General features: G+C 37.6%; 1 protein-coding gene across 1 annotated transcript; it reads left to right on the forward strand.

The window, feature by feature from the left end:
• The first annotated feature begins 17,188 nt into the window (after positions 1-17,188).
• On the forward strand, positions 17,189-103,070 carry LOC131042759 (uncharacterized protein At4g37920). The gene is made up of 6 exons (XM_057976077.2): positions 17,189-17,496; positions 64,846-65,234; positions 65,633-65,801; positions 66,010-66,254; positions 93,363-93,550; positions 102,592-103,070. The coding sequence occupies exons 1-6, from the start codon at positions 17,316-17,318 to the stop codon at positions 102,749-102,751; spliced, it is 1,332 nt and encodes a 443-aa protein (XP_057832060.1). The 5' UTR covers positions 17,189-17,315; the 3' UTR covers positions 102,752-103,070.
• Positions 103,071-144,179: the final 41,109 nt, after the last annotated feature.

A 144,179-nucleotide genomic window follows, 5' to 3' on the forward strand; every position in this document is an offset into this window, starting at 1 on the left:
CTATAGCCAAAAACAAAGATTCTTCATTCAAGTATCCCTAAATGAACGTGTCTCCATAGAACATAGGATCCTTTTTCCTTTATTTCTATCATCTATCCTTTTCTTTGAATCATATCTTTTGTATCTACTCTTTTTCTCATCATCATCAAATCTTTTGTAGTCTTCCTCGTACATGTATTTAGAAACATAATGACCAATTCTTCCACAATTAAAGCATTTTAGAGGTAACTTATTGTTGTATTTTCTAGTTCCTCTCTTTAGTCTTCTCACAAAGTTTTCTTTGATCTCATCCATATTTTCACTTGCTTCCAATTCATCTTTAGCTACCTTTGAAATATTGAATGCAACCTCTTTTATTTCCCTTTTGATATCTTCCATCTTTGATATTTCATAAGCAAATAATGATCCAAGAAGTTGATTAATTATATACTTATCTAAATCATGAGATTTTTCAATAATACACTTCTTAGGCTTGTAAGGTTTAGGTAGAGTAAGAAAGATCTTTCTCACAACATCACCTTCTTCTATCTTTCCACCAACACCTCTGATAGCATTCACAATATCATTTACCATGTGTATATAATTTTTATCACCTTCATCATCGGATATATTTAGACATTCATATTTATGTTTCAAATTCATTAGCTCTGCTTGCTTTGTCTTGGGATCTCCTTTATATGCTTGACTTAACTTGTTCTCGACTTCTTTTGCTTCTTTAAATCCACTAACTTTACCAAATATTGCATCACTCAAGAAACTAATAATTACCGTTCTAGCATTTGCATTATTCTCATAATTCTTAAGTTCCTTTAGAGTCTGAGAGGCATTCGGTGAAGGTGTATAACAAGTTTTGACAATTTCCTAGATTTCACTCATTAAAGTTTCCAAATAAGATTCCATACTCTCTTCTCAATAAGAAAAAAATATTTCATCAAACCTCAATGCTTTAAAATTAAGGTTTTGCACAATTCTAGATCTACCTCAAGTGGTTAAGCTCTTCTAAGAGGAAACTCTACTCTAATACCAATTATTGAACCCACGAAAGGATTGAGAGGGGAGGGGTGTGTTGGGACTCATTAAAATTGAGTCAAGTTTTGAGGCCCAATTCAAAATTTTGCTTTGCATTTCCAAAGGAGTCAGTTTGAATGGCCTAGTTAGAGAGAGGGCAAAATGGCGCCAGTTGATTTTCAAAGGGTAAGGCTTGGGAAACATGTCCTACACCTTTAATTTGGCCTATGTAGTGATGTGTAACTTTCAAAATTCAGTTTGGATAAGTTTACCAGGTACCCATTTCGAGGGGTGAGTTGAAAGTGCATTTTAGGCACAAATGCATATTTTACTAAGTAGCCTACTTTGGGTGTTTACATATTTTGCCCTATTGATCGTCATGAAGAATTTAAAAATGGATTGAATTATATGCATAAATATGAGTTATCTTGCAAAATGTAAAGTCCTTATGAATCCATTTGCTCAGTTTTCAAAGCTCGAACTGTTTGCAGTTTAAATGTTTTGACAAGTCCCTGTTTCAGGACCTAATCGGAGCCCTATTTCGCATAAGTGTAAAAGTTGCCTCAGTGAGTGTTATGCCAAAATGTTTGTCCCGGGCTATTGTTGGTATAAATGATGAGTCATGTTTCAAATTTCAAGCCTCTACCAATCCGTTTGATCGGTTTTCAAAAGGGTCTATTGAGCCATCTTTTTTAGTTATCCTTACTTTTGTTGTCGCATCAGTTAAAGTAGCCATTTTCATGAGCGCGACATTTCCACCCAGTCAGGCTTTTGGTCAAACTGAGAATTCTAAGTTTTAATATGCACTTCAAGGTACCTATGTTTCAAATTTGAGGGTCTACTAAGGTCGTTTGATATTTTTGAGAAAGGCATCATGTGTTGCCAGAACATTGACTTCATCAGGTCTGCAGTGTTGACAAAGCCAGTTGGTCATTTTCACCAATTAATATCTCTTCGCTCAAGACTCGTCTTGAGAAACCATTTGGTAGAATCCATTCTTGTATATCAGAGTACATGCCTGTCAGATGGTGAGATCTAGAAAGGTGTTTTGACCACTTTGAAAATTACGTCTTCGCAATTAAATGCGAAAATATGGCGTAAGTGTCTGAAAGTTGCAAAACTCAGTTTGGTGATCCGAAAATGGCGCCGATCGATTCCAGAGGTAATTTTAAGGTTCTTGAGGTATTTCAGAGGTTAGTTGCATGAAAACAAAAACAAATTAGTCGAACCCACTTTCGGGCCCGACCTGGCTCAATGCTTGTGCATTAATTTTATGGCGAAAATGTTGATAGTATATGTCTTCATGATGCATAAATATATGGAATTGTATCAAATCATTTGACTAACCTTGCAAACAAGTTATCCTCCTTGGTGACATGTGAAGATTCAAAGGGTCTAAAAGTTGAATTGAGGCTCATGATCCATTGTCAAGATGCCAGGCGTATCAATGCAAGCTGTGCTTTGAATGATCCCTTAATGGTGGTTCCAACTGCTGATGGAACATATCCAAAAAATTTCCATCCAGTTTGGCAGAGCTGTTTAAGTTGCCAAATGACCAAGTTGATTCTCTTCTAATGGCATGTGGTTTGCCAACACATGGGTGGTTTGATGCTAAAATACGAAGGTTGAAAGCCCACATAGGATTCCAATGAAATTTCTTGTGAGAACAATGGTTATTAACCATACTAAAGGCTGTCAGACATTGCTACAACAAATTTAAGTATTCCAATGGCAAATGTAAACATGGTACTCCTCCCTCACATGCCCCCCATCTCCCTTAATGCTCACATAGTTGAAGGGGCTGCAGTTCCAAATGTTTCACTTGGTGATGGAGTTTGGAGTGTAGCAGAACAGACCTCTAGGAAAAACGTGGTGTTTGCCTGAGACTGTAGAGGATTTTATGCGCTGCAAATTTGGCAGGTTTGAATGCCAATCTCATCCTTCCCACATTTTTCCTCATCCTTCCCTATTGCAACGTGGTGTTTGAAGGCCTACAGAAGCTAATGCTCACATGGTAAATGAAGATCTACAAAAACCACCAAGCAAATGCTATGGCACGTGATGACTAGTAGAAGGCGTAGAAGTTTTCAAACAAATGCAATGTGGCTGGTGCAAAACGTTTTTCCCCCTCCTACGTTGGACACAGCAGCAGCAATGAACTCCCAAGCAATGCATTTGGCAGATGTAAATGCCAGTCCAATCCCCTCACGTTTCTCCTTATCCTTCTTTGTTGGCGGTGGTGGTTGACCAAGGCATTGAAGCTTCAGCAGAATGCAAGAATCCTCACAGCAGCAGGCAACGTGGTGGTGATTGCCAGTTAAAAGTTTTTTTTTGAATGCATTGGCCTCCCTCCTCCCTATCGTATGTCTCTGACTTGTGGAGATGTGGAAGGCGTTATAAACTTCATGCAAATGCATTTAGCAAGCGAATTATGGTAGGCGCCATGAAAGGTCTCAGAAATTGCTTCAAAACTTGTAGTTTTAAGCAAAACGCATTATCCCACATTGGCTGGGGAGCAGAAATTTTTGATATTTATAAGCAAAGGCACACTCATTCATAGTGTCAAAGCCTTAAGGGCTTTTGACGCAAGGTGCTAAGGGCGCCCAAGGTGGACCCCACAGGCGTGGGAGCAGATCCCAAGGCGAACGAGGAGGGTGACTAAGCGACGACCAACTGGACCCACAGAGGCACAGATCCCGAGGCAAGTGAAATTTTGCAGACAAAGGGCGGCTTAAAGAGTGAGCAGGTTCCGAGCAGATCGACGGTCGGTGTGATTTCGCAAGCCGAAGATGCACACTGGTTAGCCATCGCGAAATGGCGAAAAGTAGAAGGCCGAAAATGAAGGTTAAAGACCTTGCATGTTCGAGATGATCTGACGGTTAGCGCGACTTCGCGAAGGAAAGATGCATGTCGAATAAGGTCTGTGAAATGGCGAAAGACAGATTGCAGTTTGGGTCCCGCTGAGGTGGCATACACGTGGCGGTCTAGCTCGCAGGTCCTGTCCAGTGGCGCTGACATGGTGCTGACATGGCAGACATGTGGCGATGAGCAAGCAACCCAGTGGCAATGATGAGGTGGACACATGGCGAAAGATGATTTGTCATCCTAGGTGGCGCCCAGCGGACCCCATCGACCAATTAGAGGTTGCCACACAGCAGGGCACCAGGGCATAATCAGGCCAAAAATCAAAGTTAAAATCAAGTTATATATATAGTTTCAACTATATTAAAAACTCAAAAATTTAAATGATTCGAGGCACATGAGTGATTAATTCGCTCAGAGGCTTATTTTTAACCAAAATACCAAGTATAGTATGTCGTCGGAAAGATCTCGAAATGAGGAATCCAGTGATGGAGTTAGTTTCAACAGATATGGGATATTTAGAGAGTAGTTTCCACGGGAATGAAGAAGATATTTTTGCAGTTAGGGACAAAGGAGACACTTGGCAGTTTCGGTTGCAAACCTAATCTTTTCCCTCTTCCTTCTTATTCCAATTTTGGTCTCATTGTAAGGGTTCCAGAATTCTATGAGGAAGGGCTCCAGTTTTCATGGCTTCCATTTCTGAACTTCTTGACCCAAGTTTGTAAAATTCTTTGGTTCGTTTCAGGGTACAAAGTTTATATTGCAGGATAGCATATGTTTTCTAGTTGCAGATCTTACTTGTGTCAGGCATGAGCAAATTTCCCACAGTATTGTCTCTGTGTATGTATTTCCATTATTATGAATTGAATCCTTAAGGAGGATGAAATTTGTCAATTTCAAGGAGATTGTGTGATTGTCTATAGGTATCCTTCAGTGAAGGTTTTAAACTCTGTAATCAGTCATGAATAATGGAATGTGTCCCAGATCTGATGATCTTGTGAATGGATTGAGTAATGCATTAGTATAAGGTATTAATGCATGAATATCATTTAAGGAGAACCAATTTTGTGACTAGGATGCACATTTACAGTTCTGTGTGTGACTCTGTTGCCCAATGAACAAGGCACTGGTCTTGCAGATTTGGGGATAGTTTCAGATTAATTCAAATTAAAGACAAATCTATTTCCCTTTATGTTTAGGGGTTTGTGTTCTTTTCATTCCAAGCTTTGTTTTCATTTATGGTTTATATAGATTTAGCCAATTTGTAGTGTGTTTCTAAATTGTTGAGCTTGTGGAATGGTTTATCTGCTTCATTGATGTTGTCATGGTGAGTAAATGAGTTAATTTCATGCATCAAAAGGGTGTCCCCCCTAGGTCTAGCAGAACCTGAAGTGCAGGAGGATCAATTAGGGTCCTATGTTATGTTTTCTAAGCGTTGATGTGTTTCATAGACTGAAATTGGCCATTTCATAGAAGGATTGCAGGTGTACTTGGGTTAATCACTTTTGGTGAACAACAGGGTGAATTAGTCCTAGTCGCTTAAAAAATGAACAATTTAATTATAAGCAATATTTAAACATTCTATGACTTCTTTTGCTTCTTTAAATCCACCAACTTTACCAAATATTGCATCACTCGAGAAACTAATAATTACCGTTCTAGCATTTGCATTATTCTCATAATTCTTAAGTTCCTTCAAAGTTTGAGAGGCATTTGGTGAAGGTGTATAACTAGTTTTGACAATTTCCCATACTCCACTCATTAAAGTTTCCAAATAAGATTCCATCCTCTCTTCTCAATAAGAAAAAAATATTTCATCAAACCTCGGTGCTTTAAAATTAAGGTTTTGCACAATTCTAGATCTACCTCAAGTGGTTAAGCTCTTCTAAGAGGGAACTCTACTCTAATACCAATTATTGAACCCATGACAGGACTGAGAGGGGAGGGGTGAATTAGTCCAGATCACTTTTAAAATGAACAATTTAATTATAAGCAATATTTAAACATTCTACAACCATACCAAAAGCATCAACCATCAACACATGAAAACTAGATTAACGTGGAAAACCCAATAGGGAAAGATCACAGTGAGAATTGTGCTCACAATATAAATAGAATTGATTAAAATATTTTAGGCTCACTTCCAAGGGCATCATGCGCTTGATGGACTTGCAAAACTAAGGTGCACTACCTCAGAGAAAGATACATGGACTTGCACAAGAAATGCACATTGCTTTAGGGAAAGATACAAAGGATTGCCAAGAGATCAACTGTCCTTTAGCAATAAAAAGAATACCATAATTGATATTAAATGAATCTCTTGATCATGAAATTATTCTTGAACCTTTGTGTCAAGCAACCAATATCATGGCAAACACATCTAACATCCACCATTGTCTCAAAAAAGTGTCACACTAAATATATCACCTTCAAAGCTCTTTACAAACTCACTTTTGCACATCTACAGTATCAAATATGCTCGCACATCATTAACTTTAACTTCACATCAATTCACATTCTATCACATGCACAACTCATACATCCACACTTCTTAAATGCAAATTAGATCATAAGAAAAAACTAGTTGAGGGTCAGCCACATACAAAATAAACAATATTGCACAAAATTAGCCACTCAAACCAAAATACCCAAAGTGGTCTACTCCAAGAGAAAGAGGGGCCTCAAATCCATCACAATACATCCTTCCAATTTGAATCCAATGAACCACACATGCTAACACATCCTTTGAATTTGGCACCAAATGTAACGTGTAGATAAGCAATAAAATTCAACAACCAGTCAACTAAGAAAAACATCTTTCAATGCAAATTACCTAAAGTGGATCTCCACGCACTACGATGAGACCCATAAAAATGTTTTGACTCAATCTCCAATGCATATCCTAACCAAAAAGTATGATCCAATCATTGTAATCCAATCGACACACTAAAAACATATCACAACTAAATATATTAAGCACAAACCAACATTACTCACTTGCGAAACAAAAACACTACCAGACAATTGAACTAAAATATTGCATGAACCGAATAAACATGTCCACCAAACTGTAACGCAAGATTCTAAAAATTTGGAGGCCGTCAAGCATTTTCTGGACTAGTCTAATAGACACCCTTATTGTCAAAAAATAACAACAATAAACTTCTACAATCTATGAAATAGAAAACTAGATGATACAACATTCTCAGAACACAACAATTTATATAAGATCATAAAACAAAATCTTCATCATCCAGAGGAATGCAAAAAATCTTCCACTAGGCATTAAGTACTCTTTCATGCATATTGAACTTGCCACAACTATAACAGTTTCCCATATAAACTCCACCAACACAAATTCAACAATAACACTAGATAGAGAAATGTGCATCAAACTCAACAACAACACCAAATAAAGAAACCTACAACATTACAATATCATATCCGAACTAGACTCCATCCGGACCACCAAGTTTGGTATCAATGACAACACAGCTCAAATATCCAACAGTTAACTTAGATTTCCAATAGCGACAAGGTGACTGTCAAACATGATTTTCAACTCTATTGTTTAAAGAAGATTTTCAATGGTAATCAGAAGATTTGGAGCAAATATGGCATTCCAAAGATAAATGTTTTTCTTAAGATCACTTGGAATGGGCGAGCCTTGACATGGGGATAGACTTTAATTGATGGGAAAGATTGGTCCTTTGCACTGTGTTAAATGTAAGAAATACGAAGAAAATAACAATCATTTGTTTTTGCAATGCAAGGTGGCTTGACAAATTTGGTGTAACTTTTGGGTGAAGTGGGGTCTTCAATGGGTCATTCCAAAGGATGTTATTTCATTTCTCAAGTCTTGGGGTACTAATATTATTAACCTTGCGATTCACCTAATTTGGAATATTGGGCCTACTATTATGTTTTGAACTCTTTGGCTCGAAAGAAATAGACAAGTGCTCAAAGAGGAGGAGTGGATAATGGATAGGATTTGAGATATAGTGGTAGTAATTATAGGTGAATAAGGGGAGGTTCACAAGAGGGACAATTGGCTACTTAGGAAGTATAAGAATGGCTGGGCCAACGCCTAGCCCAAATTTAGGTGGCTTGGTTCATCCCATGTCAAGGAATCCATAGAAAGTAAGGACCACATTTGGGGGAAGCCATATTTGGGGTGAGTCAAGTTCAATTTTGATGGGGATACCAAGGGGAACTTGGGTAAAGCAAGAGGAGTTGGAATATTTAGAGACTCCATGGAAAAGTCTCTTTTAATTTTTACTATGAACTTTGGGATTGAAACAAATAATTTGGTTGAAGCTAGATCCACGCTCTAGGGTTTGATGATTGTCAGGAAAAAAGGATGGAGAAGAATTTGGATAGATGGAAATTCCAAGCTTGTTATTGGTGCTCTCAAAGGTGGAAATATTCATAGTTGGAAGTTGGAGATGGTTTTTGATGTGGCTGGGTGTTTGATCAATGAGCTGGACGAGGTCAAGATCACTCGTATTGAGAGATCTAGCAATAAGGTTGTTGATTGTACAACAAACACAAGTACCTTTTTGGGTGCAAATTATAGAATGAGGTCTAAGTAATGAAGAATTGGTATCAAGTGATAGGTTAAATTATACAATTTGATGTTTGCACAATACTTCTAGATCCTCTCCTTTTTTGAGGGTCTTTAATTGCATATTTTGTATTTGTTTTATCTGGTTGCTCCAGGTGTTGGTCTAGGTTTACTTTATTTTGTATTTGTTTCTCACTTCTATGGAAGTCAAGGCACTTTTGTGCATTCTTCATTCTTTTGGGTTCCTGAGCCCTTAAAATTAGGTTTTCGTTATATATGCATATTTAAAAATTACAAGAAATATAAATTAAATGCATGCCATGAAATAAAAATTAGGATACATGCATACATCATTCAACAAGCATGTGCATTTCAAAATTTAAAATAACTACAATTTTAATACATACTAAAAAAAAAACTAAAGGTACACAAAAAGTATTTATAAGTAAAAGGGATTAGCTTGAGATTGGAATAATGTTTCAATTTTAACTAAAGTACTAATTTCTATGATATAATTGAATAAATTAAACACATTGTGCTATATTGAAATTAGAAGAAATTAGGGATTAGCTTGAGATTCCAAACTAATGTGTATTTTAACTAATGTTACATGATGCAACATAGACCTATAAACTAAGATGTTATATTGTATAACAAATAAATGAGATAAATGACATTTTAGAACCTCAAATCCTAGGATTCAATTATGTTGTCATGATTAATTCTAATCAATGAGGTTTCATCTTAATGGAATGATTTTGTCCTAAGTTGTAATATAGATTTTAAATAAGTTTGTAAAAACTTTGAGCATCTAAAATTGTATATCTAGCTTATAAGAAAAATCCAGTGAGGCTCTAACGTATTTTGCTAGGATTGAGGCTTAAACCTTAATTTGGCCCCTAGCAGATCAAGAATCGATAGTAATAATAGAAAGATAAAGTATGAGATTGAATGATGATGTGACTACTAAAAACGAATGTATTGAGCTAATTGAACTTAACTTGTTGCTAAAGAGTGATTTAATCAAATGAAAGACAATTTTTGAACACAAATTTATACTATAATTTGGCAATGAATGTTGATTTGTAGTCGTCGTTGATGTGTGACATAGAAATTGTAGATGGGGACTAAGGACTAATTCCTTTTACATTATTAGTGGCTCAAGGAGACTAATGATTAATCCCTTGTACCATTTGCATCCTCTTAGGACCCCTTAAGCTATTCTCTTAAATCCCCTTAAGCCATGATATTACTTAGGTCCTTAAACCATCCTTTGATCTCCTTAAGTTATTACCTTAAATCTCCTTAATCCATGATATAATTGAATAAATTTAACACATTGTGCGATATTGAAATTGGAAGAAATTAGAGATTAGCTTGAGATTCTAGGCTAATGTAAGTTGCAACATACACCTATAAACTAAGATGTTATATTCTAGAACAAAGACATGAGATAAATGATATTTTAGAACCTCAAATCCTATGATGCAATTATGTTACATCATGATTAATTATAATCAATGAGGTTTCATCCTAATAGAATGATATTTTCCTAAGTTGTAATATAGATCTTTAATAATTTTATAAAAACTCTGAGCATCTAACATTTTATATCTAACTTGTAAGAAAAATCTAGAGGCTCTAGCCTATTTTGCTAGGGTTGAGCTGTGCAAATTCCTTAACCCTTAGTTTTTCCAATTCCAATTCCAATTCCAATTCCAATTTCAATAACAATAGCAATAGCAATAGCAATAGCAATAGCAATAGCAATAGCAATAGTAATAGCAATAGCAATAGCAATAGCAATAACAATAACAATAACAATAACAAGATTGAATGGCAATATGACTACTATAAATGAATGTCATTAAGCTAATTGAACTAAATATGTTGTTAAAGATTAATTTGATTGGATGAAGAACTATATTTGAACACAACTTTGTACTATAATTTGGCGATGAATGTTGATTGGTAGTTGTTGTTGATGTGTGACTTGGAAACTATAGATGGGGAATAATGAATAATTCCTTTTATATTATTAGTGGCTTAAAGGGACTAATGAATAATTATTTATACAATCTACATCCTTTTAGTACCCCTTAAGCCATTCTCCTAAATCCCCTTAAACCATGATCTTACCTAGGTCCTTAAACCATCCTTTAATCCCCTTAAGAAATTCTCTTAAGTCCCCTTAATCCATGATATAATTGAATAAATCAAACACATTGTGCTATATTGAAATTGGAAGAAATTAGGGATTAGCTTGATATTCCAAAATAATGTTGATTTTAACTAATGTTACATGTTGCAACATAGACATATAAACTAAGATGTTATATTTTATAATAAATAAATGAGATAAATAACATTTTAGAACCTCAAATCCTAGAATGCAATCATGTTGTCATGATTAATTCTAATTGATGAGGCTCCATCCCAATGGAATTATTTTGTCCTAAGTTGTAATATAGATCTTTAATAAGTTTGTAAAAACTTTGAGCGTCTAACATTGCATATCTAACTTGCAAGAAAAATATTGTGCGACTCTAGCCTATTTTTCTAGGGTTGAGGTGTGCAAATTCATTAACCCTTAATTTGGACCCTAGGAGATCAAGAATCGATAATAATAATAATAATAATAAGATAAAGTACAAGATGAATGACAATGTGACTACTATAAATGAATGCCACTAAGATAAATGAACTTAATTTGTTTAACATAGATTTAATTGGATGAATGACTATATTTGAACAAAACTTTGTACTATAATTTGATAATGAGTGTTGATTGACAATTGTTGTTGATGTGTGACATGGAAGTAGACGGGGGCTAATGACTAGTTCCTTCAAGTTCAATTTTTTTAGTTTATAGTACTGTTTGTATCATATTTATATAATTGCTAAAGTTTCCTAAGATGATGTTTTTATTTATAGAATCCTAAATGCATAATTAAAATATTTTGGTGCTCATGCTAATGAGTTATAAATAGATAATCACCCTTTGAGCTTGTGGGAAGTTAAATTTTTGAAAAGGGGATGTTTGAAACTATACCTATAATCCAATATAAGGGACATAATTGTAGGCGTGCTAGTCCAAGATTAGAAACATGTGATAATTGATAAAGGAAGGTTCTAAGTTGTGGAATTTTGCATATCATAGGCACAAGTGCTAGTTTAGGCTTGGGCACAGTGAGCATACTAAAAGAGCTCTAAAATATTTTTTATAATTATGTACATTAAATACATCAACCCAAAGTTACATAAAATGAGTGGGAAATTTTTTTAAGGATGTTCATTTTTCTTCTTTCAAATTTCCATCCACTATGGTGTATGCTAATGAGATCTAAATGAATACATTCAAATCTAATTTCATACCTATTATGAGATGCAAATAATCTAAACATGAGCCAAGTTTGCTACATGAATGAATTCCTCTTAGTCTACCAAACATGTTTATAAATTTAGTATAGTTGATTCACCCTAAGTCTTAGTTTATAATTACTTCATGCACTATTCTAATGAAAATCTTCAGCCATGCACAATTTAATCTACTAGGATTTCATATCTTCCTTACATGATTTCTTAGAGACCTAATGGCATTAATTATAATATTTTATTGGTAGTTAAATTTAGAGGATATATAATCCCTAATTAAAAAATTTAAAACATTTAAATCTAATTTACTAGATTTAAACAATAATTTAGAAATTTAAAACAAAAACCTAATTTATATTGACATTAAAATATTTAAATCCTTAATTACAAGAATTAATAAAAACTTAATTAAATTTTATTTATTTTTCATTTTATACCAAAAAATGTAATAAGGAGAGGATCCTACTTAGAGGGAAGTAAATAATATGTTGGTCGAAATAGGGGGTTGGTGTGAAAAAGCGGGTTCACGTTTCTAGTTGTTGTTGGTGTTGGGTGAAAATGAAGGCATGGTTATTTAAAAGAAAATGTCTAGGATATAGGTTCCTGGTATTTAGGGAACAAGATCTCATTATCTACATAATGAAATCCCATTTTGTAAATAACAAGCTCCCATTACCTTTAGAAATGGGTGTCTATTTCCTATTAGAATTGAAGGGTAACATGACCCTGTTCCAAATTTAGGCTTGAGAACTTGATGCATAATAGGATCCCATTTTTGTTGGTATTTTTTAGCATTTTTTTCTACATCCAAAACTTCCACATGAAGTGGACTCAACTTTGTGCTTTTGCCCCTAAGAGGGTTTGATTATAAGTTGCAAGAGGTGAGAAGTAACCTAGAGACAATTAGCAAGAAAAAACAATTGAAAGTTGTTGGTAGCATGATAGGGAAAGAAAGCACTAGGAAGAGAAACGACATTCATATGCAAGATGGCCCTAACAAAAGGACTAGAGCATAGATGAAAAAACAAGGAAACAAAAATGAGGAGGTAGAGGAAGGTATGCATTAGACCTTAAAACTCAAGCTTTACAAGAGGAGTGTGAGGTGATTGAAAGCCTCAATGACCTTGTTTACTAAATTTAAAGTCTTAGATGTATATTCTTATTGTTGATTGTAGGTTGACCATTGATTGAGTTTTCATTGTCCACTTTTTTTGAGTTTGTGAGACCTAGTATAATGTATAGGGCTACTTTCTTATTATTTTTTGTATTGTATTTTTTTGTTCTATATTTTAGAATTTGTTTAAGGTTATAGGGTCCTCTTAAATAGCTTACTTATAACTTTATCAAAAATAACTCTTAAATAAAAATAAAAATTTATGTATTCATGTATTTAAATAAAATAAATTTTAAGAAAAATAAAACAACTCTTAAGTAATATAGTTTGTGGGGTTCTTTGGGCTGATCCAAAGGCATATTTGAGAATTGATGCAAGATGTATTTCTCCCACAAAAGAGTGATTCGAGATCAACTTTGATGGGGAGTCATGAGGAAATCTTGTTTGATTAGGTGTCATGTGCGTTATAAGAAATCATGATGGTGGGATTAGAATGTGGCTGCTTGGAATCTCTTAGACAAAACCAATAATGAAGTCAAGTTTCAAGTGGCTTTCTTTGGTATTAAATTGTGAAAAAATCAATCTCTCAAAAATACATTTGGAGGGAGATCCACTCATTTTAATTAATGTGATTTGATGCAAGGGCATAACCAATTGGAAATTAAATAAATCCATACCCCCAATGTTGGGGTCTTGATGCAATTAAAGACTTTAGTTTAACACATGTTTATATGGAAGGAAATGCACCCACAAACCAAATGGAAAATTGAGAAATATACATGAACTCCAATGTTTTCCTCTTATTTTAATTTGATCATTGGAGGAGGTTGAGTTAAGCAAAGTCGTGGAAAAAATTATGAGCCCATTAGATCGCATTTGGCACCATGGTACTCCACCTTTATCTAAAAACAAGGTTTTAGTAGATGCTTTCATGGGGAAGATTACAAACCAAAGTCTCTAGAGGGTTTTTAGAATGAGGGGATCCATTGTTATTCAAGCTATAAATATGGCATTGAATGAGTTGTATGTTAGGGTAAGAGCACCAGTAGTTGAGCATGTACCAATTGTTGTGAGGGTTGTTGATACCTTTTGTTCCAAAAATTGAACAAATAAAACCTATTGTTTGAAACATAAAATATCAATTTTTGTTAGGAAATGTACCAATAGTTGTTAGTAAATGTATCAACACTTGTTAGGAAATGTACTAATATTGTAAAAAGTAACCAATCAGGTGATGCCATATCAACTGCACAACTATTGGGGCCTCTTTTGCACGCCTATTGGTCTCACTTTTTTTTTGGGTTGTTTTGGACTCCTTGGCAAAAAGAATGCTGATGTGGCACCATACTTGATGATGTGGTGCTGAAAGCTTAGTTATAAGTAGGGGACTTGCCAAGTAAGCTACTGTAAAAAATTGGGAGTGATTTGAAATTTCCACGTAAGATTTTGAGAAGCGCGAAGTTAGGGCGCTCAACTCTTGATGCTCTTCCCCTAATTCCTCCTGCATGTATCATGTTAATGCAAATGTGGCCTCCATGTTTCTCATTGTCTTTCTCAACGTTGGGGAGTGCAAGATGGTAATGAAAATGATAATGTGGACACTGGTGTGATGTTATAAGTGCGGAGGCTTGAAATGATTTTTTGATGTGAGAATTATGGGGTTAGGATTTTGACCCTAGAGTGGAATATGGACCATCATCTATCCTGGCTACAATTATCCATAAAACCCCTTCATAGTGTAAGCAGTAGTAGATGTAGATGATAATGCCAAACTAGACACACTGCACATTAAGTATTTGAGTTTTTGAAAGTTTTTCCTAGTATCTTCATTGAATCGAGCGTGGATTGGTCTAAGAAGATATAGAGTCTAAGTAGATATTGTTTAAAGGTCTACAACTTTCAAATATTTGGACACTTTTATGAAATAGATTTGAGTACTAATGTAATGTATGAGGGGGATTTTATTTTAAGTCCCAAACACAATATTAGGTAGGTTTTTATTATTCATGTTGGCCTACAACAATGCCACGTTTTGCTATAAATTTCACTCTATGTGTTTGGGTGCGGTCCTTTAGACATATTTATTGATTAAAAAAAATTCTTAAGTAAATAAAATAGATATACTATACTAGTTATAGATACTAATACATGTAGAAGTATAAAATTAATTAAATTAATATTTAATTAATTTAGCCTTTTTATATAATTAATTATATTAATTATGTTAGTCCTCCTCTCAAAATATATTAAATTATATTTTAATTAATTTTGTCACCTTAGCCATATAATTAATTTATCCAAATTAATTATATCCAATTCTTCTAAAATTATTTCAATCCCAAACCTTAGCCAATATTTCCTTCCAATCCCGACTAGTTAATTAATTCCAATTAATTAACTAATGCCACGATTCCTTCAAATCACCCTCTTAATCCCCATCATTTAGCCTAATTAATCTTAGCCTAATCATGATCACCATTTTCTCCAATTTTAAATTTCTTCACTTATTCTCTCTCCTCATGTCCCATCCTCCTAACTTGCCCACTTGCATTCTAATCCTCCATTATCCCACCTAATCACTCTCCTTAATCATTTGCACATTCCTAACCACTATGATTAGGGATGAGTCAACTCTTTGCAAATGACTTTCCCATCTCACCTTCCAACCTTAAATGCCACCCACTTTTGTTTATTCAAGGAATTTTAAATTCTTTGAATCTCCCCATGCCCTCTCATCCCAAAGAATTTTTAATTCCTTTATTCTTTATTCTTCCAATGGCCCCTCTTTCTTGTGAATTTTTAATTCCCCTTGTCCTCTCCCAAGGAATTTTTATTCCTTTCTCCTCTTCCCTAGGTACTTGGGGATCTTCCCCATGTACTTGAGAAGTGTGGAGACAAGAAATGCCTTTATGACAAATTTCTTGGATCTCCCACTTGTGCTCTCAAATCCCTCTCACCTTCTTTTAATCCTAACCCTCCATCTCCCTTCAATCTCAACTGTCCATTTTGGGCCCCTCAAATCTATAAATTGGAGTCTCCTCCCTTCACAAATCATCCATCATTTTCATGTTGCCATGCTATTCATTTGAACCAAGAAATCATCTATTGCACCCTTATCATGCCCAAATCTTGCCACACCTAATCCATTTGTCCATCCTTTTAGTATCATCCTCTTGTTGTGTTTTGAAGAGCAATCCACATCCCTCACATCAATGAGCAAATCAAGTGGAGACAAAGGCACATTCCACTTCTAGCTCAATCAGAGGAGGTGAATAAAGAAGCTATAAAGAGGTCATTTTGCTTTGTTTTGAATGCTTTCACATGTTTATGATTTAGTTTATGCATCTAACCTTTTAACCATTTTCCTCATCCTCAATATCAATGATTATAAAAAAAATATAGTTCACTCATGAAATTAGAAAAATAGAATGCAAAAAAAATTATAAGAATAATTTGACAAACAAAAAATAACATATGTAATCACTAAAAAAATATGAAAATGTACTACCTTGGGGAAAGGACCCTTCCCATGTTCTAATAATTGTTCACCCCTCACACACCTAACCCTCCAATTACTATCTTTAAAAATAACCAATTCATGATAATTATAAGCCCACTAAAATATTCCATATGTATCAATAGACATCTAGTAGTTAAAATTTGAATATTTATTTAGAGGAGTTGTGCAACTTTTTAGATAACCATAATGCATGATTATCGAGGCATTTAAACATAGGTATTGGTCAAAATATTTTATTAGAGGAATATGTATAAGATCAATTATACAATTTTTTTTTGGTGGTCATAGTGTATGATTATTGGGGTGTCCAGGAATAGGAATTAGACGTCACTTCTAGATGACCACATTTTGTCCTTTTTTGCACATAATGAATCCTCTCGTGTTCATCGTAACTATCTAAAAGCTAAAAAAATAACTTTAAGCTCTTAAATCACATGTAAAGAAACCCACAAAATTTGTCAAAAATCCAAGATAATGCTTAGGAGTCTAAAGTGCTCAAAATTAGGATAAATAACTACTTGATCCTTTCCCTATACACTAAAAAATAGTGTATTGATCACAATTGATAAGGGTGACAATATACTTGATCGATGTATCCACTAAGAGTTTCACTAAGAATCGAATCCTCTTAATAAGACATAAAACTGAGACTGGATCCCTAATTTTGAGGGGTGTCGTGTGGTTTCCTAATAACTGTATTTAAAAAACAAAACAAAATCTTAAAACACCATATAAAAATACAAAATGTATAAGCTGAGTAGTGAGTACCAGCATTTGCTCGAAGTCATCGCTCTTCTAGCAAATTCCACTGCTCGAAGGGCTTATCGAAGGGTTTTATTTAGTTGGGGATACCAGGAACTAAACCTTCGCCCATGGCTTCTATGGCTCCAGCTTCTCTGTATCTTCAAAGCTCAGGCAATCGTCTACATTCGGCATCTTCCTCGTCTTTAACAAAACTCGCATACCCAAGACCAACAAATTTTGCGTTTCCAAATGGTAGGTCAAGAAGAGCGAATGCTTTCCGGGGCTTCCGTGTTGCTTTGCCGAGAACTGGTAAATCTCGTTCGCTGTATTTTTGTTTTTATATTATACAGTGAGTTGGATGTGGTCGTTTACTTAATGTTAAAATTTGATTTCTTTTATAGGAATTGAAAACACCCTATTCTTCAGCCTTCTCGGCACAGTTCATTTTCTAGAATAGCTTATTTTACAGTTTCGTGAACTGTTTTATTTTTATTCCTCGCAATAACTTATTTGATGGTTGGGGTAACTGCATCATTTCATTTATGGATACCTTAAATTATGTTTTTGTGATCTTATTCCATTCGATATTCATTTGATAATGTGACTCTGCTACGAGATCCCGGATGTTTTACTAGTGTAGTTTATCCCATTCGCCCTATTTCATTTGTTGGAATAGTTCATTTTATGGTTTTGCGAATCGCATCATATCCTTTTCTGGAATGGCTTATTTTATGTCTTTAACGTAGATTTCATTATTCATATCTTCCTCAATTTAATGCACCTGTATTTCTCGGTAATTTGAACTTCAGGTTAATATGGTTTGAGAATTGCATCATTTTCTTTTTGGGAATAGATTATTTTATGGCTTCAACTTAGATGTCATGACTCAAATCTTCCTCAATTTTAATGCCTTTTCATTTCTCAGTAGTTTGAACTTTAGGTAATTCCATTTTATATTCATTACATACATCGTTTGCTTTGTCAGAATAACTTACTATGATTTCTTTAACTTCATTATTTAATTTAGTTGAATAGCTTGTTTATGTTTCAATGTGGATATTATATTCACTCAATTTCAAGATCTAATCATCATTTCCTAGAGATTGAATTTAGGGCTCTGCAATGGCAGTCCCGATGCTTCACTATTTTAGCTCATCCTTTTCAGCCTATTTCATTTATTGGAATATCTTATCCTTTAATTTTGACGTGTACGGTCTGTTTTTCCCAATTTCAAGACACTTAATCATGTGCGCGGGTAATTCCAACAAAGGGCTTTCACATGAAAGCCCTTGTGCTTTGTTATGAAAGCCCTAGCGAGGCTTTAAAACTTAAACTTATTCCATTCAGTATTCATTTGAACCTGGGCCTCATAGAGAGTCGTAATGTTTTACTACTTTAGCCTCTTCCGGCTTGTGTATTTCAATTATTTGGATGGCTCATTTCATTTACAGGGCTTTATGCCATTGGATATTTGCTAACCTAACCATTTTAAATAACTTTATAAATTGTTTTTGATTAAGGAACAAACAGGTTTTGTAGGGACTCGAAACCTTTTTTACAGAATACTGCTTAAAGAGATAGACAAATTGGAGCAAGCAGCCATAAAACAGCAAGAAATCAACAGAAGGCCAAAAACCAGAAACAAGACAGCAAACAAAAGAGAACCTAATTCAAATTCTTGAGAGCCTCTGCGGCCTTTGCTTCCAATTGAATCATGTTGAGGGCGATCTTTTTCAAATCCTGAATGTCTTGGTTGGTAGCTTTCTTTTTTAGGTTGGCTCTAGTCCTTTTGGAAGGACCTGTGTTCTCATCCTGTATCTTCTCAAGCGACTCCGCATCAACCATCATCCCTTCTTGTTGAAGGCCTTCAAATTTCCCAACCATGGTATTGATGCTTTTCGCTGAGCTCTTAAACACTTTATGGCTGTAGGTCATCAGGGATGTGAGGTTGTCATTGATTTTTTGTAACTTATTCTCCAACTGTTTCAGTCTGCCATCATTATCCTTCTTAAGTTTCTCCTCCAAATTTATAATCCTGTTGTCACAATCTTTCTTGAGATCATTGATAGTGCTTACAGTGTTTTGCATTGACTCAACAATAGATTTCCTTTGTTAAACAACTCCACTATCTAGCACAATGGTTGTATTGTTTATTGTTAACCGCACAGAGCTTAACATTAATCTCTTTGATTTCATTTAATACCCATTTTTGCATTCTGAAATAATCAACTGCAGAATCATGGGCTATAGCAAGAACATCATCCGGGTTTTCTCTATCCAGATTGAGATAAGGGGAGTCCACATTGAGGTCCTTAGGAAAAGGAGATCTCTCAGTCCTATTAGTAACAAGCATCGACTTATCTGGCATGACATGGTAGGATAGCCTAGAATCAGAATTGGTAGCAGAAACAAGGGAATCTCTATTCCTCTTAGCTCTTTGGTCTAGATTCTTTTTTGCTTTCGGCTCAAAGTTGGATTCTTCCAAATCAGTGTTCCACTCCTCATCAGAAGAGTGACTCAGGCTCTTTCGCCTTAGTTTCATATGAAGAATCCGAGACTCTAGAAGAAGGAGAGGGTTGCGATTTTATATGCTCAAAGATTAATAACAACAATCCCCCATGAAGGATTGAGTTTTTCATGTTTTTCCTATGGTCTTTAATGCTAGCATTAATAGAGGCATGCAGAAAAAAACCGAAAGGAAATCTGCACCTTATGCCTAAAGTGGTTCAACAGAACAAAATGATGCTCAAAAGCTCTAGTGAACCTACCATCTAGGGTAATATATTTCATGATAACAATAAGCACAAAGTGCCAAATGGTTTTGATATTACCCATATCATAGCTGCTTTGGAAACTGTGGCCAATCTCCTCTTTTCTTTGTCATTGTTGGGGAATTTCTTGACCACTGCGTCAGACATCCTCCTATCGCTGTGAAACTTTGCCCCTTTCATAGACAAATTACTAATTAGTGACCTTCGCAACCAATTTTTTATCAAGTCCCTTCCAAACATCTAAATATGCCCCTCCTTCACTCCCTTGGCTAATTTCTTGGTGACATTGGCATCAAAGTTGTGAAGCTTTTCAATGAAAGGGATAAGGCCCCCTTGTTCCAGAATTCTCCAAATAGTGATATCTTTTCTAAATTCCTCACAATTTAGAGGTTCAGCCCTTCGCCTTTCACCACCCATGGTTGCAAGAATGGCGGAGAGACCAATGTGCAAAGAGAAAATACACCAAAAAATATTAGTGATCACCCAGAAAGCGTGCGGAGGTATGAGGCAATTCATTAAAGTACTCCACAAATTCATAGCTCTTCGCTTAATAATGGCAGAGATTGTCTTTTTAAGGTATGGCATCATTATTCACAAGGAGGGTTGGTTCTTCGTGCTTGAAATAAATCATATCTCAACAAGGCATTAACATCTGTAGGTACATGATCACCAAGGTGCCATATCATTTCATTATTAACCCGAACTCCCTCATTAGCAAAGTAATCCGCAAGCTCATTCGCTTCATGGTAGACATGGGTAATATAAACTTTTTGAAAGGTCCTTGGAATATCCAAGGATTTATTAATTTTTCAATGGTCCAAGAATCTTTTTGATGACCTCTTAAACATTGTATTATGCTACTAGAGTCACCTTCTAGCCAAACCAACTTGGCATTAACGATTTTAGCCATTTTCAAACCATGGAAGGCCGCAATAGCTTCAACTAGGTGGTTAGTATGACATCTCGAGGGGAGTGCCACTACCGAAATAAGCCTTCCATTATCATCTCTGAACACTCCCCCACACCCAGTCAGCCCAGGATTTCCCTTAGCCGCCCCGTATAACTTTATAAATTGTTTTGTTAACAACATCATTTTCATTTGTTGGAATAACCTATTAAATGTTTTTGACCTAGGTAGTGTTTTAGCCAATTTCAACACTTTTATCTTGTCTCCGATAGATTTGATTACGAGGTTTTGCTATATAAACCCTAATGCTATGCTCCATGAAATTTTTCCATTTAGTGTTTTCTACCCACATCATTTCATTTATTTGAATAGCTTATTTCAAAGTTTTGATCATATTTTGTAAAATCAGATTCAGCAAAACTTGGCAGCCTGAAAGTTTGACTTGTTTTAACTTGGACTCAGCAAAAAAATACTATATAATTACACAATATATATCTTATACATGAGACACAAATAATGATTTCAAAGAACACACAAGTCTATTTGATTATCAATTTGTCATGAGTCAAAGGTCATATGACCTACAAATCAAAGTTGCATGGACACGGATATGGATACAAATACGGATATGGTATTGGATACGGATAGGGCCATTTTATAAGATCCCTAAGATGGATACAGCTGGATACGACATTCATAAAAAACACATACACATATTTAACACAAATTCCTAAGTAAATTAGAGGAGATTTCATTACTTCAAAAGCAATATAGACACATAATTGCTACATAAATAGTTATAAGTTGATTTAGAAATTTACAATATGCAAAAATAGTAGAGTTGCATTGGAAGATAACCCAAAAAAATGGGTCAATGAAATAGAAAAAACATTTCATTTGTCTTTCTCATTTGGTGTAGGTTTTGTTTATACCATTTTTTTTTTTCAATTGCATGAATGGAGTTTTTTAAAATTAAACATAGAAAGAGTTATGTCAATTTAAAAAAAAATCTTATCACATAGTATTTGGCACGTTTGGAAAATCAAGGTTTTCTGGGTACATGTGGGTATAGTATTTGATGTGTATTTGGGCTGTATCGGATATGTATTCGTTTTAGATATGTGGATATGCACGCCTAGGGAGGGACAAAAGAGTTTTTGGCTACTCTGCTACAAACACTTCAAATTCAAAATTCCACACATAGTATAATTGTATAACTACCAACTGTAATCTACCATTTCTTCTTCCCATCCTAGTACCAGTACTAGCTAGCCTCATATTAAAAGGTAAATTTGAAGCATCATGAAGAGTGAATGATTTCCCAAACATGTCTTCCTTTAGTGCTTTTGTTGTTGCCGCTTCTCTCTCCAATTCAACAAGATTGTTGTTAGCGAACATTATATCACATCATTGATATAATACTTCTATCATTTTAGCTAATAAACTCATACAAATCAATTGCTTGTTTGTTGGAGTTTATACCTTTTTCACATTAAATGTTGTTTCAATTTCGTTTTACGTGATTGTGATAACCCATTCAATAAACAAATTGAAAAGACTAATCATGTATACATGGTATACAAAAAGCAATCGGACAAGTGTCAATCATTATTCTCAAAATAGTTGATATATTATTGGTTTGTTTTGGCCCAAGGCATTGTGATCCTGCTAGGCATGCATGTCCTGTTCAATTTGCACATGGATTGAAGTCATTCAAGGTGATTTAAAGTTTTCTGTCATAATTAAATGTTATGACAGCTGATCTATTTTGAGTTTGTCTTTGAATTCCTTGTATTTTTTAAATGTTATGGGATGGCACGACCCGTGACACTCGGAAAGTAAGGAAAGACTAAACATGCCACATAATTAGAATGGATTAGGCTAGGACAGATATGAAAAGGCGGATGAATCTTGAAAGCAGAATAAGACAGAAAAGTACGCATGTAGATCAATAAAGAATGATAGCTGATATGGAGATTTGGAGAAAGATCGAAGGAAACATAATTGAATTAGGAAAAATGTGGGTAGAAAATAGAATATATAATTGGTCATAGATTCGAGGATAGAAAGGCCATACAGCCCGTGACACTTAGAAAGTAAGGAAAGACTAAACATGCCACAAAATCAAAATGGATAAGGTGATAAATATGAAAAGATGGATGAATCTTGAAAGCAGAATAAGACACAAAAAAGTATGCATCCAGATCAATAAAGAATGACAACTGATATGGAAATTTGGAGAAAGATCGAAGGAAACATAATTGAATTAGGAAAAATGTGGATATAAAATAGAATTGAATCTGACAAGCTCCTTCCTTTTAGAGAGTTCCCATCATCAAGTTTTGACATTGCGATTTGTTTTTTTTATTTTGATCTTGCGAACACTCGTATGCACTCCTCTTGCATTTCCACGTGATTTTGAGAATTAGAAAGGGTTTACATAGACCTTTACATTGTATGTTGCATGTTGTTTTTTGGTGAGATTTGGTGATTGTAGCACTTTTGGCTATAATGGGTATATTTTTGGTCATCCCATTGCATCTAGGAGGCTCAAGAAAGTCAGTTTTGGCTTTTGCTTCACTTGATTTGGCCACCATTTGCAACTTTGACAAACAAGGGTTTGAAGCACAAATCTAGTGAACAACTTTTTTCGGGGTGTTTTCGGCTCAAATTGACCTCACTCGTGTGTTCAGGAGGCTTGGAAGATGAATATGACTATAAATTTGGCCATATTTAATAAAGTTGTTTTGAGGCAATTTTTTTTTTGCTTGGGTAGGTTGGACAACCCTCTCAATTCAGGTCATACAGATATTTATTTTGCAAAAAAAAATCTTTTTATATTTTTATTATTTTGCGTTTTATTTTTTTGGGCTAAATATTTTTTTTGGCTGGCTAAAAAACTTTGAATTAGTCAATAAGTATTGTGTGGTCGACATTTGTTAATTTGAGTCTTTGCATTTGTGTGTATTTGGACGATAGGTTTTTGTGGATAGTATCTCCTTAGTCAGGCGAGTTGACCCTTTTTTGCAGGCACCTTAACAACTTAGTTCATAGGTTTGACATTTTTGATACGCTTGTGCCATTTGTGGTTGACGGCTTACGTATTGTTTGCAAGTGTGTGTACCTTCTATCAGACTTGCGAAGGCTTTTAGAGGATCGGGTTTAAGTGTTGATCACCACTCTTTTTGCTAGTGCATTTCATATGGCCGGGATATTGTTGTTGGCATGTGTTAGTTTTTGAAGGGTTGCATTTCCTTTGGAGGTTGGCAACATTTAATTGGTTCATTTCATTTGGCACTTAGCGTGCAAACCAACCAAACCCACCATGGTTTCAACTACGACTCTTGATCATGACTTTTAAATTGTTAATTGCAACTCACCATCCACTTTAATTGTTGACCCTTTTTTGTAGGCACCTTAACAACTTAGTTCACAGGTTTGACATTTTTGGTAGGCTCGTGCCATTTGTGGTCGACAACTTACGTATTGTTTGCAAGTGTGTGTACCTTCTATCAGACTTGCGAAGGCTTTTAGAGGATCGGGTTTAAGTGTTGATCACCACTCTTTTTGCTAGTGCATTTCATATGGCTGAGATATTGTTGTTGGCATGTGTTAGTTTTTGAAGGGTTGTGTTTCTTTTGGAGGTTGGCAACATTTAATTGTGCCATTTCATTTGGCACTTAGCGTGCAAACCAACCAAACCCACCATGGTTTCAACTACGACTCTTGACCATGACTTTCAAACTATTAATTGCAACTCACTGTCCACTCCAAACCGCTAGCGCTTAGCTCGACGATGGCCCCTTACCTATCAACTTTTTACTTGTGGCTCTAGCGGTTCAAGCCTAGGCTCAATTGTTGCATGGGCAATCAACTCCCAACCCCAAGAGCTAATTTTTTTTCAAATTTTTGCAACAGGTGTCCATTTTTGGCAAACAAGATATCGTCAAAAAGTTGGTTTGATGAACTTTGCTGTGGTGCAGGTGTCTTATGTAGAAACTGCTGTTTTTTGCTAGATTTACTAGTCCAAAGTCACACTTTGTTTTCATTTCTTGTAACTAGCATAGCTTTTACCCATAAAATTGAAATCTGGCAAACTTCTTTTTTTGATATTGCTCAAAATTTCACAAGGAATCTGATTGTAACCCCCGTTTTCTAACTTGGCAAGCCATCTTTTTGAATGTTGTAAAAATGAACATGTTATAAACAGTTGATTTGAGCTTGTCACTTGTACAAATTGCAAAAGTTGATCATTGTACTTTGCTAGGGAGGTTGCAAATTAGTTTTAATACTTTTTTGGGGGGGGTGTAAAGCATAATTTAAGTGCCTACTTGTCTTTGTTTCCTTGGCGTTCACTTGCTAATCATGGCAGAACTAAGGGCAATTGAATTACTCACTCCACACAACTATCATACATGGAAGCTAAAAATGGCTTTAGCTACTACAATCTAAGGGTCTTTGGCAATGCTAGACGAAGAACAACTTGAATTCACTAGAGCATTTAAAAACTTACTCATAAAAACAAAATGGATGAGGCCAAAAGGGCTCATAGTCTTACATGTATCTAATAGCTTGTTTCATATTGTAGAGTGTGATACACCTAAAGAAGTTTGCGACAAACTTGCCGAGTTGTATGGTAAAGTAAATCAATTTAGAATCTTGCAACTTGAAGCCAATCTCACTTCTCTCTCCAAATGCTTTTCCTACTATTTAGGATTCCCTTGCACAATTTAAAATGATCATGTCACAACTGAAAGGATGTGATCATTCTTAATCTAATGATGAATGCATCTTCTTGATTCTGTCTAAGCCAAGAGGTACTTACCACCAAGTGTATGCCCCCACTTTTTATTTTACTATGGATGCCATAGGAGAAGTTCATAAGATGCTCTCTTTTGAGTTGTTTGTGAGCATCTTACTAGGGAGCAGGTCAAGCTAATTTAGGTGGATGCTTTTCCTAAGAGTCATGCTTTGATGATTCAATCTTCCAAAGGTAACAATACGAATAAGAAGAAACCCAAGATAGGATCTCCTTCAGGTGGTGAGAATCCCTCCAAACTGAAGGCACAAAATAATCTAAAGTTCACTCCTACTTCTAACTTGGGAGAATATTTATCCAAGTCCACATTGCAGTGTTTAAGTCTTCTTGCATAAGCTAAAGTTAAGCTCTTTTTGCATGAGCTTCGTCCTCATCTAGCGATAGTTGGATTCTTGATTCAAGTGCTTCACATCACATGACCAATTTACGAGATTTGCTTGATTCTATTTCGGTCATTAATACTTCTCAAATTGTAGTTGGGAACTCTTCATAGATTCCAATTTTGGGGAAAGGCTCTGTTCAGATGCAGGAAGGTTTCATTTAAGATGCTCTTCATGTTCTTGGTATTTCACATAATCTTCTTTCCATTTATTAGATTTTTCATATGGGTGATTGGAAGATGGTTGTCTTTTCTCCCCATGATGTTACTATTTGATAGTTACAGGATCCTGAGAAGGTTGTTGCTACAAAGACAATTGATCATGTGGTTTGTTTGTATAGGTTTGATGGATTTGAGTCTTCATCATTAGCAACCTTTATTGCACATGTTGATTCAATAAGCAAGCGTTGGTATGAATGATTTGGACACTTGAATTACAGATATCTTCAACAACTGAGCACACAAAACTTGGTGATAGGTCTTCTTAGGATTTTTGCATAGAGGGAGTTTGTCAAGGTTGTGTACTTGGCAAACATCATTCGGATCCCTTTCCTAAGGGTATGACTACTTGTGCTATAGCACCCCTTGAATTGGTTCATAGTGACCTCATATTCTTTCTGATTCCATCTTCAAGGGCCAAGTATGTGCTTAGTTTCATTGATGACTTCTCACGACACACATGGATGTACTTTTTGAAGTACAAAAGTGAGTTTTTCGACCTTCAAAACATTTGTGAAGTAGTTAGATGATTTAGAGTACTCAATGAGCTTTGATGAACCATTTTGATATGACAGACCTTTGTCCTTTGCATTACTTCCTTAGTCTCCAAGTTCATCAGTCGTCTGAGGGGATTTCTATCTTCTAGTAGAAGTGTGCTCTTGATTTGCTTCAAAGATTCAACATGGCTGATTGCAAGCTCGCTCCTACTCCTTTTTAGTCAGGTGGTGTGTTGTTTTCTAGTTGCTCCATTCCTTTATTTGATGCTACTTTGTATCAGTAGTTGGTTGGTAGCCTTTTGTACTTGACACATAGTCATCCTAATATTTCCTGTGTGGTTGGCCTTGTCGCTCGTTTCTCTTAGGATCCTCATAAGAGTCCTTGGAAGGCAGCCAAAACGTATCTTGAGGTACATATAGGGCACTACACATGAGTAGCTTCTCAAATAGTGGGCTTCATTGACTCAAATTGGGTTGTTGATGTCAATGATTGGAAGTCTATTTTTGGCTGTCTTTTGCCTTGGTTTTCGTATTGCATGGTCTTGCAAGAAGCAAACTAATACTGCATTATCATCAACTGAGGTGTAGTCTTGGCTAGTCTGGAGGTTATTTGGCTTTGATAGTTGATGTCTGAGTTTGGCTGTCCTTTTGATCATCCTCCTACTATTTGTTGTGACAATTAGAGTGCTATTCACCAATTTTGCAACCCAGTGGAGCATCAATGCACCAAGCATATTGAGATCCACACGCACTTCATGAGGTAGCTCATCCAGGATGATGTGCTTAGTTTGGAGTACTTGCCTACAAGGCAACAGGTCGGGGACATTTTTGCTAAACCTTTGGCAGTGCCTTGTTATCTTTAGTTGGGATCGATGCTTAGGGTGAAGGAAGTTGTACTTGGGGGCTCTTCATAAGTCTTCCTTCACTTTTCTATTTTTCTCTCTTAAAAGGTTGCATACATTTTCGCTAAACCTTTGGCTTTTTCTCATTATCTTTAGTTGCAATCGATGCTTGGGGTGAAGGAAGTTGTACTCGGGGGGTCTTCATAAGTCTTCCTTCACTTTTCTATTTTTCTCTCTTTTGGAGACGTGTTTTCTCCCACAACTTTTTTCTCTATTTGTGAGAGATTGCATTGCATTTGTACATGGGTGTAGTTGGCTAAGTGTACTGAGTTTGTTTATAAATAAATATTACTTAGCCGAAAGTATAAAATGTGTTTGAAGTTGGTCAGTTATTTGGTAAGTAAAACTATGCTATATAATTGTGTTTATTTGTCCCTACAAGTGGTTTGTTACTTGATAGTTCTTGATGGTTAGTAGTCTTAACCAATTGAGGGCTACTATTTATCTACTCATTTTGTATGTGTCGGGGACCTGTTATAATTGTCATGTACACATTGCATATCAAGAATGGAATAAATGCTTTATCTTTTTGGAATTTGTATCTATAATTTATTTACTATGTTCTATGTCCTGTAAGTTACATTCTTGTTTACTTTGTATGTTAAGTAACATCACCTTCCCCGAGTAAACATTTGGTGCTGTTGATATGAATTTGAAAAATAATTCACAAGCAGACAATATGGCAATGTAATGGGCCGATTAGTAGAAGAACCAAAAGTAATTGAAATTGAAGAAGAGTACACAATAGAAGATGAATTGATGCCAGACTTGGTGTACTTGTGGAAAGTATCTGTCAACTCATAAGTTTGAAGGGAGGCTCTTCAGCAAGAGGTCAATGAGAGTGCCTTTCGAGATAACCTAATAGTGAATGATGAAGTTGATCATCTTCTTTGGAGACTATCGAGGTTGTTGGCATGTAACTTTATTGCCCTTTGAGACCTCACGGAAGAAAGGGTTTGAGAAAACCATAGGCAACATATATTACAATGATACAAGGAAAGGAACCAAAGGGAGGAAGAAGAATGTGACACAAGTAGACATCATACCTCTAGCAATTAATGCCCTAGTAGCCATTCAAAGATTGAACACGTATTGCAAGTAATTGAGAAGAAGGAGAGGGATCAATGAGAAGATCTCTTTGGTTGATAGAGCAAAGTGAACGACGATGATGGTTGTAGAGAATCGTCGAGGAATCGAAAAGTCCACTGAGAAGTAAAAGTATAAGTGTTAGCATGAGTCGTAGTGAGGAGAGACAAACCATTCGGCGAGGCACACATCGTACGAGGAGTGAGTAGGAGGAGATTGCCAAACAACTGCCACTCTTGAACGAGGCAAACAAAGATCTTGTTGACCAAACAGTTAAATCGTCCGTACAGTTTGTATTGGACAAAGAATAAAACTCAAACTGAGTTTGTGGAAAATAACCAGTTTGTATAGTCTATATAGGATGAAGAGGTCAAAGGAGTAAACCTTGAGATCGCGGTTGCTGAGATACTTGAGAATGATATACACCACATAGAGCAGTTACCCATATCAAAAGAACTAAGAATAGGGGGAATTGAGCTAAAGACACTTGGGAGGAGAGGGTGTAGGAATGACAATGAAGGTAACCAGGGTGCAAGGGATGTTGAGGGTGGGCATGTAGAGGACTCGTACATGGCCGTGAGTGCAAGTGAAGCACCAAAATGTCAAGAGCAAAATAGTCCAACCAGGTCTTGGGCAAAGGGTACATATCGAGTGGGAAGGATGGTGACTCCCTTGGCAAGTCTAAGTGTCGACAATCAAAAACTCCCTAAGCTTACAAGAAATGGATCAAAGGATCCAGTAATGCATTGTAATATGTGTGAGACTATTTGGATTGTAGGCGGTCAATTGGACAAAGATTATTGGCTGAGAGCATTCCCCACGACACTATGGGAATAGCCATTGATTGGTCCTCAAAACTTGAGGATGAAGCCATAGTCTCTTGGGACATGTTGAAGAAGGCGCTCGAGGGCAAGTTTAAATTGCTATGGGATGACAATGAGATTTCTGCTGAAATTTACAAACACCAAACAAGGGAAGCATGAAAATGTACGAGCTTACAATTGTAGGCTCAAGGAATTGTTTGTAATATTGGAGAATCAATTGGCTGATGGATTGAAGAAGCGTTGGTTCATCAAGGGATTGATCCCTTCATTGAGAAAGAAAATGAAAGTAGTACCTCCGTTCTCGTAGGTCAATGCTTACAATCAAGCAATGGACATTGATAGTGGGAATTAAACATCCTCACGAGAAAGAAAAAGGCAAGTGACGACGAGAGCATGGAGGACAAAAACTATGGCGACGAGTCAAAGATAATGTAAGCCTTGAGGTAGGATATGTTGCGCATGTTGAAGGAACTCAAGGCGGAGAAGGAGAACAAAAAGGAAACAAAAGATTTGTGGTGCATTGATTTTATGGCAAAAGGTCACACAAATGTAAAGTGTTTAAAGAAGTTGTTCAGTGTCAAGTAATGGGACATTTCATTAGGGAATGCCCATACAATCTAAAAACAAAGAGCACAAAAGTGCTTTTCGCCCAAGGGCAACAGTCAACCCCTCCTACCACATTGCTAAAACCACAAAACACCAATAGTAGTGCATCTCATGGTAGGTATTGAAACCAAAGAGTGAACAATAACCGGTAAATTAACAATAATAGTGGGCCAAGAAGCCATATCCAATATGATTCCAAGGGGAGACCCATGATCAAGTGTTGAAAGTGCAAGGATTGGGGTCACTTAGCTAGGGAGTGCCAAAGCTCAGAACAAGGGAGGTATGTTGTGAAAGTGGTATGGGTTGGGTGACCTTGAGGACACCAACTGCCCGAAACAAAAGGGTATTAATGTGCTAGAAGTAGAAGACGAGGAGATTCTAGCAATTACCAAAGCACAAATAAGAAAGTAGTGTACCCAAACCCTCATACGGAGGATAAACTCTGAGAGGCAAAGGTAGAAATTGAGGAAGCAATGGCCAAGGAGAGAACATCCAATGAAATGACCAACACCTTCGTATAATTGGAGTGAAAAATCTTGATGCAATAGATGTTGTAGACGACAATTCCCATCAAGGTGACAAATCTTTGATAGTCAATGCCACAAATGAGAGTGACAATTATCAATATAGTTGGTGACAACTAGTAGCAGTAGGAAAGTCCAAGAAAGAGTATGGTGGTACCGTGTGAGCAAGTCGCCGATGCTGTGCTGTTGACGATGAACATTGGGAAGCAACCAACCATTGTATAGATGGAGATCATGGGAAGGAAACTTACGAACAAAATTGTGGTCGGAGGATTAGGGGAGAACATACTACTAGAGGAGATGAAGTGTCTTGGGATGCGTACATTGTGGCCAGTGAGATTCCATCTGGTAGGCACCGATCAACACGGTATCAAGGCACTAGGTATGTTGATGGTGCAAAAGGTGACGATTGGCACACAACAATTTCTACTGAACTTTGTTGTCATTCCATTACAAAAAAAGGTGTAAGACGTGTTGTTCAAGAGAGGATAACTAGTGGTAGCGAAAGCATATCATAAATGGAAGAGGAACACATTGCCCATTGGAAGTAATGGGAGGAAGTTTGTAATTGATCTCCAGAACTAGGCAGTCAGTGAAGAGTTGGCATCCTTTGATTTAAAATCAAAAGGGCGAGAACTAGAGACAAAGGAAGCAATAATAGGACGGAACAATGGAGTACTCGATCTTGGGATCTGTTCTGAGGACAAGATGAGTTCTCCCAACGACCTATTCCACTGGCAGATGGAGGACCATGAAGTATTCCACCTTGAGTGCAACATGCTGCAGATCAAATCAACACGTGAGACATTCTCGCCCAATTATGGGGAATATAAAGGAGTGGCAAAAGTTGATGACATATCGACTCACAATTTTGAATGAGGCAAGGAGATAAAATACGAAGAGTCGAAGATGAAGAGGGTAAACTTGGGTGGCAAAGACAATCCAAAGACAATTCTTGTCGATGATGACGGGAACCCAAACTTGAGGGCAACAACATTTAATATCTACGTGGAGTACAAGGATACCTATGCTTGGATGTGCATGGACTTGAAGGGCATATTGCCAGAATTGTGCATACACAGAATTCCCCTTGTTCCTAGAGCACAACTAGTAAGGAAGAGGCCATTCAGGATGAACAAAAATCATGTTGCCAAGGTGTAAGAAGAGAGAAAATGTTGGAGGTAGGCATAATCTTTGAGGTGGAGAGAAGTGAATGGGTCTCATCAATTGTGATTTCCCTAAAGGAGGCAAATCAAATAAAAATATGTGGATTTCAGGTGCTTGAATGCAGTAACTATCAAGGACCCATTCCTGATTCTATTCACCGATACCATTCTGGAAGAGGTTGTTGGTCATGAGATGTACTCCTTTATGGTCAATTTTTTTGGGTACAATTGGATTGTTGAAGAGGACAAGAAAAAGAGGTCGTTGTGGGCACTTGTGAAAATGATTGCTATAAGAGGTCGTTGTTCACCTGTTGGTGGCAATGTGCCTCAGAAGTAAAAGTTAAGTTATTAGATGAGGGAAGGGAAGAAAAGAGAAAAACGAAATATGAAAGGATTGGTAAAAGTAAAAAAGCAAAAAATAAAGGAGATCGGATAAAGAAAAATGGTGTAAAACTCAAAAGTGAAAAAATTCAAGTGTGGAGAGAAAATAAAAAATTGAGCAACTGAGGGGTAAGAATTTTTAAAATGCCAAGGGTGAGAAAATTGAAATCGAAGAGGATAGATGTTGGCAGAAGAGATTTTTTATATAAATATTGCAGTTGAGAATTATTAAAAACTAGAGGGCAATACATTAATGTACTTGGAAAAGATATTATTAAAGTGTCGAAAATACAAATCAATGTGGGGGCTATTGTGATGTTTTCACACATCGCCCCATTGCAAATGGGGACCCCCTCTTTCGTTGAATAAACCAAGTCTTTTGTGGTCAATGTCGTCACTTGACCCTAAGAATTGAGCCGTTAGTCTAGATTTAGACCTTTGGAGGTAATGAAATGCCTAAGTATGGAATGGATTTTAAAGAGTACAGAGTCTTGACGGTCTCAATATTGTCATCAAGTCAAGAATTAGGGTTTTGATGTATCGAGGAATGCATTATGCTTATTGCTTTATCCTTCAAACTTTGAATTTTGCTTACTATGAACTTGATTAATACTTGTACTTCACAACGTTTCCTTGTCTTTTTTAGGTACATTATGGGGAGCAAGACTTTGGATACTGAGAAGAGGACATTGTTGAGTGGATGATATCATCGTCCAAGGAAGAGATTGCAATGATAGAACAAAGAATGCACAGGTAGAGGAATGGAATGATGGATATTTGGCTAAGTGTCAAGATAACCTTGAGAACTGGTATGAAGAAATGAAAGAGAAACAACCAAAATTTGGCTAAGTTTGGAGAAATTCCTCCCTAGGGGTGAAAATGCGCTCCAGATCAAGGAATTCAATTTTTCATGATATAGCAGTGTTCCACGGGGACGCATCCCCCCCCTTTTTGGCCACGTCTCCCTAAGGATGACGTCTCCGGGATGGGGGGACAGGGACGCGATGTCCCCCGCCATCCAGCCACCGCCACCCAATCGTTGCTGGAGACGTGGAGACGTCTCTCGTCGCTCCCATGTATATGCAATGTTTAAAATTAAAATTTAAAAAAAAGTGACTTTTTTGGGGGTTAAGGGGTAACCCTAATTGGACGTGGGCCAATAGAAAAATAACACTCGACGCCTTTAGAAAATAATAAAAGTATTTTTGGCCTCGCGGGGCGTTGCCCCTCGACCCTGCCCTGTATCGGCGCAAGGGGCTTTGCCCCTTGACCCTGCAAGGGGCGATGCCCCTTAACCCCAACTTGGGGGCATTGCCCCCAAACCCCCGTTGAAAAATATAGCAGGAAACCGCGCCGATAGAAGTAGGGAAAATTTAACCTCCGAGTCTGATTAGGCTCCATATAACAACACAATTAGCATTGAAGAAATCTTGGTATTTAGATTTAGTATTTCAAATTTCCTATAGTCTCCTTTGAAATGTAATTCATATACTGTAATAGTGTCATACATATTTTCAAAACTAGTTTTTCAAGTGCTATATGTATATGTATAACTATATTAGCACCACCACCCTGCCACCCCCCTGCTGCCGTCCCCCCGCCGTCCCCAAACTTAGGCCCTTGGTCCCCCCGTACCCGAAACGCGTCCCCGTGCCCCCCTGTCCCCAACGCTCGTGGAACACTGTGATATAGTGACCTAGAATGATGAAAATTGATAAAAGAGGAGCTTGGACAAGGTCTATCCAAAGGGAATCAGCATGGAAGAATTTAGTGTTGCAACGAGAAATATTTCCAAGAGAGAAATCGTTGGTGGTAGAGGATAAATCAAAACGAATAGACAAATTTTGGCTAAGGCAAGAAAAATTCCTCCTTACCCATGAATTTGCGCCAAGGAAAGCCAACGTTTGGCTAAGTATAGAAAAAATCCTTCACAGAGGTGGATATGAAGGAATGAAATTGGTAAGCCAAAATTTGTCCAAGTATAGGAAAAATCCTTATTAAAGATGGATATGAAGGAAGGAAATTGAATAGCGAAAATTTGCCTATGGGAAAAATCCTTTACAGAGGTGGATTTGCACTCATGATAGAAATTCCCCCTCCACCTTGTTGTGACGTATTCACACATCGCCCCATTGCAAATGGGGACCCCTGCTTTTTGCTTTCTAGGGTTTGTTTTCTGGGTCTTTTAGGGTTTTGTCTGTTAGCCTTTGCACGATGAGTGCTGTCAGGGGGATCACTGGATAGTAGGCTCTGCTTGAGCTAGGTTGAGTCAGTAGATGCTCCAAGTTAGGGTTACTTTGAAAGTCTTCCTTAGGGCCTGGTTTTGCTCTTGTTGCTAATTATGTCTTGCTTGGTGAGTGAGTATCATCCTTGAAGGTCCGAGCTAGGTCAAGTTAGTGAGTGATGAAGTCTGGAATGTCATCGTGATCTTCAAATGCCTTGAAATTTGGCTAAGTCTGGAATGTCTTGATCCTGAAATTTGTCTAAGTCTGGAAAACTGAAGAATCCTCCAAAAACTAGATTTTGCAATATAACTCCTGGAGGTCCGAAACCACTCTCAAACATCTTGACAGTATATATGGAATATAACTTAAAGTATAAGAAAGAAGAAAGATATAAGGAGTCCTTATATCTTTCTTCTTTCTTATACTTAAATGTTATATTCCATAAAATGATCCTGATGGAGAGACCAAAATGTCAAATTTCGCTCCTGACCCTTCCAAAGGGTCCAGAGCGAAATTCTCCATAAGACTTTCTACTTTGACCAAAACCTAGAACTAACGCATTCCCAGGCTTGAATGAAGGTAAAAACGCTTGTTTGAATGAGGAAATGTGAAAATGAAGTCAGGATTTGAGCCCAAGGATGATTTTCGCTCCTAACCCTTCCAAAGGGTCCAGAGCGAAATTCATTTTTCTCCACTTTGCTCTTTGATATGACCAAGTTTGTTGACTTCTGGGGCGTGAGGGGAAGGTTTTGATGCACATTAGTCTTTGAGAGGAGATTTGAGGTGACAAAATGATGGAAATTAGCCTAAAGTAGGAATTTCGCTCCTAACCCTTCCAAAGGGTCCAGAGTGAAATTCTTGAAAACCTCATTTTTTCCCTTGTTTAGACCAACGTTCTAGTTTTGAGGTGATGGGATGTGAAAATGTGAAGGATTTTGGCCAAGATTGGGAATTTCGCTCCTGACCCTTCCAAAGGGTCCAAAGCGAAAATCCTTATACACCTAAATTTCTCACTTGTCAAGACCAATTTCCTAGTTTCTAAGGCATGTTTGGGGGTGTCTTGACATGTTCTAACCTTAGGAGGTGAGTAAAGGTGGATGAGGTGAAGATTTTAGCCAAGAATGTGAATTTCGCTCTTGACCCTTATAAAGGGTCTAGAGCGAAATTCTTGAAAACACTCATTTTTCCTTTAGCCAAAATCAGGACCAAGGTGGGGATGAAAGGAGAGTAGTCTATGTTTGCCTCCCAAGGAAGATTAGAGTTTGAAAAATCAAGAATCAAGGTCAAAACATGATTTTCACTCTTGATCCTTCCAAAGGGTCCAGAGCGAAAATCCTTATATCTCTTGTTTTCTTCCTTGTTTTGGCTAGGCATTGGCATGATGAAGGAGGAATTAGTATGTTCTTGTCCTGAGAGGGAGTGGGATGCTTTAGAAGATCAAGTTTTTGCCTAGGAGATGAATTTCGCTCCTGACCCTTCCAAAGGGTCTAGAGCGAAATTCACTATAAACCTCATTTGCTACCTTGTTTGAGCTTGAAACCATAGTTGAAAAACTCGGACTCGCCACGGACTCGGCAAACCAAAAATTTGGACTCGGACTCGGACTCGTGAAAGACTCGTGAAAGACTCGGCAAGGACTCGGCAAAAAAAAAAACCGTAGTTTTACAAAAAAACATAAAGAAATTAATAATGCATTTAGAGAACATAAGAGCCATAATTGAAACGTTACACATGTCACATACTCATAGTTTCAAACTTTCAACTCTAAAATGTATAATACCAAGATTTCTTCAATGCTAATTATGCTTTTATATGGAGCCTAATTAGACTCAGAGGTTAAGTTTTCCCTACTTCCATCGGCGCAATTTCCCCCTATATTTTTCGACAGGGGTTAGGGGGCAGCGCCCCCAAGTTGGGGTCAAGGGGCATCTCCGAAGGATCCTGAAATTTGACTAAGTCTGGAAAATTGAAGAATCCTCCAAAAACTAGATTTTGCATTATAACTCTTGGAGGTCCGAAACCACTCTCAAACATCCTGACAGGATATATGGAATATAACTTAAAGTATAAGTTATACTTAAATGTTATATTCCATATATGAATCCTGATGGAGAGACCAAATTTTTTCACATGTTAAACTCAATTTTAAAGCTTGCATGACTTTTTTTTCTGGGTCGCGCGAGTCCATTTGAAAGATTCGCAAGTCCTTGCAAAAGACTCGCGAGTCTTTCAGATGGACTCGCCAAGACTCGCCTTGCGAGTCCTTGGCGAGTCGACTCGTGGCTCCCATGGACTCGCGAGTTCGTGGCGAGTCCACGAGTTTTAAAACTATGCTTGAAACCTTGTTCCTTAGGTGGAAAATGATCTATGTTTGCCTCCAAAGAAGATTGAAGTTTGAAAAATGAGCAATCAAAGGCTAAATCAAAATTTTCGCTCCTGACCCTTCCAAAGGGTCCAGAGCGAAAATCTTCTTAAGACCTCATTCCCTTCCTTGTTTGACCAAATTTTGATTTGCAAGGTATCTTGAAAGGAAGAATGGACATGTTTGGCCTTTGGAAATGTTTGAAAGCATTGAAAACTATAGGATTTTAGCCAAGAAGGTGAATTTCGCTCCTGACCCTTCCAAAGGGTCCAGAGCGAAATTCCTTACACACCTATTTTTTTGACCTTGCTTAGACCACAAACCTTGTCCCTTGGGTGAAGAATGATTTTTAGTTACCTTCTAGAGAGGATTGGAGTTGAAAAGATGAAGGATCAAGTCATGAATGAGAAATTCGCTCGACTCTTCAAAGGGTCCAAAGCGAATTTTCTCAAAACCACCTTTTTTTCCAATATTGTGCCAATGCAATTGCAGACTAAAGTGAATTGATGTGAAAGAGATCCTTAGGAATGACTTCAAGTGCTAGGAAATCATTGAAAGTGAAGGAATTGAGCCAAATAGTGAATTTCGCTCTTGACCCTTCCAAAGGGTCCAGAGCGAAATTCCTAAGATCCCTTATTTTCCTAGCAAAATCAAGTCAAACTTGGGTTTCTATAACTTGATTGTGGAGAGGAGAGTTGAGCTAGATCAATTTTGAAGATGGATTGGATGAAGGAGGTGAGAAATCAATCAAGAATAAGAATTTCGCTCCTGACCCTTCCAAAGGGTCCAGAGCGAAATTCTTGGAAACTCATATTTTCTTCTTGGAGATGGTCAAATTCTTGAGTTTTATGGCATGGTTAGAAGGACTTTGATGTGTTCTTGCCTTTGAATATTGGATTGAGGTAATGGAGTAGCCAAAACAAGCTCAAAATAGGAAATTCGCTCCTGACCCTTCCAAAGGGTCCAGAGCGAAATTCCTAAAAACCCTTATTTTCCTAGCAAAATCAAGTCAAACTTTGGGTTTTTGTAGCTTGCATGAGTGTGAGGATTGATGTTCTTGCCCTTTTGAAGTTGGTTGAGGTTGAAAGATGGAGGAATAAGCCTAAAACAAGAATTTTGCTCCTGACCCTTCCAAAGGGTCCAGAGCGAAATTCTAAAATCCATCTATTCCTTTCATATTTGTGCCAAGCCAGGCCTAGACAAAGATGGTAGAAGCCCTTGAGATTGCCCTTGAATGGATTGTTGTCTCCAATAATGATGATTTTGGGCTAGAGGAAGAAATTCGCTCCTGACCCTTCCAAAGGGTCCAAGGCGAAATTCATTATAGGTCCTGTCCCTGGCCATGATTCCTAGCGAAATTCTCTTTTCTAGTCATTTTGAGGTCAAACAAAATGTTGCAAGCATGGGAATGGGATCCAAGGATGAGATTCCAAGTATAGAAAGTGAAAGAAATGGAGTTGAGTGAGGGAAAACAAGCATAGAGAGAAATTCGCTCCTGACCCTTCCAAAGGGTCCAGAGCGAAAAACACTAAAACCACCCTTTTCTCCAAATTTTGATTGAAGTTAGGCCTAGACTAGGGTGAAGAACTTACTATTTTTAGAAGGTTTATCCTTGGCAACAGGTGAAGCTTAGACTGCAGAAAGATCCAGAGCATCCAGTTCCAAATCCGGAAAGTGAATGAAGCAAGTAAATGGTCGAATTTTGGCTAAGTCAGAGAATTCTCCTTCAAAATTAGAATCAACAAGAAACTATTCTTGGGGGCAGATTCCAAGAAGAGGAGGATTAGTCCTTTTATCCAAAACTCCTCACTCTCGATGCAGTTCATTCTCAGCAAGGAGGAGAATTGGAATTGGCTGATATCAACAAGTGGTAGTTATTTTAACTACCTTGGGAAGTATTATAAATCCAAAATCAAGTAGGCAAGGTCAAGTAGTAGCAAGGGGAGAAAACCTCACATTCCTTCGATAGTAGGAAAGGCAAAGGGTGCTGATGATACCGTTACAGCTGATTCCATCACTTGGGAAAATCTCACGTGGAGTGAGTTTTGGAGCTAGTGGCAGAATATAAACAATGGCCATGCATGGAAGGTTACACTCCGACATGCTCAGGTGGATAAAGTACTCCAACTCCCGTTCTTTAATTCAAGAAAGTTTGAGCCATACTTGCGAGCAATGGTGATGCAATATAACAAATCGATTCGCACATCACCATCGACTATTGAGGTTGTTAGGTTAGTATCTTCTACAAGCCCTTAGACTTCACAAGAGTATTTGGCATATCCTCTGTAGTGAGCTACACATAGAAACTTATAAAGTGTCATCACTTGCTAAGGCAGTTTCGGTTGTTGCACCCTTAGTTGTTGTTGCCGAAGTGGCACCGCTAGGTATTCAAGGGTGTGTTGAGGCAACAAGGGTTGACAGTTTGTTGAGTAGGTTTCAGAGTATCATTAGCTGCTCCACCGCCACTACCAGATCTTGTGGATGAGAACATGGAACCCTTGACACTTGTAGTAGGGGAAGTAGAGCGTTGCACAAGCAGAAGACATAGTCCCCACAATAGAGCCAACAACCAAGGTCATGGCTAGTCAGTTAGAGGAGCCTTGAAAAAGTCAACACTTCAAGGGGAGAGGATTCAAAAGGGTCATCTAGTGAGGATGAGACTCAGGGGATGCATATCAAGATCACTAGACTAGGCCCATATGACATCCTTTGTACTGTGCAACAATGCTTCGTGGAATTGTAAGACATAGCTTTGGTCACACATGAGGTTATAGAGTTGTTGTGCCAAATGGACATTGGTTTCACTCCCTTGGTGGTCATTGAGGTCGAGAAGATACTTGCATTCATGCAAGTGGAGTGCGAGGGAGAGTTTTTTCAATGTTTTACATCTCATGGTTGGCCAAATGTGGAGACACCTGCCATGATGGCAGCCTGGCATCCATCAAGACCCACTACAATTGGAAGGCATGGCCGAGTGCTCAATGCACTTCACGACATGGAGGCATGTTTTAGGGATGTCTTTTACAAACTAAGGTGGGTGACAACTTCTCTTTAGGAAGCTAGTGCAACTAGGGAGAATGCACTCCAACGGGTAGAGCATACTAGGGATGAGTTGTTGAACCACATCAACAAATATCAAGAACAACTTGCTTAGCAGACCTAGCTCACCACTATAGAACATTAATGTTGTGTAGTTGTGGAAGCCACCTTGGCCAAACGGGAGGCTCAATTGGCTGAGCGAGAGAGTAGACTGGAGAAGTTGAAGGCAGATTTGGCAGAAGAGATGAACGGTTGGCAGGGTAGAGTTGGCAATTGGCTCTGAAGGAGCAGGAGTTGGAGCAAACAATGGCTCACTTGATGGAGGCGGCCCTCATGGTCAAAGGGTCAAGGTAATGAGAGCTAGTGGTTGAGCGTGACTTGAGGATTTGTACAGAGTAGGTGCAATGCCTTCGTCATCGACTTTCTACTATAGCAACCACCTTTATTCCAATGTCCTCAACTTGTCTAAGGACGTCCTCTAACCCTCCTTAGTAGAGTTTTATTAAATGCAACACCCCACCAGTGAACCCCAGTAATAACAACTACTAACCCAAACACAAAGCAAATAACTTTTTTATTAAAGGAAACATAATATATCATTTATCTTTAACTCAATACAACACTAAGTAAATGCATTACATAACATAGATGATTATAACAACGTTAAGCGAAAAACTTTATCATATCTCATAACAAAAATTAAGGGCTCCCTAACGTCGCTACTAAGCAACACTAACTATTATTCATAAATCACATAACTCATCATACAAAGATCTATGCTAAGCTCATTTTAAAGCACCGAATGAAAGATTCCTATGATAACCTTCATCAAGAATACGATCATATATGTAATCCACATAAAAACATACACTCACAAGTTCATTATTACAAATTCATCTATTACAATAGTCCTATTACAATCCTTCCCACTTGGAAAATCCAATTACAAATACAAGTATACAATTATGCAATTGCATATTCTCTTACATTGCTTCTGCAAGATACATAACAATTACATTACAAAGGTGGAACAATCTGCATATGAATATAGAATCATGGAATACAAGGTAAGATCCATCCAATTGTGCACGAACAAGAACTTTGAAGACAAAACCCAATGGATGGTAAAACACTACCACTTGACCATGTGGAACTTGGAGGTCCACCCCTCGTGTTGGAGATAGACACAAGGCCCCAAACATCAAACAATAAGGCTAGGCATAAAAGATATGATCATGCTCACAACCAAGATATAGAAGATGCCAAACCGCAAGAAAGTAAAGATAACAACCAAGGACCACAAAACATTTAAAGACATTCTCAAGACTTACAAAGAAATGATAATAATCCAAAACCTTCAAAGAACTAACAAAAGACACCAAAGAAACTTCCAAAACAATCGAAATATTCCTAGAGGCTTCCACATAAAACGAACAACACAATAGGATGCTAGGGTACATAAGGAAAGAGTGTCATTGCATAGCCTCTCATGAGTTACCCTGGCAGTGTGACCCTCTCCTAACTCTAGACACCAACCCCAATGGAGAACTCATGCGGCACTGTACAATCCTTTCATGAAGACAAAGCATTGCACAACATGCCAACTCCAATGTCTCTTTAGACGGACAAGCCTTCCCAATCTCATCCTCTGTCTATACGAGCACATGAGGCCATGAGTGGGGCACAAAACATTATCTTATTAGTGTGTAAATGCAACCCAAAGTTTTATTATTAATGTTATCACTTGTTAATCTACTCTCTTATGGGCTACCTTGGTAGCCACTTAGGGCCCCGACCCCCATAGAGAGCCACTCCCCCTTAATGCAACTAGATAACCCATCTTCTATGGTTCAACATAAACATCATGAAACATATGATAATCAAATAGGAACATAAAGAATCCATATACTCGCATAGATAGCACAATCTGCAAATAGGACTTCCAACAAAGACCAATCGCAAGGTCAAGTCCTAAAACTGAATCATAACTTCCAAATCATTGTTCCTTTTCACGAGCCAAAACAAGAAAGGGCATATAAACACCAATTTAAGTCCAATCAGACACAAATGCAAAATTGATAGTTTACACAGTCACCTATGGCCTTTGGGACTAACCGGGAGTCAAAATTGCAAACTGACCAAACCCCAGAAAAGTTGCGCAGATGGTTGCTAAAGTTGCGCAGTTGATCTTCTGAGTGCATACAATTGGTGCGCAAAGTTGCGCAATTGGTCTAATTTGCTGCATAGTTGGAGCCCTGAGTGTGTACATTTGGGGCTCTGAATGCATACAATTGGGAAAAGGACTCCAAACTGATTTCCGACAAAAACCCATTTGAAAAGGGCTTGAAAACATCCCAAAATTACAGAAAAACCAAACACAAGAATTCATATAGGGATTTCAATCATGCACAAAGCAAAATTGATACACATAAACACTCAATCCCCATACCCGATTTGAGCAAAACACAAACTTTACAAATACGAATTAGGAAACTGATATCAAATAGTAGATACAAGCAATCAACGTTCCCCTTTCCCCCTATTAATCCATTGTAATCAAATTTGCAAAATTAACTGAAAACAAAAGTGGGAAAAAGGGAACCTACTTGGGAACTTGTGAAGAAAGATAGAGAAAGAAGAGAGAATTTGTAGACGAATTTTGAAACACGAATCCTCCTCAAATCAGCAATCAAGATTCCAATAAGTAAGCTTGAGAAATCCAAATAATGCCACAAGCAAACTCGAACAAAAATCTTCAATCAACATTGTAAAACTGCAAACCCTACTCCAATTCCACGACACAAAATCTCCTTCAAGAATTCTTCTCAAATTCCAGCAATAAAATTCTTCCCAAAAACTTCATAAAAGTCCTATCAAAATAACTCTTATCCAGAATCCGTAAAAGTCAATTATCAACTAAATAAAGCTCACATAAATCATGCACATAAAACCCTAATTTTAAAATTATAAAAATAGTATTAAATAAATAATATTAAATTAATTCCAAAATTAAAATCCCCACAAAACGAATTAAACAATAATAACTAAATATTAAATCACCAATTAAAATTCCCCTAAAAATAGTTAACTCCCACTTGACAACCAAGAAAAGAATATATAATTAATTTCCAACTAAAAATATAATTATCCATAGAAATAGGACAACTAGTTCCACCAAGAAAGAACAATTAGTTCCACAATAAATATAATTCTCACTCCAAGATAATTCAACAATAAAATATTAATTCCCACAATAAAAATAGTCACATGCACAATAATAAATCACTCAAGATAATTTCCAAAATAAATTAAATTAAAATATTAACCTGCACAATAATAAATAATATCCAATAATAGGAATATATTTATTATTTCAAAAATACAATCAAAACCACATTATCCAATAATTAATTATTAATTAATTTATAATACTCACTTTACAATTAATATCAACAATTAAAATAATATAAAATAATGCCAATATCGAAACAAGACTTATAACTAACAACATGGTGATTAGATATTGTCTAGATGATGCATCTGATGGGATAAAATAAAGACTAGATAATTGTCCCTAGGTTAGGACAATGGCTAGGGTTAGATACATTGTGGGCCTTGTGCTATCTCCTATACCACCATTGGGATTTAAAGACACGTTCAGACTTGTGGGATTAGGTGGAGTCGATGTTTGGTACCTGCAACCTGCACAAAATGTGTTGGACACACACACACACACATATATAATCCCATCTAGTGAAAGGAAATCGTGATGTCAATCATTACTTTCACCCTAAACCCAAGCAAGCAATACAATAAAGATCCATAAACATCAAAATCATAAAGTCCATATAATAACATCTGATCATAGATTAATATCTCATTAAGCATCATAATGAACCACCAAAATATAATCCAAGTCATAAGTATGCCATCACTAACATTACTATGTCCATATCAAATAAAACATAACAATAATCATGTCCTGAAACGCATAAGCATCATAAAATAGTTCAATAACTTGAGTGTATACACACACAAACCAGTGAAATGAACCACATATAATGAGTCAAACATAGTCTAACAAGTCAAAGTGACAAGTATTTGAAGCAAAGCATGGAGGGGTACTACATTATACATAGCTCCGTTTTTGCTTCAGTCATCTAGAAGACAACTTTCTTTTTGAGGGGCCTGACGTAGGCAGTCGAGTCTACCCAATTTGTTTATAAATACATATTAGTTAGCTGAAAGTATAAAATGTGTTTATTCAGCTATGTGGTAAGTAAAACTATGTAATGCAATTGTGTTTATTTGTCCCCGGCGAGTGGTTTGTTACTTGATAGTTCCTGATGGTTGGTAACCTTAACCAATCGAGGACTACTATACATGTACTCATTTTGTATGTGTTGGGGACCTGTTATCATTGTCATGTACACATTGCATATCAAGTTGAATGGAATAAATGCTTTGTCTTTTTGGAATTCGTATCCATAATTGATATTCTATTTTCTGTACTTGATGTTCTATGCTGTGTAAGTTACATTTCGTTTACTCTGTATGTAAAGTAACATCACCTTACTTGAGTAAACAATGGGTACTTCATCAAGCCTTGTTGTCGGGAGCCATCTTCTACATCTTTGCATTGTTTTTTGTTCCTCCCTAAGTTGCACTTAAGGGGGGATGTTGTTGTGAATAAGGTTTTGTACCTAGTAAAGGGTCTTGTACCTAGCTACTTCCTAATGGGGTACTTATTCACAACTTAAGTTCACTTAGGTCGTAGGTGTCATTCTAGAAGTATTAGTTGTCTAGAGAAGATCTTATCATATCTTATCTTTATTTAATGCTTGTTACCTAGGTCATTTAGTATTTGTTTAGTCAATTGTCTCATGTCATAAGATTAAGACACGTGTCATGTGCTTATTTAATCTTATGCCCTTTCCTTGGCTATATAAGCAAGGCCTCTCTTGCATCTTGTATCATATTGTATTCTTGATTTGGTGGAATATCATTTTCCATTGTTGCTTCTCTCTTGTCATGTGGAGGCTATTTGGTGCAGATTCAAGATCTTGGATGATTACTTCAACAGTATTTGCTTGTGTTCCCACCATAATAATGCAAAATGGCTGCCTAACCCTATCCATGGCCTCATATAGATAACCTATTGACATTTTATCCCCATTGACCAAACACAAAACCTTGACCAAAGGCTCTATCACTGAAAAAATTGAAAATCAATAGAAAATTTGAAATAATGATAAAAAATGATAAAAAACAAGAAACATGAAATTCCCTATAAAATTTAAGTTTATTACTTACCTTGAATATTTTCTTTGCATTCTTGGTCAACACCTTCTCAAAAGCTATTTTCATGGTCTTCTCCCCTTCCGACCTTGTGGAATATGGAGAGTGCAACATTGCATTGCTCACAAACATTTGCTTGAGAGAAGGTATTGTTGTCATTTTATGACACCCTTGGTCCATCATTGAGAACCGATCAGAGATATGATCCATGATGCGGCGCTGCCCTTGTTGATCAAGGAGAAAAGTAGTGGATTTATGAAGTGTGAAGTGTTGTCTTGTTTGGAGGAAGTTCCTTTCTTAGTCGCCTATCTCTTCTATTCCTCAGAACTCCGGAACCCCGAGGTTCTGAGGTTCCTTTCTTTCCTTGTCTCCTCTTTTGTTCCTTGGAACTCGGGAACCCCGAGGTTCCGAAGTTCCTTCCCTTTGCCTTCTCTTTTTCCCTTTCCTGGAATTCCTCCTTTTCCTACCTCCTTCTCTTTAGTTCCTCGGAACTCCGGAACCCCAAGGTTCCGAAGTTCCTTTCCCTTGCTTTCTTCGGAACTTCGGAACCCCGAGGTTCCGAAGTTCCTTTCCTTGGTCTCCTTTTCCAATTCCCCGGAACCTTGAGGTTCTGAGGTTCCTTCCTTTCCTTGTCTCCTCTTCTGTTCCCTAGAACTTCAGAACCCCGAGGTTTTGAAGTTCCTTCCCTTTGCCTTCTCTTCTTCCCTTTCCCAGACCTTTGGAACCCCGAGGTTCCGAAGTTCCTCTCCCTTGCCTTCTTCGGAAGTTCCTTCCTTGCTACCTTTTCCCTCTTCCTCGGAACTCCAGAAACCCGAGGTTCCAAAGTTCCTTCCTTGGCCTCTAATCAGTTCCTCGAAACTCTGGAACCTCGAGGTTCCGAAGTTCCTTTGCTAGGTCTCCCCTTTTCCTTTCCAAAGTTCTCCTTCCCCTTCCCCGCATTGTCTTCCCCACCTCGGGAACCCGAGTTTTCGAAGTCCTCGAACTTCTTTCCGGCTTGCAACACTTCTGGATGGCGTGATCAACGCTCAAAGCTTTAAATGCTCCGACGACTTTTGTGACTTGTGCACCTTCTTTTGTGGAGCTACCGGGGTGCATTTAATGATTTTGGTAGGATTTCCATCAAGAGAGGTACATGGCCATGCTTGTTGTGGTAACTTATGTCATGTCTGCATGCTCTGGCCTTGGAAGGTTAGTCAATCCATCCTTCTTAGGGTTGCATTTTCAGGGTATGGCTAGGTTGCTTGCATGAACAAATAGTCAGGTAAGACTCAGGTGCATGCACTTCCCTGCACTCCCAGACTGACATTTCCCTGCACACACAAGGGTCATGATCACTCTTGTAACCAATTTTCCATATAAAGGCTGTTAAGTCTCATTGTAAAGGTTTCTCTCCCTGTTGGCTTGAGCTATTCTATGCTCTTTCACTTCTCTTGTATTTATCTTGCATTTTTGCAACTATAAGTTTGGCCATTGGCCTTATAATGAATTGAAATCACCATTCTTGCCTTTCTTCAACTTATTTATGCTGTGTATGTTTCCTTACCTTCATCATAGGTGTATGTTTTGTGGCTCTTCTTTCATATATGCTGTGTTAATTTATTTTTGAGTATGACTTGTGGGAAACCTTCTCCCCTCTTGATATTCAGCAAATACTAACCTCCATACATGCATTGGGGTCACTCATACAATTGAAGTTTGTGCATCGCCTGAGTATTTCAGTTGATTCTTTGTGTCATTTCGGGTAGGGAGAGAAACAATCTCTTCTTGGTGCATCACCTCCTTTTATTTTAAGCATTTCCCTCTTCCCTTTTCTTCTGCAAGTGGTTAGGATAGGCTTAGGAGTAAGTTTTGAAGTGTTGAGTTGGTTCAACACTTGTGTAGTTGGCATAAAATGCATATGGTTACGTTTGATAATTTTGGTCACTCGACATTGTATTAATTAATTGTATTAAGTGGTTGTCACTCCTGGTAGTTATGTGTCGGTTGGTTGACGGTTGTGTACCTCTCGACAACCGTTGGGTTCTTTAAATATAGTGTACCGCCAAGGAAGGTAGGACAGTATTGTCGGATTTGTTGTAATCCTTGGCCGACCATCTCTGGGCTTCTTCTTTGTAATGATTGCATGTGCCAATAAAGATATATTTTACTGTCGTGTCTGGTATGCATTGTCATGTACATTGTTATTTTCTATATTTAATTTACCAGTGTAGTACGGTAAACATTTTGGTGCCGTTGCCTTAAAGAAATTGGGTCAGCCTTGAGTGATTCATGTTCGTAGATCCCATCAAAGGTGAGAAGAGGCCACAGGGTGGTCAAGACCAAGCAATTAGGTGATCCGCCGACCCTCGGCCGAAGGGAGCACAGAGACGAGTTGAAGCCTGGAAGTACTCGGAGTGTTGGGACGCTGGAGGTGGACGTGTAGAGGACGCGCGCGTCTGAGAGTGCAAGGAATGCACCGGAATGTAGCGGTCAAAACAGTTCCCTCAGGTCCAACACACCTGGAAGTACTCAAAGTGTTGGGGATGGTGAAGGTGGACGTGTAGAGGACGCCTGTGTGGCCGAGAGTGCAGGGAAAGCTCCAGTATGTAGCGGTCGAAACAGTTCACCTAGGTCCGACACACAAGGCGAATACACACATACCTTCCGAGTGAAAACAATGTTGAACTCCCAGGAGAAGCAAAAACTGCCGAAGTTCACGGGAGACAGGTCGGAGGACCCTATACGACATTGCAAAACATGCATAACCATTTGGGAGGCAAATGGACAAGATGACATGGACTACTGGCTGAAGGCATTTCCCGCCATCCTTCAGGGTATCGCCATTGACTGGTACACAAACCTCAATGCCCAGCACAAGATGAGATGGAGTGATCTGAAGAGGGCGTTCCAGGAAGAATTCAAACTCTTGAGGGATGGTAATGAGATCGTGGCCGAAATCTATAATACTAAGCAAGGAAAAAATGAGAGTGTATGCGCTTACAACCGTAGGCTCAAAGAACTGTTGAACAAGATGGAGAACCAACCAGTCGACGGGTTGAAGAAGAGGTGGTTCACAGAGGGATTGATACCCTCACTGCGCAAGAAGATGAAAGTAGTGCATTCGTCCTCGTACGCCGATGCTTACAATCGAGCAATGGACATTGAGAGTGAAAACAAAACCTCCTCTCGAGAGAAGAGGAAGACTGACGATGATGAGAGCATTGAAGGTAGTAGTGACGAAGGATCCAAAACCGTACGAGCCCTTTGACGGGATATGTTGAGAATGATGAAAGAATTGAAGGCCGAGAAAGGAATCAATAGAGAAGGTAATGAACTATGGTGTACTGAGTGCAAAAATGAGGGGCACAAAAAAGGTAATTGTCCTAGAAATATGTTTTGTGAGATTTGCCAAGTGCTGGGGCATTCAATCAAGGAGTGCTCGTACAATTTGAAAATGAGAAGTACACAAGTACTCTTCACACAGGGAGAGTCTAGCCCATTGAAATCACAAAATGTATAGCCAAGCGGTTATAAAAATCAACGAGGGCGAAACTAAATACAATATGACTCCAGAGGACGTCCTATCATACAGTGTCGACAATGTAGTGAATGGGGACACTTTGCAAGAGATTGCCATAACAAGAAAGACAACATACAATTATTGTGCAAATGGTGTGGACCAGGTGACCATGAAGACACCAACTACCCGAATCAGAAGGGTAATAATATGCTGGACATGGAGGAACAAGAGGATGCAGTTTTGGCAATCACAAGAACACAAACATAGAAGGTGATGTATTCAAACTCCGGTACGGAAAAGGAACAAGTCAAAGTAGAACAAGTGTTGGTGAAGGAATGAATAACTTCCAATGAAACTGCAAGTATGTCATTGCGGGAGTCAGAGAAGAACATAGTTCGACTGGTGCTACAAACAACCATACCCATCAAGGTGGTAGACCTTCTTCAAACTATGCCGCAACTGAGAATGGCAATTGCCAACACAGTCAGTGACGACACAGTCATCCAGAAACAATGTAAGCCACACGAGGAGGAACTGATGGGAAAACCATCACCCGAAGGGAATGAGTCCAGTGAGCCAATGTTGTTGACGGTGAGCATCGGGAGGAAGCCAACGCTCGTCAAGATGGAAATAATGGGGAAGAAGATGACAAACACCATTGTCGATGGAGGCTCGATAGTAAATGTACTGCCTGAAGACACATGGAAATGTCTGGGGAAGCGAAAGCTTTGGCCGCCAACCTTCCACTTGGTAGGTGCTGACCAACACGACATCCAGCTATTGGGAACATTGATGGCACAAAAAGTAATGATTGGGACACAACATTTTTTCTTGGACTTTGTAGTCATCCAGTTACAGAAGAAGGCATACGATGCACTCCTCGGGAGGGGATGGTTGATTACTGCCAAGGCGAATCATAACTGGAAGCAGAACACACTCTCAATCGAGAGTGATGGGAGGAAGCTCGTCATTGACTTGAGGAACCAAGCGGTGAGTAAAGAACTGGCATCATCCGACTCAGAGTCTGGAGGGTGGAGAGTTTGGTATGGACAAAGAGAGGAAAGGCATGGAACCCAACGATGAAGGGGTGCTTGAATTGGAAAATTGCTCTGAGGATGAGACAACTTCTCTGAATGGATTATTTCATTGGTAGAAGGAGGATTACGAAGTCTTCCACCCTGACTGTAACATGCTACAGATTGGCCAAATTGAGGAAGTGCAAAGTCTGTCGTATGATATTCATCTGTGCACATCCGGTGTTGGTGTGTTTGGGTTGTACGGACAGTTGCCAAGTGAGCCTGTACCGTATGAACAAAGGTCGCCGAGTGGGAATGGGGAAGTGTCTAAGGTGTACGAAGAAGATTCACAGGGTGAGGATCAGAAATTGGATGTCGTAGAGCCTTGTGGAGATGCCCCGAAGAAGTTAATACTATACGCTAAACAGTTCACATCAGCCGAAAGTAATTTCGTCGTATGGTTCACATCGGCCAAGAGTAATTGCACTGTATGGAAATCAGTCGAGAGTAAGTTGACCATACAACCCATAAGAGCTGAGAGTACATTGAGTGTACGGTCCACAGGAACCAAGAGTAAAGTTGCCGAAGGATTGTCACTGTATGCCATGAGTAAAGTTGTTGAAAGATTGTCATTGTACGCGGAGAGTAAAGTTGCCGAAGGATTGACTAAGTCCATACTATATGTCGTACGATTCAGAGCAAACAAGAGCAAGTTGGCTCTTGAGAGTCTAGGTTGCGTCGACGTGACGAGGTTACCACACGAAGCTAAGAGCCCCAGCTACACCGTACAAATTAGAGAAGCGAAGTGTTGGAGATCTGTACGGTCAAGGGAGCCAAATTGCAGAGCATTGATACCGTACCCCGTATGGTTGGTACACATAGGCCAATCCGTATGAGTGATGCGGTCAAAAAGTTGTGCGACCGTACGAGCAAGTGTGGAGGCGGCCATATAGAGAACCCATAAGTATACCGTACGTGAAGAAGAGAAGGCTGTATGTGAGTACATTGTACGGGCGAGTGTGGAGAAGGCCGTGCAGAAAAACCATAAACACGTCGTACGAAGGAAAATTTGAACCGTACGCAAGGATTGCTAGGCCTTGCAGAGGAAAAGTTGCACCGTGCGAGAGAAAAGTTGAACCGTACACAAGGATTGCTAGGCCGTAGGAAGGAAGAGTTGCATTGTACGAGATAATTCTTGAGCCGTACAACAGAAGTATTGTATCGTATGGTGGAAGTGTTGAGTTGGATGAAGGTAGTCTCAAGCCACACAACTATGCACTCTACAACCAAGAGAGAAGCACAAGCTTGTACGTAAGAACAAGTTTGTACGCAAGGAGGAGAAGCCCATATGGAAGGAGAACAAGTCAGAGAACACAATACCCGTACGGGAGAATACGCCTCGATCAGAATTTTGAATTCATTGGCCTTGTTCCGGACATCTTAAAAAAGCAAAAAATTGATGCACGTCGTGGAGTTCTGTGTGGTTTTGAAGGGAGTGCGCCTTGGGCGCTGCCGGGACCTCAAGAGGGCGCTGCCCCCCGACCCCGCAAGGGGCGTTGCCCCCAAACCCCCGTTTGATTTGGCAGGTACACTACTGTTGATGTGTATTTTGTACACGACCAAACACAGAATAAAATACCTAAAGGTACCTTATCCTCTCTTGAATAAAGCTCCCGAATGCTGAAGATATCGCAGAAGGATCAATCGGAGAAGCTTCAAGGTTCCTGTTATGTAGGATCTCTACTCGTGGATAAGCTCTTTGTGGTATGATGTGATTTTGCTGGAATCACAAGATTTCACTGGCCTAGATTTTGAAAAAAAAGGAAAAAGGATGAGGGCGAGGAAAGGATCTAATTCTGACACTAAGAATGTAGGAGCAATGAATAACCTTTGGTGAAATTCTAACTAAGTCTTGTTTTGACATCCCAGGACCTTCTCCACAAGGTTAGTGCAATCTTCGGAGGAAAGCTTTATGATGTTTAGATCATCGCTATAAGCATAGACACCATCGGGTTGATGCATATCAGTGAAGAAGCGACAATTGAAGTTAAGCTTAAGTTGAATGATTCCAGTTGACTACACAAGGCAAGTCTGCAATCAACAAACTGCTAGTAGTATGGATATACAAATTTCACCATCAATCAAACACATTTCTTCCACTCATCTAATACCATGAAATCAAATCTGAGAAGTATAAAGACCATGCAAATTGTTGAATCGACCCATAGATTTCACCATTTCTTCAATGAAGTTTTACAAGTCTTTTACAACAACATCTTGGCAACAATCTTTGCCTTCTCTTGCTATTCTACTCTAATTGCTATTCTATCAACTGACTATTCACTATTAGCTAACTATTCACCTACTATCAACTATTGACTAACTATTATCTATTCTTTGACTACTAACTTTTACAAATGAAGAGCCAAGGCTTTATATAGGGAGCTCTTTACATTTCAATGGCTCAGATTGATTTAGAATGAATGGCTAGGATTACAAGATGAAAACCCTAATTAGGGTTTGTTACAACAAAACCTTTTAGCCAATGAGAAAATTACATTCAATGCATGAGAACCAATAGGAAACGGGGGTAGGTGCCTCGAAGTTTATGTCATCACTGATAAGTCAGGTACATTGAATCTGGACACGTTGAGGTGGACCAATCCGATTGGAGGAGTGATGATTGGGATGCCACCTTGTCTGACACTTGCAACTTGGTAGATATTCAATTTGATGATGCTGAGAAGCTAACTTTAGTTAACTCTTCTGGAACTGTCTGCTTCTTCAATGAACCCTTGCTTTGACCTCCTTTGTCTTTGATGTGCAGGATGGATGGTGTACCTTTCCTTCAAATGCTGGACTGGAAGAGGTTGTCCCTGATGATGCTGGACCGGAGAAGGCCGTCCTTGTTGATGCTGGATCGAAGAAGGCCGTCCTTGTTGATGCTGGACTGGAGAAGGTCGTCCTTGTCTTGGCTTGATCTTCTTTCATTTGCAAAAACAAATCAAAAGATGATTAAGGACATAATAAATTCATTTCAACATAGTATTTCACACCTTAAATCATCAACAAAAGATATTGAAATGAAGTTAGTTCAAGACTCTTTCCAGGGACAAGCCCTATAAGAATTTCGCCTTGGACCCTCTGGAAGGGTCAGGAGCGAAATTAACATTCCTGGCCAACTTGGACCTCTTTTCAACGTTACCTCACAACCAGCTCCTCGCCTGGCCCAAACAAGGTGAAAAATAATAGTTTCAAAAGATTTCGCCTTGGACCCTCTGGAAGGGTCAGGAGCGAATTTTGCATTTTTGGACAAATTCCATCATGTCTCTACTCCAAAATGTCTTCCAAGGCAAGCATACGCTATCCTTCTCCTCACCAAAGGCTAGGAATCTACAACCTAACCTTCCTCATGGGCAAACTAGGTGATTTTGGGAATTTCGCTCTGGACCCTTTGGAAGGGTCAGGAGCGAAATTCAAGTTTTAAGCTTGATCCTTCATCTTCTTCACTCCAATCTATCTTGCAAGGCTAAATAACATCCTTCCATCCCAACTACGCCTTAGGACTCCAAGGTTTTAAGCTCAAGCAAGGTTAAAAATATATGCTTGTAAGGAATTTCGCTCTGGACCCTTTGGAAGGGTCAAGAGCGAAATTTCCTTCCTTGGCTAAAACACTCATTCCTCAACTCTTTCAAACATTCCCAAAGGCCACAACATGTTCATTCTCTCTTTCAACATGCCTTGGACATCAAAATTTGGCCAAATAAGGAAAGAAATGAGGTCTAGGAGGATTTTCGCTCTGGACCCTTTGGAAGGGTCAGGAGCGAAAATCTCATTCTTGGCTTGGTTCTCCATTTCTTCAACTCCAATCCACTCTAGAAGACAACTAGACATCATTCTTCACCCAAGGGATAAGGTCTTAAGCCAAAACAAGGTCAAAAGAATAGGCTTGCAAGGAATTTCGCTCTGGACCCTTTGGAAGGGTCAGGAGCGAAATTCACCTTCTTGGCTAGAATCCTTCATTTTTTCAAAGCTCTCATACATTTCCAAAGTCCAAACATGTCCATCCTTCCTTTCAAGATCCCCTGCAAATCAAAATTTGGTCAAACTAGGGAGGAAATGAGCTTGAGGAAGATTTTCACTTTGGACCCTTTGGAAGGGTCAGGAGCGAAAATCTCATTCTAGGCTAGATTACTCACTTTTCAAACTTCAAACCACTTCAAGAAGCAAACTTAGATCATTTTCCACCTGAGGAAGAAGGTTTCAAGGTCAAACAAGGTAGCAAATGAAGCTTATGATGAATTTCGCTCTAGACCCTTTGGAAGGGTCAGGAGCGAAATTCTCTTTTAGGCTAAAATCTTGCTCTTCAAAATCATCCAACTCCATCTCAAGGTAAGAACATACCAATTCATTCCCCAACATGCCCTAGAAACCAACACTTAGTCAAAATTTGAAAGGAAATGAGAGCTACAAAGATTTTCGCTCTGGACCCTTTGGAAGGGTCAGGAGCGAAAATCATGTTTTGGGTTGGATCCTTGACTTTTCCTATTTTCATCCTCTTTGGGAGGCAAACATAGATCCTTCCTCATGCATTTCCACCTTGTTCTTGACTCTTGCTAAAGGAAAAATGAGTGTTTTCAAGAATTTCGCTCTGGACCCTCTGGAAGGGTCAAGAGCGAAATTCATCTTCTTGACTAAAATCCTTCATCTTTCAATCTTGACAAGGCTAGAAAATTCAAAAATACCTTCAAACATGCCTTAGGAACTAGAAATTTGGCCTTGATAAGTGAGAATTTGAGGTCTTCAAGGATTTTCGCTTTGGACCCTTTGGAAGGGTCAGGAGCGAAATCCCTATTCTTGGCCAAGATCCTGACTTCATTTTCACATTTCTTCATTCAAACAAGCATTTTTACCTTCATTCAAGCCTGGGAATGCGTTAGTTCTAGGTTTTGGTCAAAGTAGAATGTCTTATGGACAATTTCGCTCTGGACCCTTTGGAAGGGTCAGGAGCGAAATTCGCCTTGGACCCTTTGGAAGGGTTAGGAGCAAAATTTGACATTTTGGTCTGTCCGTCAGGATCATTTTATGGAATATAACATTTAAGTATAAGATTCTTATACTTTAAGTTATATTCCATATATACTGTCAGGATGTTTGAGAGTGGTTTCAGACCTCGAGGAGTTATATTGCAAAATCTAGTTTTTGTAGGATTCTTCAGTTTTCCAGACTTAGTCAAATTTCAGGATCAGGACATTCCAGACTTAGCCAAATTTCAGGGTCAGGACATTCCAGACTTAGCCAAATTTCAGGGCATTTGAAGATCAAGATGACATTCCAAACTTCATCACTCACCAACTTGACCTAGCTTGGACCTTCAAGAATGATACTCACTCACCAAGCAAGACACAATTAGCAACAAGAGCAAAACCAGGCCCTAAGGAAGACTTTCAAAGAAACCCTAATTCTGGGGCCCCAAAGACTCACCTCGGCTCAAGCAGAGCTTGCCATCCTAGTGATCCCCCTGGCGACACTCGAAAAGCAAAGGCTAAAAGACAAAACCCTAAAAGACCTAGAAAACACACCCCAGAAGGCAAAAAGAAGGGGTCCCCATTTGCAATGGGGCGATGTGTGAATACGTCACAACAACTACAAGTTGGGGTTGTCCTATACAAGTCATTGCCTACACTCTTGTCATTAGTCTCACAAGTCTTTCCAGATATTACTTGATGTTAACTTGTCGTCTGGAAGACGACTTTTTCTTTTGGGGGGGATAATGTAGTTGGCGTAAAATGCATATGGTTTTGTTTGATAATTTTGGTCACCCGACATTGTATTAAGTGGTTGTCACTCCCGGTAGTTATGTGTTGGTTGGTTGACGATTGTGTACCTCTCGACAACCGTTGGGTTCTTTAAATATATTGTGTACCGCCAAGGAAGGTAGGACGGTATTGCCGGATGTGTTGTAATCCTTGGCTGACCATCTCTGGTCTTCTTCTCCGTAATGATTGCATGTGTGAATAAAGATAAATTTACTGCCATGTCTGGTATGCATTGTCATTTTCTATATTTAATCTACCAGTGGTAGTACGGTAAACAACCTACACCTGGATTGAGAAGGAAGCCGTCCTTCTCTAGAGATTCAACCCCCTCGTGCAAGGTACTACACTTCGGGATTGTTTCCATGTTTCACAAGGTTGCTGAGTTGATAGCTCAGCAAGGGTGCAAGCTTCTGTGATAACAGGTATTGCCCGTACAATGCTATGCAAAGGATGAAGTTTGTGGCAAGTTGTGACACATCTAATGAGACAAGCTCCTTGCCTTTCATTTGATCTCTTATCAAACAAGGACATAAGTATGGTTTTAAATAAATTTGGTAATGTTTCTAGTCTCTTCAATCACATTTTTGATTCATCCAATCTTTTGAATGTCCTTGAGTATTAAATGAAGGCAATGGACAACCTAAGGGCTCCAACAAATGGTGGGATGCCTCTTTGAATATAACACTCTCCACCCCAACCTCATGGATCACCCATGTTGGCATGTTTGGCATAACTGATACAGATGGAGAATGATGATTGAATCGGTACAAGACTGTTTGAGATGACATTGTGATGAAGAGATTGAGATTGCATGATGGATGACTTTGATTAGTTATTTATGTTCTCATTGATGGCAACTAATGTTTATTCATGTCTAGTGATGTTTACTTATGTTGTATTGTGTCATCTAAATCTTTTGGTCTACCTGAGAGGGCTTACCGGTAAAGAATCAAGAAACTGAGAATTAGGACCTTAACTGGTAAATGAGGAAATATTTCGATTGTATCTGGCGATTGGTGATGATTGAGGCTTTGTGGTTTTGAATGTAACTTTCTATCATTGTAACATGCATCTGACCGAAACCGCATCATGTTGTGACAACCGGAAGTTATGTTTATAATTTCTGTTGAGTTTTTGCCAGGGTTTAAGAAGGGTTTAAGGACCGGTAAAGAATTCGCTTGACCAGTAATGATTTTTGGTTTGGCGGTGATCTACATCAAGTTCACATGTTGTTGATAACGTGGCACAACCGCGTGATGTGTTTGAAAGATGTTTTGGCTCGTTTGGAGAGCGAATTTCTTGGGAATGTGCAAAATGCTTAGTGGAATGAGCTAAGGGTTTGACTTTGTACCAAATCGACTTGCTGTGACGATTTATGATCATTTCAATGATTGATATTGATTTGTAATTGATTGTAATGATCCATATGATGATCTGTAATGAGTTGTAAAGATCTGTGATGATCTATGTAGTAAGTCTTAGGGTTTTGATGCCGACCTAGTTGTAAAGGTTATTTATTTCGGTAAGGTTGATGTTTTGAAGTGTCGGTGATTTTTGAGAAGTGTGTGAAGCCGAACCAGGGTGTGTGAGAAGATCTGCTAGAGTGATGCAGACTTAGAACTTAATTGGATCTGATCAAGCAAGTAGTTGAGTGCTATACACAGATCATTCACTGTTGTTCTCTAACAATTACAGCAGCTAAAATCCCTTAATCGGGTAGGTCCTAATAGGCCTCACATTGTAAAATCCTCTAACAAGGTGACTCAATATTTTAGTTCTTAATCCTCTTGTGAGGTTGATCCTAACAGATCAAAGCTCCTAACAAGGCTGAGGTAAATCCCTTAACCGGGTGACTCCTAACAGGGCATCATTGTAAGCTTCTAACCGGGCTTGGCTCCTAACAGGGCGCATTCTGAAAGAGTGCAAAATATTTGTGGGTACCAATTCCCACCGTGGTTTTTCCCTATTTGGGTTTCCACGTGAAAATCATGGTGTTCATATGGTGAATGTTTTTGATGTGATGGTTTGCTTTACTTTCAGTTTATGCATGGTTAATGAGCACTTAATGTGTAGCATTGATATATCAGTTTAGCAGATGTTTATCAGTAGATACTGGTACTGGTAAATGACTAGTGTTGATCTATATTTGATTTGGTGAAAGTTTTATGAGTCTGAGTTTCTGATTTCAAATTATTGTTAATACTGATTCACCCCCCCTCTTAGTATTAGCCGGATCCTCTAAGATTAACAACCCCATCCAACAAATTGCATAAAGTCTCAACATTCTTAATTTCTTCTAAGGAATCCATTAACTTCAAGCACACCAATGTACCATTCAAAAAATTAACTAGTGTCATGTTCTTGTCATTTGTCAACCCATCCATGAAAATGCTACAATTTTTTTCTGCCATATTCTCTTATTATCTTCTTCCATTAACTATACATTTTTGACAACTTCCTATAAGAATAGGCCATTGATATCATGTGAATTTGGTTTCATAAACCCCACTCTACCTATAGTTAATGTAGTTATCAATACATTCCATTCATTGCAATATGAGCTGTTTACCATATTCAAATATAATTATTGTAGCACTAAAAAATTGTAGTCAGCATCTTTGCCTCATGGTGTTACTTTTAGTTTGAAGTGGTTCCTTAAAGTGAAGGTTGTGTGCTTGGAACATTGTGAGGAACGAAGAAATTAGGTGGGGAATTTAGATGGTCCAAACTCTCTTTTTAGTGGAGGAACGATGAATTCATGGGCTAAGAAGAGAATCTCTAAATGTGTTATGGACTTATGGGTGGCCATGGACTTCATCACTAGTGCAAGTGCTTCCCTTGTACTTTTTCTTTCATTTTTTTTCTCCTTGTAACTTAGAAATTAAGGCATTCATTTCTTTCTTCACTTCTTCCTACACAATTGCTATAAAATTGGGCATCTCAGCCAAAAATTTAAACAAGGTAATTGTAGGTTTTTGTGCTCTTGATTGCCCATGGTTTTCCATGCTTCCATGTCAGTTCCCTTCTGCTGGCACCTTGCATTGCACATTATAGATTATGAACATTAAAAAAGATAAGAAAACCTGAGCAGCATAATAATAGGGTTTTCATTCATTTAAAATTGAAATTTTCTAAAAAAGAAAAAAAATAGATAAGTACAGCAAAACAAATACAGCAATGTTGAAAGAATAGAAAATATCTACAGCATAACAGCAGGGTTTTCAGTGTTTAGGGAGTGAAATTTTGAAAGAGAGAGGAAGAAAGAATAGAAAACAGAAGAAATATTTCTCCAAGTGCATTCCAATAATTGATAAATTCATCAAATTGCACTTCCAGTCAGTTGACAATCAATTTGATCTGCTGAGATTGCAACTGTTGAAGAAGAAAATCTTGAAAAACCAAAAAAGAGAGTTTTAATGACTTCTGGCATGCATTCTTTCAGTAGTTGAGTTTTTTTTGCAAATCTTGCCGAGTCCAAGCAAGTTTCTGGGTGCGACTTGCCAATTACATGACAAATTTCTCTGCAGGACTCAGTGTGTAAGTCTTTGATGAGTTACCATACACAATTTCTCACAAGAATTCACTAATTTATTAAACTATGGTTTTGATTTTCGCAGGTTATGTTTAGTTGGACTAAAGTGACCAAATTAGAATTTTGCTTCAAAAATTCTTCTTTCAAGTGTTGCACTAAAATTAATGAATTGATATATTATTTTTAATACTTTGGCCTAATTATATCTACATTAAAACTACTCAATAGATAGTTTTATATACCAACCCAACTTTTTGTTTAATTATAAACCTTAACCTTTTTTTTGATTTTCTCATAACTTATAGTCTGTTTACTTGGTGAATTCTACCACAGGGTTTATCATAGATCGAACATTTCTTAGATCCAGCAATTAGGATGTAGATTGCATGGTTAGAAAATGCAAAAAACAAAACAAAAAAAATCCACTTTGACTTCCCTGATTTAAAAATAAAATTCAATAGTTTGTTAGGGTCATGCACTTAAGATGATTTTTTATATGGATGTTCAGTTTTAGAAGAATTTCGTTAACTCTTTTCAATGGGAAGTACACCTTTTGTTCAACCAAAGGAGCTATGAGACATGGGTTGACTTTGAACAATATTTTTGTTGGTCAATCTCCTCTTTTAGACACTTTGGGACACTGACCTTACTGGGGCTTCAACTTGGGTCATTTATTTTCTGACCTTGACTTTGTAAGGTTGTGACATCCTCAATGATGAGTAATCTCTTCTTCCTTAATGCCATTGATTCTTTTGTAAAGCGGGATGATGCTACTTTTCAATTTGAGATTCTTCATTTTATCACCAAGGAGATTGGATCCTTGTTCTGCATGCACTGACAAATGGTTTCAAAAGGTGTACAACAACAGGGCTACTTTTTCACGGCATGCCTACAAACATATTTCTTGGAGCTTATGTTGCATGCATGCTTTAAGCATGCCTTGATTGAAATTTTGAAGATTGGTCAGACGTTAGAGTTGGTAAAGCCTGCTGGAGATGTGAAGTATTTATCTGCAACAGTCACACTTCCTCGGCAATTTACAGGACATATGCAAGGAAGAAATTCTGAAAGGCCATATGGTTACTATGTTTTAGTGTGGGCAGCGCTTGGGATTCAGGAGCCATCATAAACCATGGTTGCTTATAGTGAACAATTTAGGCTGGGAGAGTCCAGGATAGATGAGGGAGATAAAGTTAGACAACCTGTATTGGATGCTTATTTGATATGTGCAGAGGTTTGGAGGAACAACCTGTATTGGATGCTTTTTTGATATGTGCAGATGTTTGGAGGAACAACCTGTATTGGATGCTTATTTGATATGTCCAGAGGTTTGGACGAATGATGCACTTCGTAGACGAGAGACATATACTCCAAAATGATCTCTTGTTTTTCTAACACTTAGTGTCATACTCCTGCCTGAGATTAGGGCTTTATAAACACAAATCGCAGCATTAAAGAATGAAGCATGAGCGATTAAATAAATAGAGGGAGGGCCGACACAGACTAACAATAAATAAAATTTGTTGTGAAGGGGATAACTAATGCTAATTAAATCGAGTGCAGGGGTCAACCTGAAGCAAAGAGATTATTAATTCCCAAGCAGCGATCCATTAATATGTTTGATTAATATTAACTAAAGGGAAACTGTTATTTGGCTGACCAGAGATAAGGAAGATAAAATAATAATAAAAAGCAATTGTTATTTGAAATTTGAATTAAGGGTTGACCAGATTAAGGATATCAAGGGCCACCTTTACATAGCACCCATTCATTTAAGATGTCCGACTGGAATTATTAATTTGCCCGACCAGAACCTATAAAGACAGCATGATAATTATGGAAGGGTGCAACCCTTGCAAAGGAATGGACGTCATGAAGAGGTATAACTTCCCCCGATGGGAGATATAAAAGGGAGATCCATCCATTAGAGGAGGCATGCAGGAAGGATCAATCAAATGAATGGAAAGTAGCATTTGATCTTAAATCAGGCATTGAGCCGATGAAGAGCAGAGACTGATCTTATATAAGTGGCCTGGAATTATTAAAGTTTATGTTTACATATCAAACAGAACACAAGCAATTTGAGATCTGACCTGATAAAAAGGCAGTAATAGTCTGAGTCTACCAAGCAGTAAGACATAGCAAAAATATTAATTCTGAAATAATTAGTATGATATATTTGGAATCCAATATTGCTAGTTTGTGCTTTTAAGACAGATTTATTTTATAAATAATTATTTATTGATTTAAGTAGAGCAATCTTGTTAGAAACAGCCAAGGAAACACAATAGGAATGCAGGAGTATGGATCCTACCCATTAAAGTGGACGCCCACTGAGTTGGTTGCTTGTTTGACGCTCTTGGGCTTAATTGTGGAGGATAGTCTCCCGGCATCTTATGGTGTTTTTCTTTCATATTTCTAATATGGTTGAAGCTATATTGTGCATGGTTACAGTAGGAAACTACAGTATCATTGGTTTAATGTTAATTAATTATGTTCCTAGATTCAACTACTATTAAATGTAATTTAATAGAAAAATACCCTTGTGAATAAATTATATCATTGTTATTATTATTATTGGGCAAGTTTCAGGTATATCCCTAAGGGGACATTATATTTAGTGACAACTTTAACTCGTTGGAAGCAAGCAGAGATGCAGGGTCTATACTCCAGGACAACCAGATTAACTAGGATCCCAACCCTTTTAGAGAGAGTGATTTACATTTGTGTTGTAAGATACGCCCATATGGTTTGACAGAACTGACTAGAAAAATACCCTTGTGAATAAATTATATCATTGTTATTATTATTATTGGGCAAGTTTCAGGTATATCCCTAAGGGGACATTATATTTAGTGACAACTTTAACTCGTTGGAAGCAAGCAGAGATGCAGGGTCTATACTCCAGGACAACCAGATTAACTAGGATCCCAACCCTTTTAGAGAGAGTGATTTACATTTGTGTTGTAAGATACGCCCATATGGTTTGACAGAACTGACGAACTAGGAAAACCTATGGCTAACCAAGGACTAAGACCTAAATATACAGTCACCATTTTTATTATTTCTTCTCCTGTAATTATCTACATTATTGTTAATATCCTATGAGTACTTTTGGCCTGGTTCATGTGAGCCTTTCTGATTGCATCTAAGTTAGATCAATTTGGGTGATTCTGCATATCTCTGAGGCAGTTACTGCTCTTTGCCTTATCCAGTCAGTACATCCCTGTCCTTCTATATCCGTTTATTCCTTGCTCATTTAGAGTGTTAAGGCAATAGTTTTGGAAGCAGTTTCCTTATATCTTTTGGTGTTCTGCATATTAATGTTCTTTGCTATATGCTTTGTGACGTTATATCAATTCCTTAAGCTAAATATACTGTAATATGCTACTTTATGACTATCTAGTTGAATGTATATGAGGCAAATATGCTCCCTAATTGTTGTATTTCTAAGGCCTTCTATAATCTATGCCGTATACCTTTAACTAATATTAAGTTCTGTTTTATGCTCTATAGAATAAACAAATATATACTTCAAAATTTTCTGCAGTTACAAATTCAAATTATTAGTAGTTAGAACTTTCAGTTCTTCACAAGTTTTAAATTTTAGTTCCCAGTGATTTGAGAATTTCTAAAGCTATATAGTAGATTCTAGATTCAAATATAATATATGTTTCAAAATTTCAAAGTGTTCTTATTTCAGATTTTTCCTGTTCTAGATTTCTATTTGATTTCAATTTCGTATTTTTTATAATTTTGAATTTGAATATGTTTTAGCGGGTCTCTTAACAGTGCTATCGAAACAATTTTCTTTGCCTTGTCATAAAGCCCCAGCAATGACAGGTATATTAAAGTCTTACTGTATGATAGCTCTCAACGATCAATATCTAGGCATGTGGGAAACTTTAGTAAAGAATTTCCAAGAGACCTTTCTTTTGTAGTATACAATGAGCTTTATGGAGAAGATAAAAGGAAGTGGCTATTGGAACTCGAAGAATTTTCTGAGGAGGCCATTGACAAGAATGGAAGCAGTACTGTGCATGAAGTTGTTGATTATATCCAGACCTTTGTAATGCAACAAAATAAGATGGTCAACTTGGTGTCTCTTGTAGGACACTACAAGCTGTGCAACTTTGTGACTCTCTCATGACACTAAAACAAGCAAAGCATGGTATGTTTTTTGTGACACCGGGTACACATAACATCATGTCTCTCTGGTGACTTTATAATGAGAGAAACATGTTGTCTTTATATAGTGACATAATGCATGATCACCATAAGATCTGAAAAAATTGTAATTGTGCATAATTTGTGCCAAAAGGGCCTCCAACATGGATTTGCCTTTAATATGCCTCAAAATTATCTCGTACATGTAGGATGGAGTTGATCTGTGAGGGATTTCCCGTATCAGTCAAATACTCTCCTTTTGTGGAGAAAGGCTTATAGGTACAAATAGCCTCTCTTGTGGAGGAGGGTCTCTGGATCAGAACCTCACTTGTGGACAATGGCCTATAATTTTATTAGCTTTAATTGTTTTAAAAGGGATTAAAGATGAAATTGTGACCCTTACAAAGAACTATGAAGGGTGTTTAGACCAACCTTCTGTTCTCATTCCTTTGCTTTATTTTGCTGTCTATTCATTGTGCATAGTTGGGAGTATATACTTGGTTGGAGACCTGAAATGGTCAATAGAATTTCAACAGATTTGATGAACAACATTAAGGCAATTCTGCCAAGAAATCTATTTTGGTGATGGTTACCCTTTATGTCATTTCTCCATGTTTCCCTAGGACTGATTATAATCCTATATCTTTGTATTTTGTGTGGGTATGGGTGAGGACTAATGAGAAATAGATTCGTTTTATCCTTGTCGTACTTAGGATTGTATATGCTCAACATGGTTTTCTCTTTTTATTATATGTACCAAGAACCTTTCTCTTAGAGTCCCTTTTGGTGCACCACCTCTGAAGTTGATGGTTTTCACTTTTATCCTTTGTTGAACTCACATCTGAGACTCCTAAGTGCTTATGGATGCATCCATCTTTGATTATCATCATTAAAGTTGGTTAAGTTATAGTTTGCAAACTCTGCGAGTACTCTTCAAGTTGCTGAGTTCTCTATTTTTTTTGCTGGACGAGTTTTTATGAGTTTAAGTCTAGTTTTTACAAGTTTAACTTGCAAGTTTTTACAGATGTAGGAAAAAATGGGGGTAAAAATGTCTACATGGGTAAAATGCGAGTTACAACACATTTTTTTGCTATAAACTATAAAGCCATGCTTTTTCTTTTCGCGATGTCAATTTTTAATTTAATACATTTTGTAATTGAATTTTTCAATTTTTTTTTTTTCGTAATAAATTTTAATTTTTACTACTTTCAAAGTTGCTGAGTCAAAAATTTTGGGCTTGCCAAGTACTCTCAGAGTCTGAGTCTGAGTCTGCAAACTATGGGTTAAGAAGTTGTTGCTTAAAAATTAGTTTATTCAGCCTAAGGTAATCAGTGCACTCAAGTAGGCTCACTATAATAAGGATGCTTTATGGTTAACTAGACTTCTTTCCATTTTTTGTTAGAGTGTGCATGAGACTCTTCTGGGATGAATTAGGGGCATTTTTGTTGCTCTTGAGCTGTGTGATATTACCTTTGGTTTCTGCATCTTACAACTCAAATTGCTATATTATACGTTATGTTTATTAATGCCCTCTATCTACAAATCAATTCAATGTTTTTTGTGTACGTCTTCATGAAGTGCATTTATAACTGTTTTCATTTTAAACTTGTCATTGTGTAGCAATAGATTTATACAGAAACTGGTCATATAGTGCATTACGAGCATTACAATCCTCTTCCATGGCAAATTTGGGAGATCAGAAAGGTGTGGCAGAAGATATTAAAGTTAGTTTGGATGGAAAGGAACAGGAGAATATACCAAATACTGAAGATAGTGAAGATGTTGAGTTAGAGAAAGGTTATAAAATGTCGACTGTTTGTGACAGAATGATTGATGTTTTCATGACCGAGAAACCTAATTCAAGTGATTGGAGGAAGCTATTGGCATTCACTGAGGAATGGGAAAAGATTAAGCCTCACTTTTTTAATCGGTGTAGAATGCGGGCGGATGATTCAAACGATCCTGAAATCAAACAGAATCTACTCAGGCTTATTAGGAAGGTGAAGGAGGTAAGACAATTTCTAGCTATCAAGTGTGCTGTGTTGTGTACTTTCTGTATTCAGATGCATTAGTTTGAGAACAATTACAAAGAATTAAATTGCCAGAAGCAGAACAATACATCATAATTTGTCTGAAGAGAAGAAAAGACAAACACTTATCATCATCTCTATTATATCCCTCTCTCCTTGTTTATTTGGTTACATAATACAGAAGCTGCTGGTAAATGGACTGTATATTTATTTTGGACTGGTTCCTATTTTGAGTTAATTGAAAATGACAGTTCATTGGATACTAATCTGCTATGTATAGTCAAGGCCACTCGTTTGATTTTTTTTTTTGATATGTTCTATAACATTTAACAATTGAAATTTGTTAATAGCAATCTAAATTCAAAGCTGGGTTCCAGGTTGATGATGACATGCAGAGGCATAATGAACTTTTCAAACAAGTTCAAGAGAATCCATTAGAAATTGATACCATTGTTGCTCGGCGTCGCAAAGATTTTACTAGGGACTTCTTTGAGCATCTTAAAATTATTTCTGATAGTCATCAAAACAATTTGGAAGCCAAGGATGGTAGGTATTAATGTTTCAAACTTTATTTATTAAGTTTCAAGTTTTTCTTATGCTTGTATGTTCCTCCAAAGTTATAGTAAAATAGTTTTTGTTGTGGACTCAGATTGAGAGTATGGTAAGGGAATGCGAGCACAAACTTTTAACCTTTTTATTGGGAATATAGATATTTTGGCCATTCCTAAGATTGTTGATATTTTTGTACACGTAGAACTGGCAAGGATAGCAAGTAAATGCTTGACAGCATTACAAGCACACGATAAAGCACTTGCAGATCATGTGGCACTTGGTAAGGCCCAGCTCAAATTTGATGATGTCCTCAATTCACCATCTTTGGAAGTTGCACGCAACAAAATAAATAATCTGGCCAAGAAAAACCAACTGGATTCAACATTCATGTTGACTGTCTCTAAAGCATGGGCAGCTGCCAAAGAATCAACACTGATGAAGGATGAGGTATGAAATGATTTGCAAGCCTTGGAATTGATTTCATAAAAGATATGTTTAGACATTCATTGGGTGTATTTTAAATATTGATTTACTAGAGTCTTTGTCTTAGAGGATGCTTTTTCCACAAAAAGGTAATAAATTTATTTCCTAATTTATAATAATGGACGATCCATTGTATATATCACAAGTTAACTTTGGAGATCTAATATAGTATCGTATATAAGGATTCTATAAATTTTTTTTGCATCCATTGCATTTTTTAGTCTTTTAGTTATTAAATGCTTGAGGTCTTGTCTTGTTAGGTTTGGTTGTATGATAAATATAAGACAGCTTTTTCTTTTAGTGCCATGTTATATGTGTTCCTTATCATGCTTTTGAAATAAATTAGACTTCAGCAGGGTTACATAGGGATGTGCTCCCCTTCTTTCTCCCAACCCACGTCTCTGTCATACCTGTTACAGTGGGACAGCATGGGCTGTCCTGTCTGTCCTTTCCCTAGGGAAACTGGGGATGTGTCCCCACAATGTTGTCCAGGGGGGCTAATGTACCCAGGATTGTGGGGGATGGTTAGATGTCCCCCCAATTCTCAGCAAATTATAACTGTACAAATAGCAAGTGTATGATAGCATACAACCGTAGAAGGAAATTGTAACTAAGGATCTGTTGATGTGTGTTTTATGCACATAACATTCAGAATAAAATACCAAAGTACTTTACCCACTCTTGAACAAAATCACCTCAGATGTTGAGGGTAAGATCAACTAAAATGATTCCAAGGTTTCTACAGTCAGGTCTTGATGAGTGGGTAACTCAATGGTCGATGTGAATTGCTGTTTTCACTTGGGGACTTACACAATTGTTTGAATTAACTTCATTTATCATGAATGTGGAAGAGGTGTGTTGATAAATTAGGATTTGACAATATTGCTTTGGACTCAATTCTAACAAGACTTACTAAAAAATGACAAAAGGGAATAGGGTTTAGGAGATCTATTCTAAGCCTAGGAATGTAGGAAATGATGAACAAATTTAGTGGAATCAAACTAGGCAAGGTCTCACCATCAAATCGAACAGATTTTGACACGAGCTTAGTGCAATCATCTAAGGTATTTTTCATAGATTTTCAAACTATTACCATCAAGCATTGAGACCATCCAAGTTGATGCATAATAATGGATATGTAATAATCAAAGTTAAGTTTGCATAAATTTCCAGTTGACAATGCAAGGCACACTTACAATCAGCAAGAGGCTAGTGGTATGGATTAATAGATTCCACACAAATATACTCAACAATTCTTTCATTCAATTTAACAAACATTGAAAGCAAATTCTAATCTAAAATTCTAATCTAACTTGGAGGAATTGAGAACCTTGAATGCAAGACAACACTTGAAAAACAAAATCACCATCAAGTCGAACAATGATTTATATTAAAAAAGCTACAACATATACCAACAATTCTACAAAATCTCTCCCTTACAAATGAGAGGCAATGAGGTATATATAGAGTCTCATACAAAATGGATGCCAAGATTAAAACTAAATCAAGGGCCAAGATCATGCCAACAAAGCCCTAGAGTTGCCCTAGTTAGGGTTTACATCAAAACTGGTGCCACCAACATATGGCCCAATAGAAAGATACCTAGTCATGAAATAGGGAATCTTCTAGAAGATTCTATCCTGCATCTTTCTCTCTCCAAGCATACTCCAAGAATCTAGCCAATACATAATCTAACTCTTCCATGGAAATGTTGGATAAGGTATCCTGCTGTAAATCAATCACGTCCAAAGCATCCGAGCAAGCATCCAAAGTGTTCTCCCAATCTGGCATGAGCTTCTGCAAATTATGAACATGAATCAACAATGAGACCAAATCATCCATCTGACTCTTCTTCAAAGTGTCCAACTAATTGAAATACATGAATTTCATTTTGTCTTTCAATTCAGCTAAGTGTAAACCACTGACTTCACTGACATCAACTTCCAATAACTCCTCAATTGAGGCAAAGATCTTCGACTGAATATCATGAATATATCCTTCCATCTCTGCACAACTTATTTGTGCGTTCTCATAAGTTGATTTCTTCATGGCTAATGAACAATACCAGCCATGGAAATCTTTTCTATCTCCATTGTGCACATCATTCTCCCTGGTCAATGTGGACTTAGGAATCTTCTTCAAAGCTCTAAGGCGTGGAATAGTCTTCTCTTGAATAGGTCGGAACTCCTTCCAAACTCCCCCCAAATATTGTATTTAGAATATGAGCCCTGTTGTCCTATCAAAAGCTTGGACAAACTGAGCAAGGAAATCATCTGCTTGTCTCTTTGTATTTTCAATCCATTTCTCCACCTCCGAGAGTGTATCTCTCGTTGCCTCATAATATGAATGTAGTCCATGATCAACTGCAATAGGGGAAATAAGGGTGGGATTCTCATGCCTTATCCCTGCAATATGTTGGTTGTAATTAGGGCCAGTAGATTCCTATTGCCTTAGGCAACATTGGAATCCGCCACCCTTTATATAGGTCTAGGCCCATCACCACTCGGCACTTAAGGTTGCTCGCCACACACTAATATAAAACGCCTCCTTGATAGGGCCGACCCCATTAAGGCAAATTAATGGAAAGCAATAAAATAGTTTAAAGGTTAAAGGAGGCCGACATGATTAGGGATCTTTTTGTCACCTATAAATGCATCACCTTCCTCTCATTTATATCAATCAAGTTTCATGCAAGTAAAACAATCCTTGGTGAAGAGCGAAATTTATCAAAGTCTTTTATAGAGGCAGCGAACTTCCATAGAGGCAGCGAACTTCATGAGGATTGCAACCAGCAAATAGCGAACCTCACATGTTGTAGCAGATCCAAATCGGAGGGTGCGAACTTGATCCAACAGCAGCAGATCTTACCTTGAAGCCAGCGAACTCTCTTAGAGACAGCAGATCATCATACAAAATTGAAGACTCCAATAAAAGGGCTGTAATCATATAAGGAGGACTATAACCTAATTATTCCTCCCTCATGGTGACTGTAAAAGCAGATAAGTGTATAACTTCCTATTGAATTCTAAATCATAAATCAGATCTGAGGATCCTTTGGCTGGGTTTTTCCTCCTAGGAGGTTTTCCCAGGGTAACTGTGCATTGTCTTTAGTTTTTCATTTCCTTTATTATGCCTAAAGTCTGAAAACTAATTAGTTAATTAATCTAAATCTAATTTTCTGAGTTTTATGCAATCTGAAAGTGCTAAAAATAACATGGTATCAGAGCTAATTGGTTAGATTAATCTTCAGATTTAAAATTCAGTTCACCTTTATTTCAGTTTGCTGTAGTTTTTGCAAATTAGGTCAATGGGGCTGAAAGTTGAAGATAGGCTTGATGGGAATCTAAATTTTACTGCATGGAAGGTTCGAATCAAGTTGGCTCTCGAGGAAGAAGACCTCCTCCAATTCATAGAAGAAAAAGAGCTAATTGTGCCATCGGATGCTGTTGAGTTAAAACAATTCAAAAAGGATGCTATCAAGGCCAGGAAGATCCTCATTGATTCTGTCAAAGATCACCTCGTCACCTCTATTGCCTCATTCACCACTGCAAGGGAAATGTTCAGCCATCTTCAAGGTACATATGAAGTTAACAATCTTAGTAGGGCAATTACGTTAAGACAACAACTACGTAATATCAAAATGGCTAAAGAAGACTATTATTTCCTACTTCATGAGAATTTCTGAACTTAATAATCAGCTAGGATTAATTGGTCATATCATGGAAGACAAAGACCTTGTCATGATTGCTCTTAATGGCCTACCCTTCTCTTGGGAATCATTTATTCAAACCATAAGTGGCCGGTCTGAGCTACCTTCCCTTGATCGTCTTAAGAATGACTGCATCCAAGAAGAGTCTCGCCTCTTCACTAGAGGTCAATCCAAGAGCCCTCATGTAGATGAGCATCACATGCTTGCTGCCCAATGCAAGAAAAAGGGTAATTGGAAGCAACCTTATCCTAAAAGAAATAGGGAATCAAGACCTTTTAGTTCCCAACACCCTTGGAAGAAACCAAGAGATACTTTGCGTGTGCGATGCTTTAGATGTGACAAATTCGGTCACTATGCTAAGGAATGCCAGTTTAACCCTAACCAAAGTGAAGCTAATCTAAATGAAGTTTCTGAACACAATGATGACTTCCTATTCATTTCTGCCCTATCTAGCAGTATTCCCTCAGATAGCAATACATGGTTGATTGACAGTGGTGCCTCTAGACACATCACAGGTTACTGTGACCACCTTTCAGGTCTTGTAGAAAAGGATACCAGCCTTCACGTGGTAATTGGTGATGACGCTCGTTATTCGGTAAGAGGTTCTGGTTCTACTTCTCTAAATTTAGATTCTGGTATTTCATTACATCTAAGTGATATACTGTTTGTTCCTGGAATTAAAAGAAATCTAATTTCCATTTCTGCCTTAGAAGATAAAGGTTATCAAATTGCATTTTTTGAAGGAAAAGTTCTTGCTTGGTCTAAGAAAGCTAGTTTCAAATCTGCTCGTATAATTGGTCATAGATATGATAGTCTTTATAAGCTCTCTACTAACCCTATTCAAGCCCTCATTAATGAGGTCCCGGAATCCTGTGAGTTATGGCATAGAAGACTTGGACATCTACATTATCAAGCCCTTCCATCTCTTGAAAGGATAGTTAAAGGTATGCCTAAACTCAGTCAAATTCATGATAACACTTGTAAAGGTTGTGCTACTGGTAAGAATGTTAAAAGTCCATTTCATAAAAGTGAAAATAGAGCTAAAGATAAACTAGAACTTGTTCACTCTGATTTATGTGGTCCTATGTCTGTAGCATCTCCTAGTGGATTCCTTTATTATGTTATCTTCATAGATGATTTCTCTAGGAAAACTTGGATCTACTTCTTGAAATCTAAAGAAACTGATGAAGTCTTAAGTAAATTTAAGGAGTTTAAAGCATTAACTGAAAACTTCTCTGGTAAAAGAATCAAATGTTTAAGATCTGACAATGGAGGTGAGTACACCTCCGGTAGCTTTCATGATTTTTGTGTTGAGTTAGGAATTAAGAGAGAGTTTTGTGTTCCATACAATCCTCAACAAAATGGTGTTGCTGAAAGAAAGAATAGGACCATTGTGGAGGCTGCAAAGGCTATGATCCACGATCAAGACTTGCAGACCTTCCTATGGGCTGAGGCTTCTAGAACAACAGTATACATCCAGAACAGATGTCCTCATTGTGCTCTAAAGAACATGACCCCGGAAGAAGCCTTCACAGGATCCAAACCAGACATTAGTCACCTCAAAATCTTTGGAAGTCTTGTCTATGTTCATGTGCCCAAGGAAAAACGATCAAAGTTGGAACCCTCCGGAAAGAAAGGCATGCTAGTCGGATACAGTGAATCCTCCAAGGCATTCAGGATTTACATCCCAGGTCAAAGGTACGTTGAGGTAAGTAGGGATGTTAAATTTGAAGAAGACATTGCTTTTAAGAAATCGAAAGGTTCTTGTGTTATTGATGAATCTAATGATAATCAAAATATAGACGTTGATACTAACCCTGAGATTCAGAGGGAGCAAGTTGAACCTCCACCTCAAGACAATCATGATGATCCTCCAGAACCCATGAATCCCACTGATATTCCTAGTGACATTGTCGTTACCAAAAAGAGGCCTCTCTGGGTAAGAAACACCATTCAAGAAGCTAAGAGATTTGCTGCTCCAAGTGGCACCTTCCGTGAAACTAAGAGACCTCAGGTATTTTCCAACTACGTTTCTTTAATGTGTAATCTCATTGAAACTGAACCTTGCAATGTTGAAGAAGCCTTAAGTCATCATGCCTGGAAGCTTGCTATGGATGAAGAGTATCAGTCAATCATCAAGAATGATGTGTGGGACCTTGTGCCCAGACCCAAAGGTAAATCTGTTGTTTCATCTAAATGGTTATTTAAAATTAAACATAATGCTGATGGTAGTATTGAAAAATATAAGGCTAGATTTGTAGCGCGTGGCTTTTCCCAAAAGGAAGGCATAGACTATGAAGAAACATTTGCTCCTGTTGCTAGATATACTTCCATTAGAACAATAATCGCTATTGTTGCCTCTAAGGGTTGGAAACTACATCAGATGGATGTTAAGACTGCCTTTCTCAATGGTGTCATTGAGGAAGAAGTCTATATTGAGCAACCTGAGGGATATGAGATTCAGGATAAATTAACCCATGTGTGCAGGTTAAAGAAAGCGTTGTATGGTCTTAAACAAGCTCCTCGTGCTTGATATGAAAGAATTGATAAATACTTGCTAAGTCTAGGTTTTTGTAAAAATGATGCTGACCCTAACATTTACTTTAAAGTAGGCAATGATGAAATGCTAATTCTAGTTCTTTATGTGGATGACTTATTTCTTACTGGTAAAGATGAACTTATTATTAAATGCAAGAAAGAACTAGCTTCAGAATTTGAAATGAAAGATTTAGGTCTAATGCATTATTTCCTAGGTCTAGAAGTATGGCAAAGATCTAACGAAATCTTTCTAAGTCAAGGGAAGTATACTATTGACATTTTGAAAAGATTTAGAATGATGGATTGTAAACCAATGTCTACTCCTATGGAATCTAACTTAAAGAAGTTAAGTATTTCTGCGGCTAACTCTAATTTCGCAGATCCATCCGAGTACCGACAGTTGATTGGATCTTTGATATATCTAGTCAATACTAGACCAGACATATGTTTTGCTGTGAATGCTCTCAGTCAGTTCATGAGCCTACCCAAGCATGTTCACCTGGTTGCTGCCAAGCATATCCTAAGATATTTGCGAGGCATTATTGGTTTTGGGCTGAAGTATCCACTTAACACTCCAATAACCTTGGAAGGTTATTCTGATGCAGACTGGGCTGGAAGCGTCAAAGACAGGAAAAGTACCTCTGGTATTTGCTTTAGCTTGGGTTCTGCAGTGATCTCTTGGGCTTGCAGAAAACAATCCTCAGTGGCATTGAGCACTGCTGAAGCTAAGTATATTGCTGCAAGTGTAGCTTCCAGAGAAGCAGTATGGCTTCGTAAGCTTCTTGCTGGACTGTTTGGTCAGCCATGGGATCCCACAGTCATTCACTGTGATAACCAGAGTTGTATTAAAATGTCTAACAATCTAGTGTTTCATGACAGGTCAAAACATGTGGAAACTCATTTTCATTATATTCGGGACATGGTACAAAGAGGTGCCATTCAGCTGAAGTATGTCAGCACTGATGAGCAGGTTGCGGATATTCTTACCAAGCCTCTAGCAAAAGTGAAGTTTGTGTACTTCACTGATAGACTTGGTATTGTGGAAAATGAATCTCCAATTGAGAGGGAGTCTCTAGTGCAGTGATACCTTGTATTGTATAAATCCACCCTCTGTGGGAAATGTAAGGTGGTAATGTAAACTTCTCAGGGAGAAGCATAAACCATCCTCTGCGGGCAATGTAAGATGGTGTTGTAAATGTTAACCACCCTCTGCGGGCAATGTAAGGTGGTATTGTAAACTTCTCAGGGAGAAGTGTGATTATTAACCATCCTCTGCGGGCAATGTAAGATGGTATTGTAAATGTTAACCACCCTCTGCGGGCAATGTAAGGTGGTATTGTAAACTTCTCAGGGAGAAGTATAAACTTAAAAACCATCCTCTGCGGGCAATGTAAGATGGTATTGTAACCTATGACCATCCTCTGCGGGCAATGTAAGATGGTAAGCAAAAGATCCTCTCCACCCGCTGTGAGCAATGTAAGGTGGATCCAGTCTACGCTTGTGTGCAAGCTGGAAGATTATGATTATGATTCTATTCCCTAATTAAGAGGGATGGTTGTAATTAGGGCCAACGGATTCCTATTGCCTTAGGCAACATTGGAATCCGCCACCCTTTATATAGGTCTAGGCCCATCACCACTCGGCACTTAAGGTTGCTCGCCACACACTAATATAAAACGCCTCCTTGGTAGGGCCGACCCCATTAAGGCAAATTAATGGAAAGCAATAAAATAGTTTAAAGGTTAAAGGAGGCCGACATGATTAGGGATCTTTTTGTCACCTATAAATGCATCACCTTCCTCTCATTTATATCAATCAAGTTTCATGCAAGTAAAACAATCCTTGGTGAAGAGCAAAATTTATCAAAGTCTTTTATAGAGGCAGCGAACTTCCATAGAGGCAGCGAACTTCCATATAGAGGCAGCGAACTTCATAAGGATTGCAACCAGCAAATAACGAACCTCACATGTTGTAGCAGATCCAAATTGGAGGGTGCGAACTTGATCCAACAGCAGCAGATCTTACCTTGAAGCCAGCGAACTCTCTTAGAGATAGCAGATCATCATACAAAATTGAAGACTCCAATAAAAGGGCTGTAATCATATAAGGAGGACTATAACCTAATTATTCCTCCCTCATGGTGACTGTAAAAGCAGATAAGTGTATAACTTCCTATTGAATTCTAAATCATAAATCAGATCTGAGGATCCTTTGGCTGGGTTTTTCCTCCTAGGAGGTTTTCCCAGGGTAACTGTGCATTGTCTTTAGTTTTTCATTTCCTTTATTATGCCTAAAGTCTGAAAACTAATTAGTTAATTAATCTAAATCTAATTTTTTGAGTTTTATGCAATCTGAAAGTACTAAAAATAACACAATATACTTTGTAAGTTTGATATTCTCTTTTTTTTACTTCTCTCATTTCTCTATTTCTCCATCCAATCTCGCACTGATTGCCTTAAGGGTATCACCAACCTCCTGGAATTCCTTCTCTTTTGTAGTACGGCCAAGGGCAACTGAAGTAATCTGGAAATCCATGGGAGTAGCAATGTCCGCCGTCACACCTTCAATAGGAACAACCATCTGCACAATCTGCATCCCTGTCTCATCTCTAGCTATGTGTGACAAATTCTCAACTTTCTTAGGTTCTTTCTCCTTATTACTCCTAGCTAAGTAGTCATCAATGTCATCAATCGACTGTGCCTCTATCATTTTCTTACTGTTCTCCATACTCTTCATTAGCCAATCAAGAATAACGACCATCTCCATACCATCATCGAGACACATCTCGCGATCAAATCCTCTCAATGCTGAGATAACATCATCATCATCAGGATTATCCCTGGTCAAATCATATACATTCTTTCCCAAACTAACCTCCAAAAGGACAGTAGGGGATCCCAGCTGATCATCATCCTCATTGGGTGGAGCAGATGTCACCGTGTCATGTAAATCCTGAATATTCTTTGGTAAAATCACTGTGTTGGAACATTGCTCAACTTCCCTGTTCTGTTCTGGCACTTCAACTTCCTTGATTGACGAGACACTGAGGGGTGGTGAAGGAATGATAGGTGAAGGGATGGTAGTCTTTGCTTCTTCTTCTTGACCTCCTCAATCTTCTTCCCTCTAGCCTTGACTTCTCTTGGTGTGTTCTTCCTTTGTTTGGGAGCTTGAGTCTCCTCATCCGCATGAATCCTGATATCACTGATAGTCCTCTGATCATCTTCGGAAGAGGATTCTTCCTGTTTCATCTTTTCATAAGTGAAGGCAACACCCATATCAACTAATCTGTTCATCTGAATATCTACCCATGCCCGGGAGAAACTCAAGACCTCTCTCATCAATACATTCAAATCTATTTCTTCTGGTTCTGGCCAATTAGGCAATAAAATCGCCTTCTTCATTTCATTCTCATATTGTGGATGCGTATGATCCTTATCATCTAACACCTAATCAAGAATGAGGAAAAGTCCACACTTCCTCATGAAATCCATTGACATCCTGGACCACGTTCTTCTCTTCACTGCTTGCTCATCCACCAGGTTGGCCCAATAATCTTCTATGTCTACCTTGTGGACGAACTTTTCTCCCCTGATCCTTCCAACTTTCTTATCTGGATTAATTCTTTCTCTTTTCTTATATGTTGCAAATCGATAGAATGCAAGTTCTTCAACTATTGTGCTTGCTACTAAGGCGGATTGGCAAACCTCCAATGTCTTCCCCATTGAAATAGGAAATGACATGCCTGTTCTGTGCTTTTCCTTCTGGATGAAATCATATTCCAGAAGCTGTCTCACCACTTCCAGTAAGATCATTTTGTCAGAAGGATACCTAGGAAGCCTGTAGGGTTCGGATTGAAATCCATGAATCCTTAGGTATGTGAAAGTGGGAAACTGTATATACCACGATCCATATTTCTCTATTAGCTCTGTTGCCTCCTTGGACAACCTCCTGTGGACTCCGCCTTGCAACATTCGCGTGATGTACATAGTGAATGCATCATTCACTCTCTTATAATCTTCAATTCGATACATGTTCAACTGTGGATAGCACTCATAACTTCTGAATTGTCCTTGTCCATTCCCGACTTCACCTTTGCATATCAATCCCTTGTATGTAACAAATCGTGCAAGCAGGTATACCAAATAGGAAGTCATAGCGAATGACCTGGATCGCTCCACATTCCTCAACTGAAAATCCAGATTGTCACTTATGATTCTAGACCAGTTTATCAACGTTCCTTTCAGACAATCCTGGATGAAATAGAACATCCATCCATCATATATTGCACCTTGCGGCATCCCCATCACTCGGTGAAGCAAGAATATTAAATCACTATATTCATCTTTGAAGTCTGTGCAAATGAGTGTCTTGGGAGCCTTGGAATGATGAGTCATAGGATCAATCATCCTCTCCTTGTTCACTACGGTCTTGCATGCATCCACCTTCTTCTAATATCTTTCTTCATATTCATCCTTAGTTATATCTTTCATGTCAACTCCATGTGGAATTCCAAACACCTTAGCAATCGCATCCTCAGCAAGGTAGGCAATGATGGCACCCTTAGGAATCTTGATCATTCGGGAGCGAGGATCATAACATCGTGCACACTCCATGATAAGGTCACTGCATTGTATGGATTGCGGGAATCCAACGACTTGATAAATGCCACTCTTCATAATGTTCACATAAGCTGGGGAAAGAATTTGGCTTCCAATTCCGAACATCCGGTGTTGCATCTGGCTCATGTTCAGGAAATGCATGTTCGTGTCTGTAACCTCCTTCCATCTAGATGACGTTTTGGATTCTGGATAGAATCCCCTCTCAACTATCCTCTGTTGTTCTCTCCTTTCCTTGAGTCCGGACTTCAACATCGTACCTGTACGAAGCTAGAAGTTAGAACCTTGGAAAATATTCTTGACAAAAATTCTGATTTCCTAATGATTTAGACAAATGTGGGTATGGAAATCAGGAAAATAATCCACATTCTCAATAGATTTCAACAATAGAATGCAAAATGCGACAAGGTTAGGGTATAAAACCCTCATAAATTTTTTTAAAATCAATAATTTTCAAACCAAAGTCTGAAGACACCTCCTTATACTTAGGAAATTAACCAAAGTAGAGTGCAAAGGAGTATACCGAATCGGAATTGACTAAGGAAAGGTGTGAAAGGTTGTGTTTCCACACAAAACTATGTTTGAAGATACCTTCCGAGGTCAACAATGGCTACTAGCAAGTATGAAGATAACCTGCAACTTTACAAATTAATCTCTAAAAAACATGTTGCAATTACCCGAATGTGCACAAACTTGATGAAAATCGATTTTCCAAGGCAAACATGGGAAAATTCTGAGTATGAATGTAGGGTTGGAAATGAAAACTTAGTCTGAAGACATGTCTGAAAATGGAGTTTTCAGACTTATCAGCACCTTTAGGAATGAAGCAAAAATGCTTCCCAAATGAAATCGCTAAGTTAGGTAGGTGGCTGGAAATGAAAGCTTTCTGAGAACAGCCCCCCCTACAATGAAGTTTCAGACCTGCAACAACTTCTTAAAAGCTCTGAAAATTGACTGAGAACAACTCCAATCAGCCCTTTGGACAAATCGCCTTAGGTGGAATTTGGCTGGGAACAAAATGTATGTCTGAAAATCGATTTTCCAGCCAGCAATGGAGGTCACACAAGTCTGACAAAATGGAATAAATCAGGTCTGAAAATGTCTGACAGCAATTTCCAGCAATGGCACCACAAATTGTGAAGAGAATCACCAAAAATGGAGGTGAAAAACCTCCCAAAACAAAATTGCCTAACTCCAAAATGGCGCCACTGAAGGAAAATCGCTAAGGCTGAAAAAAAATGATGTCAAATGGTCTTCAATGGCAGCCAAAACAAATCGCCCAGCTAGGAAATAGAGGAAAATGCACAAGGAAATCAACTTCAAGTCTCAATGGTGTCAACTTGACACTCAACCAAATTCGGCAGCTGGAGAAAATTCGCCCAAATCAGCAACACACTTGACAATAATAATAATATTATAATGCTGGCCTCCTCTTTTAAAACTTGCTTTTGCCTTTAACTTTCACCACACAAGCAATGTGGGATAAAACACTTGTACTTATACTTGCCTGGCAAAAGTCGATTTGCTTCTAGAAGGTGAAAATTATTAAATGCTCATTGCAAATTATTTATTAATTTAAAAAAAAAAAAAAGTCGTCACACTTTGTAAAAATAATTAAATTCGGGGCCCTTATTTAAATAATTTCAAAAGTCGAATAAAAAATGGCCAACAGGGGGAAAATCGATTTTAGTTGGGACAAAAATCCCAATAAAAATCATCAAAAACTATTAAAATATCCCTTTCAAGGGAAAATCGCACCATGTAGGGATAAAAATCCCTATCAAAATTTCATCAACTTGCACAAAATGGGTCCAGGGGAAAATCAATTTGTGTCTGGAATGAGAATTCCAACTCAAACTTCGTCATTTAGCACAAAAAAACTTCTCTGGTGGAAAATCGACCCTAGTCTAGATAGCAATCCAGACACAAAAAACTTCAAAACATTCCCAGTGGAAATTCGCCTAGGGTTTGGAATCATTATCCGCATAAAAACTCACAAAATCTCGTCACAAAAGGTCCTGGTGGAAAATCGCTTCATGCCAGGAATCGTCATAAAAGTCATCCACAACTTCATCCACACTCCCTAGGGAAAATTCGAAGGCAGTTAGGAAAATCTCCAACACAATATCAAATTTTCAGTCATCTTGTGGAAAATCGTCCCTAGTTTGGATTTTGAATGGGAAAAAATAAGGCATGTTTGGATTCCAGGGGAAATTCATGTATTTTGAGTGGGGGAAAATCATGGGTAGTTAGGAATATGAGGGGAAAAGCACCTCTAGTTTGAAATTTTGACTTTTTGACCCTTAGAATATGATTTTTCATCCAGAAAATGATGATTTTTCCACTCAAACCACTAGGAAACTTCAAAACTCAATAAAACTCATCGGGACTTGGGCAAATTCACCAAAAAATTGAGCGAAACACAAGGAAACCTATCGGGATAAAGTGCAAAATCAATTTGAATATCTTCCTAGGAGCGAGAAAACAACTCCAAAAGGTCCTGAAACACCTTAGCATTTAAAAATCATCGACGTAGACGTTCAAAAACACGTTAACGCTCAAAAGGTCTACACTGAGGCAAAATTAGGATCATTTAAAATCTCAACTTTACGTGCTTGATCCTTTAACTTTAAAACCCTATACGACAATTAGGCATGATCAAAAAATCTGAGGCTCGGGTACGGGAAACTCAAAATTGCCCACTATGCTGCCAAAACCCTAAACTAAACAACGCAAGAAGTAGGAAAGAGGGGGACCCTGTTTGCAATGGGGCGATGTGTGAAAAGGTCACAACAGAACCACAGACAGCTAGAATGAAATTGTACAGCTGTTGAATGATTGCATACAATTGTAGAATGAAAGTGTAATGACAGCATGCATTTCTTACTCTTGACTTTTCATCTATAGTGATTTGTGTGACCACATGCAACTATGCAAAGAAAATTTACAGTTGAGTGACAGCATACAACTATTTGATAAAAACATACCCCTGTTGAATGCCGATATGCAGTTATCTTTTTCATCAATGGGCACTTCTATGACTGCATACAGCTCAGCTGTAGGAGAAAAGACACTTATAAAATGACAGAGGAGCAAAAGCATTATTGCATACAGTTGTACAGTGAAATCATGTATATGCCAAATGAGGCATATACTTGTGAGAAATGCATATTGTCATTACACTTTCATTTATGAATTTTGTAGCATTTGGGCTTTTTATCACAGTGAAAACATTTAGCAATGAAATCAGAAATTTCTATTTTTTATGAAAGTATGCCAACCATCCTACATTTTCCAACAATTGCCTACATTCCTGGTCGTTATCTACTATGTTATGGTTGGAGGGTTCTTTTCTGATGGGATCCCCTCCCATTACTCAATATCACTTTTAATTCCCACTGGCTTTGCCTTTCTAGAGCATCTCCTACAATTCCTCCCTTGTGTTCGCTTTCCAATTACCCCTACTTCAGGACTTCTGTGTACTCAGATCTCTAGTCTTTGAAAAAACAAACTTGAGTTGCACTAACCAATTCCTCGTGCTATTCTAAATTGGTTTGAAAATTTCTAAGGCATGCTAAGGGTATGGCAAGAGTTAGACGATAACACAAGGGAATGACTAGATATGACAATAGGCTATCGTATTTGGAGAGAACTTTGCTGCATTAATTAGGGATGGAAGTGTTTTGAAAAATATATCAATGATACATTTACGAGTTTCTAACCATAAAAACTATCTTTTCCAAAAATGTGGGCTAATAATTCTCCCCCCCCCATCTTAAAATTATGTAATGTCCCCAATCTTAAAGGTGACAATTAAATTGATTTTTATTACGTTGTCAATTTTTTTTTTAATATTAATTAATTTAATTAATAAATAATAATAAAATATTATTACAATGTCACTTTATTAAATATATTTCTCCAGTTATATCAAGTTGGCCTATCTTCTAGATGCTTCTTGGAGATCTTTATAAGGAGGTTCTTGTGATGTATTAGACATGTTGTGATTTGATATGACAATTTGTGATTTCTGGAGATGAAAACCTTTCGGAGTTTGACAGAATGGTTGGACGAAAACCTAGCTCTTCCAAAGGGGTGGATTCGTGATGGAGTCTACATCTGGGCCAAATTTGTGAAGTCTTCTTTCAAAGACAAATGTGCAGTAATTAAATTTTCAGTTCTGAGGTAATTGGTACCTATTTGAGAAATAAAAGAGTTTTATTTTGAGTATTTAAATATATCTTTGGTGTGAGCGTAATTGGATATTTATTATTATTTGCTGAATCACGGCAGAGAGTTTGATGATTTTATAAGCTTTGGGTTTTAATTATTTGGGTCAAAGATATATCAAAGGATTGGCAAATATGGGATGTGTGGCGAAGTAAGTTAAATTGGGTTTGCTCTCCCTAAAGTCGAATGTAGGGAATCAATAAGGGAAGTTTGCAGATGAAGAATTTTACAAATTTGTATGCAATGATGAAGATTTATATCTTCTATCTGTTGCAGTTTGCTTGAGATAATCAATTTATTCTCCTAAGCTTTTGAAGGTTTAAATTTAGTATTTGGTGCCACAAGTTATTATCATTGGTCAATCTCTATACAACAAGAGAAATCGAAATCTCCAGGTTTTCACGAATAGGTCTGTGAGCTATTGTATTTTGTAGAAGGTCGAGGCTGTAATTATATTTTTGGAGCCAACTCATTACTTTGGCAAAGGCTTGGATGATAATTTGTCTGCCCTTGCGCACATTGGTGCTGGGACGATAAACCATGGCCAAAATGAATTCAAGCTAATGAGGGTGAATTCTAGAACGAGAAGCATAGCAGTTGAGGGAATCCATTGCTGCAGTTTGGGCCATACACTGAAGGGCGATCTCTCATAATCATATCAGGATATATTGAGCATAGAGAAGTCTCTAGATGCTATTGTCACTTGCGTCTGGAAATGCAAGCAACAAACATATCGTGTTGAAGACAAACAGGGAATGCAAGTGGAGTTGTATGTGAAATATTTCCTCCCCATTCTCAATAATGAATTCTATTGGGCATGAATTTTCATTATGTATCTATTTTGAGTATTATATAACTGTTAGTCCGCGCTTGCATTATGTCTATTTCGCGTTGTTTAATTTTTTTCCCCATTGCAATTTTTCTTGAACTGAACCTCTCGCTTGAATCGTTTTAGAGTAGTTCAAGGTTCAAGTTCAAGTGCGGTATGTGGTATAGCGGCTTTGTTTTAAATAAGGCGCTAAAAGTCTTGGTGGTCATAGTTCATTGAACTTGAACCGTGAACCTTTAGAGTGGTTCAAGGTTCAAGGCTCAACATGCTAAAGCAAGTCTTGTGTAAGTCATGTTTCATAATGAGTAAGCTTTTAGGCATGTTCGTGTGTTTTGCACTAATGCTGTTTTGAACTTGAACCTTTGAACTTCTTTTTGGAAGGGTTCAAGGTTCAAGGTTCAAAGTTCAAGGATTGATGACTTTGGAGATAAAGTGAGCAAGTGTCGACATATAGGGAATATTTTGGATTTAAAAGATGAACCTCGAGAAAATGAATTGTGATGAAAATCCGTACTTGGGAATAATCATTCCAAGTAATCATTTCAAGTAAAGGATATGGAGGAGAAAAGACTTGTTATTAATAAACTGTCAGAAATTAATCTTTTCGGCACGATTTGGCACAGATGAGCATGTAGTTTTCAAATCATGACGAATCGTGCGACTGATATTTTAGGCCTGTCTCTAAGATCTGTTTTATTTAAAACAAGTTACTTGCCTTCATTATTTACCCAATTTGGTAAGTAGATGATTAGTGCAGGCGGCATTTCTTGTTCCCGACTCTGTGAATTCTCAGTTTTGCATGAAAGGTGAGTGCAAGTTCTTCCTCTTTTCTCATTGATTTTCATAAATTGAAAGTGTTATTTGATACTTCAGTCGGTTCAATCAATTCTTCCTGCTGTGCATTTTCTGATTGTAAAGCTAGAATGAGACCGAAAGTACCTCAAATAGACCAGAAGTCTTGGTTAGTTAGTTCCCTGCCTGACTTAGGAGATACTTTCCTGCCATCAATAGACTTAGAGGAATTCCATGAAAGAGTGCGAAATTCTGCTAGTTCCCCTTTGATGCAGAAAATTTCAGATAGTGGGTTGGTAGAAGCTGTGGCATTTCCTCTAGCTGTGTCTTGTCCAGAACTAGTTTTGGAATGTATGAGCAGATATGATCTTGTAGAGAGGTGTATAAGAAACGTAGAGGGTAAAGTTTTGCTTGCAATTAGTCGGGAGGTTGTTTCCGCCGTAATGAAAATACCAGAGAAGGAGCAGGATGAGGATTGGACGGTATGCAAGTCGCAAGGACTTTTCTCTGAGAAGAAGTCATGTTATAGGAGTGTCATTGCGAGAAATTGGTTATTGAAATTTCAAAAGGGGGGTTCAAGATTGCCAAGCCCATTAACCTGAGAGCATCTGATTCAGGAAGTAAGGGACATAGTCATTTTATTACATAGAATGTGAGGAAATCAGATAGCCTTTTATTGGGAAGATTGGATGTATTTCTTTATTCAGGTCATTTTTGGCAAAAGGAGATACATAGATTGGGCAGAGTTAATTGCAGAAAGAATGCATGAGGGTTTAAGTTGTTTTGGGAACAAAAATTTCCATATGTTCTCTTACCTTATATATTGTTTAGCTTGCACCCGTCAATGGGTAGGTCTGTATCATGAAACTTGGCAGAATGATATGAGGATATATGAATATCACCCGCATTTGCAGCAACACAGGGTCACTGAAAATTATTACAAGGTTCATAATATTTTCCTTGGTAGGTTGTTATTTGAGTTGAAAGGAGATATCCATAAGAGATTAACTGAGGAAGCTATGCAGTTTATAAATATATATGGTAGCTTTTATATTCAGTTCTCCAGGTTCACTTATTTGAGGGTTGGGGGTTTTGAAGGAGAACCCTACAGATTGCCAAGATGTCTTTGACAGGCAAGTGTTAATTGAAGTTTGCAGGCAACTCGCTCATATAGATAAGAAATATGGGGAAGAACACCAAACATGAGTTTCCTTTCCCATTGAACTGACACATTACACTTGTAACAGTGTCTCAGATGCTTTGAATTTGGAATTAGAGTTCAAAAAGTTTAACTTTCAGTTGTATTTTTCCCGCACTGAGTTTGATACTAAACGATTTGCAATGACACACTTTACATTCAGGGAGAATTTTCGACATGTACTTGATCTAGAGGACTTTTGGGCGGATTGTGTGGATGAGTATGAAGTCCGAAAAAGAGCTCACTTGAGACTCACAGTGCAACAAATTAGGGATTATGGTCTGAAGATAAACACTGCAAATATTGTGGATGATGAAAATGATTTGCTCGATCCCCAATTTGTCGATGATAGGCAGCAAGGGGTAATACCAGAGATTGACTAGAAAAAAGATGAGGAAGAACAAATTCAAACCAGGACAATCTTGGTCATTCGAAGAACAAAGAAGTGGCTTAGAAAGCGGAGACTGAGCAAAAGCTCAAGGAAGGATTCAGCCTCACCCACTGAGGTCTTGGTATCTAATTCTCTTGTACCATCTTGTGCTGCAGGTTCACAGAAGTAGGGAAAAGGAGGATAGAGAGCAAAGGCAGTGCAAATCAAAGAGGAGACAACTTCTGTCAGAGTCACCCGCTCCAGAACAAAGGGCAAAAGACAATCCTTGCTTGTTGATACTGTGGTGGTTGACCTTGAGATGGATACCACCTCAATTGATCCAATCAAAGAACAACAAGGCCTGGATGATGAGGGTAATAATCGGCAGGAACAAGAAGCCTTAAATGAAGTTACTACTATGGTAGTAAGGGATGGAAAGGAAACTGGAACTGATCCAGATAAGTCTCAAGTTCCTTCAGGACCAGCATGGTTAGAAAACATGTTAAGCAACAAGAAGAGAAACATTTTTCCAGCCTCGATTCTAGTAGAAGACATGGTGAGTAAATGCAAGGGAAAAACTCCTAAAGCAAAGAAGTCCAAAACTATGTCAAAAATTGACTTTGATGCAGATAGTGGGAACTGGGTTGCAGAGATTGCACGCCCATTAACAGATGAAAAGACAGAGAACCCTACAGCTCAGGATTTCACTGTTGAAAAGATAAATATTGGAACTGCTTCTCGAGCCACAAATGTTCTTCACCTTGAGGCTTCAACAAAGAAGATCATAACCTGGACCTGGAAAGATGAAAAAGATAAACATCAGATGAAAGAGATGTTACGAAGGATGGTAGAATATATTGAGGCAATGAATGCTCCGAACCCTCAACCTTTGTCACAGATTCCAATGTCCTTCGATCCTAAGTCCCCTGCAAATCAGAAGACTTTGGAGCAAATACAAAAATGCAGGTTGATCACAAAAACTATGATGGAGTGGTTAGAAAAGATTCAGAAGTCTAGTGCAGAATACTTTGTTAATCTAAGCAGAGTATATGATGGGGCGATGCAAGTGATGAAAGAGTTGGAAGTTGAAATCATCAATTGGAAGAATGAGGAAGCTAAATGGGCCTCAAAAGCTGTGCAGATGCGAGAATTGCAGAATTATGGGGTAATGAAGTTTCTTGCTGAAAAACCTGTGGCAGGCTTGGATGATAGCATTTTGTATGTGTGCCAGAGGAACATTGAATGGAGAAATTCTTTGATAAAACAAGCTTATGAGGACTTTGCGAAATTGATAAATCAACTCGTAGAATTAGTTACTTCCATGAGAAATGAGCTCGTGTGCATTGGGATAAAATGTTTGAAAGATGATGGAAGAACCCTTGAGACGATTGAGGTTATAACAGAATCGTTTAAGAGCAAAATCAATTATGTGAAAAAAGCTAAGGGTTTAGTTCCGGATGACTTAAGTGTGATTGCTAAGATCGAATCACTCCTGTTTTTATGCATCGGACATTTGGATAGTCACTCCGATAAAGTCTCACAAGTTCACAGGGAAAAAGAGGTCTGGAAGCAACGTATGGCACACGTGGGATTACCTCATAACACAATCATTCAACACTTTGCCACTGCTCATGCGGATTGGAAGAAAGAAGCAGTTATCAGAACTGCATAGTGATATTTTTCGTTGATGATAGATCCTTTTCACTTGTTAGTTGCAAAAACAATTTTATTTTTATACTGGTTTCACTGAGTTTGTGGGGCGGAAATTGTTGGCTTTCCATGTTTCCGGTTATAACTGTTGGCCAGGTTGTGGCTATATAACTATGTTTTTGAGACTCTAGAAAGGTCCGAAAAACTGTGATTTTTCGAGCATCAAAAAATATCTGTTTATGTTTTGAATTCTTTGGAACTGGATTGACTGATTTATGAATGAAAATGATTATGGTGTGCAGTCTTTGATTCCGTGTGTTTAAAGATTGGCGATCTTTCTTAAAAAAAATCTGCTATGTGCATGATATCATTATTCTTATCAGTCAATTCTATGTTTTCTTGAATTCATTGTTATATATGCTAGTTAGAAGATTCATTGTGGATTGAGTTGTGCTGATCCCCCTTGCCCTATGAGGCATGAGAGAGTATCGATCGGAATCAATACTGCATTGAGCTTGCTTTGCTCTGAATTTATGGAATGAACTTGTGTGAGAAACAGAGTCTGTGAGCTCTTATTTAATCTTCAGAATTTTCTCTCTGTTTTATGTTATGGCATTCCTTTGTGTTGATAGATGAATGCTAAAGCCTTTCTATGCTTTCTGGTTAAAAGCGTCTTCATTTCAGGATTTTCTGTGTAGAATTCATTGCAAATCATATGAGGAGCTGCCCTCTAATGCAGAGGATGGATTTTGATTAGTTCATCCAACTGTTGGTTTATTTGTGTCCTTTCATTAAGAGGTGTACAGAAGTCATATTATCTTATAGAGAAAATAAAAATTGCAATTACAAAAAAGGGACAAATCTGTTAACCAACAATAACTAATGATTGTTTTGCTTCCAATACATTCTGGGATTTTATTTAGAACTATCCATTGATTTTCTGAGAGATGCTCACTTCTAATATTATGCAAAATTCATTTTTTTTGTTAAATCCTGGTGAAATCTGTTTTGATTCTTTGTGCACAAGTGGGTATCTTTCATATTAGCAAAGTGTCCTCACGTGCGAAAGGATAGGGTAGAGGGATAGAATTCATAATGAGCACAAAAGTATGAATAAATACATCGAACAAGATACAATTAAATGCAATTATTATGATGCAATGCTTGAAATTGAAAATAGTTAGATCATGTGATGATATTGCATACAAAGCAATAATTACCAAATTGCTGGCGGTCTTCAGTGATGTGACTTCAACTCCGTTGGTGATTGGTAGTGCATGCAAAGTGCAATTGGAACACATCAAGTCATGTCAATTTATGATCAATTGGTAAAAGGCCATTTTTGAATTTGGCTGACAATGTGAGCATGACATGGAAAGTGAGTGTGGAATGAGCTGGAGTGAGCTAGAGCTAACTGGAGTGTGCGGGAGCTGATTGGAGTGTGCTACTGTTTACCGAGTGTTAACAGGTCCCAACTGCTTTGTTGCATGAACGAGTCTCATGAATATGGTCATTTGTCATCATAGGTGATAGATGGAGAGAAATAATTTTTATTATGGCTGTGAATTGTCCCCTGAAAGTGGGAACTTTATTATGGATCCGCTAACAACTATTTACTTAGAAAAATTAGCTGACCTTGAATGTGGAATACCAGGGGCATAGGCTGCAGGAAGAACATGTGGCATTGTTGAAGTGTGCTGCTGCAAGAAGTCATCTTTACTAACAAACTTTTTGTATAATCAGAGTCTATGACCATTGATCAATAGTGAAAACTTCATTGGGTCAATGGTTTGAAGTTTGACAATGCCATTAGTGAATACTTCGGCTATCTCATAAGAGCCCATCCATCTGGTTTGGAGCTTCCTTTGATCTTTATATCTTGAATCATAGAGTAGAGTTGAGTCACCCTGCTCAAATTGCCTTGTTTTTATAAATCTGTCATGTTACTTTATTCTTTGATTTTGCACTATCTCTGTGTGTTGGAGTGTGCCATGCCACTTTATCATGGATTCTTGCTAACAACTATTTACTCAGAAAAATTAGCTGTCCCTGAATGTGGAATGCCAGGGGCAAAGGCTGTAAGAAGATCATGTGGCATTGTTGTAGCATGCTGCTGCAAGAAGTCATCATTACTAAGAGGTTTTTTTGTATAAGTGGAGTTTCTGACCATTGACCAACAGTGAAAACTTCACTGGGTCAATGGTTTGAAGTCAGACAACGCCATTAGTGAATACTTCAGTCATCTCATAGGGGCCCAACCATCTGGGTTGGAGCTTCCCTTGATGATCTTTATATCTTGAATCATAGAGTAGGGCCCAATCACCTTGCTCCAATTGTCTTGTATTTATAAATTTGTCATGCCACTTTATTCTCTAATTTTGCACCATCTCCATGTGTTGGAGTGTCTCCTGCCTCAATTCATCCAAAGCATTTAGAGTGTTAATTCGTTCCCTGGTGCTTGTGATAATTTCTTTCCAGGTTCAACAGCTGTCCTTAGAGTTCTATGCTCAAATTTTATTGGAAGGACAACTTTCATCCCATACACCAATTCAAATGGTTTGAAACCTGTAGTGGTCTTCCAGGTTGTCCTATATGCCCAAATTGCCTCTTGTAGCCTAGAAGCCCAATCCTTTTTATGAATAGAGACTATTTTCGTGAGAATGGTTTTTGGTTCTCTGTTTGTTACCTCTACTTGCTCGTTGGACTGAGGATGGTAGGGTGTAGATTTCTTATGTCTCAATCTGTATTTGTTCATGAGTGCCTAAATCATTGTGGAAGTAAACTAAGGGCCCTGATCTATCACAATTTCCCTTGGGACCATATATCTAGTAAATATCTCTTCATAGAGAAATTTTGCAACCTTGTTGTCTTTGGCATGCTTCATTGCCCTGACCAGAATCCACTTTGTCAAGTAATCGGTGCCAACTAGGATATACACTTTGTTGTTTGAAGGTGGGTTTATTGGGCCAATGAAGTCTAAAACCTAGATTTGTCAAATTGTGCCAAGACTAATTGAGGGTGTAGAGGCATCCCATTGGATTTTGTGGGTCTGCCCATTCTTTGACATTTGTCAAAATGTTTGGTATACTTGATTGAATCCTTGTGTAATGATGGCCAATAATACCGTGTTAAGCACTTTTGTGGCTATTCTTTTTGTTGCAAAGTGGCCCCCACAAGGCTCATCATGGCATGAGTTAAGGATATCACGTATCTCATCTTCCCTTATGCACCTTCTCATGACATTATTAGGTCCAATGTAGAATAGGTAGCTTGATATCCATGAGTAGGGAAATCTCTTTTCCACTAGCTGACGCTTTTCTCTGGGAGAGGAATAAGGAGACACTTTACCTGAAACAAGGTAATTTGCAATATCGGCAATATTGGCATACCATGGAGCATGAGCTTGTAAAGCAAAGAGGTGCTCATTAGGAAAGGAGTCATCTGTGATAGGCTTTGATTTTGCATTTGTTAGTCTAGACAGAGAATCTGCAACAACATTTGTTTTTCCAAGCCTATCTACTATGGTAATATGAAATTCCTACAATAAGAGTAGCTATCTAACTAACCTGCCACTAACAACAGGTTTATTCACCAAGTACCTTATTGCTGAATGATTTGTGTGCACGAAGATGTTTGAATTTGTTAATGACATAAATGATTGCCATTAATAAATCTCCTTTTATGTCACTGTGTAGTTAAGCTCTATTGATTGCAGATTTTTGCTGACATAGTATATGGCATACTCAATGATTCCTTCTTTTTGTCCAAGAACTGCTTCAACAACATGGTCAATCCGTATGTATATGGAATGGAAGATTCCAGTTTGGCCCTCTAAGAACAAGTGCTTTGGTCAATACATCTTTTAATGTTTGGAAAGCTTTTTGACAAGCTTCCGTCCATTCAAATTTTGGATCTTTGGTGTGCAGAATAAATAATTTTGGTGCTTTTTAGTTGAAATCTTTGATAAATCTTTTATAGTAACCAGCATGTCCTAGAAATTTTTTAACATCTTTCTGTTTAGAAGGAACAGGTGGATTTTTTATTACCTCAATCTTCATAGGATCAACCTGTATACCTTGTTGAGAAACATGATGGCCGAGCACTACACCTTCTTACATTATCATATAACATTTCTCATTACTTAATGATAGATTATGGTCCTTGCATCTTTGGAGTACCCTTTTTAGATTTGTCAATGCGCCATCATAAGAATCGCTGTATGTGGTGAAGTCATCCATGCATGCCTCCACGCAGTCACGTGTCAGGTCTAAGAAGATACTGAGAATTGCCCTTCTGAAAGGTAGTGGAGGCATTGCAAAGGGCAAAGGGCAGAACAACATATGCATAAGTGCCCCAAGGACAAGTGTATGCTGTCTTGTCCTGGTCCTTTACCACCAGAGTAGCCAGAAACTCCTTTGTCCCTCCTTGGGCGCGTGTATCCGAAACGAATACGTATCCAATATAGTCCGGATCAAAGAAACGGGACTCGGACTCGGCTCGGACTCGGCAAGGCCAACTCGGACTCGGACTCGGGACTCGGCGTCAGACTCGGCTCCAGACTCGGCTGGACTCGGGATAGTGAAAAGCTCAAGAAATTTAGAGATTTTTAAATATTTAAAACTTGTTTCAGACACCCTTTATTGAATACACCTTAAAGACACAATAACATCATCAAACTCGGCTCATTTGATTACATACACAAGTATACATCAATCACATAAGCATAAACGCAAATTGTAGCTGAAGAAAGTAACAAACATAGATATATAAATATTGTCAAATGTATACAATATTACAAAACTCATGGAATAAAAAAACCATGTCATCATATGATCATCATCAAATGTTTCATACAAATACCAAAGGTAAATACAACTACAAGTCTATGGCTCAGAGGAGCCTACACCCTCCGGCCCCAGCCCCCTGCGAAGGCGTCTAAGGTAGGTCTTGGATGATTCGACTGCCATAGCCGCTCCCCGTGACACCATGCCATGCTCACCAACATCAGGAACATCCGTGTCACTATCCGCCTCTGAATCTCCTGTCTGTGCTCGTGCTCTCCGCTCCTCCTCTGCCATGGCTACAGTCTCAACCTCTATATCTACCTGGTCGATCCAATCAATGTCAGACTCGGAGGTTAAATTTTCTCTACTTCTATCGACGCAGTTTCCCCCATATTTTTCGACGGGGGTTTGGGGGCAGCGCCCCCAAGGTGGGGTCAAGGGGCAGCACCCCTTGCGCACTCCCTGTCGCGATATAGGGCGAGGTCGAGGGGCAGCGCCCCGCGAGGCCAAAAAAACTTATTACAAGTCTGAATTAGGGTTTCTTTGAGAGTCTTCCTTAGGGCCTGGTTTTGCTCTTGTTGCTAATTGGGTCTTGCTTGGTGAGTGAGTATCATTCTTGAAGGTCCAAGCTAGGTCAAGTTGGTGAGTGATAAAGTCTGGAATGTCATCCTGATCTTCAAATGCCCTGAAATTTGGCTAAGTCTGGAATGTCCTGATCCTGAAATTTGACTAAGTCTGGAAAACTGAAGAATCCTCCAAAAACTAGATTTTGCAATATAACTCCTGGAGGCCCGAAACCACTCTCAAACATCCTGACAGTATATATGGAATATAACTTAAAAATGTCACTTATACTTAAATGTTATATTCCATAAAATAATCTTGACGGAGAGACCAAAATGTCAAATTTCGCCCTTCCAAAAAAACTTATTACTTTTTAAAAGAACTTTTTAAAATGTTTTTTTTTTTGTCATTTTATTAACCCAGCCAGTAGCCGAGTCTGGGGCTCAGGACTCGCCGAGTCTGGCGATTTTGAGCCAAAATCGCCAACTCGGCGAGTCTGGCGAGTTTACTCTCCAGACTCGGCCGAGTCCGAGCCCGAGCCCCTGGGATTCGTTTGGCCTGACTCGGACTCGGACTCGCCGAGGTTGGGCGATTTCGGGCGAGTCTCGTTTCTCTGGTCCGGATACATGTCAAATACTGTACCCACATGTACCCAAATAACCTTGATTTTCCAAACGTGCCGGATATTGTACCCACATGTACCCATCATGTGATATGATTTTTTTAAATTTGACATAAATCTTTCTAATTTTAATTTAAAAAAACTCCATTCATGCAAATTTTTAAAATAAATTTGGTATAAACAAAACCTACACCAAATGAGAAAGACAAATGAAATGTTTTTCTATTTCAATGACCCATTTTCTTGAGTTATCTTCCAATGCAACTCTACTATTTTTGCATATTGTAAATTTTTAAATCAACTTATAACTAATTATGTAGCAATTATGTGTCTATATTGCTTTTGAAGTAATGAAAATCTCCTCTAATAACTTAGAAAATTGTGTTAAATATGTGTATGTGTTTTTTATGAATGTTGTATCCAGCTGTATACATATTGGGGGTCTTAAAAAATGGCCATATCTGTATCCGATACCGTATCCGTATTTGTATGCGTATCCATGTCCATGCAACTTTTCCATCAAGATATTAATTTAGTGATTATTTTCTTAATACTGAGATATTTTGGTATTACAAGCAAACTCAATTTAGGATCAAGTTTTTAGATTGTTGTAATTTTGGTCTTTAATAACTTAATTGAGACATATTAGCTATTTTAAGTACATTTTTGCTAGGTTGAGTGGTCATCCTTATCCTCATCATTTAAGCAGATAATTTTGTCATCTTATTCATATAAACTTCATGTTCTGTGTCATTATGTTGTTAAAAGTATTGTAGAGTCTCTCTTAACAATCTTTTTTTTTTAATTTAATTTTTTCTTAGCGTGTTATGTTCACTTGCCTGTTGTTTAGTTTTATTAGTAAGTTACATATTAGGCAAAACACCACCTTTGGAGGATGCAAGTTTTACTCCTTTTGAACTAAAGAAGTGAGAAGTCATTAGGTCTGACCAATTTTTTGCTCAAACAATGACATCTGGTCATTTGGACAGATATAATTTTAGCTTCTTTTTCTGTTCAAATAAATAAGAAGCTATTTTAGTACTTGCTATAAAATTTTATGTTAATGTTTTTGGTGATGTCTAATAATATTATAATAGTCACTCTGGTGTGAACTTTCACAATATTTCACTTTTAAGAGAAAAGTTATGCTTGATATATTTATGTATGCAGTGCAAAGATATTCTGTTCCAGTTGTATGTGGAAGCAAGGCGGAGTCTTCAGGAACAAGTACCAAAAGAAGTACGAATAATTAAATATCTTCTAACAATTGAAGATCCAGAATTGCAATTGGCAGCTTTGGCTCAGGCCTTTACACCTGGAGATGAAATACAAGGGAAAGATGCGGATGTACTATACACGTAAGTGAATTTTTTTTCTTTTCTTGATCTGATTTGATCATTCATCTGTTTTCCAGACTGAATAAATGTGAAATAAATAGATTTTGAGTTTGTGTTCTGACTGTCTCCTTTTTTTTCTCTCTATGAGCTGGACCTAGTCACTTTGTAGTTTGTATGCATTTAGCATTTGCAAAATTATGAATGAATAGGGAATTTCTTCATCTTTTGTATGAATGTGCATTGAAACTTTGTCTGAATGAAATTCTATACATTTTTTGAGCAGCATATTTATCCTGTTTACACTTTGTAGGCCTCTAACGAAAATAAAACATTCTGAATATGATTAAAAAGTTATTAAATCCCCAATGGATGCTTATATACAAATTATATCCTCAAAACTTTCTCTCTTTTTCTTTTGCTAGAGGAGGATACTAATTTGTAACAGGTCCTCCATTTGCCTGTTGTATCTTCCAGGTTCCTTTAGAAGCAAGATATCATAGAGGTTTCTTCTTGTGGTAGACCCTTTTGTTAGTTATTATTGCAAAGAATATGATGGCTGGAGAGAAGCCTTATGAATTTGGGACCAAATGATTAGTATCAGCCCAGAGTAAAATCCGTTGTCTTTGATTGTGTGATTGCTACTCTCATTTCCTTGCAATTTCTGAGTTAATGCATTGCTTTGAGTGTTCCAATCTTTCATGTTCTTCATTAGGATATGCTGTTAATGAAATATTATATGTAATTGCCATTGTAGTTTATAGATCAAATACCCCAAGAGAGAATCCACACTTCTTGAACTACCTGACACTTGGCTTCTTTTTGAGGTATCTGAAGAATTCCTAGGTTCTTTGGGTGTCCAGATCTGAAGCAAAGCAGTTCTAACAAACAAAACTGTTTCAAATTATTAACCTTCTGTTCGAGAAATTCCAATGGTGAAGTTGTTGAAGATTAACACCTTACCAAATTCACCAAATTTTGCAAAGGTTAATAAGATTACTGATCAACAAGATCCACAGAAAGTATTTATGGATCTCAATCAATGACCTTCCAATATGAAAGATTCCACATTAAATAAGATGTTGTCAAGACTTGAAATCATCTTTTTTGAAAATATTAATATACCTAGATCTCCAGTCCAAGTTCAAAAAGAAATTTTTGGAGTTTATGTAAATTCAATTTCTTTTTGGATTAGAGATTTAGATATAATTGTGCTGAATCAGGTGCCACAACTTCTTGAGTTTCTCTCTATTTCTCTCCATCTTGGCAAGTTTCTTTTATAAAACTATGTGATTTATTAATTATATAATACCAAAATTATAGCTTTGTTGCCACAGAAGTGACAAAGATTTCAGGTAGTACAATGAAGATGAATCTACAATAGACAGACAATCAAATCAGCTGGTAAAAATAGCCTATCAACAGATCATCTAAAAGATCAAATAGGACCATTATTGTGTACGGGATTTTCTTTTAGCTTCCAGTGTTGAATCCGAGGTGGATTGCTTTCCAGCAGTTAGGTTGTTGGAAGTCTCTTTAGATCTGGCTTCAGCATTCTTATTCCTTCATTTGGCTAATTATCAGAAAAAAAAAGGGCATCATCTACTTCCACCTCCTTACCATCATTAAGATCTGGTTCTAGCATTCTTCTTCAAGTACGTCTTCAGCAGGTATTGCTGCCTCTTCAAACACCTTGTCTGCCATAAAATTTACACAAGCAACCAAATTTTCTGTAGGAGCAATATCCGGGGGCAACTCAGAGAAGGGGATAAGAGAAGTATCCGGATTTCTTTTGTGCCTACTACTTTTTCTGCTAGAAATTTGAAAATCTTCATTTTGGCCCTCATCCTGTTAGTTAGACTTTGGGCTTTTTGGGGAAATTCCTTAGGAATGTCCATATTCATGACAAAAATTGCATTTGAAAGTTATACAATTTACATTTATAGTCAATCCTCTGAGTGAAGATCAGTTCTTCCAATCTCAGATTAATGGCATCAGGAAGTCCATTAAGGAGTCAATTTCCACAAAATAAAAGCAACAAAATAAAAGCAACTGAGTAATTCTTTTCTTTGGGTTGAACCTAAGTCTTGTTTGTCTCCAGAGCATTTCCTGTTGCCTTTAACATCATTCCATAAATATAGGGGAAGGAAAGGAAGTCTTATCCGAACTGGCATCCTAGAGGGTATGTTTTGTGTTGAATCAAAATCAGGCATCCATTCATTCAGATACAGGCTGCAAGTACCCTTAAACCAAGGACCATTGGGAAATATCAAGTCATTCTCCTCTTTGATAGAGAAAGTAGTAATGAAAAAATCTGGGCCCCTCATTGAAACTTCAATATCACAATGAATCTTTGATCTTCATTCTCTGTCCACCCAGTTTTCTAGCAATTTGGAAGGGCCAAATATCATTGAACTTGTCCACTAAAGTCTCGTCAAGATGGATAATTAAATTAGTAGATTTCCAAAGGGTAATATTTATAGAGGAGATATCATCCTAGTGGTGAACCGCAGTTTTTTATTGTCATTCTCTTGCAAAGTTCCCAGACTCGGACTTGGCAAGGCTGACTCGACTCGTGACTCGGCTATGATTCGGCAACGACTCGGCAAAATAAAAAACCCTTGAAATTTAGAGATTTTTAACGATTTAAAACTTGTTTCATGCACCCATTATTGAATAAAGCTTAAAGACACTATACCATCATCAAATAGAAGCTAATTTGATCACATACATAAACATACATCCATCACATTCGTAGAAATGTAAATTGTAGCTGAAGGAAATAGAAAACATAGATATATAGAGTTATAAATGCTATCAAATGTATATAAAATCCATGACATCAAATGTTCCCAAACATATATGTAACTGTAAACAAAAACAAGTCTATGGCTCAGGCTCTAGCTCATCCTCAGCCTCAGAGTAGTCTATCTGCCTCCTACAAATGCGTCTAAGGTAGGTCCTGGATGACTGAGTAGCCATAGTCTCTGCCTGTGAGGTGCCTGTGTCGGATTGTGCTCTATCCTCCTCTGCCATAGCCACAACCTCAGCCTCTTTGTCTGCTTGGTCAACCCACTCATGGTCCTCCTCAGTGAAGACGGGATCGGTCGACTTAGTGATCCACTCAGACTTTGGATCGATCTCCGCTAAAGTGATCGGAGAGGAGTTAGTGTCCAAAATCTGTCTGGTCCTAAGACGGAGTTTGTAATGAACAAAAGCAAGATCATTCAACCTCTCCACAGACAATCTATTACGCCTCTTCGAGTGGATGTTCTCGAACATGGACCAATTGCGCTCACATCTAGAAGCGCTGCATGGCTGACTCAAAATACAGATGGCAATTTTTTGAAGGTTTGGGGTTGAGGGCCCAAACATTTGCCACCATCTATCTGAAATAACGAAAAGAAAAAAAAATCAAACTCATTTCCAACTTTAAGGCTAGATTATAAAATCAAAAATTAAAATGCATAAGCCATAAACTTAAGAATCTTAAGTTTACATATATTTCTACCTGGCTGCAATTGTGTCCGAGCCTCTATACACATGCTGCTTGCAAAGATTGCCCCTTCTTGATTATTATATTTATCCAGCTGGAGCGTTGTACTTGAGGCTGTGCCATCAGTACACAACTTTTGTACCACTGTATACAAGCCACTAAGAACCTCCTCATCCACCTTGAAGTCATCACAGAATCGAAATGCCAGATTGAGGTAATAGGCTGCTGCATGGATGGGCCTGTGAAGCTGGTTCTGCCATCTCCTATCAATAATCTCCCAAATGGGGCCATATTTATCCTCATCTCCTGCATATATGGACCTAATGGCCTCCTTGGCCCTATCCATACCCTCATATATATAGCCCATAGAGGGCTTCTCCCCATCAACAACTCGTAGGAGAACTACGAGGGGCTCAGTGACCTACACATAATGTTAAACAAAAACAATTGAGTCACAAATTAAATTAAAAAAAAGAAAAATTGCAAAGTTAAATTGTTAATAAATTAAAATTAAATTACTAAATAGTAGATACTAGATACTAAATGTTAAATTGTAATAAATTTACCTAGATGATTTCTCCACAGGAGGTCCAAAAACCCGGCTCATAAAAAATGCAATTTACCACATCTATCTCTGCAGTGGTTGTAGCATAGGATGAGGAAGTCCACTCCTCATCAACAAACATACGCCTCAAAGCCGCCTTTGATTTCATCAAGGATTTCAGTGTGAGGAAGTTTGAGGCAAACCTCGTGATACCAGGACGAGCCAACTCCTTTTGCCCTGTGTATTGCCTCATAATGCTAAGGACCAATGCATGATTGTAGATAAACTTGCTGATATTTTTGGCCCTTTCAACTATTGATTTCACCCATTCAAGCTTACCAATATCCTCCACCATGAGGTCAAGGCAATGGGCCGCACATGGAGACCAAAATTTTTTCGGGTGCTTCTCCATCAAAAGTTTACCTGCAGCAATTTTAAATTAATTAGAAATTTTGATGTGTTAAGAAAATTTTAAATAATCATAGATGCCTCTCCATCAAGACTTGAAAAGTTCAAAGTTTCCCTGCAGCAACATAACTTGCTGCATTATCTGCCACCACTTGCATCACATTTTCTTCCCCCACCTCTTGTATGACTTCCTCAATAGTCTCACATAAGTATTAGGCATTTTTCACATGTGAGGAAGCATCAATAGACTTCAAGAACATGGTCGATCCTGAAAATAGAGTTTCAACAAATCAAAATTTAATTTATTCAATGCATTTAGGGAAGTACAAATTAGAATGAATCATGATCAATCACCTCCGCAGGAAACAAGAAAATTTAGGAGTGTTCTATTCCTCCTATCCGTCCAACCATCTATCATGATGGTGCAACCCTTTTGGCTCCAAGACTGTCGGTGATCCTCTAGCTCAACTTTCATATCCTCAACCATTTCTAACAAGAGGGGGCCACTTAACTCAGCATCAGTAGGGGCTTTAAACCCCGCACCACAAATGGTTATAGCATCTACCATGCCTTGCCAATAAGGAGACTTGTCACAAATAGATTATGATTAGAGTTAGTATACAAAGTAGAGTTCAACTTCAAACTATAAATTTACTTTTAAACTTAAAGCAATCAAATCAAAAAGAATTACTTGGCTGCAATAAATGGAATGTTGCAAAAGTACCAAAACTTGCAAATTTGTTTTCTTGCAGCATCATGAACCTCCTTGTTCCAACCCATGCTCTCAAGCGAGGGTTGTGCCCCAGGAGTACTGCGCGCACAAAATAACTATCCAACCTGGGTTTCCGAACTCTAGGGCCAAAGGTAATAGTGCCACTACGAGGAGTAGAAGTAGAAGCACTAGGACGAAAGGGAGGCATGGAAGAACCCTCTTCAACACAACCTGCGGATGTGGATGCAGACACGGATGCGGATGCGGGTGCATGGGAGCCAATAGCACTTAACTCTTCCAATTGCCTCTTCTTAGTTAACTTTTCTTGTTCATGTGTTTCTAATTGGACATAACAGAAAAGTTTTGCCTCAGCAGTTTGTTTTTTACATACCTCAATATCATGGCCAGGTATGCCGGCAATATGGTATTTAAATCTATTGATGCCACCAAAATTAATTTCTTTACAAAAAAAACATTTTGTTTGATTTTTTTGTCTACCAATAAAGTCTTTAGTATATTTCCAAGCCTAATCCTTTTTAAGCATTGTGAAAAATGATTTTTTTTTTAAACGTGAAGGCTGCTACAATAAGAAAATTTTATAAAGTTATAAACTAATAGAAAAAATCAGCAAACCCTACTTTTTTTTAAGAAAAAATTGTAAATACATGTTTACAATTTTTTTCTAAAAAAATGTAGGGTTTGCACTTTACTACTATTCTACTTCTCTCATTGAAGTTAAGCTAAAAAAATAAAAACATTCAAGATTTGGAAAGTTAACTGTTAAACTAAAAAAATTTAACAAACAAATGAAAAAAATCCATTAACATACCTAAAAAAACCAACAAAATCTACAAAGTTTAACACTTACCTCTTTCAAATGAGTTGAAAAGTCTTGCTATGGACTCCTTGATGCTCTCAATGCAAGCCTATGGCCTCCCCAATGTGATTTGTGGTCTCCTTGATGCTCTTCTTCCTTGCTGGTTGCAAACCTATGGCCTCTTGTTTTCCTTCCTCTCTCTCACTTTTCCTCTCTTCTTCTCACAACTAGCAATTAGAAGACTTTTTAGGGTTAAATGAAAGAGAAATTAAACCAAAAACAAGTGAAAAAGCCTTTTTTTTTTAAAATCGAAATTTGGCATGCCGCTGGCCGAGTCCTGGAGCTCGGACTCGGTGAGTTTTGGCATAACTCGCCCGACCAATGTGATTTGTGGTCTCCTTGATGCTCTTCTTCCTTGCTGGTTGCAAACTTATGGCCTCTTGTTTTCCTTCCTCTCTCTCACTTTTCCTCTCTTCTTCTCACAACTAGCAATTAGAAGACTTTTTAGGGTTAAATGAAAGAAATTAAACAAAAAACAAGTGAAAAAGCTTTTTTTTTTTTTTTGTTTTTTAAAATCGAAATTTGGCATGCTGCCGGCCGAGTCCTGGAGCTCGGACTCGGTGAGTTTTGGCATAACTCGCCTGACTCGCGAGTCAGGCGAGTTATGCCCAAAACCCGCCGAGTCCGAGCCCCGAGTTAGCAAAACTCGCCGAGCTTGGCCCGTCTCGCCGACTCGGTGAACTCGCTTGACGAGTCAGGCGAGTTATGCCAAAACCCGCCGAGTCCGAGCCCCGAGTTAGCAAAACTCGCCGAGCTTGGCCCGTCTCGCCGACTCGGTGAACTCGCTTGACTCGCGACGAGTTTGGGAACTCTGCTTCACACAGCATCCAAAATACTGTCTGTAAATTCAAATGTGGTACGAGCAAGGATGTATCAGGAACAGCAAGCTCACAAGGAGTCACAGCCGAGTTCAGCTGTAGCCTTCAAATCATTGTTTCAAAATTGTTTATCCTCTATTGTTATGTCTTCACCACCTTGGCAAGTTTCACAAATCAAGGAGTTGGCACATCAATGGCATTGTCAATAAAAAATGTTAGAACTTAGAAATGATTGTGACCTCTAAATATTGTCTTATTTATTTTTGACATAATTATCACAGCCTCTTGATAATGGTGCCTTTTTAACCCAAATACTCTTTTCTTTTTTTTAATTGGCATATCTTTGCAAGTTTGTGAATAAAAATCACCACCTTATTATTGCACACCATGTTCAACATCTCATGCCTATACTGGAAGTATAGGTTTATGTCCATCGTATTAATCTGTTTTATTCTATAGGAACTTCGAGATTTATTTTGTGTGGTCTCTGGTTTTTAGCTTCAGTTGGTATCGAACTTCTTTTTGTTATATTTATGGTTCAATCTTCTCTTTCCTAGTAGATTGTTGGCCTTCAATTTTTCTTTGCAATGGAGATTGTTGTTCACAGGCCCCCTAGCATAGTTGTCTTTGCTTCTCAGATTCACAGTGAATCCAACTCTAAATACCATCTGTCTTATTTGAGATGAACTATCCTCCAGATCATTGGCAGGTTATTTGTAGTTTGTTGAAACATGACACTTGTTTCTTTGTAAATGTTAATCTGTTTTCTTTCTATGCTAGATTCTAATTGTTTCATCTCTCCACCTTGTTTTAGATCAACTGGTTTACATTCTAGATCATTTACTTCCCAAGGCATATCTGGAATTTGATGGATAAATACTGCCAAAACACTTAAATTGCACCATATTACATCATGCCTGCATCTCTTACCATATGTGTAGTCTATTAGTCCATGGTGCAATGAAGGCGCCTCTTATTCAGATTCCTGCATATTGATTGGCCCCTTCCCAATTTCTGGAGGTTCTTCCTGGAGTTTTATTTTTTAGAGTTCATTAAATCCATGTTGCTTGGCTTAGATAATGTAATTAGATAATCACTATGGATTGTGGAAATCTGGTATCATTAATTAGATAACGCAGCTTTTAAGTCTTTGGTTTATTCCATTCACCCCAGCCAATCAGAGGACAATGGAGGCAGTGTAACTTATATTATTATATAATTGAACTTGACAATTTTTGGTGCATTTCATGGATCTGTGTTATGCATCATACATATCATTTCCTGTGCTTGAACTGGGTATTAGGTGTAAAGGCTGAAGGAGTTCTCCAAGGGGCAGGTTCTTTATCAAATAAATCGATCCACATTCTTTGCATGTTTTTCCTGAGGCATCTATAAGAAGAAACAGGTTGTTTCATTACTTGCCATGAAAGTTTCCCGAGACAATATGTTGATGCTAATCTCTTGATTATGTAGATGTTATTTTTGGTCCATCTAGTATGTCTGATTGTAAGTGTCGTTCTTGCTTGCATATTAGTGGTCTTGAAGAACTGCTCTTAAAATAGAGCCCTTGTTTCTAGTGAAAAAATATCCTCCTTATCATATCTTTTATATAGTGTCGTTGTCAACTTCCTCTCCCGTGACTAGATACTCATATCCATGTATCAGATATCAGATATGGATATGATACTCTCAGATATGACATGGATCATTGGATACCGTATCCAGGCTTATTTATATATGAGCCTATATTTGAGTCATATCCGATATGTCTGGATACAGTAACATCCAAAATTTTCAAAAAAAATTCAAACATTAAAAAGTTTTCGCACATTTAAAATCACAAAAGATATAAACAATATTTCAAAAAGAAATTCAAACATAAAAAGGTCTTCACACATTTAAAATCATAAAAGATATAAACGTGATATAACAAAATAATTATTGTGAACAAAAATATAAAAACCCAAAAATATATAAGATTTATTTAAAAAGTTTTCTATACCCTTAGATGTGGAAATTTGAATGTCTGTATATTTTAATAATTTCCGTATCTAATCATATTTGTGTCAGCATAACAGGGGATCTGGAAAATTCACCCTATCCACATCCGATACTGAATCCGTTTACATCCAATTGCTTTTATGATTCATGCAAGATTTACAAGTCTGAATTCACTGGCTTAATACTATTTATTGTAATTCATCATGCAGGAAACCTGAATATCTACACCGAATGATACAAGTTGTGCTGGATGCTTACTACTCGAGCAGGCAAGGAACTCTGATTAAAGAAGCAAGGAAATTGATGAATCCAATGGTCATTCAAAGACTGGAGGTTCTGAAGGGCGTAGTCGAACAGAATTTCATGTAATTGTCAGAAAATTATTCCAGATGCACATTAGCTTGAAATATTCAAATATTCTTCACTGTTGTTCATCATGCCTGTATTGGGCTATAAACTGTACAGTAATATCTAATCGTGTCTGACAAATCCAGTTTAAATTGTAAGTTCTGTAGATTCTGTACATTTGAAGGGTAAGACATTTGATATGAGGTGTATATGCCAGAATGTTTGAGAAGGGGAATTCAAATTGTAAAAATAGAAATGAAGTTAACCCAAAACAACTGAACAGGATGCTTAACTCAATTGGTTTGCTTAATTTTAATCGAGTGCTAAAATTCATGCTGCATTTTAATTGAGTGCTGAAATTCTCCTAGCTCTAATTCATATAGCCTTCACTGGACACTTCAATTGACCCCATTGAAATTGGGACACAGTTTTTGAAACATTAGTTTGTGAGGGAAATAACACATTATGGTAAAAGATATATTGTATTGATGTTGACCCCATAATACTGTAACGATAAACAGAAAAGGGTTTGTGGCTAGCATTATTGCAGTGGGTATGATATTAGCATATTCTTTCATTTTTTCTTGGTTAGTTGCATATGCTATTTGTATTCTGCTTGAAGTTATAAGAGATGTAAAGTTCACACCAAAGAATAGCCCAAAGTCTAAGAGTGCGCCAAAATGGCAAGGATGATGCTAAATTAATATAAAATTTCGCATTTAAAGCTTTGGCAATTCACAATTGTTTCAACAATGTTTCTGGGAAAAATTGCTGCACAGAGAAGATGTTGGATCAATGCTTCCGGCCGTGCAATGTTGTCCGTGTTTACAAAATCTCCTTGGAATGTTTCTGATGAACAAGAGCTCCAGAATAATGATAAACCAGCAGTTTTTGTTTTTCTGTTATTTCACAAAGGTCCCCTATATATTATTTATTTTATAAAGACTAAAACAGATGAGGATACCTCTAGTCTAGCAGAACTATGCCTTGGGTCGATTCTTTTAAGCTTTCCAAGGTTAGAATTTTGAATGATCTTAAGGTGTTTTATAAATTTTTTATTTGTTTCCTTTAATACAAAAGACATTTAATTTGATATTTTTAAATATGTGTAATTTTAAAACTATCTAGATAATTATTAGTATAAAAGATAATGTAAATACCTTCCAACTGTTGCCCTCTCTCATTTCTAGCTTCTACCGACCTCCTCACCATATATAAGATTTGTTTGATTTGATTTTTCAGTATATAATATATGTAATTTTTTGATTTACCTTTTGGAATTTTTTAATAATATATATTTTTAATTTCATAATATTATTAATCAATATAAATATCTTAAAGGCATTTAAAAAATGTGAGATATTAAATTGATGCTATTTTAAAAATATTATGTTTATTATTAATGCTACTACAATGATAACCAAAGGTAGAGTTTAATGTTGACCGAATATTTTAACTTTTTACTTCAAATCATTTGAATAATGCAAACATAATAAAATTTATTAGTCCATATAATAAATAAAATATTTTCAAATTATATCTTTAAACACAGACACATTAAAAAGCAGCATTGGGGTTGCAGTACCTTTATATTAAAATAAAAAAGTTATTACATCTGTTCAAAATAGAGAGCATCCAACACCCATTAATAGGCACAACCATGTACAACCATGTATAAGAGGAAGCTCATGATACAAATTTGAGAAATTGCGAAATTGCTTTATCTCTACTATGCGAATAAAGTTGCATGTTAAACTTGATCTCGTTTTTTTCCTTTTTTTGGTACCACTGTCCAATTCTCTCTTGAGGTCCCTTCACCGTGGCACACATCTGTCTTCCGTAAGGATCCATTTGGCATCTTTGGAGGTCCAACCTTTCTGATGCAGAGGTAAGGGCAAATAGGACTTTTGGATAAATAAAAACTTGTTTGATCACATTACTCAATTAGGAGATATGGTGAGGATAAAGCATCATACGAGTCTCTCAACTATCTATTGGAGTCTTAACATGGTTTGATACTTGTAAGAACGTCAAAAGTTAGACCTTTGTGACTGTTCCAAAAACAGAGACTGTGAACACTCTTAGGACAGTCAACATGTTTGCTCAACTAAGCTCAATTGAGATACAAAATCACTGTCTTGTGAAACATGGTGACTCCATGTATCTAGTACTCTCTCCCATAGACTCATGCAAACAAAAGCAATGGCACTTTTTGATAGTTCTTCACTGGTTAAGGAAGAAGTAATTAAGACCGTGACAACAACTTCCTTAGGTCAGTCTTAAAGATTGAGCCAAATCCAATGCTTAAAGGGGTATGACACTGTTGTAGCTTGATGCTTAGGGACCCCAACCATCCAAACACCCTCGACCAAGCACATGCAAGCGTTGATCTTTGACAAAAATGATAGTTTTGTTAAGTTTATCAGACTGCTGCTATGACTCTCACAGTTATCTTCTCTGGGACAGTCATACAGAGAGACTTGTCCTTTGCATACAAAGACTTCATATAAGGTAAGATCACGAGGTTAGACTTAGGGTCATGTTGTGACCATTTCACACATCGCCCCATTAGAATGGGGACCCCCTCTTTTTGCTTTAGGTTTTGCTTTCTCTTTGCTTGTTTTTTTCTCTGCTTTTTAGGGTTTTGAGTGAGTGAGTCATCGGCCTGGGCTGGCTAGATTAGGGCTAAACCTTAGAAGCTCATTTTAGGGTTTCTTTCAAGCTGAGTCTAGCCTAATTTTGGGGAGTTGTTAGCCGTCTGCCTGAAACCTCAAGTTTACCAGAATGAAGCATGCCTTTCAGGAGAGTCAAGTTGGTTAGATCAAGGAATAGGGAGAATAGGTCTCAGGTCAGGTCTAGATTGAAAGAAGGTTTTCTTGTCGGGGTCCTGTTTGTTTCCCTGTCTAAGTCAGTTGAGCAGAGCCAGTGAAGAAAAGGAGTTGGTTTGATCAAGTTTGATGGAGGATGAAGTGAATCAAGGTAACATCTAGTTTTGAAAGGGAAATTTTGCCCCTGACCCTTCCAGAGGGTCCAGGGCGAAAATCATTGTAAACCTCTTTTTCTCCTCATTTTGGACTAAGTGATACATCCTAGGGCATGTTTGGAGGTGAATTGATATGTTCTTGCCTGGAGAGGGATTTGATTGATTTTTGAAGAGCAAGATGATGCCTGAAAGAGGATTTTCGCTCCTGACCCTTCCAAAGGGTCCAGAGCGAATTTCATCCTAAACCCTATTTCTTGCCTCAGACAGATTTGCAACCTTGTTCTTAGCTTGGAAAAGGACCTAACTTTACCTTGTGAGATGGTTTGAGACTTGAAAACTGAGCAATTTGGCCTGGAATGGAGATTTCGCTCCTGACCCTTCCAGAGGGTCTAGAGCAAAAATCTTGTTAGAGCTTATTTCTTTCTAACTTTGGCTAAGTTTTCATGTGCAGGGTCTCTTGGAATGAAGATTGGACATCATTTGATACCTTTGAAGATTTGGAAGCATGCAAAATGAAGAATTTTGGACAAGAAGGGAAATTTCGCTCCTGACCCTTCTAAAGGGTCCAGAGCGAAATTCCCAAATGCTCTCATTATGCAGTGAAGAAGGTCAAGTTTTTGGCATGAATGAAACGAGAACAACTTGCTTTTACCTATTGAGGTTGTTTTGAATTGGAAAGAAAGGATTTTGCCCAAAAGGAGAAGAATTTTTGCTCTTGACCCTTCCAAAGGGTCCAAGGCGAAAATTCCTCAATCACCTATTTTTCTTGCAAAATCAAGTCAAGTTTTGATTTTTATGGCATGGATGAGAGAGGAGTAGTGTTTTCTTCCTTTGAGAGGTGAATTCAACTTGAACTGATGATGGAATAGGCTTAAAATGAAAAAATCGCTCCTAACCCTTCCAAAGGGTGCAGAGCGAAAATCTCTATAGGGGATATTTCTTGCCTTGTTTGGTCAAATTGAGGTGTCAAAAGCATGAAAAAAGGAAGAATGAGCATGTTGAAACCCTTAGGCATGATGAAAATGAAGGATTCTGGCCAGGAAAGGCAATTTCGCTCCTGACCCTTCCAAAGGGTCCAGAGTGAAATTCCTTATAAACCCATTTTTTAGCCTTTCTTGGACATGAAATCCTATTCCTAGCACAATGAAAGATGGAATACCACTTAGAAAAGAAGTTTCAAGGTGAAAAAATGAAGGATTTTGGTCAAGATTGAGAAATTCGCTCCTGACCCTACCAAAGGGTCCAGAGCGAATTTTCTCAAAATCACCTTTTGCTATCAAATTTTGCTAAGTTAAGTATCAGATAAGGTGAAAAATAGAAGGAATTGCCCCTGGGAATGACTTGAAGTGATAAGAAATCATTAAAAAGTGAATGAATTGAGCCAAATGGTGAATTTCGCTCCTGACCCTTCCAAAGGGTCCAGAGTGAAATTCCTAAAAACACCTATTTTCTTGCAAGGTCAAGACAACTTTTTAGTTTTTATGGCTTGAATGGGTGTGAGGAAGTGTGTTTTTCCTTTTGAAGATGATTGAGATTGTCAAGAGGAAGCAATTAAGCCTAGAACATGATTTTCGCTCCTGACCCTTCCAAAGGGTCCATAGCGAAAATCCTCAAAACTATCCTTTTTTCCAAATTTTGGACAAAGCTAAACTTAGACAAGGGTGTGAGAGGACTTTTGAAATGCCTTAAGAGTTGAATTGGATTGCCAAGAATGCAAGTTTTGATGCCAAGAGGGAAATTCGCTCCTGACCCTTCCAGAGGGTCTAGGGCGAAATTTCCAAATCTCCTATTTTCCTTGCAGTCCAAGATAAGATTTTGGTTTTCAAGACTCAAAGAGGAGTGAGGCATGATGTTCTATGCCTTGGAAATGATTTGAAGTTGAAAGGATGAAGTAATTGCCCTAAAACCTAAAAATCGCTCCTAACCCTTCCAGAGGGTCCAGGGCGAAAATCCTAAAACCCACATGTTCCTTTCAAGTTTGTGCTAAGGCAAGACTAGACCAAGGTAGAAAAGGCCTTTGAGACCACCTTTGAGTGGATGTTTGTTCCAAAAAATGATGATTCTAGGCCAGAAGAAGAAAATCGCTCCTGACCCTTCCAAAGGGTCCAAGGTGAAAAACCCTAAAATCACCTTTTTCTTCCAGATTTGAGTGAGACTAGGCCTGGACTACAATGAAAGAACCTATTTGGAATGCCTTGAAGAGGTTTTGGACCTTCAAAAATAAGAATTTTGAGCTCAGGAGAGAATTTCGCTCTTGACCCTTCCAAAGGGTCTAGAGCGAAATTCCCAAAAATGCAATATTTCCTTCAAAGTTTTGATGAGCTAACTCAGTGATGGAGATAAATGAACCTTGGAGATTTCCTTGGAGTTTAATGATCAAACTAAGGTGAATTTTGGCCTAAAATGTAAAAATCGCTCCTGACCCTTCCAAAGGGTCCAGGGCGAAATTCACATTTTCACCTAATTTCCTCATGTGAAAGACTAAAAATTGAAATGCAAGACTTTGATCAGGGAAAAACAAACATGAACTCGCCTTTCGGGAGATTTTGGAGTGAAGGGAATAAGGTATTCAAGACCTAATTGGAAAAATCGCTCTTGACCCTTCCAAAGGGTCCAGGGCGAAATCATCAAAACACCTATCATTCAACCTCGTTTGATTAAGTCTAAGGCAAATTGCAAGATTGTGAAGTCAAAGTCATGGAAATTTGCAAAAATAAGTTGTGAAGTTTTTGACTCATGAAGTGAGTAAGTCTAGATGAGAGGTTCAAACAAGTCTTGAAATAATCTAGACCTTCATCACTTTGGACATTTCAATGCCTAAGGGAGAAAGGAAGCTTCATTAAGCCTCAATCAAAAATTAATATTCACAAATTTTCTCTAAATTTGCCAAATTCAAGAAGTTAAATGAAATTCACATGAATTAAGGCATTTGCAATTGGATCAATTAATTTTAAGCCTTTAAACAAATGAGAAAGAACACCTTTCAAGCCTTGAAATTAATTAAAAAAAATAAAAATATAGGTGAGCGCTCAAAATCTATTTATTTGCTTTTACAAGCAAGTCGGCCTCTTTCTAAAGGGAATTTTATTTGTTTTATTGCTAAAAACCTAGGTCGGCCTCATGGTTAATTAGGGTGAGTGCCCTATATAAGAGAGGAGTATTGTTTCAAAATGCAAATCATTCATTCATTGTTCTAAATGCGATTTTGAGGAGCAGAATGGAGGAGCGAAATCTAGCAGATTGGAAGTGAATTTCTTACTAAGTTGGAGGCTAAATTCCAGAATTTGCTAAGTCTTTGGAGGCTAGTGGAAGGCGAAGTCCTTTTGAGGCTAATTGAGGCGTAATTCCTCCAAAGGAAGACCACAATTCAATCTTTATCTAGCGAATTTTGATCTTCTTCCTTCCATTTTCCAAGGTTGATAGTTAAGCATTCAAGAAGAGGTATGAAGAATCAAATTGTTTGAAGTTCTTATTCAAGACTTATTTTGATTTCATAGCAATCTTTTAAAGTCTAAGTCTTGAAAATCTAATTTTCATTCATAATTAATTTGAGAATATATAATCTTTGATTTATCATGTCATTTTCAAATTAATGTTTTGAATTATTCCCTTGGAAGGTCTTAAATTCTATGCTTTAAGGTATGATGCTTAAAGGCTAATTTTAAATTTTTGTGTAGGCATCAAATGACGACCCCCAAAGCCGGAGGATCTACTACTCGCCAGGCTCTCATCAAGGAAGATCAGAGGAGCGACGAATTGGAAACCAGGATCGTGTCCAAGTGGAATAATATCGGAGACACCAACTTAGGAAACTTCAATGTGAAGAAGTTTCGAGAGGTCCCCTACATTGGCAAGCCATCACCTGTTGCGAGGAGGATAATTGAGAGTGGCATCATCAAGGCTGCAGGTTTCCCTCCCGCAGTCAAGTGTCATGAGTTGATGATCAAGTGTGTCCGCCACTATGACTCACAATCAAGGACGATCGTAACCAAGGACGGGAACATCTTAGCCTACCTTACAGAGGAAGCTATAGGCGAAGCTCTTCATCTTCCGGACCATAAAGACATGATCTACGAGAGCTTGGAAGGAGCAAGGTCGATCTATGAAGATGATCCTGAGTCTTGTTTGAACTTCATCAATAAGAATTGCTTGCTCAAAAGTCGGCCTCGCCTGAACAAGATTCCCAATACACCACATAGGATTGACTTCCAGGAGGAATACAGGGACTTGATAACTTTGCTTAATTGAGTTACAGGTGCTTCTCAAGCCTTCTTCTTCGACAAGTGGATATTCTTCTTCATACAAGTGATCGTCCAAGGAAAAGGGATGCTTCATTGGGCTAGAATCATTAGCAATTGTCTGGATATGCAGTTGAGAAGGCTAAGACCCACCAAATCATTCCACATGAGCTCATATGTTATATATGCCTTGGTCAGGAGTTTCGAGTATGCAGGGCTACCTCACAGAGGAGTGATTGGAAGAGGACCCGGAGAAATAAGAGTTTGTGATTCTTATGTTCAACTGCATCATCTGCCTAGAAGTGACTACAAGTTAGTCAATGACACCTTCACGATGAACATTACCAGGATATTGCAAGGTGGGATTCACAATCGATTGTCTCTGGATGCACAAGAGCTTGTGAAGAAGCATGGTGCATGGTTCATTCAGTTTCAAAAATTCACATACATCAGAGTTCATGGGTGTCCTTCACCTCCCTACATATTACCAAGATATCCAATAGACAGGATAGTACTACTTGAGGTGACTAGACAGTTGGCAGCTTATGCGAAGGCATCCAGACATAAGCATGGAAATGGAATTCCCGTGCCCATCATACTAGGGAATTCAGTCGAAGTGTGTCCTAACACTCAAGTCGTGGAAGATGCAGAAAAGGAATTATCTCTATACTCATTCACATCCTTTGCCTCGAGAGAGAATTTTGACCCTCATGGTTATATGGAGGAGACAATCGGCAAGAAGTACAAGCACGAGTTTCAGGTGGAGGATTTTTGGATGAATGTCCCAGGCGATTTAGAGGTCAAAAGAAAGATGCATTCCAGGCTACCCTTAGATCTCATCAGGAAATGCAAAATCTATAGAGTAGCCGATCAAGCCCAGGATAATGGTAGATACCTCCAGTCATCCTATGAGAAAGAAGACAAAGAAGTGAAGATAGATTGGAATGAGCCCGAGGTTTTAGACTTGAGAGCTTTGATGGCTCCCGTTTTATCCCGCACTTGCAGATGGGTGGATGTACAACATCAAAAGTTGAAGGAGCAGAATGTATCTATGACATTCACTTTGGAAGTAAGACCAGAAGAAGGAGAAGCAAGTGTGAGTGAAAATACTTCTCATTCCAAAGGCTCAAAGAGGAAAGAAGGACCTGAGAAGAGAGAACCTTCCAAGAAGAAGCAGAAAACAAATCCCGATCACCCACCAGGCACATCTTCTAGGCATGAAAAGGAAGCAAGTCAAGGAGAAGATCAGAGGCAGATAGTATATGAAATTGACGAGTCTATGGAATCCATGGTACATAATGATAATCAGGAGAAAGGACAGAAACCTCAGCATTCATCAAGTCAATCTCCCCAAGTTGGTGCCAATGAGCAACATGAAGAAAAGAATGATGATGAAGCAACATCTCCTTTTCGGGAAGATAGACCTCTACCTAAAGAAATACAAGTGAGGGAAACAAGATCTGCCATTCCTGATTGGCTGAAAGAGAGACTGACAAGGGTAGTTGTGGTTGAAGAAGAAGAAGATGTGTTTGACTTGGAAAGCCTTATAGGAAATTCTCATGAGATAATGGAGAAGAAGAAGGCCACAAAGATGTCTAAGGTAATTAGAGATGAGACAGGATCTAGGAAAGTGCAAGTAGCTACACCAGTGGTGGACAAATATGAGGATGAGATTCTTGCAGAAGAGTATGACTTAGAAACATTTGAGCTTGGTCCACTTACCTTCGAGCAAGCAATGGAAGAAGCAACTGATTCATTTGAAGCACTTAAAGACAATCTTAAAGAAGAAATGGAAAAGAATAAGAAGCTTGAGAGAGAGGTCAGTGCTTGGAGGAACTATTTTAGTCATCTTAATCAGCCCTTGAGATGTCAGGATCCAACAGTATCTCCTTTACAAGCACTCCCTCTTGAATCAGTGGGTGAAGCAGAAAGGGTGAAGAGCTTGGTTCAACTTATGAGTTCTTGGATTGATGAATCTCACAAGGTAGCTGTTGAATTTGTAACAAGAATGATGAAGACAGTTCATAGAGTTATCCAGGTCCTTGAGATTATCCATAATCTAATGATAACTGTAGCTGCATTCACTCACACTAGAGATGTTATCATCCTAGTCTTACAAGTAATAAGAGAAACACCAAGACAGAATCTGATGCAAGAAAAGATAATGGATGGAGTAACCCATAGCCTCCTGTAGTGGTCAGCTCTGCTCCGGATGAAGGAAGTCCTTTTTGAAGACGTCAACACCAGATGCAGCCGAGTTGAAGGCATCATTCATCCAATTCAAGATAAGGTGTTTGAGGTGTTGTGTACCATTCTTAACAGGCGGATCAACATCGAGACAGATGTGGACATCCAAGAGTTGGAGGATAAAATCAAGGTCATCTTTTGCAAGAAGGAGAACATCATCACAGATAAGCAACGAGATCAAATGTTCACTACTATGTTCCTGATTGAGAAGACTAAAGATCTCGAACCTGGATGGGAGACGACTCTTCTCACTGCTTTTGATCAAGTCCTTCACTTGGAAGAACGAATGAAGAATCTTCCTGAGATTCCCATTGCTGAGATTGAGGGCATTGTGTCTAGATTCATTGAATATGCTAAGAAAGAGCACAGGAAAGGGAACAAAATTCTAGATGAAAAGTTGTTATAAGATAATGTGGCAACTTAATTCCTATTGGTCTATGTCTCCTTGGTATTTGTGCCAATTCTTTATTGGCTATGGATTAGTGATGTTTATCTAAATGGGGACTTTTTTGTAACAAACCCTAATTAGGGTTTAGGTGTCAAAATCTTAGCCGTTGATCTTCTTTTGATCCTGGCCATTCATTGTATTTGAGGATGCTATATATGCCCTCACTCATTTCATTTTAAAGAGTTAGAAAAGTTAGAGAGAAGTTAGAAAAAAGAGAGAGCTTAGAGGGAAGAAAGTTAGAAAGTTATTGTTGTAGCAAGATTGAGTAGTGAAGAAAGAATCTTGAACAATTGTTGTCCATTTGGCTATGAGATCAATAGAATATTGAAGTTATGGTGTTTTATTGCAATACTTGTGGCTATCTTCATGATTGTTTATCTTCTTGAATCACTCTCAATTGAAATAGTATTTAAATTTTAAGTTTGAAAGACGAAGTGTTGTGCCTGATCTTTGATAAGATTCACATTCCAAACCACTAGCTTCTCACTGATTGTGAGGACGCCTTGTGTGGTCAACTGGAAACATTGAGATTGATTAAGAATTCAATCATTCTTGGAAGTATTGATATGTATCTCTATGATAGTATCTATATCCTTGATGATTTGAAAGTTATTGAATCCCCTTAGAAGATCGCATCAATTCCAGTAGAGTTGTAATTTCTTGGCGATACTGAAATTGGTAGAATCTTATCAAGTCTAGTCTTCATTGAGTCATTCTTAGGATTAGTTCAAGTATTCCTTCCTTGAAACCCTTATCTTTTGACATTTTTATGAAATCCGTTAGTGTTGGGAAAATCCCGTTCCTTCATTCGGAAAGAGAGTAAAACGGACAAGCTTTCTCTGAAAGAACGTAAGGCCCCTTGAAGAAACAACATACACAACAACCATTGGTTCTTATCCACACGTAGAGATCCTACAACAAATAACCTTGAAGTCATCCCGATTGATCCTTTTCGCGACATCTTCAGCATTCAAAGACTTTATTCAAGAGAGGATAAGATACCTCTGGGTATTTTATTTTGTGTTTGGTCGTGTACAAAATACATGTCAACAGGTCCCCACTCAACCTCTTTGATTTTCACAAGCTTATACCAATCAAATCTATCCCTCCATTCACACATGCAACAAAAAGCTTTCACTATTCAGTCTGATACATAGGGAATATTAGACTTCTTTCAATCCAAATCTAATGAAGATCATCTCCTCATGCCCAACACCATTGGGACAATGAAAAACAAACAAAAACAAACTACTATACAAGGTTTGGGCATCTCTCATTGAGCCAAAAACAAGAACTACCTTTTTTTAAGCTCACGGGTTGCCCTTGGTAGGGTTTTAACCCTAAAAAATAAAAATAAAATTGAATATCTCAGCAAAAACTTGATGAAATTAAACAAAATTAGTGTAGAATGAAAGTATATTTGAAGCTTCTTCAACCCCAATCACTGTGGAATCATGAGGATAAAGAAAAATGAGTCAAATCGAGCCAAGAACAGACTGGTTTTCCTAGAAAAGCATGAAAAATCAACAATTTTTATCGCAGTTTCACCAAATCTTCTTTCCAATCTGTACAATAGATCTCAAAAGGATTATTTAAGTAAAAAATGATTAAAACTAACTGATCCACACTCACTCATGGCTTTTTATCTTCCTTTCTTGATTTTTCCCTCTTTTTGCAAGTTTGACAAAAAAATGCATGACAACTTTTACAATTTTTGAGCAACTTTTGCATCTTTTTGCCAATAGGCTTATAACTTGACATATTAATAAAAAATGGCCTAAAATGACCTAAGAAGACCTTATTAGGACAATTTAAGACAAAATTTATCAAAAATCCCAATTTGCCTATATGAGGCCTAATAGGACCTAGAGGTGCCCTTGCACCATACTCCCTTAGGAAAAAGAATTCAAGATCCCACTGAGTTAAGACCCACTATAGTATATCCATGCTTGATGATGTCCTCTTCAGTCATCCAAGTGGCATCCTCCATTGGTAGCCCTTTCCATTGGATCTTCACCTGCAACTTTCCTCCTTGTCTTGTTGAGCTCTTTCTTGTCCAAAATGCACTCTAACTCCATTGGTTGGCTTGGGGGTAGATCTCTGATCCAATCTTCATCTGATATCACTGATAAACCTGCATCTTCACCTGCAACCACAACCCCTTTGTAAGGGTAAATGTCATAAACATTAAAAATAGGTCAGATAGCAACCCTAGGAGGGAGTTCTATCTCATAGGCATTAGTTCCAAATTTGTGGACTACTGTACATGGCCCTATACTCTTCATTTGTAGCTTGGTATATTGTCCTTTGGGAAGTATTTCTTTCCTCAAGTGAGCCAAAACTAAATCCCCCACTTTAAAATGAACTTCTCTCCTTTTCAAATTAGCATGTTGGTTATACTTCTGAATGGTCTTTTGGAGATTTTGTTTAACACGTTGGTGGATTTATTGCATAGACACAACAAATTGCTCTCCTTCAACACTTCTCCTCTCCATACTAGTGGTATCTCTCAACTCAAACACTCCTCTAGGTTGTAATCCATAAACTACTTCAAATGGAGTCTTACCAATGCTTCTGTTGATGGAATCATTGTATGCAAACTCAGCTTGGGGTAAAATCAGATCCCATTGTGTTGAATGTTCCATTGTTAAACATCTTAGGAGATTACCAAGACTCCTATTTACCACCTCTGTTTGCCCATCTATTTGTGGGTGATAGGCTGAACTGAAATTCAAGTTAGTACCAAGTTTCTTCCATAGAGTTCTCCAAAAATGACCAACAAATTTACTATCTCTATCTGAAACAATATTCAAAGGCAACCCATGGATTCTTACCACCTCCTTGAAGAACAAATCAACAATATATGGTGCATAATTAGTTCTCTTACATGGTATGAAGTGTGCCATTTTGGAAAACCTGTCTACAACAACATAAATAGAATCAAATCGTCTAGGTATTCTAGGGAAGCCAAGTACAAAATCCATACTAATAGACTCCCATTGCCTACTTGAAATTGGTAAATGCTAATAAAGACCTACATTTGTGTTATTTCCTTTGGCCCTTTGACAAATAACACACCTTTCAACAAATTTCCTTACATCGCTTTGCATTCTAGGCCAATAATAGTGCCTTCTCAGCTTCTCTAAGGTCTTATCTAGACCAAAATGTCCTACAAGACTACCACTGCGCTTCTCCTTGATTAAATTTTCTCTCATAGAACATTTGGGCACACACAATTGAGCCCCTTTGAACAATAGACCTTCTTGAATCAGAAAATCAGAATTTGCATCACGATAAACACCATTAGATTGTTTACAAGAAGCATAAATATCCTTGAAATCAACATCATCGTCATACATACCCTTGAAGGATTCTATACCAACACTCTCCAACTTGATCTCTTGAATCATCATTGCCCTTCTACTTAATGCATCTGCCACCTTGTTGGACTGCCCCTTCTTGTGCTTGATAGTAAATGTGAAGCTTTGTAGATAATCTACCCATTTCATGTGCCTGTGGCTGAGCTTATCCTGACTATTCAAAAACTGAAGTGCATGATTGCCAGTATAAACAGCAGGAAGGAGATAATGTCTCCATTTTTTCAAAGCTTGAACCATAGCATACATTTCTAGATCATAAGGTGAATACTTCTTCTTAGCATCATTTAATTTTTCAGTAAAGAAGGCAACCGACCTATTTTCTTGACTAAGGACAATCCCTATTGCATAACCACTTGCATCACATTCAATGGTGAAAACCTTACTAAAATCAGGTAAAGCAAGGATAGGCTTCTCTATAACATTTCTTTTTAAAATTTGAAAGTTCTTTTCAGCTTCTGGAGTCCAAACAAACTTCTTTCTATTCTCACCCTTTATAGTATCCAGAATAGGAGCACACACATGACTGAAACCTCTTATAAATTTCCTGTAAAAACTTGCCAAACCATGAAAAATTCTCACCTCAAAAACTAATTTAGGAGTTGGACAAGTCAAAATAGCTTCTGCCTTGCTGGGATCCATCTTCAAGGAACCATTAGTCACCGCAAATACAAGATAAATCAACTCTGTTTTCATAAACTCACACTTTTTCAGATTTATCATTAGCTTTTCTTCATTCAATCTTTTCAAAACCAGATCCAAGTGATGTAGGTGCTCTTCCTTACTAGAACTATAAATTAAAATATCATCAAGATAAACTACTACAAATTTACCAATAAAAGGCTTCAATACCTCATTCATAAGCCTCATAAAAGTACTAGGAGCATTTGAGAGGCCAAAAGGCATTACCATCCATTCATAGAGTCCTTCATTGATTTTCAAAGAAGTCTTCCATTCATCTCCACTTCTGATCTTGATTTGGTGATATTTACTCTTAAAGTCCATCTTGCTGAAGTAAGTGGCTCCACTCAAACAATCCATGAGATCTTCAATCCTTGGTATTGGGAACCTATATCTGATTTTGATCTTGTTGATGGCCTTGGAATCGGTACACATTCTCCATCCTCTATCTTTCTTGGGTGCTAGAACAACTGGTACTGCACAAGAGCATAGACTCTCTTTAATCAACCCTTTCTCAAGCAAGTCTTTTAATTGTTTGCTGATCTCCTCATTCTGTTGTGGGGTCATCTTGTAGGCTGCCTTATTAGATAGATTAGCTCTAGGGATGAAATCAATGCAATGACTTATGTCTCTCATAGGTGGGAGTAAACTTGGGAGGTCATCCACCACTATGTCTTCATACTTTTTCAACAACTTTTGGACTTCCTGTGGTATATCTTTCACCTTCTTTGCTGCTACAATAGTCTTAGGTTTGATTAGGACAACAAACCCCATTTTCTCCTCCTTCATAGTTTTGAAAAATTCTTTTTCTCCTACAAACATCACATTGTTTCTAACTTGTGGGATGTGGTCTTCATCCTTGAGTGGTGTAAGGGTAAAGGTAACTCCATCTTTTTCAATGACGTATTTTTCCTTCCATCATGTTTGGCATACCTATCATATTGCCATGGCCTTCCAAGCAAGATATGGCAAACATCCATAGGGATGATGTCACAAAATACTTTATCCTTGTACCCTCCAATGTGAAAATCCACCCAACATTGCTCATTCACCAATACTTGCTTCCCCTTATTCAACCATGTGACCTTGTAGGGAGTTGTATGAGGGACCCTTTTCAGTTTTAGTTTCTCTATCATCTCCACAGAGACCAAACTGTTTGTGCTATTGGAATCAATCACAACTTTGCAAAATTTTCCTTGACTCTTACGTGTGGTTCAGAAAAGTGACTTTCTTTGGGGGGGGTGGGGGGGGGGGGGTTCTTTTTCCACTGGTACTTTAATCAATGTTCTTCTCATCAGGAGTGATTCTCCAACCTGAGGAGCAATTTCTTGAGGAGATGAGATTACACTCACTATCCTCAACTTTAGCAATCTGATTTCTTCTTTCTCCACTAAATGAAGTTGTAGACTTGTTTTCAGGACATTGCCAAGCTTGATGGCCAACAAAATTATTACATTTATAGCATTTCCCAGTGAATGCATTAGATCCACCTCTTTGACCTCCAAATCTACCCCTAGAATCTGGTCTTCTTCCTCTAAAACCTCCTCTTATTTCAAACTTAGATTGTTCCTGGAATTCACTTGTTTCTCCTTGAGACCTTTGTGATTGATCTCTGCCAGAGAATGTTCCTCTTCCTCTAAAGTTTGATATGCCCCTACCTCTACCTTGTTTTTCTTGTCTTCTCTTCAACTTATCTTTATGCTTTAGTACCAACTGAAAACACTCTTCTAGTATTTTTGGATTGGTAAGGCTAAGTTCATCTTGGATATTGAACCTAAGTCCATTAATGTATCTTGCCACCTTTTCAACCTCATCGTCTTCATGATTGGCTCTTATGCTTAGTTTGTAAATTCCTCTATATAGGATTTCACATCCATGTCCTTCTGTCTTAGATTCTGGAGTCTCTTATATAGCTGAATAGAATAATCACTTGGGAGGAATTTACCCTTGCGTTTGGCAACCATTCTATACCATGAAGTAATTATAGACTTTCCATTCTTCCTTCTTTCAGATTGTATATAATCCCACCAAAGTGAGGCATGGCCATTCAACTTGGTCTTTGCTAACTTCACCTTCTGTTCTTCTGTTATCTCCTCATACTCAAAATAGCTATCCATTGCTCCTATCCAATCCACAAGTTCCTCACCATCCATACTTCCTCCATACATTGGTAGGCCCAACTTTATCTTAGAACCATCCCCTTTGACAACCTTCAACATCCTGACCATCCTTTCTTCTTTAGGGTCCACCTGCTCTGGGGATCATTCTCCTTCCCTTTCTTTTTCTTCTTTCTCTTGGTCACTCACATCTCTTGTGACTTATCTCAACTGTGGCCAATCTAGCTTGAAGACTCTCTGTCAATTCTTTCAACTCTCTTATCTCTTTGGCTTGTTTCTCTTCCAACTCACTCATCTTCCTAGGAGTTGTCTTCTTAAGAGGCATCTTGAAATGGTTTTATATGACACTCTCTAAACTCTTATCTGACCCAACCTATGCTCTGATACCAAACTGATGCAGAGGTAAGGGAAAATAGGATTTTTTGATAAAGAAAGTCATTTGATCACACTCCTCAATTAGGAGATATGGTGAAGATAAAGCATCATACTAGTCTCTCAACTACCTATTGGAGTCTGAACATTGTTTGATACTTGCAAGAACATCAAAAGTTAGACCTTTGTGACTGTTCCAAAAATAAAGACTGTGAACACTCTTACGACAACCAACATGTTTTATCAACTAAGCTCAATTAAGACACAAAATCACTATGTTTTGAAACATGGCGACTCCATGTACCTAGTACTCTCTCCCATAGAATCATGCAAATAAAAGAAATAACACTTTTTGATAGTTTTTCACTAGTTAAGGAAGAAGTAATTAAGACCGTGACAACAACTTCCTCAGGACAATCTTAAATATTGAGCCAAATCCAATGCTTAAAGGGGTATGAAACTATTGTAGCTTGATGATTAGGGACCCCAACCATCTAAACACCCTCTACCAAGAACATGCAAGTGTTAATCTTTGACAAAAATGATAGTTTTGTTAAGTTTATCAGATTGCTGCTATGACTGTCATAGTCATCTTCTCTGGGATAGTCATACAAAGAGACTTGTCCTTTGCATACAAAGGCTTGATATAAGGTATGATCATGAGGCTAGACTTAGGGTCCCCAATCAACCTCCTTGATGTTCACAAGCTTATACCAATTAAATCTATCCCTCCATTCACACATGCAACAAAAATATTTCACTGTTCAGTCTGATAGATAGGGAATATCAGACTTCTTTCAATCCAAATCCAATCAAGATCTTCTCCCCATGACCATCACCATTGGGACAATGAAAAAAAAAACAAAAAAAAAATACTATACAAGGTTTGGGCATCTCTCACAGTTCCAAAAGAGAGAACTACATTTTTTTAAGCTCACGGGTTGCTCTTGGTAGGGTTTTAACCCTTTTTATTTTTTTTTGTTTTTGAATATCTCAGCAAAAACTTGATGAAATTAAAAAAAATTAGTGTATAATGAAAGTATATTCGAATATTATTCAACCCCAATCACCGTGGAATCATGAGGATGAATAAAAATGAGTCAAATCTTGCCAAGAACAGACTGGTTTTTCTAGAAAAGCATGAAAAAGCAACAATTTTTATTGCAATTTCACCAAATCTTCCTTCCAATCCATACAATGGAGATCAAAAGTATTATTTAAGTAAAAAATAATAAAAAATAACTAGTCCACGCCCAATCATGGTTTTTTATCTTCCTTTCTTGAAATTTCCCTCTTTTTGCAATTTTGACAAAAAAATGCATGACAACTTTTACAATTTTTGAGCAACTTTTGCATCTTTTTGTCAATAGGATTACAACTTGACATATTAATAAAAAAAGGTCTAAAATGACCTAATAAGACCTTATTAGGGCAATTTAAGACAAAATTGATCAAAAATCCCAATTTGCCTATATGAGGCCTAATAGGACCTAGAGGTGCCCTTGCACTACTTTTATCTAGAGACATAATTCTCGAGCTCTCAGACATCTAAGATATCATCTTAATAGGAACCTTAGCCATCTTTCCACTGCCATATATGTTTGGATAATAGTCAATTGTCATACTTTAAGGGGATTCAACTTTACAAGGTGAAGCCAAGCTCACCTCCTTGGTGGATGTTGCTTTGGGATCCACCTCTACATTCTCACCTTTTGGAATCGATACATTATTTTCCAATGAATAATGATGTGGGAAAGCTTCTTTCCATCGTGTAGCCTTGTCATTTCTACATTTGGCACACTGGTAGCCACATTCTCAACATTGTAGCATCTACGACATCATAAGGGGATACCTTCGTAATCTATATTCTGAGTCCAACATCCATTTTTGTGTGTAGTGATATTTTAGCAGAGAGATATTTAGTGATATCAATATCCACCATAATGTAGGCATATGTTTTGTGGAAAACAATTGAGGATCCCTCATCAATCCAAAGAAACTTTCTCAAAGAGTTTCTGATTGATTTGAAGTAGGAGTCAAACCAAAATTGGAGAGGAAGGTTCAATAGCCTTACCCAAGTCAGAATTACAGAGAAGGATTCAAAATCCAAATGAATGTAGGGTGCCAAGGTTTCAACATTAATAAATGCTCCTCACAATCCTATTGGTACTCAAAGAATGGAGCGACGTTCCTTGAAACTATCAAAGACTGCAATGAAGAATCCCCATGCATAGGAATAGATTTGCAAGTCACCCTCCAATATGGGACTCCGAGTTTCAGAAATCCATTTGTGCAACCTAGACAAATTGGACCATAGCCCACAAAATCTCTCAAGTAAACCATGCTTTGAAAAGAAGCCACCACAAGATTCCAAAAGTTTGAAGTAGGGTGGGGCAAAGGGCTAGGGATAGGAGGCCATGGATTACATGCCGTTGCCATGAATTGACCCACTCAAAATATTTTGTGAAACCCTAGCTTCGTCATTGTGGGAGCTCAACATCGAATGTCAAATGTTATTATTTTGATATGCAATGGTTGCCAAATTTAAGTTGAAACTAAGTTTTTGTTAATACATTCATGATATTGCACTCTACTTGTTGCCTTTCTAGAATGTCCTTTTGGACATTAATTATATTTTTGCTTGTAGTTCAATTCTATGATTTTGTCAAAGTTATAGAGGGGAAGTTTTTTACTTTAAAATTATTTTATTTTATCTGCAAGTTTTATTTTGTTTTTATTTTAAGGGTTATTTTTATCTTATTCAAAAATTATTATTTTTGTTTTCTTTCTTGTATTTGTTTTTAGATTTTAATATTATTTCTTACATCTAAAAAAATTTAAATTTATAATTAAGTTTTAAATCGTTTATGATGTTGATAATTACACAAACACAAATTAGAATTGGGTCCAATATTATTAAATTTTTTTGCATGCATTCCAAAATATTGGCTCACAACCCGTTAAATATATTATAATATTATTTATGAAATGGGACAATGAATAGAATAAAAAGTGATATAAAAACAATTGGATGCACTATTAACTATTTTATAGTCAACAATATTAATAAAAATGTTCCATCAACAATATAATTAATTACGAGTCCAATAGCTTACATCAAACTAATAAGCTTGTCACAACTATTATCTGATAAAATGAGAGATAAATGACTGATATTTTGAAACATATTTGAAAAAAATATACATTAGAAAATATGGTCAAGTTATTTTAATTCCACTCTCTTATTGGTTTGTTTGTTATCAACTAATGTTTTATAATTCTCATGATACCTCATTTTTATGTCTTTAAAACTAATAGATGTAAATGGTATTTATTCTATTCCTAATTATTTTAATTATAATATTTAATTATATCTTCATTTTGCCTTCTCAATAATTATGAATACCCATCGAAATTATTATTAATGAAAATTGCATTCCACAATATTGGCCCCCAACCCCTAAAAAACAGAACATTCATTATGAAATGGGACAATGAATGGAATAAAAAAATGATATGAAAACAATTGACTTTACTATTAAATATTTTATAGTTAACATGAATGGAATTAAAAGATTTCATTCAAGGTACAATTCATTTTGAACCCAAAAGCCTACATTACACTAAAAGTTTGTCCAAAACCATTATCTAATAGAACGATTGATGTAGGAGAATCTAGGGTGTAAGAGAAATCTTGCATCACCCAAAAATACTGTTCATTTTGATTTCTATTAAATTTGGTGAACAAATGTCAATAAGGGCTAAAAAAAGTAGGCTCATTATTTTAAGTAAGTTTGCATTTGTGCATGCATGAACATGAAAACTAACATCGAGGATAAGAATGGGAAAATATGACGATTGGTGAAATATCATTTCAATATCTTGAACCGTTTGGGAGATATTAAGGTTTCAAGGTTCAAAATTCTTATAAAAAATATTTAATTTGTGTTGGATCATGTGAGAAGAGAGAACTGAGCCAAGATCTGATTTCAGTTGTAGATCACATGCAACTCCAAGTAACAAATGATCGAAGATCAAAATAGCTAAATGAAGAGAAATCTGAAATGAGAAAAAAATAGAGACAAAGAAGAGAATTTTGAGAAGACTCTCACTGAGCTATCACTGAACTAGTGAAGGCGAGAGCATACAATTCTTATTATGTTGGCAATTGACACTCATCAGATTCATTTTATTGTCATTGATGGCAACAAGATCAGATGGAAGTCATATACTGGCATTAGGAGACATTTACTGACAGACACCAACATTGGAGTATCTAGGATTACATAGGCACCAACACCGACACCGACATCAAGGAAGATTTATTTAGAAAATATTTTTGTAATTATTGTCAAGGCCAACATTGAATATCTTTTGTAATGTATTGTAAGCCGACATAAGGCATATTGTTTGTAATGGGTATATAGGCCAGTTTGCTAGGTCATTTTGTAGTATGTGACATAGGAGAGTATAGAAGAACTGTATAATGTGAAGTATATGCATCTAGATCATTTGTATGCAAATTTCATATCATGCAATGATCTGTAGATAGTTTGGAAAGAATTCTTGGAGGAGAAGAGATACCAATAGTAGTGTTCAGGGTTTATGAACCAGTACAGAGCAGAGCTAGAATCGAAACTCTATTTGGCATAGCAGATGCATTTTGTGAGTTCATTTTCATTGTTTTACTTCAGCAGAAGCTTGTATTCAGTGAGACTCTTTAGTGATGAGCACTATGCTCTAGGCAGTGCGCCTTTCTGCATGTGCAGACCCCCATTTTATGTAATATCCTTTCATATGGCCAGTGAACTGATATTGTGGGTCACAAATCCCACCGTGGTTTTTCCTCTTTGAGGTTTTCCACATATAAATTCTATGTTATGGTGTTCATTCATGTGGATTGTTTATTTTCTTCAAGTTAAATGTTTATTTGTTTACCAATTTATATGTGTATGGTATAAAAGGATAAAATCTTATCTTACCGACAAAACACTGATTCACCCCCCCCTCTCAGTGTTCTTGGATCCCAACAATTCGTATCAGATCCTGGTACCTCAGAAGAAGTTTAAGAGCTTGAGGAAGATTCTGAAACCAGAATCTTTGAACATGGCTATGGAAAAGAAACTTGAGATGGCTCTTGAGGATTATGATGCTGAAAGGATGAAGAACTTGAAACTGCAAGATGAATTGAATTCTGAAAATGAATTCATTCTTATCTTGCAAGAAAGGTTATCATCAGCTCAAGCCAAGAGAAAGGAACTTTTGCAAAACCCGGATGATGAGAAAAATGCACTTAAGGAACAATGTCAGAAACTAAGTCAAGCAAACATGCTCATGAAGAATGAAATGCAAGATCTAACTATGAGGTTATCAAAAGATATTGAGGACATAAAGAAGAAGGAAGATAATCTTGTTACATCTTTGAAGAACAATTTTGATGAATGTGGCAGATTGACTCATGAGAATAATCTATTGAGAACTAATTTGGCACACTCTCGGAACAATGAACAAGAACTTGAAAGACAAATAAATACTATGAGAGATGATCTAACTACTGCAAGTGAGTATAAAGAAAAAATCAGAATTAGTGTTGCACAGTTGGATGACTTATTGAAAAGACAAAGGCAGTTTGATGATTCTAGAGGACTTGGATTTGTACAGGGTGAAAGCTCTGGTACTGCAAATGAAGATCAGACAACCGGTATGCAGAACTCATTAGAACAGAGGAAACTGGTAAGGCAATCTAATCCTTATAAAATCAATGGTAGATGCTTTGTTTGTAATAAATTTGGGCATATTGCTAAACAATATAGAAATAAAGCAAATCAAAACTACAACTCTATTCTCGGTCAATGCACAAATTGCAAGAAATATGGTCATAAGTCAGAAGATTGCAAAATGAATGTTAAATGTCATGCATGTGGAAAGTTTGGACATTTTGCTAATCATTGTAGGTCAAGGAATGACACCAGATATGTCAAAGCAATTCAAAAGAACAATGTTACATGTTATGTATGCAACAAAATATGTCATATTGCTAAGTACTGTAGAAGCAAGACTCAACCGATTAGCAATGATAAAGGTAATGAGAAAGGAAAGAAGAAGGTAGATGAAATACAACAAGATCACACCAAGAGATGGGTTAGAAAATCTAAAGAACCAAGTGGAAATGCAACAACACCGGTAACTCCACTGATAGAATAGAGCATTCCTGCATCGACAGGAAATTCCACTGGTAACTGAGGCATAGGCCTTAGGGGTTGGCAAATTCATTGCAAATATTGCATATTCCCCTGGAGGAGATCAGAAGAGATCTAGAGAGTTGAGTTCATCATTGTTGAAGGTTCACCCGACATAAAACTGCGAAACCAACATCCGGTAGGGTAGATCACGAAGCATTTATGATAGAGAAAGAATAGGGTTTATTCGCTGATAAAAAGGGAAAGTGGATTCATTTTCACTCACCCTGCATTCAAGTATTCAAAGTGAAGTAAATTAAGAGCGAGCAAAGGCATTCTGAAAGGATTTCAAGCAGTTATCTGAGAAGCACTCAATCTTCCACCGACATTCACTTTCAAGTATTCTTTGAAAATGGCATCTGGATCTTCAACTCCTACTTTAATTGCAAATCCAACCATTGTCGACGCTAAGGATAGGTTGAGGCCCGTATTCAAGGAGGTTCCTCTGATTGCTAAGAAATAAGACTCAGTGGGAGCATTTTTTAGGGTTCCTGACAACGTGATGTATGTTGAAGATGTGAGGGCATACATTCACTGCACCCTGGAGGATATAGGCACAAAGGAAATCAAAGGCATGTGTCAATCCATGATATTGGGCATCTCTGAAACCATCAAGCCAGAATACAAAGCAATTGAGGATCTAGGGTTAACCGGTATTGTGTACATACTGGAATTCAAATATGAGATCATCAGATATTGATTTCATCTGGTTGGATCGGTCTTACATGATCACTAAGGAGGCTATTCAAGCAGTCACCATCTTACCCAAAGTCGGACAAGAACCTGGCAAGAAAATTTCCAACATTGAGGTTGATAAACTCACCAGTGCAACTCATAATGAGGATCAGCACAATCACCAACACTGATGTGAAATTTGCAAGCATGATAATAGGTTATAAGGTAACTCAATCTAACCGATTGAATTCTATTGCTAGTTCTTGCATTCATGCTGCATATCAAATGCTGAGGAATGATGCAAAATATGATTTATGTGAATGGTTGAGGAGTGAATTGATGTTGAACCTTGGAAAGATCAAGGGAGTTAAGAAAGGAACTTTTAGATACAAAATTTTGATTGTTTGTTTAATGCTTTACTTCCTGAATGAGCTACCTGGTCTAGGGAAGAAGCATTGGGCTCATGACATACCGTTAGGTATGCAGATCAAGGAAGAAATCACCGGTCTTGGTACCGACAAAGATGAGAAACTTTGGGGTTATTTCAAAACATTCTAGGAAAACATGAGGCAGAGGGAGAGGTTATCAAAGAGCATTGTGGAGAAGTACTCCACTGATATCTATTTCATGGTGAAGACAGATGAAACCCTCATGGAAGCAGTTGAACCAAGGACCATATGGGTTATAGAACTTGGATATGAGGTGGATGATAACATTCTGGACCTCTATGCAAAAATGTTGCTAGATGCCCCATTGGATGACAAAACAAAGCATTTTGGCACGACAAAAGATAAGGCCTTTGAAGTCAAAACTAGATTCAACAGGAAGAGAAGAGAGAAGAAAATAGACAAGATGTCTGCATATATACAAGATGTAACTCATAAGATAGACACTCAACTGGGTTCTGGATCCAAACTGACAGTAGAACCGACAATGACTAGTACTGCAGAAGTAAAGAAGCATGAAGCTTACATTTCTACCATCACTTTTGATTCTGACCCTGAGGACAATGAACCTCTAGCTTTCAGAAGGGTACAAAGGAAGAAAGTAGATCAACCATCAGTAGAGAAGAAGAAGGTGGATCCTAGGAGGAGACTTGTTAGATAGGCAACTAAACCTACTGGACCGCCACCTCTGGCAAGGAAGCCTATACAAAAGAGAAAACCAGTTACATCTACTCCGACAACCCCAAGAAAAAAGAAGAAGAGTGATGATACTGAGTCCAGTAAGACCAAAATGACCTGTGCTGAATTGATTGATGAAATAACCAAGGATGAAATGTTAAAAAATGTATCCATTTATTATGAAGATTTAGAGGATGATGAGAAAAATGAGATTGAAGAGGCAATTTTTTTATACATGGATATATATAAGAAAGCCTTAGTAGAAATTTGAAGGAAATTCCTCTATCACTATACAATAAATTAGATTCTAGAAGACTTGACACAATCAAGAGGGATAGAGAAATTAAGGAAGTAGAAAATCTGGAAATGTGTGGTTCAATAAACAATGAGGAAATGAAAAGATGCATATATGTTGCAAATAGAAAAATATTTAGTAGCAAACCTTGACAAATAAGCCTAATGATGGGCAGGGTAAATGAGGTAGTAAATGAAACCAAAGATGGTTGGACCAAATTCTTCCAGAAGAATCCATATTTTCTTACATCTCATGAAGAGTTTGTTAAGGCAACAACTTCCACCATTCCAGATAAATCAAAAGGGAAAGGTGTTTTGGGAAGTTCAACTCCAATTTTGACTAAACCGATAGTAACTATAGATATATAGACACAACTGACACTAAAGGAAAGTGTACAGTCTGTACCGACACAAACTATTTTTGAGCAAGACAATGTATAGGATACTGTGAATATTGTGGATAATACTCCACCGACAGTAATTGACACTGCACCAAGTGGTGAAGCCACCAGTGCTAAAGAAGATAAGGTAAAGGGAATTGAGTTTACACCAGAAGTTCATATTGATTCCTCGACAAAGGTTTTGGCAATTGACACTTCTCAAGTTGAGAATAAACCAGTCACTGAGATGAGTCCAACTGAGTTAATGATGATGGCTACTCAGAAACTATTAAAGGAGGGATCCATAGATAAGGGAATAATAGATCAATCAGTTACAGTGTTGCATAAATTAATCCCTGATTTTCCGATTGAAAATGAAGCAAGCCCTTCCGGCAAGCTTAAGGCATTAACTAAGCACATATCTAACAATTTTCAATCATTGCAGCAAATATCAAATTGTCAGACATTAGAAAGATTTACTGTGGCTAAGAAAGCCGCCTTTGACTAGATCATTGAAACAAAGAAAAATAAAATTGAAGCTAAACTCATTCTTATTGAGAATTGTTTGAAACAATGTACAAATATCTACAGGGTTTGTTGTAACATAGAAATTATTACAACAAATGTAGATAGCATATTAAAGGAATTACATGATAAGGTAGCTAGCATTGATAATTATTTTGATGGATTAACCTCATTGACAACATCTGTTGATGGACAAATTTTGTCCTTGGAGAACCAAATTTTTGCTTTTGAGAAGGAGAGAGATAAAATCATTCGGAGAGAAAGGAGTCTTAGAGGATTGGTGAGTCCCAGATTGGATTCACTGGGTGTACATAAAAGAGAATGTATGGACATGATTGCTAAACCCACACCGGCAGATGTCAAAGACAAGGAAACACCGACACACTTACTAAGTGGACTAGCATCCATATTTGAAACTTTCAAAACTGGCTGTGATACATACCTACAGTTGCTGGATAAGGCTTACCCGGAAATTTTGAAGTTAATCAAGCTCCGGTAAAACAAACATAATTTATTCATTCTTTTTGTTTTGAATTCTTTCAATTCTTTCACCAGTCTTTGACATTGATGCCAAAGGGGGAGTGTATATATGTGAAAAATATCAGAAAAATATCAGACAGGAACATATGGGAAGGACATCAGAATATCAGAAGGAGTGTATTGCTCAGGGGGAGCATATTTCAGTTGAATCGACAGAGAATCCATTTTTCACATGAGTGTTGCCATCAATGCCAAAGGGGGAGATTGTTGGCAATTGGCACTCATCAGATTCATTTTTTTTGTCATTGATTGCAACAAGATCAGATGAAAGTCATATACTGACATTAGGAGGCATTTACTGACAGACATCGACATTGGAGTATCTAGGATTACATAGGCACAAACACCGACACCGACACCGACATCGACATCGACATCAAGTACTTCAAGGCAGCCAACATCAAGGAAGATTTATTTAGAAAATTATTTTGTAATTATTGTCAAGGCCAACATTGAATATCTTTCGTAATGTATTGTAAGTCGACATAAGGCATATTGTTTGTAATGGGTATATAGGTTAGTTTGCTAGGTCATTTTGTAGTATGTGACATAGGAGAGTATAACATAACTGTATAATGCGAAGTATATGTATGTAGACCATTTGTATGCAAATGTCATATCATGCAATGATATGTAGATAGTTTGGAAAACATTCTTGGAGGAGAAGAGATACCGGTAGTAGTGTTCAGGGTTTATGAACCGGTATAGACCAGAGTTAGAACCAGAACTCTATTTGGCATTGCAGATGCATTTTGTGAGTTCATTTTCATTGTTTTACTTCAGTAGAAGCTTGTAGTCAGTGAGACTCTTTAGTGATGAGCAGTGTGCCTTCTTGCATGTGCAAGCCCTCATTTTATGTAATATCCTTTCATATGGCTCGTGAAATGATATTGTGGGTCACAAATCCCACTATGGTTTTTGCTCTTTGAGGTTTTCCACGTATAAATTCTGTGTTATGGTGTTCATTCATGTGGATGGTTTGTTTGCTTCAAGTTATATGTTTATTTGTTTACCAGTTTATATGTGTATGGTATAAAATGATAAAATCTTATCTTATAGGCAAAACACTGATTTACCCCCACCTCTCAGTGTTCTTGGATCCCAACATATTATATATTAAAATAATAGCATATACATCCAAGAGGTGCATTAACTCCCACTCTCCATAAAAAGTGGAAGATTTTACGTACTTGGTAAATTCCAAAACATGTAGTGTAACCTCTTTACATGAAAACAAAAAAGGAGTTATAAAGGTGACACATAAATCTGAAAGAGGGTGAGAAACCCAACTACCTCATAACTCACTTAGGAAATGACAAAATAGTGGTTATGTGAGGTGAGAGAAAAATCCAAAAGAGTGTGTGTAACTCAACTACCCATGAGTAGGTGGGAGTTACACATGTAATTGAAGTATTTTGTAAGGTGTCCTTATATTAATCACTTCTAATAACCTAAGAAAGCTTAAGTAATATGTATAGGAAAAATAAATACCCCCTAGCATAAGGAAAAATAAAAAACCTACAATAACAATTTGAAATTGGACCTTTAAATAATCAAATGGGATGACGAATGTTTGAAAAATTGATGATGTGGAAAAAGAATGCTATAATTCAATTTGAAATCTTTAGTTTAAAAACATTGGACTCTATAAGGTTCTTGAATGTAAGGTTATGGCCTCTAGAATTTGTGCTACTTCAAAAGAAAAAATAAAAAAATTTAAAATACTTCAGTGGGTGCCAAAACCCATTTTGGACGCATTTTTGGCATACTAAGGTGGGGAAAGAGGAGGGAAAAGTGGTTGGTCACAAAAATAGGATTATACTTTCCAAAACATTCTAGGATAGTTATACATCCCATATAAAAAAGCAAACGATGGGCAATAGAAGGCAATTATGGTAGTGTAGATTGTGGATTTGGCTTGTAGATTATTTTAGTGGGAAATCCCACGTGGTTGTAGCATGTTATTTTTTGAATGTTGTAGTTTCATTTCATTGAGAAAATAGAAAGCATGTGTTTCTTTCTTACATTTTCTATTTATTTTTCTATTGTTTTTGTGTTTGGGTTTGTCAAGAGAGTACCCTCCATCAATGATGGGTTAAGTAACTTTTACATTTTAGATGAATTTGAAAAAATGTACATTAGAAAAGATAATTTATGGGTAGAGAAGAGTAGGACATTCATGTTCCTTTTTTAAATTATCACAAAAATAGATTCAAGTATTGACTTTGACTTGAGGGAATTACCACCAATTGGGAAGCAATTCAGTATAAATAATGTTCTTCTCACACCAAAGGACAAGAGGAGTTGAAAGGTAGATGCCTTGACTAAAAACATGATAAAGGTGCACGAGGATATGTGATTTATTTGTCAAGATGTAAGACATAAGAAAAAGAACAAATTTAGAGGACCAAATTTTTTATAGTGAATGGTGTTATCACTGTTTTAAATTTGGGTTCTTTCCCCATAATTGGCCATGGTATTTTGAATTTTTTTTTTGAATAGGGTATGGTTTAAAGTGCTTCAGCTTTGTTCTAAACCTAGAGGGTTTAAGGGTTTTCCAAGTTTTAAACTTTATCTTTTGTATTAGATCCCCTGGTTTCTATTCCTTCGTTACTTTATTCCACTTAAGTCATGGGTCGCGGGGTCATAAGAAGTGTCCCCCCTTGCTATTTACCTAGGCGGTTGTGTTAATTATTTGAAAATTTTCGCCTTGTATTATTTCCTTTTAAAGTGCCGGGCCCAGTAAACGCCGATCAACTTGGGGAAAGATCTGACGGTCGGCGCTATTTCGCAAGGGTTAAGTGCTCGCCCTTTAAGGCTGCGAAATAGCGAGGATGAATATCAGCCGTCCATGTGTCATGCGGAGAAAGTAAAGGATGTGGCCGTCGAAGAAGGTAGGGCCCCCCTCTGTGGTTTTCTTCTGGCGAATTAGAAGGCAGCACGTGGCATAGGTCGCAACAGTCAGCAGGTCAAGGTGCTAGGTGTCCATGACGTGTCAGTGGGCCCCAAAGATGAGTCAGCTCACAGGTGGAGATGACCTGGCAGGGACAGCTCTTACAGTTCACTGAGACCCCGTGGCTCCTTCGAGCAAATGAAAAATTGACAGGTCAGCTCCGAAGGTGACAAGGCGCCAGGTGTCCATGGCGTGTCCGTGGGCCCACCATCTCTGAGAGCTTCTAACAGGGTTTAAATGTCGAGCAAGTTGAGATATGATCTAACGGCTCGCGCTATTTCGCAAGGGTAAGATGCCCACTTCTTAAGGCCGCGAAATAGCGAAAGTTAACTAGGACCGTCCACGTGTCTTGATGACACGCGGTCTAAAAAGGAAACTGTGGGTCCCTACGGTTCCTGCTTGACGAATGAAAAATTGACAGGTCGGCTCCAAAAGTGACAAGGCGCCAAGTGTCCATGGCGTGTCCGTGGGCCCACCATTCCTGAGGACCTGTTTGAAGGATTAAAAGGTGATTAACTTGAAAGATGATCCAACGGCCCGCGCTATTTCGCAAGGGTAAGGTGCTCACCTTTTAAGGCCGCGAAATAGCGAGAGTTAACGAGGGCCGTCCACGTGTCATGATGATGACATGGCAAAAAGGGAAAAACATGGGCCCGCCACAGTATAAAGGGATACATTCGGCCAGTATCAAAACAGAATGTAAAGGGATTTTCTAAGCCAATGATTAGATGCCGCGTGGTATTATGTAACCAATAGGAAGATGGGACCCAGACTAAAGACAAAGCCGTCAAAATGCAATTCACAGTGAGACACTTGCAGGAAGGCTGCGACCCGTTGGAGTTAAAATATGAATTCTCGTATGAATTCGATTTTGAAGGGACAACCGGAGCATGCGGAATCAATGTTACAGTTAAGGCCCAGAGTACAAGCATTTGATTTCCTAACAACCAAGTATAGAGATCTTTTAAAAGGATTTTGCAGAAGAGTAACGCAGAGTTATCTTTTGCAAATACAGAGAAGGTGAATCAGTTGCAGAGCGATTTCCTTGAAGCAAGCATCAGGTTCTTTCTTATTTTGCAGTTATTCTTGTGTGTTGTAACAAGTGGAATTATTCTTGTATTACAGAAGTGTTTAAGAAGTGATATTTGTCTGGTTGTTTTGCAAATGGCTCCTAAAAGGGAATTCTCTGGTAAAATTGATTATTTAGAAAGGAGTGTGTGTGATGACTTTTTAGAACAGTTGACGCTGTCAACCAACCAGGCATCTAAGGCCAAAGAGTTAGTACCCAGGGCTCCCCGTCTGAAGATTGGAGAAGGATTATATGACAAGGGTAATTGGTTAAGAGACCCACAGGTTGGACTGTCTGGGTTGGGGTTATTTAGAATCGGATTTGGGATGAGGAATTCTCCTGCTCCTCAAAATAGCATTTGGGAATTAGATGTTGGGAAGTTGGTAGTCCCAGGGGTGTTCATGGATACAGATTTGTTAACTCAAATGGCATTGAATTATGATTCAGTTACAAGGTGCATCCAGGATGTAAATGGAAAAGCCCTCGTGGAGATTAATGCAGAAGAGTTGAGAACAGCATTTGGGCTCAGTGAGTTCACAAGCTTCTTGGAACCTATAAATTTCACATAATTAGCCCAGGTGTACAGGGCACAGAGGACTCATCTTAGGAACGGGCCTCTCAAAGAACTTTTTCTGAAAGTAGGAGGGTTAGCAGTTGTAGGGCCCAACACACAAGAGCCTTTTTCATTAAGTATGTTTACCTTGAGGGCAAAAGGGATGTATTGGGCACTTTGCCAAGTTCTAGGAGAGGATGCTGAATCGAATATGCCAAACCATTACTTGCTAATGATTGTTCAAATTTTGAATCCTTCCCTTGCTATTACATTTGATTATGCTTCTTATATTGCCGATGCTATCCATGGAGGATTGATAGGGATAAAGAATGGAAAGGTAGATAGGCCATTTGGGTGGTATTCACTCTTGATGCACCTCTTTCTCTTCAAAGGTGGTGATTATTTCGCCAGTGGTATGGACCTGGTAAAAGAAAAGGAGGGAGAGAAGATGCCGGTACAACTATGGAGTACTGTGTTGTCATGGGACAGAGAGGATGCTAGTTTTCTGAAATTTGATAAATATTTTGCATCCAAAATAAGGACTCTCCTTTGCTCTGACAACCCAAGAGTCCCCAAGGTTCTTCTGGAGTTCTTAAGACCAAAAGAATTCGCAGAGAATATCAAGATAGTTCATAATTGGGGTGATATGTACTTATATCCAGTCTCTACAGTTTTTAGAGTTTTTGGTTTCAGAGGCACCCCATTTTTGTTACCATACCAGGTCCCCCTCAAAGTGGGAATAGCTGAGATTCTCAGGCAAATTGGTAACCTACAAGAGGCAGAGTTAACAGGTAGAGGTAAAGGGACTATTTTCCCTATGGCTACAGTAGCCCACCAATTTGTAATCACCAAGGGAGGCTGGAAATGTTTTGAGGATTTCCTCAAACCCTACCATTTGTCCACTACAGTGTCTAGATGTGCTGATCCAGAGGACTTTTACAATGGTGTGTTCCGAAAAAAAGTAGCATGCAGAGGTAGGCCTCATCAGTTCCACTTTCCTGAAGACCTCATCAGGAATGAATTTGACTTAGATGAACAGGAATTGAGGAAGGAAAAGTGGGTGGCTTACAAGAAAGCCCTGGATTTTGTGCATCAATTTGATGCTAGCTATGACCCATTGTCTAGCTTCTTCCCATTGGAAGAGAAGATAAATTTTTTGATTATTTGCTTTGAGGATGTAATGCAAACAATAAAGGAGAAGAGGGAAGTTGTAATCAAGAATAACCCTGAGAAAGCAAGAATGATTTTGGGAAAATCAGCTCCCACTAAAGCAATCCCTCCTGGTGATTACACCCTGCATAAGAAAGCAGGTTACAGTGTGTTGGTGTCTACAACAGGGGAACCCTCTTCATCCAAAGGAAAGAGGAAGGTACAAGATGTCATTGACATCCAGGACAGCCCAAAGAAGCAAAGGGTGGGGAAAGAAGTGCAATCAGATACACTCTTGTATTCCCCATCCCAATCCCCTATCCACATAGGAGATGAACAAGAAGCAACTGAATACCTCTCTCAGTTAGGCCTTGGGGGAGACTGCATATACATATGATGAAGTGGAAGAAGGGATGCCAGAAGAGCCCACTGAAGCACAGATGGACATCACTTCAACTGAACTCAAAGGCCAGGAGTGGGATCCTGAGATAAAGAAGGCCACTAGTGCCTTTCTAGCTGATGATAGCTTTGTCACATCTGAAGCATTCATGCAATTTATCTGGAAGCAACATATAGATAAATATAATGCTAGATGTGAAGCAAAAAGGGCAGAGCAGCCTAATAAAGATCCAGCCTCAGTAGAGGAAGAGATAAAACAGGAGATGATGGAAGAATTCAAGACCATCACTCCTGAACAGGGAAGGGATCTAGTAGCACAAGCTGGAGTGCTCATTCTACCAGAATGGAATATTGCTGATGCTCTGGTACTAGATGCAGTAAGAAAAGAGACTAAACCCATGGAAGGGGTTACTTTCAGTAAGGACAATGCTGCACTAGTCATGTGGTCCCTTAAAAGAAATGAGGATAAGAAAGGTAAAGATACCTTAGGGACAAGTCACATTGGTGGACTGATGATTAAAAGAGTAGAAAGTATAGGGGTAGTAGAGGCTGCTAGCACTGTGCTAGAGACTGCCAAATTTAGTGTTGCAGTAGCTAAAAAGGAAGCCAAAGAAAAGGAGACCCTCCAGCTTAAATTGGAAACAGTTTTGAAAGCTTATGATAGTGCTAAGGAGGAGATAAGAGGCAAAGAAAGCATTATTGCTAAATTGCAGAGCCAGCTGGCAGGACAATGCCAACAAGGTGAGTCTTCAACATTAATGATCACCTCTTCTCCTGCAAGACCTCCACCTACTAGCCCCATCATTGAGCTCCCACCATCTCCTGCGCCTTCTAGCTCTCAAATGATTGAGATAACTCCCCAAGAATTGGAGAATCTAAAGCAGACTCAGGCCTATTATGCGGGGAAGTATGAGGAGAAGGTAAAAGCCACAATCTCCAGTTTTGCAGACACTATAAATGCCTCACTCCTTCACAATAGTGTAGGAAAGGTCATGGAGATATGGACTGAATTAAGAAGAGATAAGGCCATTTTGACACCCATTTTTGACAGATGGAGGCCTAGGGAGCAAGACTTAGAGTTCATGTGTGTTTCCTGTGATGAAGCAAAAGCTAACCCCATTATCAAATCCACTTCTGATATCACTAAGAGTTTATTGCAATTGGCAACAAAAGTGGATAATGTGGAAAGAAGGGTTAAATTGCTTAAGAAGGAATACACTGATCAAGTTTGTGAGTTGCTCCCAGGGATTTTTGCCAATCCAGATCAGCTGAAAGATAAGCAGATATGGCTCAATGAGATAAATGCCAAATTGTCAGCAAGGGTCAAGGGAATCATTGATCTGGATGATACCTCATTCTTTGTTATAACCATACAGGAAATAGAAAGAATTAAATCACAGTATAGTTTTCTTAACTCAGAAGTCAACAAACTGAGGAATTCTTGGAAAAGGTTGACTAAAGTTAAGAATGATGTGATTAGTTTTGTATGGCTGACAGAGCAGACATATAGTGAGTGGGGAGTTAAATATTCCACTCGAGATCCGGAGCAGTTGGAGGGCACCCATGAAGAGCCAGAAGAGGTTACAACTGAACAACCCGTTGAACAAACTGCTGGAGAAGCTGAAAAAAGCACATAACTGATTCACGCAGAAATTGTAACCTCTTCAATTTTGAAATAATTGTAACAAACTTTCCTCGAGAAGTCCGAAGCTTTGTGCATCCATATTGTTATAAATGGATACCAGGACTAGAGAGAAAGGGATCACAAAATTTTTGTAAGAAAACGTTGCAGAAAAATTATCTGAGCTTTTCCAAAGTTTAATGGAGAATCAGACTTTTGTAAAATCTTTTGAAATGAATATCAATATACAGGCCGTCAGTTTTGAGTAAAGCTCTGTGTCGTCTTCAATCTTGTCCTTAAGTCTATTTACTGTTTTCATTCTGAATAATCCAGGATTTTCTGTTTGATTGAAATTGTAAGGCAATCTTAGTATGGGTGTTTTTAGCTTTTCTCTCTAGGAGGGAAATTAAATATGCATGATCATTCTTACCAGTAAATACTTTGGGAGAGACTTTGAATTTTGAGGACCATAGTTTAGTTTGAAGTGATTGAATTCTTGTTGGTGTTAGGCATTCACAAGGATTAATGGAAACCAAGTTGATGGGAAGTATAGGGATATTTTGTTTCAGGAGTTTTATTTGAGTTTGAGTGACTCTGTAGCTTTGGATAAAGCACGGGTACTAATCGAAGCTGTTTATTGCATGCTTTGTTGATCAAATATGCTGAAGTTGAGTATTGTTTCATTCTTTGTTTTCAGTTGTTTTCAAGGTGAATAAACCCACTGGTTTTCTGGGCTGGTTTGCTGTGGGTTTGTTGCTTAAGAGTGTGAAGTTAATTCACAAAGGGTATACCCACCTGGGCTCAAAGAAAAGCCCGAAGTGTAGAAGGTCTAACCAAACCTTGTCATATGTTGTTTCCATAATCCCTTTATCCTTGATGTCTTCTCGACACCCATTTTAAATTGTATTATTAAGGGCATTGAAGGGGAATCAGATTTTGAGAACAACAAATGGTACTCAAAAACAAATATTTTCAATTGGAACTTATTATAGGAGCATAATAAGATTTGATTTTTTTTAATACAAATTGCTACCTAGGGTTATCTACCTTTCATTACTTCAGAAAAGATTACATTCAAACACAAAGAGAGAAAAATAAGATTTCGGTGGCCCCTGTGACGTCCTATGATCTCTCGATTTGTTCAGGTGGAAACATGCTCCCATTTTTAGACAACATGTATTCATAGGTCTCCAAATTGTTCCCATTGATACCATCCCTTAAAAATTTAATCGCGTCCACTTTTTCTCCATCCTTAAGAACCTCCTTTATGATGAAGGCATCTACAACGAACCCTTCATGTGCCGCAGGGTTGAGATCCTCCAAAGCATTAACCATTGGATTGATCATCTTTGGAACCACTATCTTCTTGATAACCCGCTTCATGGCCTCGAAGCCTCCCATGGTCCGAACTATGTTATAAACAAATGTTCGAGCAACTCCCCATTATGATAATGCAATCTTCTCAACATTTTTCCTCCAATAACGTTCTTGACTACCTGTTCAACTACATCTCCTTCTAGCACAAAAATCTCTTTCAACTACATCTCTATTGACTCTTGTCCACACTCGCATTTGCACTTCAAAATCTTAATATGCCATTCAACCATATGTGTTATGTTCTTTGTTACTATGTGAATTTGATTTGATTGTGTAGACATTCATAAAAAACCTATGCATGCTTTCTGTAGACACCTAAAAATGTCACTTTACTAACATGCTAATAATTCCTTTTTATTAATTAAATAATTCTTTAATTATTTAATTAATCTTATTATTTAATCATCACATTTCATCATCACTAATTATTCAATTTCTTCTAATTTCCCTCCAATCATTTAATCATTCAATTTTCCCTCTTAAAATTAATTAAATATTTTATTATTTAATTAATTTCAAATTTATAAATTTAATTTAATAGTCTTTATTATTTAATTAAATGTAATTTCTATTTTCCCCCTAATTAAATAAGTTTTTAAAATTATTTAATTAGCTAACCATGTTCCAAATTAAATAAATTTCTTAACTTTAATTAAATAATCTTTATTATTTAATTAAATTCAATTTCTATAATTCAATAATTTCTTTAAATTATTTAGTTAGCTAATAAGTCTTCCAAATTAAATGAATTTCTTAAATTTATTTATTCTAATTCGTTTCTCACTTCTAAATTCTAATTTTCTCAAATTCTTAAATTTGCTTCATGTGCATGATTTTGGATATTTTTGAAAAATCAATTTTAAATCAATTATAAATCCAAATTTAGATTAAATAAATATCATGCTAATTCCTATTGCACATGCTAATTTCTAACTAACACTCACCTCTGAGTTCCACTTCTTCTTACTAATTCATTAATTCAACTAATTTCTTCAATCACCTCTCTAACTATCAATTTGTTTTTTTGCTCACTCTAGTTCCACCTCTCAATCAATCCTCTCTAATTTCCATAAATTTGTCATCAATCTCCCTTTCTCATCAACCACCACTATCTTTGAATTTTGTGCTATTATATTGCAGGTTATCAAGTGTGACTCTAAGAGCCAACATTACACAAGGAAGAGAGGAGCAATAAGAGCTTTTGTGCATTCAACGATTGATTGAGTTTATTTGATCGATTTCATTATTCAATTGTTGATTTTCTTATTTCTTATTGTGTTTGCGGATTTTGTCAATTGGATTTGAGTTTTGGTGGTTAACTCATTAAGTTTGATTGTTTGATGCATATTTTCCCCCATAAACATTCTGGTGAACCCGATGTGAACACTATTTTCTGATTTATTTTGTGATTTTCTGTGAGTTTGCAGGTTACAACAGGTTTCTATTTTTAGCAAGATTTTGTTTTTAGTAGGTTACCAAATTTAGCATATTTTTGTTTTTAGCAAGTTTCCATGTTTAGCAGCTTACCAATTTTAGTAGGTTTCTTTTTTAGCAGATTTCTTTTTTAGTAGGTTACTAATTTTAACAGGTTACTAATTTTAGCAGGTTGTTGTTCTTAGCACGTTACTAATTTTAGTAGGTTTTTGTTTTTAGTAGGTTACTAATTTTAGCAGGTTGTTGTTTTTAGTAGGTTTCTAATTTTAGCAAGTTACTAATTTTAGTAGGTTACTAATTTTAGCAAGTTGTTGTTTTTAGCAGGTTACTAATTTAACAAGTTTCTATTTTTAGTAAGTTCCTAAAAAAAAACTTTTTGATGTTTTTTACTGTAATTTTATTTTTTGTAATCGCCTCTATTACTGATGTTGCATTTCCAGCATGTGGCTATTGAAGTTAAGCAAAGGTGATTATGAGCAGTCAAAGACTATATCATAAAACTACTAATCATTTCTTTGCAGAGGTAGCTTAGGTAACTGCCTGCGATTTCTAGAATAGATAACAGTTCCATTGGTGCACTAAAATTAACAATTGTTTCCCATGTTTTGAGTGATAGGCTCTTTTGTGTTTACCTTTTAGAGGGCCTGCCTCTCGAGTAGCCCATAAGGCTAGGTGAGAGGGAACGACCCAAGTGGTAACGAGGCTAAGGCCAACACCTTCCAAACCACTATAAATAAATGTGTTTGTGAGGAAATTTGCAGGCAATGTGTGCCAATGTGTCATACTGACGTCTGTCTCCCCCAGTACTCATAGTAGTGCGTAAAACTTGCAAGAGCCGGGAGGCCTCTTTTTATAAGAGTGAAACAACGCATGTATGGCCACCTAAACAAATGTCTTGACTAAAAACATTCATTTGTAGAGACCAAAAACCTTCTATCTATTGGCAATGGAGATTGGACCTCTAAAGCGACCCACATACTCACATTTCTTAGTGAAGATGATAGTTCTTTTTGATCTTTGGATCTTTGAGAATCCAGAATTTGGTATGCCCAAGAAGTGAGTGCACTGTAAGGGGGAGCCAGTGCTACCAAATTCCTAGGCTGTCTACTCTGAATAAGCGCGATTTGGATTAATTTTTGGCATGTAATATAACAACTATTGTCCTGGCCAACCATAGGAATTGTGCTTGTTTGATTTTGATTTTATTTCAGTCATACTTCTGATTGTCTATAATTTCACTCTTCACTGAGACATAGAAACTTGGGTTGTCGCAGAAACCTGAGAACTACTCGAACATTGAAAACATCATTCAAAACTCAGAATTTCACATTAGTCCAGTTAGAATTTCACATTTGTCTAAACATTATTTCGCATCCGTCCTATTATCATTTTGCATACATTCTGTCATTATCTCGTACTAGTCAGTCCTCAATTACAAAAAAATCAAGATTCATATTGCCTCCTATCTTTCTGTGATCGAAAAAATTGTCCAGTCTTTGCATTCCCATAGTTTGCATCATCTTTAGATTCCCATAATTTGCATGTTCATAATTGTTCCTATCTTGCATGTCCTTAATTGTCCCTAGGTTCTTATAGTTTGCATGTCCTTCAATTCCCTTAAGTGCATATAGTTTGAATGTCCTTTGTTTCCTTTAGGTGCATATAGTTTGTATGTCCTTAGTTTGCACGCCCTTCATTTCCTTTAGGTGCATATAGTTTGCATGTCCTTCAATTAATTTAAGTTCATATAGTTTGCATATCCTTCATTTCCTTTAGGTGCATTTAGTTTGCATGTCCCTTATTATCCCTAGGTTTCTATATGTTACATGCCCTTTGTTATCCCAAGTAAAAAACTGAGCAATCAAGACCATAACCAAAACACAACCATGTTGAAGCCTCAAAACAATTCACATGTTCCTCCAAGGAATAATCATATACTAAACATTCTCACAAAGGATTTCCAAGACACACCTTCCAAGCAATATCAAAATCATATACTGGTGTCTAGAAACGGCTCATCCTCTCATAAAGAAATTGACTCTCAAATAGCCCTCATATCTCCCACAATTTTTTAATCCCATGATCAACCCTTACCATCTCTATCAAACAATGCATCCAATGATGAAACCTTTCAAGGGTTATCCAAAGTAGAAATCCTAGCTAATCCATTTCTTAATACAAATCCCTTGCACAATTCAGAATCCTAGATCCAATGCCACCATATGGTCCATTTCCAAGCAAACCCACTTTAGAGAGTCCTATTGACAATCCTTTTTTGTCATGCCAAAATGTTGAATCCTTCCAAGAATCTCCCATGCATATCCAAACTCCTACCCCATGTCAAGAGGAAAATCCAAAGTCAGAAGAAATGAGTCCTAGCATAAATCAAGATCAAGATACCATGACTCTCCCATCAAATCCATTTTTTGACTAATATCCCACATGTCAAGAGCCTTATGATGATCCCCTCATTCTTTTGTATTCCATTCACAATCATCCCCTTCCATCTCAAGAGAAAAGTGTCCTTCCAAGTCCTATTCAACATCCACCTCCTAAGAAAGATCATGATATCTTTTCCATCCCCTCCAATAATCCAATTCAGAATCAAGAGAAAAGTGCAAACTCCAATGATCCTATTCAAAGTGAAAATTAGAGTTTCCCTTCACCTTCATGTCATAATCCTCCTAATCCACCTGAAGATCCCATCATCGCTTCTTATTCGCCTCATGATTCTAATCCTCCTCAAGATCCCATCACCCCTATCAAGGCTAGTCATGAACCACTTATCTATCAAATGGGTTCCTCCACTTTCATTCAATTTGGTCTACTTGATGATCCTGTTATTTCTTCCACACCATATCTGTTATGTCCTGCATATCTAGTCCCATCATTTCCCTTGCCTTGAAAATATGGGTCCCCCTTTTTTCTTTTGTCTTTTGTTTTTGTCTTTTTGTTTGTTTTTCTTTTGACACCTCAGAACCCTAGAGTCCCGGAGTTACTGAGTGTCCTTTTCTTTGTTTTGTTGTTCACCCTGGAACCCCAGAGTCCTAGAGTTCTGGGATATGTTTTTCTTTTCTTTGTTGTTCACCTAGAAACCCCAGAGCCTTAGAGTCTCGAGTTCTTTTTGTTTGTTTGTTTTTTTGCTAACCTCGGAAGTCTGGAGCCCCGAGCTCCCAAGGTTTTTGTTTTGGTTTCACCCCGAAACCTCGGAGTTTCGAGGTGTGTTTTTTTGTTATGTAGTTTTCTACCTCGAAAGTCCAGAACCATGGACTCCTGAGGTTATTTTAATGTTTTTGTATAGATGACGTCCATAAGGGGGGTATAAATAGTGAAAATGAGTTGTTTCGAGTTCATTTGTGCATTCAAGCTTCCAAGTTCTTTGGCTTTGACCTCCCGAGTTCGTACGCCCATGTTTTTCTATTTCACATGTTTTCTCCTCCGTCAGGTTGGTGGATTGCTTTTTGTTTTTTTTGTGTTTCAGTAGTTTTGGATTTCTAGTTGTTATGATCTAGATTTTATTTTTGTTTGTTTTTGTTTTAAGTTTTTTTAGTGTGCCCTAGCCTCGGGACTCCAGAGGTCCTTTGTCTTGCCCAAATTTTTCACCTCGGAACCCTGGAATTTTAGGTACCAAAGTTCATTCCATTGCTTCTTCCCATTTTCATCCTAAAATCCAAGAGTTTCGGGCCACCTTTTCACTATCCATTCCATACACCTCGGAACTCTGGACTCCCGGAGCCCCACGATCCATTGTCATCCGAAAGATTTTGTAGTTCTGTAACAACACCGGTATCCACACCCACTACTACAACTATTATAACAACATCAATGCCAACACCACCCCCATTGGTATAGAAGATGGCATCTACAATCACTCCTACTACTGAAAGGGTGATTATTCATAATATTGAATTTGATTCTGATCAGGAAGATAAACAACCTATCATGCATTTAGTATAAAAGAAGGTTGAGAAAAAGAAAAGAAATAAACACACTTGGCGTGATAAGCAACCACAGATGACCGAGCAAGCATGAGTTGATAGTATGGAGGTGGATGAATAGAATCCACAAGGAGATGAGTCGGTTGACAAAGAGATATAAAATGATGAACTTGACGAAGAACAAGATGAAAGATTTGTCTTAACTCTTGAAGACCAAGAGAATTTTCTTAAGGAAATAGTGGGTGAAGGAGAATTGAAACAAACAGAAGAAGTCTTGAAGTATTTTTGAGAGAAAGTGAATGAAAAGTTGGAAGAACTTTAGTAGTAGCAACTTGATGTTGATAATGCTCTTCAGAAAAATTTTACTCACCAGATTTTTCCAACCCAAAAGGTCCAAATCCCTCAGTAGGAACAACGATAAGTTGAAGAAGAGGATAAGGTTAATGGTCAAGAGTAAGAGAAGGATGAAGAAGAGGAGCATTTACAAACAACACACAAGGTGATTGCAAAGATCATAGTGCAAGAAGGTGATAATGATGAAGACATACCATAGTGGTTAAGTTTCATGTTTGAGAAGAAGAAGAAAGTGGTGCTTCCAAACCTCACCTTATAGCAAGCAATTACCGAAGAACCATGGAAAATGAGGAAAGCAAAGACAATACATCACTTATCAAGAACATGTTCTGGAGAAGTCATTGCTGATATTGCAACTCCAA

Source organism: Cryptomeria japonica, chromosome 10 (assembly GCF_030272615.1).
Source record: "Cryptomeria japonica chromosome 10, Sugi_1.0, whole genome shotgun sequence".
NCBI classification, from domain to species: domain Eukaryota; kingdom Viridiplantae; phylum Streptophyta; class Pinopsida; order Cupressales; family Cupressaceae; genus Cryptomeria; species Cryptomeria japonica.

What these genes read in the sequence shown, in the direction of transcription:
- LOC131042759 (XM_057976077.2), top strand. Translation starts at nt 17,316, where the DNA reads ATGGCTTCTATGGCTCCAGCTTCTCTGTATCTTCAAAGCTCAGGCAAT. An exon ending in TTATTAGGAAGGTGAAGGAG is followed by an intron (nt 65,235 to 65,632) that starts GTAAGACAATTT and finishes GCTGGGTTCCAG; the next exon opens with GTTGATGATGACATGCAGAG. An exon ending in CAACACTGATGAAGGATGAG is followed by an intron (nt 66,255 to 93,362) that starts GTATGAAATGAT and finishes TTATGTATGCAG; the next exon opens with TGCAAAGATATTCTGTTCCA.